A 134895-nucleotide genomic window follows, 5' to 3' on the forward strand; every position below is an offset into this window, starting at 1 on the left:
CATCGGGCTCTCTGTTCAGCAGGGAGCCTGCTTCCTCCTCTCTCTCTCTGCCTGCCTCTCTGCCTACTTGTGATCTCTCTGTCAAATAAATAAATAAAGTGTTTAAAAAAAAAAAAAAAGACCCTGTTGCTCTCAGCAGCTGAAAAGGGGCAGCCTGGTGAGGAGGCCAGCTTTGGCCTGCGGCTGTGCTCCCTCAGACACCCCCAGTGGAAGCAAGAACAACCTCCGCCAGGGGTACCAGGGGGGCCAGGGGGGCCGGTGCTGGCTCAGCTGGTTTAGTGGTTGATCATCTGACTTCAACTCAGTTCATTATCTCAGGGTCCTGACACGGAGCAACCCTCCCAGCTTCCCCGTGAGCCCCGAGTCAGGAGGCGGCTTGTCCCTCTGCTCCTCCATCCATGCACACGTGCTCTCAAACCAAAGAAAATCTTAAAAAAAAAAAAAAGAATAACACCCTCTCAGCCAGAAAAAAGCATGGAATTGGCCATTTATAACAATACGGACGACCTAGAAGAGGTTATGCTAAGTCAAACAAGTCAGACAGACAAAGACAAATACCACATGTTTTCACTTATATGTAGAATCTGTAAAACTAGACAAATGAACAAACAAAAAGTATGCTTGGGGAGCCTGCTGACTCAGCTGGTGCAGCACAGGACTCTGTCTCGGGACTGAGAGCTCAGCCCCATCCATGCTGGGTGTAGAGATGACTTAAAAATAACATCCTAAAGAAAAAATACTCCTAGATTCAGAGAACAAACAGGTGTTTCTCAGAGGAAAGGGGGGGGGGGGGGGGAGGAACGGGCGGAGGGGACCAGGAGGGACAGCCGCAGGGGTGGTGAGTCCCCACAGAGTGAGGAGCCGGACGCACGAGGGACGCGGGCAGCGGCGCCCCCGGAGTGCTGCTGCCACACGGCGCTGCTCTGACGGCAGCGAGCACCACTAACAACGCCCTGACAGCGGTGAACAGTTCAGCAACCGTCCACTCGCTCTGCTGTGCATGTGGGGTTAACGGAACCCTGTGTCGGCCGTACTTCGGAAACCCTTCCCAACCCTCCTGCCTCTGTCATTCAGTTCATCAGGTCAGTAGGAATCCAACTGTTCCAAGCAGGCGCTGGGGACAAATGAGGCACACAGACATGGCGTTAGCCTCTGGGGCCCACGGAGCCTGGCGTGGCTGCCTCCAGTGGGCAATCGGGGCGGGGATTCCCGCAGGGAGGCTGAGTTCAAAGGGACAGAGGACAGGTGGGCTTGCCTGTCGGAGGGACGGCGTGTGGTCCCCGCAGAGCCTGAGAGGTCCTCGGTGGGCCCTCACTCCCAAGCTCCCTTTGGCAACACGGTGGAGAAGAGAGTACCAGAAACAGGGAGTGGGATGTAGCACGGCACTGGGGGGGGGGGGGGACAGGAAGGGAGGCGGGGAGTGAACGGGAGGCGGGGGTCTACCCTGGAGTTATCCCTGCCCTCTCTTGGGAGGAGGGAGAGTCGGTGGCCCAAGTCCCAGGATATTTCCCCAGGGAGCCCTTTTGCCTCTGGCCACACAGGTAGGGAGGTCCCTCTTGTTCATGCAGGATGTGTGGGCCCCAGCTTTGTACAGACCCTAAACATCCCCTACCAACCCCCCAGGCTTCAGACCCCAAAGTGCTCCCCGCACCCCTCCAGCTTCTGCCCTGAGGCCCTGAGCTACTCCCCTTCCTCAGCCAGGTCGAGCTTCCAGCTTCAGCAACAGACCCAGGGCTAGTCTCCGGCCAAGAGAGCGTCCCAGGTGTGACCACCTCTTCCTCCCCAGTCCTGCTGACGCCCCAAATCTGAAGAAAGAGGGACTACTCTGCAGCTCCCCGAGGGCCAGGATCACTGACTGTGTACATGTCCAAGGGCACAGCACTTGGCCCATGTGGCCGCCACCATCTAGGACACAGATCCAGACCCTTGACTCAGGGAGATAGGCGAGGAAACCAGAGGGCAGGGGTGACTGGCTTGGTGGGGATTGGGAGGTCCCTGCAGGGTAAGCGTAGCTGAGGGCAGGAGAGCCCAGGTGAATCCTGCCGGGGACACAGCCACAGAAGCCACTAGAGGAAAAGCAAGCTAACCTCTAGCAGTGACTCACCCTCCTTCTCCTTGATGGGCCCTGGCCAGGCAAGCAGCCGGCAACCATCCGATGAACTTGGCTGGAGTTGGGAAGTGAGTCTTGGCTCAGCATCTAATGGCTCAGGATGAGACATCCCAGTCTCCACTTGTCCCAGGTCACCCCCTTGTTGCAATGCAGCCCAGCCCCCAGCAGCAGCTCAGGGAGACCTGGGGTCGCGGGACAGGGACTCAAGGCTGATGGCCATGACTGCCAGGGCTTGTAGAGCAGCCCTGGGAGGGGCTTAGAACAGAGGCAGGGGCAGGGGCAGGCCCAGCCTCCAGGTTTTCTCACTGGGGGAGACCTCCCCTCCCAGGGCACACCGCAGGACTGGACTCGGGTGGGACAGTACCCCTCCACCGGATCCTGGCACGAAGCACTCTTGGCCAGCCTTGCCCCAGTTGCCTGTCCTCGGGACTCAGGCACCCTCTCCTGCCGGCTCTCTTCTCCTGAACCGACAGGGCCTGGAGCAGGCTCAGTCCCACAGCTTCATGCTGACCCTGAGAACACAGGAGGGAGTGGACCAAGCCAGAACAGAAACTTCAGGACATGGTCACCTCTCGCCACAGCTCAGCGGCCCAGGACAAGTCAATGTCCTGGTGGTCAATGTCTCCACCTTTTGAGGTCCACAGGAGTGGGAGTGGGCTGAAGTACCTTAAAAAACAGACAAGAATCCTTGCCCAGTGATGCGGCGGGACTGCTCTCCAGAACTGGGATGCGCTGTGGGAAATGCGCGGCCTGTCACTCCCCTGAGCCACTTCTCACGTCCCCACACTTCCTCGAGGGCCCATATGGCTCAGGGCCAAGCCCGGGGGCTAGAGGAAGGGCCCCATGCGGGGCACAGAGCCGGGGCAAGGGCACCCGCAGTCCCGCCGCAGAAGCCAGCACAAAGCAACCAGCAGACCCCCCACCACCTCCGCCCAGAACTAAGGGGCCGCAGTTAGGAAGGAAACTGCAGACTAGTCTCCGCACAGACAACAGCAGATGAGAACGGCCTGGACGCGGCCTCTGGAAACAAACCCCTGGCTCACTCCGAGGCCCCAGAACCGGGTGCGGCCTCCGCAGCAGTGAGGGTCCAGGCCTCACCGCAGCCACGGCCTCCAGGGCGCGCCCCGGTTCTGCAGCCCCGCCCTGGGGGCGTTGCGGGGCGCCCCAGTCAGGCCTGGCGGGAGCCGCAGCGCGAAGGCGGACCCAGGACGCAGCAAGGGGAAGGGGCGGTCGAACGCCGGGAGCTGCGGGCAACCCGGGAAGACCTCCGGCGCCCGGGCCTCCGCAGAGGGGGGCGGTGGAGCCGGGCGGCGCGAGGGCCCCAGCTGGCCCAGGCAGGCCGCCAGGTGGCCAAGCAGCCGAGAACGCACGTCGGCCGGGACGCCGTCGCAGCCGGCCAAGAAGCGGTTCACCTCCGCGAGACACTCATTGAAGCCGGCGCGGTACTTGCCCAGGACGGCGGGGTCAGCGCTGAGCGCGGCTGCGGGGGCGGCAGGGGACAGGCGGTCGGTTCCCGCCGCGGAGGTCCGGTGCGCCTCCGCGTCACCTCCCCGCCCCGCCCCCGCCCCACGCCGCCGCTGCCCGCGCCTCACCTGCCGCCTGCACCCGCCGCAGGCTCCGCAGGTGCCGCACGGTCATCTCCAGGATGTCTGCTTTCTCCAGCTTCGAATGGCGGGAGCTCTGGCGGTACGGCAGGTGTGGGAGGCTCGCACCCCAGGAGTGCGCCCAGACTTCCGAGCTCCGCATCTCCTCCCACCCCCGACCTCACCTCCGGACCCCGACCTACATCCTTCCTGAAGGCGTCCAGGATGAGGCTCTTGAGCTGCGCGAGGCTTTCATTGATGCGCGCGCGGCGCCGCTTCTCCATGACCGGCTTGGAGGACTGTGGGTCGGGCTGTGGCTGAGTCCCGCGTCCGTCCGCCCCACCCACGCCCCCCAACCACGCCCCGCCGGGCCCCCACCTTCCGGTGCTCCGCCGCGCTTCGGGGCTCATTCGGGGTTCTGTGGGCGCGGGCCGGCGCTCCTGCCAGCGGCGAGGCTCTGGGCTTCCCTGGGGTGTCTGCGGGCATGGTGCGCCCCCGCGCCTCCGGAGCCAGGCGGAGTGCGGCGCCCGCGGCGAGCGCGCGGCGAGCCCAGCTCTCCCGGATGGGGCCCCAGGCTGCAGGCCCGCGCGCCTAGCTGCCCGCGCTCCGCTATTTAAAGCGGCGCGGCCGCGGGGTGTGTGAACCCGGCTCCGCTTTCGTTCCCACACTCTGGCCAGCCAATGAGAGGCTGCGCTGGCGGGGCCCCGCGCGGGGCCGCCCACCCCGGCCGCGGCCCCCGGCGTACGCCAGTCAGGGCCCCGCGCCCGCGCGCGACAAAGGCTCGCGGAGCGCTCTGCCCGCGCCCGACTCTGGCCGCGCCGCTCCGGGCGGGAAAGGCGCGGGGGCCCCTTCTCTGCGGCGGCGTCCCGAGCTGTGCGCCGGCCCCGCCTGCCCCGACGGGCCTGCCACGACTGCCCGGGGCGGCCAGTCTCCGGGGCTGGGCGCGGGGCTCCCATTCAGGCCCAGAGGGGATGGGGATGGGGATGGCGCCCAGAGTCCGCGGCGCGGCGCGGAAAATCCGAAAGTAGAATCACGAGGGCGAAACCGGTCAGGCGCCCGGGAGGAGGAGGCGAGCCTCGGCCCGCGCGCCTCTTCCGTTTTGCTCCGCAGTTCCGCGTCCCCGCCCGGGGTCGAGGGTCTCAGCACAGCCTCTGTCCTGCCGCGTGCTCGGCCTCCCAGGACCCGCCCCTCCGCCGCACCCCTACTGCAGGCCTGCGCCACAGTGAACGTGGAACACCAGCCTCTCGGCCGAAAGAGGTCAGCTGGCTGGAGCCTGGCGGCAGGCAGGGCGGCGTCGGGGACAAGTAAATCATGGCATAGATGGAGGAGGTGATACTAGACAGGAACAGTGACGTCACCAGTCAGGCGGAAAAGGGTCACGCAGCAGAATGGAGGGATGTCACTGGTCAGGCTGGCAGTGTCACCAGATAATCAGAGGTGGTATCTCAGGGTCAAGGCTGGTGCTGATACAAGCCAGAGAAAGTCATGGGGCCCCAAGTCATGGGGCTGGTGACATCACACACTCTTCTGTATTGCGCAACATTGGGCTAAGCACCGGCAAAGTAGGGCTCACAAAAAATGAAGAACAATTGTTTTGTCTTGTTAAGATTTTATTTATTTATTTGTCAGAGACACAGCGAGAGAGGGAACACAAGCAGGGAACACAGCGGGAGAGGGAGGAGCAGGGGGCCCAACGGGGGGCTGGATCCCAGGACCCCGCGATCACAAGCTGAGCGAAAGGCAGACACTTAACGGCTGAGCCACCCAGGTGCCCAGGAGCAATTGTTTAAAATCTATCTCAGGGGCGCCTGGGTGGCTCAGTGGGTGAAGCCTCTGCCTTTGGCTCAGGTCATGGTCTCAGGGTCCTGGGATTGAGCCCTGCATCGGGGGCTGTCTGCTTGGCAGGGAGCCTGCTTCCTTCTCTCTGCCTGCCTCTCTGCCTGCCTCTCTGCCTATGTGATCTCTGTCTGTCAAATAAATAAATAAAATCTTTTTTTGAAAAAATCTATTTCAAAGCGGCACAGTAGGAGAAACAGGTCTGTATTATTTTTCGGTTTGATATTGTTTTCATTTTGAATTATGGCACAGGGCTGTAGTCTTTTGAATGCTTGGGGTTCCCAGTCCATGTGGCCTGGCAGCAGTGTGGTATCCATGCCACGGACGTTTCCCGAGGCTCACTGTGGGCCTGGCCAGACACTTAGGCTGGGGAAGCCCCTGGGCTTCTAATCTGGTGCTGGAGGACACGGCAAGCGAAAATAATCATTCCGTTATAAGTGACAGAAATGCGTGGGCTGCTAGGGGAGAGGAAACCCTTCTTTTGATGGGGTGTCTGGAAGTCTCCGCAGTGGGATCTTCTAGGGACGAGGCAGCTCTGCAAGGCCCCAGGGGAGGGAATGGCATCCCCAGGATGGGAAAGGGACCACAGGGGCCAAGGGAGGAGGGAAGAGGCAAGCAGAGACACAGACCTGGAGGCTTCGGGGCCCAGGAGGGGTCTGGGAGGGCCTTGTGGGGGCTTTTCCGAGCACTAGAGTGAGCCGAGTGGTGGGCCTCGAAGGGCCGGTTTAACGGCTGTGGGTCTGCATAGTGGGTGTCCATGGCTGGCCCCTGTCCCACCACCCATATCCGGTCCCACTCTGCACCCCCATCCAGAGGACTTCTTTCCTTTCTGAGGCTGATTCTAGTCGAGTGCCAAGCAAAGTCCCCGCCTGCCCTGCAGTGGTGCCCCCTTGTGCCTGGGGCACCGGGGCGGGGCAGGGGGCAGTCCAGATCCTCCCCATCACTCAATCGTTTCTGCCCAGGCACCCAGATGAGGCTACCTGTTTTCCCCACTCCCGCCTAGAGGAGGGTGCGGGCGTGGAGGGGTGTCGGAAAGCAGCCGGGGTCAGGCAGGAATCTGAGGAGGGGCTACTGCCGGCACCAAAAGCCCAAGGAGCACCCACTGCCCCCCCCCCCTCTTGCAGTCCTGGCTGGAACCTGGACTTCCGGGAGGTCGAGAATGGGGGAAGACGGAAGCCCGCCAGCGCCCCCAGTGGCCACTGGAGACTCCTTTTCCTCTTGGGGGTCGCGAAGGAGCTGTGGCCACTGGTCTGGACAATGTGGCTGGGCTCCGTGGAGGCCTTCCGTGGAGGCCAGAGAGGCAGGAGTTCAGACTGCGAGGAGGGTCTGTAGAACCACGTCCTTGACCGTTCCTCCCTCGCTCGTTGTTGGGTGGGATGCCTTATCCTCCCGGACCTGCCCCTTCACCCGTAAAGTGGGTCATCTATGGATCCCAGGAACGGGGATGGATATAGATAGATCGATCCATCGATCCCAGAACAGGGGTAGACACACGAGACCCTGCTTGAAGGTACCCAGCATGGCGAGAACTGAGTACACGTCAGCTACCCTGTTCTGCCGCGGGAAGCAGGTGGGAGAGAACTGAACAGGGCGGCTGAGACAGGGAGGAGACACCTATACTCCGCTTCATCACATGCCCCAGAGTGTTCGCCACACTTTGAGCACCCCGCAGGCTCCTTCTCAGAGGCCTGCCAGGAAGGGAAGGATGCTTCCCACCCAGGGTCTCGGGGGGGCCTGTGTCTTGACCTTCCCAGCCTCGGTCCCAGCAAGGAACCCTCTAGGGTCGGAGCAAGGTGAGCTTTCCCAATATTGTCATCACCAACAGCCCCACTGTGTCCTTTCCACAGGGTCGCACCCCCACTGTCTGTGTGGTCGTGTCCCTCTGGGTCCTCGTCCCTCCGACTGTCTCTGTACGGAAGCACAAGCTGGCCGCACAGACAGGCCACGAGGAGAGGCCCCGTTCGGGGGCCCTGTGAAGATGAGGTAGCCAGCGGTCCAGGAGGCTCAGCTGCCAGACTCGTGAGGGAAGCACCTCCGAAGGACCGTGACCTGAAGCTGCTATTGCCACGTGCCACATCTTCCCGGCTGCCCCTGAGTGTTCTGTTCTGGCTGTCGATTCAGAGGAGGACCGTGTGGACTACGATGTCTCAGGGCCATCTGTTGCAGTCGTAACTGGGAGAGCTGGGACGAACCAAGCCCTGGACCCAGGGAGAGTGGCCTTGTCCCCCCACCCACCCCTTCTTCCCTGTCCTTTGTCCTTATTTTCTCTAGCACTTACAAAGGCTCGGTGGCTTTGAACCCTGGCTTTCCATCCAAGGAGACGCTTCTTGGGAGCCATCAAAGACCTGCCTGTCTTCCCGGAACCAGGCTGCGTGGACCAAGCCCCAGATGGCAGATGTCCCGGGGACATCTGCAGGGCCCCCTGATGGCCATGGGGAAGGCAAAGCCGGAGAGTCAGTGGGGAACTTTGTGAGGAAGGAAGAGGCATCTTCTAGGCTAGATGTGGGGCTCCAGCCTTGTGGGGGTGGGGGTCTCACATCTCGCCACTGGAACAGCATTCCACAGGACAGCATCCAACCGATGTCCCTTGAGGGCTTGGGAAGTGCTGTCTGTGCACACCCCGCCCCCAGCCTCTGACATGGGGGGGCAACAGCATCACAGCCCGGCCCTCACGCTCCCCTGGCACACAGACTCCAGAACGTCAGCACCTGCCCCCGCCCCCCACCACGCTCCTTAGAGTCTGCTCCCGCCTCTCCTGCCAGCAGACAGCAGCCCATCGACCCGCGCAGCTGGGGCCAGAGCTGTCAAGTGACCGGACTAGAACTGCTGTAGGTTCTCTCCTGCAAAGTGGGAGCTGGGGGCTGAGTCCTTCATCAGTGTTTGCTGGAATCCAACAAGTGATAAAGGCGAGGGCTGATGGGACCCAGGGTGCAAGGGAGCGAATCAAATACCCAGGGAATCAAAGGGAAAAGGGAATCAAATACCCAGGACCCAGGTAGAGGCCAGGAGCACAGCTCGCTGATGCTGAGCTTTGAGGTCTGGGGTAGTCATCTTCTGTGGCCAAGGGGGTGTCTTCTAGCCTTCCAGGCCGGGAAGTTGACTCCTTCCCTCCGCTGCCTGAACCGTGGGCGGGGAGCGCCCCCCCCCCCCCGCCCCAACCACAACTCAGGCCAGCATCCTGCCCCTGGTCTGGGTGTTGTTAATATCTTTCTCCAAAATCTGGGTGTTGACCCCTCTCCACATCTGGGAAGTCATCTCTCTCCAGCCCGGGAAGGCGCAGACTCTATCCCGTCCCTGTCCAGGGAGCTCCTGTCAGTGCTGCTGCTCTCGTGTCCTGGACCACTGCACCTGGGGACAGGTGAGCTTCCGTGTGCTTCCTCCTTGGGACTTCCAGACCAGTCTCTTCGCGGCCACAGAGTCCCAGCCTCAAGCCCCGTATCGTCATACCTTACCTTGCTGAGTAGTCTCTGCGCCTGGGGGCCTTGTCTCTCTTTCTACGGGATTCACTCCTGATTCCGACACGTTCCCTCTCCACTCCTGCCGTAGCGCCTGGCGATTTCAAACTCCGCGACGATGATTCTCCAGCCCTTGGGACGTCCTCCCCTCCTCACTTGGCCACTCACTTGCTAGGCCAGGGTCCCTCTCACAGCCGCCACCCTCCAGGCCTAACCTCAAGCCTCACGTTCCCGTACGGCTTCCCGGCCCCGCAGCTCAGGTCCTCCTCTCCCCTTCCGCTTTGCTGAGACCGGCAGTCCTCAGATGAGGCTGAGGTCGGTGCTTGTCATCCACCGATGTCCTCCCGCTCCCTGGATCAAGACCCACGTGCCGGCCAGCCACTGTGCCGCTCCCCAACCTTCCTCGCTCCTCTTGCTTCAGCACATTCACTCGCCAAAGCCTAACCTGTGTCAAACCGCAGCTGTCTTTGTGGCTTGACAATCCCCTGCCTGTCCCTTTGCACAGCTAGTGGGTCTGGGTGGTGCCGGCGGCTTCCCTGGGGCACGTTCTGTCACCTGAGGGCCCACTGGGATCCGGGGGTGAGAGGGGCACCATGTATGGACACTGGGGCTGTGGTCCCTGGACTTCTGGTTCCCTGCCCTGTGGCCCCGCCCTGCCCACGCTGGACCGGCTTCCTCATGTGCTTGGGCCAGCATTTCAGAAGAGTGCATAGACCCTCAAGGTCTCCTGAGTCCTGGGCTCCAGACCCGACGCGGCGGAACTCCCACTACCTTCCGTTAGCGGAAACGCGGCCAGATTCAGGAATAAGACGCCAGGTCATGCTCCTCTGTCGGTCCCACGAGCCCTCTGCCGTCCCAGAGCTGCTCCGAGCCCCTGATCGCCCTGGCTTTACACTCTGGGCTGCGGGGCCACCCAGGATCTCACATTTGCTGGCCACGCCCCAGTGTGCTCCTGAACAATTTGAGCAACTTCCGGTCCCTCTCCTCGGCCCACGGTGCCTCCTCCCTGTCCCCTTCTCATCTGATGTGGCGCTGAGACCTGCCAGTCACCATGGCCCCTGGGTGAGGCCCCGGTGCTCCCTGCGCGAGGCGGGCACCTGGCCCCTCCCCTGTCTCTGCACCCTCACTGCCTCTCCCCGTGAGTCCGTGAGTCCGTCTCCACTGTGCTGCTCATGTTAGGAAAGCGCGACACAGTGTCAACTTCTCAGGTCCCCACTCGGCTCTGCACCTACCGAAGCCTCTCTCTGGCGAAGGTCCTGCAACAGCGACCCTCCCAGGTGAGCCCAGGTCCTTTCTTCCCCTCCCAAACCGCCGGTCAGTCCGACCCAAGACTGTGGAGACCATGCCCAGCAAGATCACCAGGATGTCCCTGTAGTGACGAGGGGGCTACACAGGCCTCACTCGCCAGCTGCCCTGCTCCTGCATTTCTGATATCTCCGTGACCCTCCCCCTCTCTGCTCCCTGAGGCCGTAGTCGCTGTCCTCAGCCTGGACTTGCCCAGGAACCCCAGGCCATCTCCCTTGTCTAACCCTAAGTCTCAGTGCGTTTCAGCACAATGTGTCCATAAGCATTTGCCGAGAGTGTCCATGGGGCTGAGTCTTGACTCCTGCTCTCAGTTTCATGCCTGCCCTGGTGCCCGCCCTCCCCCCAGCCCCATTACTACCAGGAGGTCCGACCACAGGGGCGCAGAAGGGGAGGTCAGTCCCCACGCTCCACAGCCCCAGGCTCTTCTCTCCGCCCTACGCTCCCCCCACACGGACTCAGCAGGACCCCCGCGTCTTAGGACGTCAGCCCTCTGATGCCTGGGGAGGGAGTTTAAGCACCAGCTTCTGTTCAGACAACTGGGCCATCTCCACCTGGCGAGGGGCCTGACTGAGGCTCCTGCCTTCTCTTCATCGCCTGGAGCTCTCAGACCAGCTGAACGTTCAGCCAGCATCCTTGGCACTTGGTGTCCACACCCGACCCTGGCCCATCAGGCCTGCAGCGCTGGAACTCCTGGTGTGTCCGAACAGCCCCTTCGGACTCCTCGCGTCCCTGCCGCTGTCACCGCGCGACCACCAGCTTCCCTCGCCCGGTTCTCAGAGAAGCTCCCAGCTGGGCTCCAGCTCCCTTCCTGACCTGAAGTCTTTACTCCACGCGGGGGTCCTGATGACCCTGTCAGGCCGGAGCGGAATCGGGCCAGGCCTCTCCTCGGGGACAGCACAGTGTGTTCAGCAGCCGCCCACCGCCTGGCCCCTCCACAGCTGCTCCCCAGCCTCCCTACCCCGACATGGGCAGACACACTGGGGCCTCAGGCCTTCTGCAGCGCCTGTGTCTCCGCCTGGGCCTCTCCAAGACTTCCAGCTTCACTTTCCGGCTCCTTCTTCTTCGTCCTGGCAACACCTGCCTTCTTTCCTCCTCCTCCTCCTCCTCCTTTTAGATTTTATTTTTAAGGAATCTCTACAGCGAACATGGGGCTCAAGCTTACGACCCCGAGATGGAGAGTTGCACACTATCCCGACTGAGCCAGCCAGATGCCCTACAACACGTGCCTTTTTTACCCACGTCTCCCATGCCATGTCTGTCCACTGCCCAGGAATGTGAGCTCTGCTTTGTCCCCGAGGAGAGCCAGGCATATAGAGTGAACCCTATAAAAACACGCTGACTCAATGAATGAGTAACAGATGGTAACAGAGTTAACAGAGTAACAGAGTAACAGACCTCCCAACCTCCAGACAATGATACAGTCTTGACCCAAAATCAGGGGTGACAGTGTCCCACCAACAGCCAAGTTATGGGGGCATATTTTCTAATATCTGATATCAAAATATGATTTTCAAGGCAAAAAAAACATGACTTCCATACAAATACATAGTGAACACATGTCAGGTGTGTGTTTAGCTCACCAGTGGGGAAACCAGAGGGTCCCAAGAGGCTTTGAGGAAGGAGCGCGGGTCAGGCACATAACCGGCAGATGCCACATGAGGCAGCAAGGCCATGTTCTCCAGGATGGCGGTCTCTCCGTCCAGTAGGACAGATGTCTACACCACATTAACTGCAGCTTCAAGAATCTCGACAAAAGCACCGCTAGGGAGACCTTCAGGGATAGCAAGGCTCCCTGTGCCTGATTTCCAAGTTTGGGGTAATTTTCCTGACTCTGGGGACTGGTGGCCTCTTCACCTCCGTCTGGCAGTGGAAGCCTCTCCCGCAACCTTCCCACCTGCGTCTCCCCCTCCCCACTTTGGCCCCAAGACCCAGATTCCAACCCGGTGAGGTGGGAGATTGGGGAGTGGGTCAAGGCAGGGGCTCTGGACTCCATGGGGTGTCAGGGCTTGGTGTCCTGGGGTGAGTCCTGCAGAAAGGAAGATAAGCTAGCTGAGCTTTCCTTCTCTTCCCCTCCCCGACCTCTTTTTCTCCCCTCCATGGGTGGGCAGAGTGGGGGGTGGCGGGGGCGGGCTGCCCATGGAACACTTCGTGTTTTCTCTGTGCTGTGCCCTCCACCATTAGCCTTGGGCGTGTCAGGTGTCTCCTGTGCAGCTGGCTGTGGGTCTCCACACTGCAGACTCTAGGCCCTGTTCTCACGTGGGCCTGACCTCAGAGGACTTGTCCCTGACACACAGTGACCACATAGGATCTCGGGGTATGCCTGGCCCTGCAGCCACTGACAGCCCTAGCTCAGGGCCCATGTGGCCCAGTGTCCAGCTACACTCCTTCCTTGCCCTCACCAGATCCTGTAGGTTGGAACGAAGTTGAGTGCCCCCACCTTGCTCCTCTCCAACTCACTGCCTCCCGCAGGTTAGACTAGCTCCCCACATCTCCGGTCTGCGTCTTCTCTCCCTCCCTACAAGTCATCCCTACAGCAAGGGGAATCTTGCCCATCTGCAGACTCCATCCTGACTCCCCTGAGGGCCAAGTGCCCCCACCAGCCCAGAGTCTGTTTTGGGGAGAACCAGACATGGAACCGTCTGAGCGGCCCTCTGAGCCTGCAGGTCAGGTCAGGTCAGGATGGGGACAGCAGCTTCATTTGCATTTCTGGTCTGCCCTGAGTCCTGCGTCCCCTAGACACCCATTAGAAGGGGCTGTGGCTAGGAGACGGATGCGCCCACCAAGTGGGGGTGAGGCTCTGGCTTGAAGAGGGATGGGGTCCAGGACAGTGAGACTGTGGCCCAGGTCAGGGGGTGTTCAACCTTCCTAGTGCTGGCTGGGAGAACAGAGTGACCCTGCTCCCTCCGAGAACATGGAAAGGAGGGGGCGCCTCACTAAGCAGCCCAGCCCATAGGTACTTACAGCACATCAGGCTTCAACCACACAACTTCCATAAGAAGTTTGGCCCCGCCTCCCATGGTCTCTGAAGACTGGTCTGTTCAGCCACAGTGACCAACAAGCTCTGTGCTACTTTCTCAGCAAGTAATGGTGCCCTGTAGCCTCCAACATCTGTCCGTCCGGAGGCCTACAGGGCAGCCCACCCCATCATTCCACAGGGCCTCAGGGTGACCTTCAAGCTGCAACCAAGGGCCTTTAGCTAATCAGATGTCATCTGAGATGATGGTCTCAGGAGCTGTGACTGGCCAGGTGGAAAAGTGGGGAAAGGACTTAGCTTTGAACGAGAGCAGAGATGCCATTGTGTCTTGCTGAAAGGTGAAGGCGGTAGATTGGCATCTAGTAGAGGGCCGGACTGCGAGACTAGTACCTCTGTGTGGCACAAGTGGTAAGGACTGGGGACATTCTTGGAAAGGTTTTTCTGTGGTTGCACTTATTAGATAAGTCGGAGGGTTTAAAAATAAAATCTAGTATATTAAATGTCATAAAGGCTATTTTAAAGGTTTAAGGAAGTTTAAGGTAGTTAGTAAATGAAATAAAACATTAACCAAAGGTTCCTTTATACATGACTGTTATAATTTCGTAAATAGAATATTAATATTTGTGACAAGAACTTATATATTTTGTGGCCATATTATTAGCTGCATACAAGTTTGAAACTATTTTATTTTACCAGTGATCTCAACTTTTTATTGTTCCATGACTTTTTGTATCTCTGTAACATTTTACCTATAACATTTCTTCGCTGATAGAGTTGTTAATATGACCATATGAGTTTCATTTCAGTTAATAGTCATGTGGTGTGTTTCTGTCCATCCTTCTACTTTCAAATTTCTTATATCCTTGTATTTCAGATGATTCCTGTCTTCTGTAAGCCAGGTAAAAATAGATTATTTTTAACCAGCCTGACAATACTGGTCATGTAGTCCCCCTGGATATCAGACCTCTTGTCAAGGCTTCAAGTCCCCAGTTTGTGGTAATTTGTTATGACAGTCCCAGGAAACTGAGACAGGTTCGGTCAGTTTGCTTCCTTAATGTCTTTGTATTTAGCTCTTCCTGTCAAAAGCAGGAAGGCAACGGTGGCAGGGGATGAAATAGCTAAAAGATAATGAAGATTCTAGTACCATGTGACAGTACTAAGAAATCAGAACACATGAATACCTTGTTGAATAATGGCCATCTGGGGGAGATGGGGGGATTTTCACATTCTGTATTCCTTACTTCAATAAACATCTGTGGAAGGAACGAGTGGAGATATACACTTAAAATATAAAAAGAAGGAAATTTAAACCCCTCTGTTTTTTGTGTGTTCACAATTTTGGAGCGCTATGAAATCTTTCTGGGGGGTTGGATAGGTGAAATGGCCAAGATCTCTATTGAAAACATTTATTTTTCCATTCTTTAACTTTTTTATTTCAAAATTATTTACTTACTTTCTTTTTTATTTATTTTTAGCTAATATATGCCCGTTATGCGGGGCTGGATCCCAGGACCCTGGGATCACAACCTGAGTCGAAGGCAGACACTTAACGACTGAGCCCCCTGGGTGCCCCCAGCCCTTTTTATGGCTCAGTAATGTTCCATCGTGAGGGTGAACCCTGTTTTGTTGACGCATTCATCCGTTAATGGATTTGGTTTTTCCCACAGTTTCTACCTCTTATCTATTGTAAATTGTGCTGCTATGAATATTTGGGTACAAGTATTCGTTTGAAAACCTGTGTCCAGTTCTTTGGGGTCTGTACCTAGGACTGGAAATGCTGGGCCCCATGAGAACCCTGTTTAACTTCTTGAGGAGTGACTACACCGCTTTCCACAGTGGCTGAACCATTTACGTTCCCATCAGCAATGTACGAGGGCTCCAATTTCTGTACATCCTCAAAACCTGTCACGGCTCTTTTTGAATTGTTATCTTATTATGACATCATCCTAACACTATACTTACAGTCATGCTATAATAATGGTGTGACATGGTTTCTCATTGTGATCTTGATTTGCGTTTCCCTGATGACTAATGATGTTGAACATCTTTTCATGGGGTTCTGGCCATTTTTGTATTTTCTACAAAGAAATATCTATTCAAACATTTGCCCAATTTTTAAAAAAGATTGACTTATTTATTTGAGAGACAGAAAGAGAGAACAGGGGAGAGGGAGAAAGAAACCCAAGAAGACTCCAGGCTGAGCAAAGAGCCCAACATGGGGCTCGATCTCACAACCTGAGATCACAACCTGAGCTGACGAGAGTTGACTGCCTGACCGACCTCACCATCCAGGTGTCCCATTCCCCCAAGTTTAAATTGAATCGTTTATCTTTTTATGGTTGAGTTCTAAGAGTTCTTTTTATGGTACAGATGCTAGACCCTTATCTGACATGATTTGCAAGTATTTTCTTCCATTTTGAGAATAGTCTTTTCACTTTCTGGGTAGTGTGCATGAGTCCATTTTTATAGAAAGTAAGAGATACACCTCTTTCATGAAAAAGCAACAACAACAGATCTGAATAAATACCCTCCTAAACCACTGCTCGTTATCTCTGGGTAGTTTGGATTGTCACTATTTTGTTCTTTCTGAATTAACTGAGGCAATGTTTTCCAAGCTTACGAATTTTGCAAATCGGTAAATGGAAAGTGAAAGTTTCCAATCATTCGTGTTACCACGGCTTCCATGCCTCCTGTAAAGAATGGGAAGCACAGGACATTTAGGGGGTTTCTGGACATTTACGGTGCTGTCCGGAGGTCCGGGACAGGTCCTACCTTGTCATTCTGTTTTGTTTCAGCTGCTCACTGGGATGCACCTTGGGAAAAGGAAACTGAAACCGAAGCTAAATTCAGCCACTGGTGAGGCTCTCTCCCCGACACTCCCCCTGACGTGCACAGCTCAGGTTCATAAAAGGGTGGAGCAGGAGAGGAGCTGGAAGCTGAGAGGCTGCAAACTGGTCTGTGTCTGTGGAGCACCGGGTGCCAGAGCCCACGGCCATGGTGAGCGCTGTTTGATAGGTGGCGGCGGGTGGGCTCTGTGCCAGTCAGTTTTCCTGCCTCTGCTGGGGTCATCAGGGGTGGAGCTCCCACCTTGTGCCAGTCAAGTGGAGTTGCTCTGAGCTCCCCCAGGTCCCTAGGCATGAGGGGAGGGACAGGGTTCTTTCTGATATCGGGTTGGGGTCTGGGTCTTGGAAAGTTCTGCCTAGTGTTTAACCCTGAGATCCCTCGGCACTGGCAAAGAAGGCATCTTAGTGGGTTAAGGGAGGCGGAGTGATGGTCGTGGCGGGCTCACCCTTCTTCCGGAAACGCTCCCTGCTTGCCTCCAGGGCCTGGGGTTCCTTTCCTGGCGGGTGGAGAGGGGCGAGCAGCATCCCCAGCCTTGTCCTGTGGCCAGTCATCTGCACGTAGTGGCTCCAGGACCGATGCCGACTTCTAGGAGTCTGTGTGATTTCCACAGGCGGGGAACCTGAAGGTGAAGATGCTGGGGGGCGAGGAGTTCCTGGTCCCCCTGAGGGTCTCCATGCTGGTGTCGGAGCTGAAGCAGCAGATAGCCCAGAAAACTGGCGTGCCTGCATTCCAGCAGCGCCTGGCTACCCACCCCGCCGGCCAGGTGCTGGAGGACGGGGTCCCCCTCACCAGCCAGGGCCTGTGTCCTGGCAGTACGGTCCTGCTGGTGGTGCAGAGCTGTGACGAGCGCCTGAGCATCCTGGTGAGAAACGACAAGGGTCGCAGCACCGCCTACGAGGTCCGGCTGACGCAGACGGTGGCTGAGCTCAAGCAGCAGGTGTGCCGGCAGGAGCATGTGCAGGCTGACCTGTTCTGGCTGAGTTTCCAGGGGAAGCCCATGGAAGACCCACACCGGCTGGGGGACTATGGCCTCACACCCCAGTGCACTGTGTTCATGAATTTACGCCTGCGGGGGGGTGGGGGGTGTGCAGGGGGGAGTGGGCAGGACCAGGAGGGCAGCACTGAGGGCCCCGCACCTGAGTCCCTGGCCAAGTGCGAGTAATAAAAGTTGACGCAATATTAAATGGGTCCTTGCGTGTAGTCCTTCCCTCCCTTCTGCCTCCCTGCTTATGGGGCGGGGGTGGGACAGAAGAGGATGTGGGATAAGGAGACCCAGGATCACTGGGTGGTCACTAGGCTGGGGTTGCCAAGGGCAGGGACAAGTCTGGTGAGGTCAAATGGTGACCCACTCCCACCCACCCCTTGGATAAACTGAAGATGTCCGTGCCCACACCTTTGGGAAATTAGCTTCTAAAGAAAGAAAAGAGGCCCCTCTGCTGGAGCCCACCCCTGGCTCCAGATTGAGCCCGTCAGCCTCTGCACAGCAGCTTTCCATCCCCCACATCTGGGCCAACAGACAGTACAGGGAGGGGAAGGTGTGGTCAGGTTCCTGCTGGGACCAGCACCCTGGGGAAGGGGGGAGAGGGTGAGGCCCTAGGCCATGACTGGGTGGGCTGTGAGGCAGGCTCCTCCACACCAAGCAGGGCCTTGGGGCCTCTTGGCCCTCCAGGCCACATCCGCCTGCCCTGTCCTGTCTGCATGGGTCTAGGGAAGGTTGAACACTCGCATCACCATGGGGCAAGCTGCTGAATGGAGACTGTTCTCCAACAGACACCCTGGCCTTCGGGGCTTCACCTGGTAGAGAGGCCATGGCCAACAGGAGACGGGCCTCCAGGAATGAGGGGTTCCTCCAGTCCATGTGAAAGAGCTTGTCCTAGACGGGGCACCTAACTTGGCAAAGGCTACCCCAGTCTCCACCTGGAATGCTTCTCTCTATACCAATTCCCCAAGAGCTCCAGGGGAGCCGGACGGAGTCAGTCCCAGACACAGGCAAGATGGGGGTGGGGGGGACAGCAGGAGACACTGAACGTACACTTCTTTGGGCTCAAGTCCATGACTCTGGGGACATCCAGACTCAGCTTTCAGACTGTTCAGGGTAATTTGGCGGGAGACCCAGACGCCCCTTTCTGGTCTGTGGGGGTCTGTTTCTAGGTCTGGCTTATCTGGCTTATCTGTGACCAACAGTTGTGCGTACGCGTGTGGGAGCGGTGCTCCCCGCTTCCCGCTTCTTTGCCACACTACAAGCTAGCGAGTGCGAGCCTGCACCCTTGGAGCGGACGTGGGGTCCTCTCCGGAAGGGCCTCTGCTCGCTCTCACCCGCCGCTTCCGACAGCTGTGGCTGGCTTGGAGTGACGGGGTGTCCCGCAGACCCAGCCCTGGAGGGACAGCAGCGGTCCCCTCTCCCTCCCCCTCGATCTTCAGCGAAGCCAGGCTCTAAGCTGTGCCCTCCGGATCTCCGTTCACCCGGTGCCCAGACCCGCGGGCTGGAGGAGCGCCGGCCGGCGGGCCTGAGGAGGGGGCGTGGCCGGCCGCCGCGGACCCGACGGCGTCTCGGCTGGACGGCAGAGGGAGCCCTCGGCTCTGCGGCGAGGCCCGAGCTGACCCGGGAGCGCGCGGTGGGCGGGCCTGCGCTCCGTCCAGACCAATCACCGCGGCCCCCAGTCCACATTGGTCCCAGCCGGCCGGGGGCGCGGCCTGCTGGGGCCGCCTCCTCCCCCGAACGGGTTGGGGGTCCCGCGCCCGGGCGAGTTTCCGTCCCCAGTTTCCTAAAAGAGGCGGTGGTTCCCCGTCGTGTTCTTCCCGCCGGGGGAGGGGCGAGGGCCTGCACGGCCCGAGGGGCCGTGGGGGTCCCAGGGTCTGGCGGCCCCTTCCCGCGGCCAGGAAGCTCCCGCAGCTCCGGCCGCGGCACAGCCTGGAACCTCTTGGAAGTCCCGTCACGTCGCCTCCAGATTATGCATTAACCCGATTGCAGCCGCATTTCCTGGGCGGGGGAGAGACGTCCGCGCGGACGGGGGAGGGGGCGTCCGTGGGGGTGCGCCGCAGGAGGGCGAGCACCCGCCCCCCGGGCCCGCCCACCCCCCCCTGCCCCGTCCGCCCCTCCCGCCCGGCGAGTCCCACCACCCGCCTCGGCCCGACCCAGCCCGGCCCCTCCCTCCCACCAGCCCGGCCTCCGCCCGGCGCCGCTGTCCCGACGCTTTGTTCGCGGCCGGCGCGGGTCGCGGGGCGCCGGGCGGGCCGGGGACCGGCGCGGGCCGGGGAGCTGGGGTGGGGGGAGGTGGGGAGGCGGGGAGGGGGCGGGGCTGCCCCGGGTCCCGCCCACGCGCCGCCCGCGCTCCCACCGCCTCCCAGGAGCTGCGTCCTGTCCTGTCTAGTCCCGTTCCCGGCGCGGCCAGGCCCGCGCGCTTGCTCTGGCCGCCTTCCGCCGTCCTCGGCCCGCGCCATGCCCAGCCTGTGGCCGTCCGGCTGGGCCCCGCTGCAGCCGCTCCTGCTGCTCCTGGTGGTGGCCGCGCGCGCCCTGCCCAGCGCCGACGGGACGTGCCCGGAGCGCGCGCTGGAGCGGCGGGAGGAGGAGGCGAACGTGGTGCTCACCGGCACCGTGGAGGAGATTCTCAACGTGGACCCGGTGCAGCACACGTACTCGTGCAAGGTGGGCCCCCGCCGGGACCCTGAGACACCCCCCCCCCCAACAAATACTCCTCCTGGAAGCCTGGGCTGGGGGTCTCTTCCCCCGCCATCCCGGACCCCTGCCCCTGAGGCCTTCCCTTCGAGAAGCTGGCCGCCCCACTGAGACCCCCGCCCCAGGCCGTGGGAACGGGCATCAGACGCTCTGCAGCCGCCGCTCCCGCTCCCTTGGCGACCGCCGAGCCCCCGGGTGGGGCGCCGGGTCCCGGAAAACTCGCGAGTGCCTGCGGGAAAGTTCCTGCGGCACCTCTGCAGTCCCGCCTCGCGGCGCCCAGGCCTGGGAGACCCGGTCACGTCGGCCCCCCCCCCCCCCCCCCCCCCCCCCCCCCCTTATGGGGCCCCCGGCCCCCCCCCCCCCCCCGCCCGCCCCGGGAAACGGGCTACCACACCCCTCCCCATCAGTTAAAGAAAAGGAATGGGGAGGAGGGAACCGACGCCTTCCGCTTGCGGTGAAAGTGGGGATTTGACCTGTGGTCAGTGCTGTCACCCCTTCCCAGAGGGCAAGAGGGGGTGTTCAGGAGAGAGAGTGGGGTGCACAGCTAATCTTCCAACCCCGGGATCCTGGGGTGTGGCGCTGCAGTCTAGGTTTGGGGGACAGGAGCAGGAGCAGAGAAGTGGGTGGACCGTTGCTGAGCCTCAAATGTGGGGGGGTGCGGGGACAGGTGCCCCATCCTGCTCCTAGGAGAACCGGATCCCCCTGGCCAAAGAAGAGGGTCCTTGCCTCAGCTGGACTTGGAGCCCCCTGGACTAGGTTTGGTGGTTTTTTGTAGTTTTTTTTCCTCCGCAGAACGTTCCTAGGGAGGGCTCAAGGGGCCCGGCCTGTCCCGGCTCCGTCCCCTAAAACCACCCCCCTGAGCAGAAATCGGATCATTCCTTCTCCATGGAGATGGGGAGCGGCGGCAGCTTCTTTCAGATTGGCCTGTGCGAGCTACAGCTGGGATCCCCCGCCCAGCCCCCTCCCCTCCACCACTCCGGGGCACTTTGCCAAGTCCCTGCAGGATTTTCCCGACTTCCTCCCCGCTGCTCCTGGGTGTGGCTGGGGTGGGGGAGGCAATGAAAGCAGCCCAGCCCTCTCCTGGCCGGCTCTCTTCCTTCCAGAGTCTACTCTGTGTCTCAGGTTGGGAGGGATAAGGGTGGACAGGGCTCACCCCCAGCCGGGCCCCTGGAAGGAGGAGGGACCCCGACAGAAGCTGCGGTCCCAAGGCTCCCAGCAGGGCCCCGGCAGGTGGGCAGGCCACCATTGTCTTTGATCCCCCATTCCAGAAGTCTTGGCTTCCCAGAGCCCCTGAAGAAAGGAGTTTCTTCTCACAGAGAGTGTGTGGGCTCCTGTCCCCTGTGCGTATGTCCCCGAGGACATGCCAGCACAGCCTGCAGCTCCCGCAGCCCTTCTGCACCCCCGCCCCCCAGCTGTGGGTGTCTCAGGGCTTGGTTTTTCAGAGCAGGTACCCTCAGGGCCCCAGGAGTGAGAGTGTGCAGGGTGGAGCCACCCTGTGCTGCCCAAACTTGATCTTGTGGTTCCGAGTCGGCCTCGTCTGTGTTCACTGTAGGAGCCTGGCAGCAGGAGGGGTCTTTCACCTCCTGGGGTGTGTGTGGGGGGGGGGGGGTGTCTCAGCCCACCCACAGGGCTGCAAAGAGCCAAGCTGGCTCGGAGCCCATTGCCCTGAAACTGCAGGGTCCGTGTTAGGTGCCCCTGGCTGTCGGTGGGCGGAAGGGGAAAGTAGGGCCGTGGAAGCTGGACCCCCTTCCCGTACCCAGCCTGAGCCGAGACGGGCACTGTGGGAGGCGGCCGGGGTCAGTTAGACCTCGGGGGTGGGAGTGCTGCTTCCTGGGAGAGGGTGTGTGTTCCCAGGCTTCCTGTCCTTCTGGGTGACGCTCGCAGGCAGTGGCCTCCCTCGTGTTTGTCTGCTTCCTGTGAGGGGCTGACCCAGAGATCTCCGTCCATCTCTGCCCGGGGTTTGAGCCTACCCTGGACATCAGGCCTGAGCAGCTGAGGTGGGACGAGAAGAAAAAGCCCAGGTGGCCAGTCTGCTGCTCTTCCCTGGACCCTGCGGCCTCATGTCCCCAGTGGAAAGGGGACACTGACAGCTGCCCCCCCCTCCCGCCATGTCCACCACAGGTTCGAGTCTGGCGGTACTTGAAGGGCAAAGACATGGTGACCCAAGAGAGCCTGCTTGACGGTGGCAGCAAGGTGGTGATCGGTGGCTTTGGCGACCCCCTCATCTGTGACAACCAGGTGTCCACTGGGGACACCAGGATCTTCTTTGTGAACCCTGCACCCCCCTACCTGTGGCCAGCCCACAAAAATGAGCTGATGCTCAATTCCAGCCTCATGCGCATCACGCTGCGGAACCTGGAGGAAGTGGAGCACTGTGTGGAAGGTACGGGGCCTTGCCAGGGGCGGTGACTGAAGGGCAGGCTTGGAGGAGCTCCGTCACGCCCTGGGGGGCGCAGGAGAGTTGGCTGTAGGCCAGAGCACACAGTGTCTTATGGTCTGACCTCCTTCCTGTCCCCCGATCTCCCAGCTGAGTCCGGCCATCTCCATCTCTGACACTAGTAGGGATTCCCACGGACCAGCCCCCGCCCCACAGTGCCGCTGTCTGCTGTCTTGCAGCCAAGTAAGTCCCCGTCCTGCAAAGGGACAGGCTTCCTTCTCTTCTGCTTCCCCTCCCCCCAAGCTCAGCACCCTCTCCTGGAGGGTCCTTCTCTGAGGGAGAGGCGGGGACCAGGTGCATGAACACCCCCTGCTTGTGTTCCTGCAGAGAAGCCCAAACACCGGTCTGGATGGGTCCCGGATGTGAGCAGACCCCTCAGAGTGGGGCATAGGGGTCGGAGCAGGGGCCGCCCGGCGGTGTGTTCCAGGAGGCCTGTCATTTCTGGAAAGAGGGAGTTTTGTGGCGTGGATACGTCTAGGGGGTTTGAGCGGATGTGGAATCCCCGGAGTCGTCTGCTGTCCACCGAGCGCGCGTCTGCTCTGAGTGGTCCGAGCCCTCCTCCCCCGGCCCAGCCTCAGTGAGGGGAGCTGGAGTCCTGAGACCCGGCTTCCAGGCCCCACCCCCCTTTGCCCCAGGAGAGTCCCAGCTGGGGGCTGAGACCCTTTGCTGGGGAATGTGGCAGGAGAATGTAGGAACTGCCCCTCGCCCCCGCATCCTGTCTGTCCCCTCTTGGCTGCCTGGGAAGGGTTGCACGGGAGGGGGGCGGTGGGGCCGGTGGAAAGAACATTTCCTCCTCGGGCCAGTGGGAAGGGTCTATGACTTCCTTTCCCTGGAAGGCAACTCTGTCCCTCCTGTTGGTTCTTTGGGAGCAGGGAGGTCCCACCTTCTGTCTAGCTTAGGGTGTGGTGTTGGCTTGGTTTTTGTGGGATCCTGGGGTGGTCTGAGAGGGACTGTGCAGGAGTCGGGGCAGCACCTGAAATGGCGAGGCCTGTGGCATTCTGCCCAGCCTTGTCATCTGCTTCTGGGGCTGCTCTGGCGCCCGGAGCCTTACCGTCGCACAGAGAAGCCAGCAGGTCCCTTCCCTACAGTGGCTCAGATGAGGGGTCCCAGACCAGCCCTCACACAGAGCCAGGGCTTGAGACCCTGGTCCTGCTCTGGACAGGTCCAGGGGAAGGTAGCCTGGCGATGGCGATCCCTGTGGGAGGCTGGTGCCAAGCTTTGGGGATGTGTCGGGGGCTGTGTGAGGAGAAGCTGGAGAACAGGGGTCAGGGTACAGAGAGTGTCCTCTCCTTGTGAGATAGAGTGAGTGATCAACTCTACAGCTGGGCGCGTCCAGCCTGAGGGTCCGTGACCAGTCACTGTGGCCTTCTGTGGGGTCAGAGGGCCACCCTGGACAGAACAAGGTTTGGCATCTTGCCAAAGCCTGTTGGACCCACGCCAGCCCCTGGCTCTCGATCTGCCAGGCTGGGCGTGGGGACAGCTAGAAAGGAGGGTGCCCAGGGAGAGCCCCCCAGCCAGGACTGGCTGAGGCCCGACCTGCTCGGTGCCCTGGGCAGCCGGCGCTCAGGCATTAGGCTAGGACCTGACTCCAGCGCAGGGACGCCGGTGCTGGACACGCGTACAGTCATGGCATGAGCTCCCAGGACGGGTGGAGACGTCGGCTCTCCTGGGGTGGGCCTGGGGGTGAGGACAGTCTTGGGGAGAGGACATGCAGAGAAGGGCTAACACCAGGACTGGCTTGGGGCCTTTGCCGGGGGGCCAGTGGCGGGGAGGAGCTCAGTCTCCACTGTGAGGTGGCCAGAGATTTTGAGGTGGGTGACACAGACCTCTGCTTTAAGAGCAGACCAGGTGCCATGGGGAGGGGGCTGGATTCTAGGACAGGGCTGATGTCCCCAGAAGCCCAGGCTGAAGGAGGGCGCCTCCCTGAGGCACGAGGTCCCTGGAGCCAGGCTCTGGCTTGGGGAAGGAACCATTCTGTGCCCCCTTCCCAGGCCGGGTGGGGTGAGAGGAAGCCCCTCTCCCGTTCTGCGGGAGGGAAGGACTCAGACCCCAGCCCAGGACTCCGTCCGTGGCTCTCAGTGAGCCAAGGCCTCACCCTCATGAGGGGTTCAGATGGACAGGACTTGGGCTACGCTGACTCTTCCGCATCTGACTCCGACCGCATTCTGTTCCCAGGGTCTCCATAGTTGTCCCAGCCCCATGGGGCCCAGAGGGAAGCCGGGCAACCCCTCCTCTCTGCAAGTCACCCTGAGACCACAAGGCCCCACTGCGAGCAGGAGGTCCTTGTCCACGGCACACTTCCCTCCCCAGGCCCCCCCATTCCTAAAGGCCCAGAGTGGCCAAGGCAGGGGGCATGTCTTCCCAGGCCTACCTCCTGGGGTGCACCCTGGGTCTGCTCCCTTCTCATCCCTGCCTGGCGAGGTCCTGAAGGGACGCCTGCCACTGGGCAGCACACACAGCGCCTCCCCTCCAGGCCCGCAGGGTCTTCCTGGCTCTGCAGGTCCTGCCCCTTCCCCAGCCTCAGCCCCCAGGAAGGCTCCGCCCCCATCCTCAAGTCCTCCTCCTCCTCCTCCCGCTGGGGAACCACATTCCTGGCATAACCGAGACAGGTATGTGTCCCTCCCTCTTGGCCACCTTTGGGTGAGGGAGGTCTGACGCCCTGGCTGCGCCCGCCAGGAGACCCCCCACCCCTGCCTTGTCAGGGAAGTAGGCAGGCCCCTTCCAGTGCCAGCTGCCCACGCACTGAGCGCCTGCCCGGGCTGGCAGCTAGGCCAGCATTTCCTCCAGCCTCAGCCACCTTGCTCTGGTCTGGACACTGCCCCCAGCCTCCTACCAGCCTCCCCACCCCGCCCCAGGAGGACTAGTCCTAGGGCTTCTCCTGCAGCCCCCAGAAAGGATGGGAGCCTGGCTGAGGGCCTGGAGCCCTTCACTCCCCACTGGGAGCCAGAAACAGAGAAAGGAAGTGTTGTCTGCCCTCAGCTGGGGCCTGGCACAGGGACGGGGTCAGACTGAGTCTGGCACGGGCCCAGCCCAGCCCTGCCCAGCCCCGGAGGGGGTCCTGGCAGGCCTGATTCGAGGGAGTCCCCTCCCTTCCTCCCGGCCAGGCCAGCTGTCTAGGACCTGAAGGAGGGCCGTGCGGTGGATCGGGATGGGGAGCCCGGAGGTCCCGGGCTGCCTGACTCGGAGCCCCCGTGTGGGCGACAGACACCCCTAGGCAGGACCAGCTGCCCACCATGCGGGGCAGGGAGATGTGCAGGAAGGTACCTGGGCTCTTTGCTCTGTTTTCTGGCATTTCGCTTCCGTACCCCCCCAATTCCTGCCCTACTGCCCTACTCCCCCCACATTCCTGCCTGCTGAAGTGGGAGGCCGCTTCTCCCTGGTCCCTCTCCTGCCCTCTTCCAGTCTGTGGGTTCTCACCCCACCCCTTTGCAGACCCCGCCCAGTGTCCTCCTGGGCCCCTCCGCCAGGCAGGTCAGCCAGGAGGGCTGAGGGGAGGCAGGCCCAGACGGGAGGCAGCCTGCCCTGCTCTCTCCTTGCCTTCACTGGGGGAAGGAGTCTGCCCAGGGGGGGCGTGACCCCCCAGTGTGCTGGCCTGTCCCCACCTGGGGCGTCCTTGGCTGGAAGTCAGGTGCTTCCTGGGCACCTGCTGGCTTCGGCTTTGATTTTGGTGCCTTTGCTGGGGCAGCCCCAGGGGTGGGCTTGGCTGGCTGAAAGCAAAGGGCTTGCTCTCTCCTCACTTCCCTGGGGAAGGGGCCAAGCCAGTAGAAACAGCTCTTGGCTTTTTCCAGACCCCACCCGCCCCCTCATCCCAAGCCCCTGCAGACTGGAAATGGAAAAAAAATGTTGTTTTGGAACCGTCCTCCCTCTGTCTTCACTGACCACCCCGAGCTGTGCCGAGATGTGCCGAGCTGTGCCGAGCTGTGCCGCTGAGCCGAGCTGTGGGGGGCAGGACACATCCTGGTGGGGCTGGCTCCGCCCTGGCCACCCCTCTGTGGGGGCTGCGCCCCGCTGCACAGATGAGGAAATGAGAGATCACCTGCTCAGTTAGCTGTCCCCACCCCGCCAGCCCTCACAGGCTGGGGGCCAGGAGGGCAGAGGAAGGCATGGGCTGCCCTGGGGAAGTTAGTGGAACAGGGGCCCCGGCCTCAGGGCCAAGGGTCCGGCACAGCCTCCTCCAGCGCAGTGGCCGGGTGGCCACGTTGCATCCTTCCTGAAGGGTTAATGCCCCAGCCCCATGAGAATCAGAGCCCACTGCCCAGCACCCCAGGAGGGTGGAGAACAGGCCTCCTTCCCACCCCCACCCTTTGCCTCTGCCTGGGGGACCCAGGGCAGTCACCCCCTGTCTCCCCCTCACCCAGCAGTTTCCTCCTGGGGGTAGGGTAGAGAAGGGACCCCCTTTTCTGCTGTGCTCTCCTGGCCCTAGCACTCCCCTTGCCCCTGGGACAGGGGCGTCAAGGCTCCCCACTCTGGCCACTGAGGCCTGGTGGGGGCTGGGCTGGGGGCTCTAGGTGCAGTCCCCACGGTAGCCCACATAGTGCTCTACACCCCAGAGTCCCAGGAAGTGCCCACTGGAAAGAGAGGCAGCACCCCAGTGACAGCTACGCTAATGATAGTGACCTGTGAGCCAGGTCGGCGATGGAGGGTCATGTGCCCCCTTCGGTTCTGTACTGGGGCCTGGGGGGGTCATGTTCAAGCCCTAGGCTGTGTTCAGAGTCTGGAGGGGGGTGACCTAGGCCTCTGGGGGAGCATCCAGTAGGCAGAGAAGCTTCCCTCCAAGGGGCCTCTCTCCCCGCAGAGCGGATCCAGAGAACTTCCTCTGAGGAAGACCCCCCGCCAGGGTCTGCTTCCCGCTGGACCTGGGAAGGGGAAGATGGCCTCTCCCCTCCCCTGCCCCTCCCTGTCCCCCTCCACCGTCCCCCATGGAGTGGAGGCTCAGGAGAGGGGAGCTTTCTGTCCTCCCAAGCAGCCAGCTGCTTCCAGCTACAGGGCCGGCACATGTGTGTGCGCACGTGTCTGTGTACATGTGTGCAGGGGTGCCTTAACCTCAGATGTCCTCCTCTGCACAGGAGGATCGTGGTCAGAGCCCAGCTGGTGGCCTGTGGTTTCTGCCGGCCTTGTGTCCCTGGGCTTGGCCTGGGGCGGGAGCCGCCCAGGGGGCTCTCACATCGGGCTCCTGGCCTCGGCTTGCTGTGGGCTCTCCTGTTCCTGCCCGCTGCCCACCCTGAGCCTGGCAGAGGGCTGGGCACCTCCTCCTGCCGGCTCTGCTGCTGGGAGTGACCACGGCGGTTTCCCAACCCTGAGACGAAAGTGCTGTGCTGACAGGACGGAGTCCCTGGGGCTGCTCCGGTGTAGGATCTCAGCCTGCGCCTGTGGCACCCTGAGTCCGGCGCAGGGCTCCGGGGTGGCATTACAGTCAGGGAGTAGGCGGGCTAGGCCGAGCGCTGGGTCTGTGCAGGCCGAAGGTGGATCTGAGGCGTCCCTGCTCCTCACAAGTCACCGCACGGCGGCTTTGGGAGAAGCGGGTGGCGCCCTGTGGCTGCGGGAGCAGCTGTGCGTCTGTCCGAGGACGTGAGGGTCCAGTGCACCTCTGGGGACACAGGAGCACAGACCCCTGCCCCCGCCGACTCCTCTTCTGGGGCGGGAGGCCATGGGGCCAGGTCCTGGTGTCGCTCATCTGGCGGCTCCTGCCTCAGCCACATCCACCCGCTCCCACCCAGCTCAGGGTCCATCCGGAAAACGGGCTCACTGGAAGGGGCTGCTGCTGTCCCCTGTGCATAGGCCCGCTCCGGCCGAATGTACTTCTCGGCTTCTCCCGGAAGCCACGTGTGTGCTCTGTGCCGACGGGTGTAGGCAAAGGCGGAGGGGTGTTCTGGGCAGACCGACAGACAGACAGCTGGAGGTCTAGTGGCTGCAGGGAGCCCCAGGTGTCCAGAGCCTGGGCGCGCGGTGGGGGAGACTGATCTGGAAAACCAGAGGCGACGGCGGAGGCCTGCTGGCTGGGCGAGCAGGCTGGCCCTCACCCGTGGTGCCTGTGCCTACCCACCGAGGGCAGCACCCTCCGTGCCCTGCTCTCCCGCTGCGGGACGCTCTGCCCTCAGACACCTGCCTGTCTTCTGTCCGCACCTCCCCCCTCGGGCGTCTCTGTGTCTCTGCCCCTTTGTCTCTCTGCCTCTCCGAGCCCCAGCAGGTGTCTGCCAGGCCTCACCCTCATGGCCCGTTCAGACCTCAGTGCGGGTGGCTGCGTCCCTCCTGGCCTCCATGGGGTGCCCGGCTCAGCGCAGCCAGGCCTCCTGGTTCTCCAGGCCCTGCCCACACCTCGGTGCCTCCTGGCTCCCCAAGCTCTCTATTCCTCCTGGAGACAGTCGGAATGGAGAAGCAGGCGGACAGGGGGTGTCCCCAGAAGAGGGCGGAGGGTGTGGACACACATCCGCCCCACTCCATTCCTTCTTTTGCTGTGGGCAACGACTGGCCGCTGTTCCCGTGGCGCCCCCTGGTGGCGACCGCCTGTGTCCTGGCCGGGGTCTGGGCCCTGATGTGGCTCCCGGGCCTCAGGAGCTGTGCTCCCGGCTCCTGACCGTCTTGCTCCTTGGCCCCGCTGGCACCACCTGGCAGGCCCCTGGGACTCCGCCGCTGTGTCCATCTGGAAGTTTTCCCCACGCATCTGTGCAACCCCTTCTCCTTATCACCCTGGTCTCTGCCCCCAGGTGACCACCCCCCCCCCCCCCGAGGGCAGACCATCCCTCTGACTCAGCGCCCACCTAGCCTGCACAACACAGGAGCTCAGACAGGCTAGGGAGACAGGGCTGGAGGGACCCTGGCCCCAAGGACTTAGGGACAAGTGTAGAGGCCTGTGGTCAGGCCGCTGGTATCCAAGCATGTGGACTTGCCGAGCCGCTCCTCAGAGCTGCCACAGAATCCCACCACCCTGCCGCGTGGACTCACGGGCAGGAGGGTGGGCCTTGCCTGCTGTCCAGAGGGGTGGGCCCTCAGCCATCAGAGTCAAACACGGCGACCTGCCGGCCTCACCTGAGCTGAGAACAAGAGGCTTGGGCCTGACAGGGCCTCCTTCCCAGTGGCTGGCCCTGGGCCAGCAGCAATATCCCACTATGAAGTGCCCATTGTCCACCGAGGCCCAGAGGGAATGGAATGCAGCTTGAGGGCAGACACCAGGAGACGGGGGGACCAGAGGTGAGGGGCTGCTCTGTCTGACCAGGGCAGCCAGGCCCCTGTGACCCTGGACAAGCTGGGTCGCCTACACCTGAGCGACCCATGGCAGCCACGTTTTCTGTCCTTGTGACGCACACCTCGAGGTCCCCAGGGAATGTGGGACAGACAGACGGGGTGGCTCCGGCCAGGGGAGGCCCAGCATTAGAGGTGTGTGTGGGCATGTGCCCTGGGACCCTGCCGAGGGGAAGGTGGGGCCACTCCACCCTGCCCTTTCCTGGGTAGCTGGGCCCAGGTCCCTCCAGAGTGAGGAAGGGGTCCTCTGCATGAGAAACGGGCCATCAGGTTTCTGGTGGACTGGACCACCAGCCACCACAAGCAGAAGACTGGACCGTCTTACCCCACCCCCCAGCTTCCTTCTCATGTCCAAAGAAGTACCTGGAGAGCCTTCATGTGTGCACATGCATGTGCTTGGGGGCAAACCCGACGTGTGTCGTGTGGGCGAGGGACAAGGCTCCTGTTCCCTGAAGGCGAGAGCGTGTGTGTGAGCTGCCCGGGGTGCATTCACGCCAGTGAGTGAGGAAGGAGTGCGTAACACCCAGTGCCGACTCAAACCTGGGTGTCCCCATTGTAACCTCTGCGCCGTGCGTGTGCTGTCCCACATGGCTGAGGGGGAGCCCAGAGACCAGAGGGGCTCGTTTCTGGCCCGGAATATCCTCTGTTCCTTCCAAGGGTATGTGCTGGCGTAGGCTGGTCAGAGCTGAATGATTTTGAGTCTGAAGATCCTAAAATAGCTCTTGGTAGCTGTGTTCCCCTCCCCCTGCTGGGTCTGGGGCCTCAATGGCCCTTTGTCTCTCTGAAGGCGTGGAGTGTGGAGCCCCTGTTGGGGGCTCAGACTCTGACTGAGGCCAGGAAGGACAGGCTGCCTGCTGGCTCCCCTTCCCCCAAGCCAGGCCCTACGGCCCACCCCACTGTGGGCCAGTCTTGCCCCCATGTGAGCCTCTGAAAGCGAGACAATCTTTGTCAGCCCCCACCGCACCCCAGACTCACACGGGTCCCTAGGCTGACCCCTCCCACAGCCTGGAGGCTTTATCCCCTTCGTCCTGCAGAGTCTTCCCGTGCTGCTGTGGCCGCAGCAGATGGCGCCCGTGTGCTTGGGCATGTGAGCGTTGCCTGGCGTTCGACCCCTGGCACTGTCCCCGGGGCCCTTGCTGAGCCAAGGGATGTGGATCCTGGGGGACTGCAGTAACAAGTCAGTGGGGAAATGTGTGAACCACCTGACTTGCCATACCAAGCGTCTGGGCTCTGAGCCAAACCCTGCCCCAAGAAGATAAAAAGTCAGACCCTGCCCCGGGTGCTCCTGGTCCAGGGCGGCGCCCTGGGGAGCTGCCGGCACTCCGCGTGGTGTGGGCAGTGCCAAGGTCCAGTGAGCTGAGGTAGGGGATGGAGGCACCCCTGAAGGTGAGGCTGACCTGAGGCCAGGGTCTCCTGAGGGGCCCTGCTGCTCTGGGTCCACTGCAGTGTGAAGTGAAGGAAACTTGCCCTTTATTGGTTTTTCCTGCAAAGTTTGAGGAGGTTTGAAGACCTCCGCTGTGGGTGCTGGGGGACCCTGGCAGGATGGTAACCCTGTGTGGGATATGGCCCTAGGGTGCTTGGCCACAGGATGGAAAGGAGTCAAAGCCGATGGGCCTCATGGAACGTGACCCTGGCTGGTGGCAGGCGGCTGCTGGGGCTGAGGAAGTGGGAGGGGGCAGGAGGTTGGGGGGAGTGTGGAGCAACCTCCTGACCAGGAACTGGGGGGAGCTCTCGGGATGTGTGTGTGACACAACTGGACGCAGCATAGGATGGAGGGGCCCGCTGGAGGCTTGGCGGGAGTTGAGCACCAAGGTGTCCCTTTGTGCCCTGGGGTGGTGTCGCTGCACTAGAAGGGCTTGTGCCGGGGGAGAGGGGCTGTGCTCAGTGCTTGTCTCCAGACGTGGACTAAGATGAGACCTCCAAGTGACCGGGGTGGCACGGGTGGCTGTCTGGCTGAAAGGGGGAGCTGCTGACCACATGGGCGGATACCCCTCCCGAGGCCTGAGCGCAGCGTGTAAGTCTGAGGGAGTGGGCAGCCATGTGTCTGTTGTGTGTGGGCCTGTGGGTAGATGAGTGTGACTGAGCATGGATGGCGTGGGGGGCAGTGGTGCAATTAAGGTCTTTCAGCAGGGCTGGGGAGTTGGTCAGCAGCCCTTGGAAGGAACTGACCAGAAGGGGTCCTGGGCTGGGGTGGGTGGGTCCTGACCCCAAGGAGAAGAGGGATCCTCTGTGCCTTGGGGGCCAAGCTTCCTCTTTCTGTCTCTCCAGAAAGGGCAGACCCAGAGGGACAGCCAGAGGTCACTGCAGGGCCTCGAAGGCCTGGGACCAGGTCCAGGCTAGTCCAAGAGGCCAGACGTGGTAGGGGTGGTGGTAGCGCTTAGGGGTCCCTCCCCAAAGGACTGTGGGCAGTGGCGGCATGGGGGTGCGGGGGAACGAAGGGTTAGTCCTAGAGATGGCCACCTATCGGATTCCGGCTGCGGAGGGTGGGCGTGACCGGTGTGGATGATGGGGACGGTGCACGACCCTGGCCTTACCCCCAGGCCGGCAGGAGCTAGGAAAGGGGCGTCCTCAGGCGGCAGACGTGGAGAGGCCTGACTTGGAGCGGGGCCCCCCCCCCCCGCGCCCCGGCCCGGCTGTGACGTCACGGCCCGGCCGCTCGCTGGTGGCCTCCGGGGGGCGCTCCAGGCCCGCGGGACCCGGCCCCAAGGCCCGCGACTATTTACATAATGATGCTCGACCAGGAGCTCATTTGCATGTTCCGCTCTCCGTCCCCAAGGGGAGGCGGGCAGGACGCGGGCGGTTTGAGGTGTTGCGGGCAGTTCCCGGGTGCGGGTGGGCCTGACTCGCCACCCCCTCCTCCTCCTCCGCCCTCGGTGCTGGACCCGGCGCGCTCACCACCTGTGTGCGCACCTGGGGCCCCTCCCCCACAGGCCACCGCCAGGGCGGGGCCGGCGCGGGCACCTACGGGGGCGCGCGCACACGAGCGCGCGCACACCGCAGCCGCCCATGGAGTCCTGCACGCGGGCGCGAGCCCCCCTGCGGGGAGCCGGCGTGACCCTCCCGGCCCGCGCCGCGGCCTCGGCCGCCGACCCGCTCCCTCCCGCCCGGCTCCGCAGCGGGGGGCGCCGCAGGGGACCCGCCCCGCCCCTGACCCCGCCCCGCCCCTTCTCCCTCCGCCCACCCCGCCCCCAGCCCCCCCCCCCCCCCCCCGCCCCTGCTGCTGCCCCCGCCTGCGCCCGCGTCCCCTTTTGTGCCGCCGCCCTGCCGTCCTCTTCCGCCCGGTCCCCTGCGCCGCGAGCCCCGACTCCCCGCGGACGGCGGGGTCCCCGGGGGCGGCTTCCTTTGTCTCGGCTCCCGCCCTCCTTCCGCGGCGCCCCTCGCCCCTCGCTCACCGCCTCAGCCCCGGCGAGGGCGACGCGAGCTGGCGCTGCTCGGCCGGAGGCGGGAGCCGAGGCGCGGCCCTCCGAGGCCCTTTCTTCTCCGCTCGCCGGCGCGCGCCTCCTGCTCGCCGGCGTCGCCGCTCCCGTCTCGGCCGGGGCTGCAGACCCTCGCGCCCGGCACCGCGCCGCCGGGGCCCCTCGGGCCGGCGCCTCCCGGGAAGCCGGCCGGGCGGGGACGCGGGCTCCGGGAAGACCGAGCGCGGCCGGAGCCTTGCGGACGGCTGCCGGCTCCCGCGGCTACCGGCTGGTGGACGCCAGGGCTGGCCGCGGGCCGGTCCCAGCTTCTCTTCCTTCGGAGAACCCTGCCCACCGCCCGTGATGAGCCTCGAGGGCCACGGCGGGGTCCCGCGGCTCTCCGGGCAGGGACCGCACTGAACTTGGAGCGCACGGCTGCTGTCAGCTGCCCCGGGGGTCCCAGCATGGGGGGAGTTGCCCCGGAGAGGCCCAAGGGCGCCCCTTGAGGAGCCCCCACACCCTGAGCGTGGGGACTGAGAACCCAGGGCCATGCCTCCGCTGCCTCTGGAGCGGGACCCGCGGCAGCAGCGCGGGGTCTCCCTGCTGGTGCGCTATTTCATGATCCCCTGCAACGTCTGCCTGATCCTGCTGGCCACTTCCACGCTGGGCTTCGCTGTCCTGCTTTTCCTCAACAACTGTACGTGGTTGCGGGCATGGCCACCCCGGGCCAGGCTCGTGTGAGCCTCCTGCTGGCTTGGGTGGCTTGCCTCCGCCACCGGGCCGACTGGGGGATAGGCAGGGTCACACAGAGGCTACTGGCGGAGACGGGACTCACAGGAGCCACCTGAATCTTCTGAGACAGGATGGGCCGTTTTTGGGATCCCTTGGCCCCATGAAGCTTCTCCGTGGGCTCGTGGGGGCCTGAGCTGCAGAGACAACCTGCTCTGGGAGGCAGGAGCCGCTGCAGGCACTGCACTGGGAGCTTTGGCCCGGCCTGGGGCTGGGCTCAGCTGGGGCGGGGGGCGTGGCTGCCCACAGCGCTGTTGTTGGGGCCCCCAGGTGCCGGGTCCCGAGCCTACAGCTGGAAGGCAGAGGAGAGCAAGGACCTCTGCTTCGACCCCCCACAGGCTTTGGCCAGTCCTCGGGGCTCAGAATGGAGCCAGGGAAGGGAGGGGGTGGGTGCTAGTACAGGGGGGAGGTCTGGGAGGGCAGAGGTGGCCCCTCCAGACTGGGCAAAGGGACAGGCTATGGGAAGGCCTGCTCAGAGAGAACTAACTCAGATATTTGGGTTCTTTTCCAGACAAACCTGGGACCCACTTCACACCAGCGTCCCCGGTGCCTCTGGATGGTGAGTTGAGTGGGGGCCTCAGTTGGTGACAGGCTGTACTTGGGAGACAGAGCCTGGGGTGGGGCAGTAGCACTCTTTGGGGTCAGGGCCCATTGCTGGGGTAGGCACACCAGACGTATTAGGTGTATTTGGAGCAGAGAGGGGGAGACAGGCCTGAACCTAAGGGCACAGACACTCTGCAGCCTCCTCAGAGAGGAGGCTGGATGACGGACCCTGGGTCCTTCCTGGAATGTCCACAGTAGTGGGCAAGTAGAGGGCGTGTGGGGTCCCTGGGCCTGGGCCTGGCCCTGTGTTGGCCATGGACCAACACACACAAGCATGGCTCCAACTGCTTTGGGCCTTGGCCTTCTTGGCCAAAACACTGGGACTAAGTCCGGGGGTCTGCAAGCTGTAAGATAGGTCAGACAGTGTGTTCGGGTGAGGAGCGGGGGGTCAGGAAAGACCAGCGACCAAGGAGGGTTTGGAGAGCCCGTCCCTGGACTGAACAGCCTGGGGTTAGCTTTCTTGACCCTCCCTGAGGGGCCTGCTAGTCTGTGGGCCACCGTAATTAAGGTAATGTGAGGGGGCAGGGGGTGAAGCCATTAGGGCCACAGGAAAGGGCAGCTTGGGGTTCTCGCCTTGGGAGGGGACAGTGAGAGCTTCCAGGTTTGTGCTCAGTGCCTGGGTCCCCTGCTGGGTGGGTACCTGCCCGAGTTCACTGAAGTCCCTTATCGAAGGCAGTCCGTATATGGGATAGGGGCTCCAGTGGGCTGGGAGCTGGCGACCAGACTGAGTCTCCCACAGGCTGCGGGCGAGAGGCGTGGGGCTGTCTGGGTTTAAACACCGTCCTCAGGCTCCTCTCCCGAAGCTGAAAGCCTGGTGCATCTCCTTTGCTTGACACACACCCCGGTCTTTCCTACAGAGGCTCGCGCGGGCCCCCATACCCACATCCTGATGCTGCAGCACACTTGGGGACAGCTCCATGCCATGGCTGTCACCCTCCCTCGTAGGCATACACACTGTGTACTTGTGGCCATGGGCAGGGCTCAGGACACCCATTCCATCCCCCAGCTCACCCGAGACCAGGAGGGGAGGTAAACATACCCACTCCACCCGGTGGCTTTAAAAAGCCACTGCCGCCTCCAGCCTGGCGCAGGGCACGGGCCCCGGGCACGCAGGGAGCAAGACCGCACAGGGGAGCCTAGTGGCCAGAGAGCCTCCGTGGGCGTGGGAGCTGGGCAGCTGAGCCCTGGCAGAGCGCAGGGCTCACGGGCACATGGGTGCTCTCTGTGCGTTTGTGAGGGCAGCTTACATGATGAGGAAGGGCTTGGACAGGTGTGGGGCTAGTGTTTCTGGTCTCCTGCCCCCAGTGCCTTGCCTTGCAGTCTGCCTTCCATACGTCCGACCCAGTGCCCTGGGCTTACTTTCCGTAGGTTAGCTGTTGTCAACGTCACCGCCCTCCCCTAGTTACTGTTCTGCGGGGGACAAAGCAGAACCCTGGGCTGCGGAGGGAGAAGGCAGGTCTCAGTGGGCAAGGGACATGCTAGTCATCCAGGAGTGGATGTCCTTGTCCGAGGGGCTGGGGTCTGGGGAGGGGTCTGGCCGGACCGAGGTGAGAAGAGGGGGAGACAGGCCTGAACCCAAGGGCACAGACACTCTGCAGCCAGCTCTGGAGCCTGAAGTTGAATGAGAGAAGGACCGAGTTTTTGGCCATGGGCTCAGAACTCTGGGGAGACCTTGGTCAGCAGGTCCCATTGAAGCCAGTCAGAGCAGTCAGCTGGACATCAGCAAGTGCCTGTGAGCTTGGCCCGGGGGTCCTGAGGGCCTTGGCGAGGAGGAGGAGGAGAAAGTGCTAGGGGAGAGTGGTGGGAAGAGGCCTCGCAGCCTTTGAGCTGGGCTTGAGCCAGGAGGGGAGGCCAGTGAAGCGATGGTTCTCCTTCCTGCCCTTATAGTAAGGGCAGCTGGAGCGTGCCCTGGGGTCCTGCAGGTCCCGCAGAGTGAGCCTCACGATAACCCTGGGAAGTAGGTCCCACTGTCCCCATTCACAGCAAGAGGTGCGCAGGCGTGATAACTTGCCCAGTCTCGGGGCCGGTGACGCAGCGGCGGTCGTGGGGCTCTGGGGTCCGCAGGGTGGGGCACACAGGTGCGACTGTGGGGTCGCCGTGGCAACCGCTAGCTCCAGCCCCTTTTGGGGCCCTGGCCTCCCCAGAAGAGAGGTGCTTTCTCCCTCCTGCCCTACTTCCGGAGCCTGCTGGGAGGTGACGGTGGGGCACCCCACCCACCCTGTCCACCATAACCATTGTTAGGCCCAATGAAACATAGACATAGAGGCCGGCACCTGGGACAGGCCTGCACACCTGGGGTCGCCGTCGGGGCAGGAGTTCTGAGCACTGGAGTGAGCCTGCCTCTCTTCAGGAGGGGCCGTCCCTGACAGCTCGGGTTTCACGACTCAGGTCCCTCACCGTGGCGGTCAGGGCAGCCACTTCCTTGGGATGTGCTGGCACTTTGTCACCAGAGAGTCAGGAACTAAAATGTTGAAAGAGGAAAAGGACAGGTCAGCAGAGGCCCTGTGCTCAGCCTCCTGGAGGAGGTCGCTGGGGAGTGAGGTAGGGCCGCAGGCCGGGGGGGGGGGGGGGGGGGGACAGGGAGTGAAGGGGGGGATGGTAGATGGGGAGGTGCAGGCCTGTGAGTGCCCGAGGGGCCTCAGAGAGGGGCCCCACCGGCTTTCCTCTGGGAAGACCTAGGAGGGCTGGAGGACCAGGAACCTTCCAGAAGGCCACATCAAGAAAGCCACAGCTGAGGGACCTGGGGGAGGGCAGAAGTGAGGGGCCAGGCAGAGAAAGGCCCAGGAGGCCCGGCCACACAGAAGAGCTGTGGGAAGAAAAGAGGAACATGGAGGGAGGCCTGGGTTAGGGTGCCCAGGAGGGGCGCAGAGCCAGAGGTGGAGCCTGTGGCCTGACTCCGAGCCTGTCTACTCTTCAGCAGTCTGACCTCAGAGCAGAGGTGGGGGTGCTGGGGCTGCTGTTGGGGCCGGAGCAGCTCCCAGGAGGGGGCCAGGGCTATGAGGGTCTAGGTCACGAGTCAGCCGAGGGCCTTTGATTCTGGTGTGAGGAGAGGGTGGGCTCCTGAGCAAGGTGGGGCCGATTCCCTGCCGTGGAGCTGGTCTGGGGGTTTGTGTCTCGCACTGCCTCATGTGGGGCTCCCGGTGATGGGGGTCATAGCTCCCTGGTGCTACTGGAAGGTCTGGGAGGTGCCGCCCGTCCACAGCTGAGAAGCTTCTACCCCAGGGAAAAGCTTTGGGGTGGGTGGGGTTTGAGAGGGGAAGGGCCAGGCCCCGTCAGGGTACATGGGCGTGTGTGGACGTGGGGTGTGTGTTCCAGTCAGCACCCAGCCCAGAATGTGTGGACACGCATGGCACGGGCGGAGGTGTCTGTGGGGGTTCTGAACAAATACACTGAGTGCATCTTGAGGTCTCCACAGGCATGTGGACACTGCAGGTGTGCATGGGTGCCCCGGGCCAGGGCAGAAGGTGTGCACAGGGCAGCAGACCTGGGGGCAGGGCTCTGACCGTTGCTTCTCCTGCCCTGCCCCCAGTGTGCCGAGGAATGTTGTGCGGCTTTGGCGCCGTGTGCGAGCCCAGTGCAGAGGGCTCAGGCCGAGCGTCCTGCGTGTGCAAGAAGAGCGCCTGTCCCGCGGTGGTGGCGCCCGTGTGCGGCTCCGACGCCTCCACCTACAGCAACGAGTGTGAGCTGCAGCGTGCCCAGTGCAGTCAGCAGCGCCGCATCCGCCTGCTCAGCCGCGGGCCCTGCGGTGAGTGTGCGTCCCAGGCCGGCTCCCTGGAGGTGGCAGGGACGTCTTCGGGACACCCAGGGCTTAGCCATAGGCCCTGTGGTGAGTGCCCGCCTCGGGTGGGCTCCCTGGAGGCCATGGCGATGGCCTCGTGAACCAGCACCCCCCCCCCCAACCGCCGCAGGGTCCCGGGATCCCTGCGCCAACGTGACCTGCAGCTTCGGCAGCACCTGTGTGCGCTCAGCAGATGGGCAGACAGCCTCGTGCCTGTGCCCCACCACCTGCCAGGGGCCCCCCGACGGCCCGGTGTGCGGCAGCGACGGTGCCGACTACCCCAGCCAGTGCCGCCTCCTGCGCCATGCGTGCGCCCGCCAGGAGAACATCTTCAAGAAGTTCGATGGCCCTTGCGGTGAGCCCCGTCCCTGAGCGCGAGGCCTGCCTTCTGCATGCGCGCGCCCACGCTCTGACCTGTGCCTTCCCGCCTTCTAGACCCCTGCCAGGGCGCCCGCAGCGACCCGAGCCGCGTCTGCCGCGTGAACCCACGCACGCGGCGCCCGGAGCTGCTCCTGCGGCCAGAGAGCTGTCCTCCCCGGCGAGAGCCCGTGTGCGGGGATGACGGTGTCACCTACGACAACGAGTGCGTCATGGGCCGCACAGGAGCGGCCCGTGGTCTCCTCCTCCAGAAAGTGCGCTCTGGCCAGTGCCAGCCTCAAGGTGGGGAGACCTGGGGGAGGCCCAGCCTGGCCCCTCCGTGTGCCCTCTGGCCCTGCCTGTCCTCACCCGCTGCTGCACCCCTCCCTGGTGCCCACTAGCCACCCCTACGCCCGTGGATCCCTTGCACATCCGGAGGTGGGGGCTGACGTGGCCCCCCGGGCTGTCTGATCTCCTTTCTTCACGCCCCAGACCGGTGCCCAGACGTGTGCAGGTTCGGTGCCGTGTGCTTGTCCCGCCGGGGCCGCCCCCGCTGCTCCTGCGACCGTGTCGTCTGTGACGGGGCTTACAGACCCGTGTGTGCACGCGACGGGCACACGTATGACAGCGACTGCCGGCGCCAGCAGGCTGAGTGTCGGCAGCAGCGCCTCATCCCTGCCAAGCACCAGGGCCCGTGCGGTGAGCAGCAGGGGTGCGGCCCACACTGAGAGCGGGCGGGTCCCGTGTTGGTCCCCGGGGCCTGTCATCACCTACCATCTCCATCCCGAGTCATGCTCCTCCTGGGGTCCTGGGGGAGGCCCGGCGGGGCTGGCGTCTGTCAGTGGGCTCTGGGTCAGGGGGTTCTGCGGGGGGGGGGGGGGGGGGCCGGGCGCCCCGGGGGGGGGGGGTAGGTGGGCAGAGGCAGGCCTCTTGGGTCAGGCTCCCTCGTGCTCCCGTGAGGCCATCGTGCCCCGTCCCCCTGCAGACCCCCGGGGGCCCCCACTGTGGGGACACCAGTGCTCCCGCAGAGGCAGAGTCTCTGGCTCCGTGCGGGGGTGGGGGCGAGCAGCAGGCGGTGGAGACGGCGTTATCCTGCGTCCGCGGGGGGCTGCTGTGGCTCTGCCGACCCCCCACTGTGTCCGTCGGTCGGTCTGTCTGTCTGTCCACTCTCTCTCTCCGCCTCGGTATTTTCTTCTCGGTCCTTTCCCTGTCTGCCCCGCCTCTTGTGTCTTCCAGCCTGACCTGCTGGCAGGATGACGTACGGCGCCTGCCGCCAGGAGCCCACAGCCCGAGGTCTGCCCCCGGCTCAGCAGGGGGGGTGGCTTGCTGCTGCCTGGCCTTGTGGTTCTCAGAGCAAGTGGACAGACACCTCCTCCCCTTTGTGGCCCTGGGTGTGACTGTGGGCTGCAGACACCCCTCCCCACGGAGGAGAGAGCCCCCCACCCCCGCACAGACGAGCGTCCCCAGGCTGCTGGTGGCTAGCAGTCAGTAGCTCAGGTGTCCGCATAAGCCTGGCCCTCCCCCCACCCACCATGGGCAGTCAGGGAGCTCCTGTGTCTTGGGGGCAGCCCTCCCCATACTCCAGCAGGGGGCTGAGGCTGTTTGGGTCTGCGTCCCTGTCTGCATCTGTCCTGTGTCTGTCCCTGTCTCTGCTGTGTCCCGAGCGTCTGGCTCTTCTCCCCGTGCACTCTCCCTCCACTCTCCCCACCCTGGGAGCAGGTCTGCTGCGTGGAGCTGGGGGCTTTGTGCGGGAGCCCGGGGGAGCAGGAGGACCTCACTGGCTGCCCGTGCTCTCCCCAGATCAACCCCTGTCCCCGTGCCTTGGGGTGCACTGCCCATTTGGGGCATCATGTGTTGTGAAGAACGGTGAAGCGGAGTGTGTGTGCCAGCAGGCGTGTCCGGGCATCTACGACCCCGTGTGTGGCACCGACGGGGTCACGTATGGCAGCACGTGTGAGCTGGAAGCCACGGCCTGCACCCTTGGACGGGAGATCCGTGTGGCTCGCCGAGGACCCTGTGGTCAGTGGTGGGCAGGTGAAGTTGGCTGGGAGTGGGGGGTGGGGCATGCCGGTTGCCGTGGTGATGGGGCCTCTTCCTCAGACCGCTGTGGGCAGTGCCGCTTCGGAGCTCTGTGCGAGGCTGAGACTGGGCGCTGCGTGTGCCCCTCCGAGTGCGTGGCCTTGGCGCAGCCTGTGTGCGGTTCCGACGGGCACACGTACGCGAGCGAGTGTGAGCTGCACGTCCACGCCTGCACACACCAGATCAGCCTGCATGTGGTCTCAGCAGGACACTGCCGTGAGTGGGGCTGTGGGGGCGGGCAGGCTGGGGTCTGGGGTGCCCCTCCGCCGGGCTGACCCCTGCCCGGTCCCGCCCGTGCAGAGACCTGCGGAGACGAGGTGTGTGCTTTCGGGGCGGTGTGCTTGGCGGGGCGATGTGTGTGCCCCCAGTGTGAGCAGCCCCCACCTGGTCCCGTGTGCGGCAGCGACGGTGTCACCTATGACAGTGCATGTCATCTCCGAGAGGCCGCCTGTCAGCAGCAGACCCAGATCGAGGAGGCCCGGGCGGGGCCCTGTGAGCAGGGTAGGCGCAGGGACCGACCTGCCTGGGCTGCCACATGTGGGCCTCCAACAGGCCGCGCGGGTGACCCAGCTCCTCCCCGCAGCGGAGTGCGGCTCTGGAGGCTCTGGCTCTGGGGAGGACGGCGAGTGTGAGCAGGAGCTTTGCCGGCAGCACGGCGGCGTCTGGGACGAGGACTCGGAAGATGGGCCCTGCGTCTGCGACTTCAGCTGCCACAGCGTCCTGAGGAGCCCGGTGAGGCCCCCCACCCCCCCACCCCGGCTCTGGGCGGGCAGCAGGCGGCTGGCTGTGGCCACCCCACCCACGCCAACACCACCCCTCCAGGTCTGCGGCTCAGACGGGGTCACTTACGGCACCGAGTGTGAGCTGAAGAAGGCCAGGTGCGAGGCGCAGCGAGCACTGTATGTCACGGCTCAGGGCGCCTGCCGCGGTGAGTGGACCCGCAGGACCCGGCAGGCGTGTGTGCGTCTGTGCCGGGGCCTTTGTGTTCCCAGCTGTGTGCGCGCAGGTGTGCAGTGCGTGTCCGTGTGGACACTGCGTGAGGGGCACGGAGGCACAGAGTGTTCGGGGGTGCGACAGTGAGCGTTCGTCTGTGTGTGTGGGTGTTAAGTGCCACGTAGTCAGCGGTCCTGCCCTGAGAACCCGCCGTCTGCGCCCGGGCGGGGCTCCGTGGGGGGGGGGGGGGAGGCCTCCCCGCTGCAGTGGGGAGACGGGCAGGGCTCCGGTAAATACGTTTACTGTGTTTTCACGTGTGCACAAGTGCCTGTGTGTGTGTAGACTTACGTGCGCACAGGTGTGTGTCCGCGTGTGTGTGTTGGATGTGTGCAGTGTGGGAGGAACGTGGCCACGTGTGCATGTGCATGTGCGTTTGTGAAAACATGCAAGCCTAAGCAGGCTCGGTTCTGGCTGTGGGTCTGTGCGTGGCGGCACGTCCCTGACCTTCGGGTGTCCTGCGTGCTTTCGGTGCTGTGCATACAGGTGGGTTTGTGTAAGTGGCGTGGCTTCCTCACCTGTGACCCGAGCTCCAGGCACCCAGGCCCTGGTGGCAGGTGGCTTCCGGAGGGCTGAGTGGGGGCGGCCGAGGAGACCGAGGTGCTGTGGCCAGGCCCACAGTGGACACGTGGCCATGCCTGCCATCTGAGCCCTCTGCCTCTCCCTGCAGGCCTCACCTGGGCCCCGCTGCCCCCCGCGGCCCCCCCCCACTGCACCCAGACTCCCTACGGCTGCTGCCAGGACAACGCCACAGCGGCCCGGGGTGTGGGCCTGGCTGGCTGCCCCAGTGAGTACGCCTGCCCAGCCCCACCCCAGAGCTGCGCGGGGCCACAGAGCCACGGCGACCACAGCCTGCCCTGGCCTTGCAGGTTCCTGCCACTGCAACCCACATGGCTCCTACGGTGGCACCTGTGACCCAGCCACGGGTCAGTGCTCCTGCCGCCCGGGTGTTGGGGGCCTCAAGTGTGACCGCTGTGAGCCCGGCTTCTGGAACTTCCGTGGCATCGTCACTGACGGCCGGAGCGGCTGCACCCGTGAGTGACGGGCAGTGGTCAGTCCCCAGCCAAGCGCTCCCACCTGTGTGTCCTGTCCCTGTGCTCCTCGCCTCACTGCTCAGACCCCGGCCTGACCCACACCAGGCAGGCACGGGGCCAGGCTCTGGCGCCAGTGAGGAGAGCAGGCGCAGACCTCGGGTTCCTTCCCCGGCCCTCAGCCTGCAGCTGTGACCCCCGGGGAGCCGTGCGGGACGACTGTGAGCAGATGACTGGGCTGTGCTCCTGTAAGCCTGGGGTGGCCGGACCCAAGTGCGGGCAGTGTCCAGATGGCCACGCCCTGGGCCCCGGTGGCTGCGAATCAGGTGAGGGCCAAGCCTGGCACTGACCTTGTCTCCCCGTGCCTGGGGTGGGGCCATCGTAGGGGCAAGGCCTCCTGAGCCGGCAGCATCTCCTGTGTCTGCCTCAGACTCCTTGGCACCCGAGACGTGTGCTGAGATGCACTGTGAGTTTGGGGCGTCCTGCGTGGAGGAAGCTGGCTCCGCCCGCTGCGTGTGCCCAACATCCACCTGTCCAGAGGCCAGTGCTACCAAGGTGAGGGCTGGGGCACGTAGAGGGCATGGGGGGCGGGGAGGGGCCTTCCATCGTAGCATCCTTGCCCTGTGCCATAGGTCTGCGGGTCAGATGGAGTGACCTACGGCAACGAATGCCAGCTGAGGACCATTGCCTGCCGCCAGGGCGTGGATATCTCCGTCCGGAGCCTCGGCCCGTGTCAGGGTAAGGCCCCACTCTCCGCCTCGAACGGACCGAGAAGGCCCGGCTCAGGGCTGACCGCCTGCCCTGGGCCTCTACTCAGACTCTGTTCCTCCCACAGAGTCTGTCGCTCTCGGTGGCCGCCCGACCCCTGTACCCGTGGCTGCGTCAGGGCCCAACCTGAGCATGGCACTGCCTTTCCCCCCGAGCACCCCATCCCTGGCGCCCACCAGGACCCCCCACAGCCAGCCCACTCCTCAGCCCTCGCCAGGACCTCGGACCACGGCCAGCATGCCCAGGACTACCACGAGGCCCATGCTGACCATGCCTCCCACAGCCTCCACTCCAGCAGCCAAGCTTGCCATGTCTGCCTTCGGCGAATCTGGCAGTGCTGACGGGAGCGGCGACGAGGGGCTGAGTGGTGACCTGGAGGCCAGTGGGGCTGGCTCAGGGGGTGAGCGCGGGCTCAAGGACGCAGGGGAATGGGGCCCGGGAGGGCTACCTCCAGGGCCAGGCTCAGACTGTACCTCCTCAGGACTCGAGCCCCCCGAAGGTGGCAGCGCTGTGACCCCTGGGCCACCCATGGAGAGGGCTTCTTGCTACAACTCCCCTTTGGGCTGCTGTTCGGATGGCAAGACACCCTCGCTGGACGCAGAGGGTTCCAACTGTCCCGGTGAGTGGATGGCCGGGGGCTGGGGTTCAGCGTGACCTGTGGCCGGACACGGCCAGGAATGCTGTCTCCCCTGCCAGGCAGGAGGCCTGCCCGCAGGTGGGCACTCAGGGTGTACGGTCTTCTGATTTGGGGACACACGTGTGCGTGGTCTTGGACGCAGCTCAGGCATGTACACGTGTGGTCTCGGCCCCCACACACATGTGGGTGCCCAGGACCCTGCAGCTAACGTGTCTTTCCTGTTGCAAGCCGGCCTGGAGCACTGCTCCAAGAAGTCCGCCCGGTAACTGGCGCCAGCCCCGCCCCCGAGACCCCACTAACCTCACGACCATCTGACTAACCTGCCCGCACCCCATGTGGCTTACTGCTGGGGTCCGCGCCCGTGGCCCACCCAGCAGCCCGGCTGGTCCCAGCAGGGCCTCACTGCCACCTCCCCCACAGCCACCAGGGCCTTCCAGGGTGTACTGGAACTCGAGGGGGTCGAGGGGCAGGAGCTGTTCTACACACCGGAGATGGCTGACCCCAAGTCGGAGCTCTTCGGGGAGACCGCTAGGAGCATCGAGAGCGCAGTACGTGCAGGGGCGCGGCCCTGCCCCGCTTCTAGCTTCCCTCCCAGGACGCACCCAGAGAGGTGCTGGAATAGGCGGCCGGACAGTCCGGCCTGGGCAGCTCCCCAGAGCCCTCCCCCACTGCCCACCCACAGCTGGACGACCTCTTCCGGAACTCCGACGTGAAGAAGGACTTCCGAAGCGTCCGCCTACGGGACCTGGGGCCCGGCAGCTCCGTCCGAGCCGTCGTGGACGTGCACTTTGACCCTGGTGAGGCCCCGTCCTGGCCCCTCCCAGGAGGTGGGCGGGTGTGCGTAGGGTTCTCCCATGCTCCTTGTCCCCTCCTTCTCAGCCACGACCTTTAGGGCATCCGACGTGGCCCAGGCCCTGCTCCGGCAGATACAGGCGTCCCGGCGCCGGTCCCTGGGGGTGAGGCGCCCGCTGCAGGAGCACGTGCGCTTCCTGGACTTCGGTGAGGGCCGCCGCCCACCCAACCCCTCCCCACTTCCCTGGGACCCTCCCCCTGCCGGCCCTCCCAGGGCTCTGCTCTCGGGGGTCCTGACGGTCCTTCTGCCCTCAGACTGGTTTCCTGCATTCTTCCTGGGAGCCACCACAGGAGCCACGGTGGCCACAGCCACGGCCAGAGCCACCACCATGGTCCACCTGCCTTCTGCTGTGACCCAGTGGGCCCTGTCCCCCAGTCACACCAGCCAGCCTGCTGACAGGACCACAGCCCTGCCCACCACACGCCAGCCACCCACCACTGCCCCCCGTCGCGTGCCTGGACGCCGGCCCTTGCCCTCAGGCACCCAGCAGCCGCTGAAGCCCTGTGACTCCCAGCCCTGCCTCCACGGGGGAACCTGCCAGGACCAGGGCCCTGGCGGCAGCTTCACGTGCAGCTGCCCAGAGGGCAGGAGGGGTGCCGTCTGTGAGAAGGGTAAAGACCACCCATGCTGGAGAGAGGCAGGGAGGCAGAGGGAGGGCTGGCAAGCGTTGGGGCCGGGCCAAGCCACAGGTGGGAGTTGGGGGCCAGGCCGAGGGGGCCCAGGTTGGGGTGATGGGGCTGGGGCCAGCCTGGGGACTCAGGGCTGGGGCAGAGCACCGAGGGGGCAGGGGTCCTCCGTGCCCCTCCAGTGGGTCCCTCCTTGCCTGCCAGCAGCACCGCACCCCTCTGCGCCAGCCTTCGGGGGCCACTCCTTCCTGGCCTTCCCCACCCTCCGTGCCTACCACACGCTGCGCCTGGCACTGGAGTTCCGGGCACTGGAGCCCCAGGGTTTGCTGCTGTACAACGGCAATGCCCAGGGCAAGGACTTCCTGGCGCTGACGTTGCTGGGGGGCCGGGTGCAGCTCCGGTGAGTGGACAGGGCAGCCCAGGTGGCCGGCGGGGAGGGGGCTGCTGGCAGGGATGGTCAGAGGGGAGCTGAGGGGGGGGGGGGGGGGGGGGCGGGAGGCTGAGGTGCAGCCGTGGTCCCCGCCTGAGGTTGCTGTCCTGAGTCCCTGCTCCCATTCCCCAGGTTTGACACTGGCTCGGGGCCCGCGGTCCTGACCAGCTCAGTGCCCGTGGAGCCCGGCCGCTGGCACCGCTTGGAGCTGTCTCGGCACTGGCGTCGGGGTACGCTCTCCGTGGATGGGGAGACCCCTGTTGTGGGCCATAGCCCCAGTGGTACTGATGGCCTCAACCTGGACACAGACCTCTTTGTGGGCGGCGTCCCGGCGGACCAGGCTTCCGTGTGAGCATCAGGGAGCGGGGGACACCCCTGACCCCAGGCCCCTGAGCTTGGTCCTGACCCTTGACTCCTGTGGTCAGCATGTAAGAGGCCCAAGCCACTTGCAGATAGCACAGTGGGGGAGCACGAGTGTGGATGAGGGCAGTGACCCTGATGTGATCCTGATCCCGATTCTGTCCCCTGGGCAGCATCCCTGAGCCTCAGGCTGTTGTGTGACCACCAAGGAGGGGCTGGGCTGCCCCGACCTTTAGTCCTGAGCCGTGACCCTCAACCCACTTCTTTTTTCAGTCCTGTTTGTGGGACTGGGCATCCTGAGAGCCCCAGAAGCATGGACGGGGATGGGGGCAGCCCTCATCCCGGCTGGCAGGGGAGCCAGTGGTACAGCTGGCTGGGGGAGAGGGTGTCTTGGTCTCTGGCCTCTGATGCCTACCCTCCTCCTGGCGGCAGGGTGCTCGAAAGGACCTCCATCCGTGTCGGCCTCAGGGGCTGCATCCGCCTCCTGGATGTGAACAACCAGCGGCTGGAGCTCAGCAGCTGGCAGGGGGCCGTGACCCGGAGCTCCGGTGTGGGCGCGTGTGGGGACCACCCGTGCCTGCCCAACCCCTGCCTCGGTGGGGCCCCGTGCCGAGCCCTGGAGGCTGGCATGTTCCACTGTCTGTGCCCCCCCGGCCGCTTTGGTGAGGCTGGAGCCTGGGCTGGGCGCGGGGTTGGGGGTCACGTCCGCGTGTCTGTCGGTGTGGGACCTCATGGTGTCTCATCACAGGCCCCACCTGCGGTGCTGACAAGAACCCCTGCGAGCCGAACCCCTGCCACGGGGCCGCCCCCTGCCGCGTGCTGCCGGACGGGGAGGCCACGTGCGAATGCCCCCAGGGGCGAGGGGGCACCACCTGCCAGACAGGTGTGGGCACTGGGCCATTGGTTCAGGGAGGGGTGGGGATGAGGACGGCGGGATTCGGCATTGGGGTGTGGGTTCTGGGTGGGGTTAGGGTCGGGGTTCTGGCTAGCGTTAGGGCTGGAGCTAGGCCTGGGGCTCACAGACCAGTGGAGGTGCAGGGAGCCCCAGGGGTCAAGGCCCAGCCCCGTGTGACTGCACTCCTGCCCTCCACAGCTTCTGAGCGGGATTATTCCCAGCCCTTCCTGCCTGACTTCAACGGCTTCTCCTACCTGGAGCTGAAAGCCTTGCACACCTTCGAGCGGGACCTGGGGTCAGTAGGACAGAAGGGGCGGATGAGGGGAAGGACCCCCCCAGCCCCTGCCCGGCCTGCAGGGTGAAGGGCCATTGAGATGCCCCCGCCTGTCGCTACCTGACCCCAGGGAGAAGATGGCTCTGGAGGTGGTGTTCCTGGCGCGTGGCCCCAGCGGTCTGCTCTTCTACAACGGGCAGAGGACAGACGGCAAGGGGGACTTCGTGTGCCTGGCGCTGCGGGACCGCTTCCTGGAGTTCCGCTATGACCTGGGCAAGGGGGCTGCCGTCATCAGGTGCGCCCTCACGCGCGGGCCTGGGACTGAGGCCGGGGACGCTTGGCAGTGTCCCCGCAGGCCCCTGGGTGGACGGACTGGCAGGGCCCAGAGCCTGCTCATGGTACCCCCTCCTCACCAGGAGCAAGGAGCCAGTGGCCCTGGACACCTGGACCAGGGTCTCACTGGAGCGCAGTGGCCGCAAGGGGGCCATGCGTGTCAGCGACGGGCCCCGCGTGCTGGGGGAGTCCCCGGTGAGTGTCCCCAAAGCCTGGGCCTCCCACCAGCTCCCCCCCACCTCCCTGCTCCCTCCCCTCCTGGGAGGCACAGCAGTCCCTGCCCCACAGCTGGCTCTCACAGAACTGTTTTCTCCCCCATCCGTCCTGGGCCTCTGTCTGTCTGCTCTCTGCCCCCACTGCTCTCTGGCTCTTGCTCTGCAACCCCCACCCTGCTCTTCGGACGCCAGAAATCCCGCAAGGTACTGGTCTCTGCTCTCCCCCTGCTCGTTCGTCTCCTAGAGTAGCTCCCGCCCCACTGAGTCTCCACACAGGCCACATCTGTGTGATTAACGTTGTGTTCTGGATACGCTGGCGGGTGACAGGGTTGGCCAGTGCGGGGGGGTGTGGGGGGCGTTGATCTGGGCCCCAGTGTCCTTGTCTCTGCCCCATGAGCAGCCCCCGCAGCCCCCTCACGCCCCTCACGCAGAACCTCCCCCCAGGTACCGCACACTGTCCTCAATTTGAAGGAGCCGCTCTATATTGGGGGGGCCCCTGACTTCAGCAAGCTGGCCCGCGCGGCCGCCGTGTCCTCCGGCTTCGACGGCGTCATCCAGCTGGTACATGGGGCAGGGGCGGTGCTCTGCAGTGGGAGGGGTGGTCGAGTCCCGAGGAAGGGCCCAACCCCGAGGGGTCTCTGTCCGGGGCGGAGGCTGCTGTGGAGGGAGGACAGCAGGCCAGACTACGCTGCTCTACCCCTCACCCCCCAGGTTTCCTCGAAAGGCCACCAGCTGCTGAACCGGGAGCACGTGGTGCGGTCCGTGGAGGTCTCATCTTTTGCCCACCACCCTTGTACCCAGGCCTCCGGCCACCCCTGCCTGCATGGGGCCTCCTGCCTCCCTCGGGAGGCCTCCTACGAGTGCCTGTGCCCTGGGGGCTTCTCGGGGCCTCACTGCGAGCAGGGTGAGATGGGTGAGCACAGCCTGGCCCCTGGCCGAGGCTGGGTGGGGGGCCCCGCCCGAGGCAGCCCTCACCCCGACTGTCTCTCAGGGCTGACTGAGAAGTCGGCAGGGGACGTGGACGCACTGGCCTTCGACGGACAGACCTACGTCGAGTACCTCAATGCCGTGACTGAGAGGTAACGTGCCACCTGGGCGCCGGGCGCCCCTGCCCTCTGCCGTCCGTCCGGTCCTGTGTGAGCCTGCTGTGCGGGGTGAGACGCGGGCCCTGCCACAGCCACCGACCACTCTGCGGCCAGCAGGGAAGGCCTGGCCTCGGCCCCGCAGCCGCCCGCTGCCCTCCTCCGCCCGCCCCCAACCTTCTCTTCTCTCACCACCTCTGTCTCTTTGTTTCCAAGCGAACTGACCAATGAGATCCCCGTGTAAGTAGCACCTGGGCCCCCACCACACCATCCTGCTCCCCCATTCTCAGCGCCTCCCCCGCAGTAGCCGACCCCCACCCCCACGGAGGGCCAGGCTTTCCCATCCCGGGGCAGGAGACTGAGCCTAGGAAGAGGGGCAGGTCATCCCCTGCATGCGCTGCAGCTCCCGCCCCGCCCTGAGGCACCACCATGGCGTGCGCGTGCACGTGTGTACGTGCATCAGAGCCCACACAGGTCTGGGCGTGTGCATGCAGGTGTGTCTGTGTGCATATGTGTCTGTACATGCACATGCGTGTTCAGACATCCGGGGGCCTCTCCCAGGCAGGGGAGCCCCGAGCCCTGCCTCTTGACCTCTGCCTTTGACCTGGGTCGTGCCCACTAGCCCTATGTGTGCACATGACATCGCCCAGGCTCTGCGTGGCCTGTGTCTCTTCTGTGGGTGCTTGCTCACACTCTCCATTGCCGAAAGGGGGACAGGGGGTGGGGCAGGGCTGCCAGGTACCCCCCCCCCCCGACCCTACACCACAGCCTGTCTGTCCCCTGCTCACCTGCTTCCCCTCTCTTCCGGCTTCTAAGTCCTGATGCTCCGGATTCCGGGGCCCTTCCCAGGTGAGCAGTGGCGCCCAGCCCCCGCTCTCTGTCTTCCTCCTTCCTCTGCCTGTGTGTCTGCCTGTCCGGTCCCCCTGCTGCCGTCCGTCTCGCGACCTGTGTGTCCCACGTGGGTGTGCGCCCGCATGCCCGTCCAGGCCCCCCGGGCTTCCTTGCAGCCGCCATCATGGCCCTGCCCTCCCGCCCCCTGCGCCCCGTCCCCGGCCACCCTCGGAGGCCCTGACGGTCTTTCCCCCGCAGCGAGAAGGCCTTGCAGACCAGCCACTTCGAGCTGAGCTTGCGCACGGAGGCCACACAGGGGCTGGTGCTGTGGAGCGGCAAGGCCACAGAGCGGGCCGACTACATCGCGCTGGCCATCGTGGACGGGCGCCTGCAGCTGGCCTACGACCTGGGCTCCCAGCCCGTGGTGCTGAGCTCTACCGTCCCCGTCAACACCAACCGCTGGTTGCGGGTCAGGGCGCACAGGTCAGAAGGAAGCCCGGGCCATGCCAAGAACAGCGGCGGGTGGCGCCTGGACTTGCCCAGCCCGGGCATGCCCGGTCACTCGTAGCCAGGGCCCAGGTTTGAGGTGGGGGCGGGGCTAAGTGCCCGACTTGAGGCCATTCCCAGGGCTGGGGGAGGGACAAGAGGACAAAGGAGAAGCACTTGTGGCCAGGGACTCCCTGATCTGGACAGGGAGTGCTTGGTCTGCCCAGATGCTGTCGACTGGGTCTGAGCCTGGCCACCCCTACAGCAAAGTGTAACCCGCGTGAGGACCCCGCTGCCCTAGCCACCAGGCACACTCCTGGGTATCCGTGCCCCCTCATTCTGATCCCCAGGCGGGACTTCCAGGAGAGAGGGATGTGGGGCTGAGGATCGGGGGGTGGCAGGTGTGCCCTCTGGAAGCAGCTGATGATGGCCTCACCCACCACACCCCCAGGGAGCAGAGGGAAGGTTCCCTTCAGGTGGGCAACGAGGCTCCCGTGACTGGCTCTTCCCCGCTGGGTGCCACGCAGCTAGACACAGACGGAGCCCTGTGGCTGGGTGAGTGTTCTGAGGGGGTCCAGGGGAGGGGTACCCCAGGCTCTGAGAATCAGGGATGTACCCCATCCCTGGGGCTGCAGACTGAGTGCTGCCTGAGTGCACCCGTCCCTGTCCACACACCAACTGGCCAGGGTACTTGTCCCCTCCTGTCTTAGGCCCTGCAGTTCCCGGGGCGACTGTGAGGCCGGGAGGCTGGAGCATGTCTCCTGGTCAGGGAGCCCCCCTCCCCCCAGGGTGCTGACAGGCCTTGGGTAACTCGGGGTCTCTTGAGTACCCATGGGTCTCTCTGCTGGCTGGTCCCCAGACTGCCCACGGTCACAACGGGGTGGCCTTCCTTCCGTCCTCCTGCAGGTGGCCTGGAGAAGCTGCCCACGGGCCAGGCCCTGCCCAAGGCCTACAGCACAGGCTTTGTGGGCTGCCTCCGGGACGTGGTGGTGGGTCGGCGCCCGCTGCAGCTGCTGGAAGACGCTGTCACCAAGCCGGGGCTCCGGCCCTGTGCTGCCCCGTGAGACACACCGCAGCCCGCCACGCACCCTGTTGTCATTATTTTCTATTTTTGTAAACTCATCAATTTTTTGATATGGTTTTCTTGCCTACGTGTTGGCCAGAGGGACTGCTGGGCCAGCTTCCCTACTGTCCAAGCAGAGAACCACAGATAAACTCTGTGTCACAAGACTTGCAGGGGGAGACAGCGCGGGCAGCATGGAGGCCTTGTGCTCCTCCACCTTGGGCCAATGCCTCTCACCCCTCTTGCTTTGCCTCCCCGATGTGTCCACCCGGGCTGGGCCTGTGTCCCCAGCGCAGACAAGCAAGCTGGGGCTTGAGGGGGCCTTTCCTCCCCACAAGCCCTAGGAGGCCTTCCTGGGTCCCCACTTGAGGTGTCCCTCCTGCATGTGCCGTAGGCCAGGGCAAGCTTCGAGCCCAGCCCGGCCCCTCCCAGGCCTCCCGTGCCAATACTGTGACTTGGAACCAATGTTACATTACTGTTGGGGCTACTGTACTCTCCGTTCAATCATGTCCACTAAGCCCAGAGTGCTGGAGAACAGAGGCCAGGCCAGACCTGGTCAGGGCACCTGGGCCCTTAGCTAGCCCTGCCTGTGTCCCCAGCCGGCTTGGACCTAGCTGTGTCCCCTCCCTGACACCGCCCATCTCATTAGGCGTTCTGAGAGGGAGCAGGGCTGCTCTGTGGTGTGGGCGATGTCCACTGCCTGCTTGCTTGGGCAGCTGGCATCCCCCTCTCAAGGATGGATGTCTGGGCCTGACCACCAACCTTTATGCGTTGCTTTTGGTTGACACCTGGGGTGACAGGGCCATCACCCTTCCTGTCCTGGCCCAAGGGCAGCTGAGCACTCTCCCTCCGGATCTGGTGCAAGGGGTGTCCAAGACCAAGGCCAAGAGGTGGGCGTAGAGGCAGCAGAGAAAACTGCAATATTGTGCCCCATCCCACCTGCCCCTCCCCACACACCCTGCCGTCCTGTGGGGTGGCACCCCTCACCCTCCCACAGCTGGGAATGGGCCACTGAGCCCAGAGGCTGGAGCGAGCCTCATATGTCATGTCACTAACTCCAGTCTGTGTCTGTGTGTGTGTCCGTCACCGTAAATAAAGTCTAAACACTTTACAAGAGGTGCAGGCATCTGTCCACATCAAACACCATCCCTGGGCTCTGCGGGGCTCAGGGACCGCCCACCGGGCTCCCTCCCGCAGCTCCTTGTTCAGGTTTGTGACACAGCACAGGCGCCAAGCTCCCTTAGGGTGCTCTGGATAAGAAAAGGGCCTTGCCCTGAGGTGTGTAGGGCTGCTTTTCGCAGCATGCACCCTGTCAGGCATGGGGTGGGGCCGTGGAGGCCAGCATACCAGGTGGCCGTGGAGGTGACTGGCCTCAGGCCACTCAGGCCGCAGGCCCGGAGCGCACATATACATGTGCTTGTTTGCGCGTCATCTACATCGGTGTGAAGAGTGAGCAGATTGTACTGACTGAGGTCAGCGGGGTTGGGGGGCAGGGTAGGTGGGGGGTAGGGGGGCTGGGGGTCCAGCCAGGGTGCATGGGGGGCCGGGCAGGCGGCCCTTCTCATTGCCCAGGTGGAAGGGCAACCCTTGGCTCTGCTGGGAGACCCCAAGCAGGAAGCCCTGAGAGGGGTTGTTGGCCCCAGGGAGCTGTGACCAACCAGTCCCACAGCAGCTGTGAGCCTCTAACGAGGAACGGGAAAAAGGGAGAGTTGAGTGGCTTCCTTTCTGGAACTCCTGGCTTTTATAAAGGGTAACTCTGGTGTTTTGTTTTGTTGTTAACAGAAAAAAAAGCAGAAAATGAATATAAGAAAACAAATACCCACCCCCTGCGGGGCGGGGTTGGGGGGGGTGACCTGTTAGACCCTGGGCTTGCACATTTTCATCCATTCTTCTTTAACTTGTTTGTTGGAGATGTGTGTGGAATGGATGCCCTGTGCCAGTCAGCTGTCGGGCCCTGGGGCTGGGGGTTGGGGCCTAAACCCCAAGGGGCTGAGGAGGGACAAACAGGTGGTGATACAGGGCATAAGGAGCAGGCCCAGCCCGAGGAAACCCTAGCGCTCAGATCCAGACCTGAGGGTAAGCAAGTTGCTGGAGACCGGGTATGAAGGCCTGAGGTGGGCAGGAGGGGGTCCTCACATCCTTACATCAGTGCAAGGGCCCTGCCGCTGAACGGAAGGCGCCCTGCGGGGAAAGGGAAGGCAGACCTGGCCCGGACAGCTGGACGCCCCGGGTGCAGGACAGGCCAGCAGGGTGGTAGGACCAGGCGAAGACAGGCAGGACAGATCCTGTGGGGCCGGGCCGGGGGATGGGGCAGTGGTGGGTGGGTACAACCCGAATGCACCTGGAGGGGCTGGGCTTGAGGAGCGAAGAGCTAACTGGACAGAGACCAGGAGGCCTGTCGCACCGGACAGAGGGGATGCTGAACATGAGGGAGCAGGTGGGCTGTTCTGGGACCCTCTCAAGGGGAGAAGAGGCTCTCACACTGGGAAGTCAAGGGGAAGGTGGGTGGGGGCCAGAAGTGTCTGGGAGTTGATGCTTCCAGAGGGAGGGGCTCTCAGGACAATCCCTGCGGAGCCTCAGCGCCCACGGGTGGGTAGGTGAGGTGGCCCCGCTGAGCAGGAAGGGGAGCCCTGACCAGCTCTCCCGCAGCGCTGGGCGGGGGATCTGGGCTCCAGGCTGGGAAGCTGCGGGCTTGGAGAAGCTTCCCTGCTTGGTGCACTGCTCCTGAGAGCAGCTGGACAGGAGAGGGCCCGGAAGCCCCTCCCAGGGCATCTCAAGGTTGGGAGCCCAGATGAATTAAGTGCCGCTCCCCAGCAAGGGGCTTGTGAAAGGTGGTTCGGCCCCCGGGGGGACAGGAACCCAGCAGATGAGGGGCAGCTGGAGCTGGAGCAAAGCATCACTTAGGAAGGGAGGAGACTGTCTAGTGGGGAGGAAAGGCGGGAAGCCCCCAAGGCGGGAAGAGTAAGAGGTGGTCCACTGGCCTTCACGCTGGAACAGCCACCCCCGCCCGCTCCACCCTTCAGGGGCCTCCTCCTCTAGCTCCGACCACCCCCACCTCCCCGGGAGAGCCCCGCCCCGCCCCGCCCCGCCCCCTCCCGTGAAGGAGGCGATGCGGGAAAGGCCTGCGGGCTCTGGGACTCAGGGGCGGTGGGACTGAAGCGTTTACCACGGTTACGCGCCGCTGGGCGCAGGCGGCTGGCCAGGCTGGGGCTCGCTGGGTCCCGCCCGCCCCGCGCCCTCGCCCTGCGCGCCCGGGACGCCCGCGTGGATCCCCTGGTTCTCAAGTTCGACGCCCTCGAACACTGTCGACTCCGTCCCAAATCCTACGCGGAGGCGGCCTATGGACACTGCGCCTTTAAGGGAGCCCCGGGACGGGCCCTGGGTGGGCGGGGCCCTCGGGCGGGGCCTTCTCGAAGTGGCCGGAGGGCGCGGCCGCCTGGACCCGCCAGGCGCCCTGCGCGGAGCAGACATGACCTCGTGCAGGTGAGCCAGGGCCGCTAGGGGGCTGGACTCCGCGACCCCTGGAGATGGGCTTCGGGCCCGACGGGCACCGACGGGTAGTGCCGAGACCTGCTCCCGGGCCTGACCTCCTGGCACAGAACTCTCTCCACGGCCAAGGCACGAGGCCAGGGTCCCAGGCCCACAAGGGCGGGCCTCACCCAAGCAGTTGAAAGGGACCCTTTCTAATGGGGGTGGGGGGTGGCCTGGGTGAAGGTCAGATGTACCCTGATCCCAAGGAACAGAATTAGCCCTGCAGGTGGCGGGTGGCAGTGGTTGGAGTCTAGCATGGGCAGCAGGTGTCAAGAGAAAGTCAGACCCTCCCACTCTCCCTCCCCTGGACTCCTTGCCCTGCTCCAGGCTCCCTTCTGGCCACTGGATTTGGGTTCTGCCGGGTGCAGGTAACCCTTGCTTCCCTAGGACTCCTCAGGGCAGGAGCTCTGAGGGTCCTGCAGGGTCTAGTCTCCTCTGCTCTAGTCTTGGCCCCCTGACCGTACCTAATGACAAAGACCAGCCCTCTCTAGATGGTCTCATCTTTCCTCCAGACCCTCTTAAGGGCCAGGTTTAGGGGACAAACTCCCTGGTAGGGACCCGAGAGCCAGGCAGCTGCAGGTCAAGCCAGCTTCCTGCCTCCATGCAGAGGGAAAGTGGGAAGAGTGACAGGAACTGGGCCCTGGGCCAGGGCCTGGGAACTGGGCCTTCATGCCCTTTCTGCTGGATCCCTGCTCTGTGGGTACGTGTGCGCACGCGTGTGAGCGCGGACTCAGCCATGCAGGTGTGGGACACATCACTGGGGGCTTGGTGAGGCAGGAGGTCACAGGAGGGGTCATGCTATGACCCTGAGCAACTTCCTAGATAGGCGAGGGGTGGACAAGGTCTGATTTTCAGGGTCCCCAGGGTGTCTCTGGACCTAAGGAGCAAGTTCCTTAGCCCCAGGCAGAGACCCCTGCCTCCCCCCATCTCCCACCAGCAGCACCTCGGTGATGAGGGTCCCAGGATCCCTAGGAAGAATGTCATGAGGAAGCAACTAGGCACAGTGGCCTCCATCAAGGTCATGGGCCTTCTGAGCTCAGAGAGAGTGGAAATCAGTTGGATCTCAGGAACTTGTCTGTGATAATAGCCCAAATTCAGGGAGGAGCGGGTTTTGAGATCTGGTTGGAATGACCCTCAGACTCTCTTCAGCCTCACTCTGAATTGTCCCCCAGGCAAGTTCTGGTGCCAGAGAAGGCCCTGTCATGTGCATTTGACCGTGCTCCAGCCTGGGAAAGCCCCGGGTGGGGCTCTGACCGCTCTGGCCAGCCCCTCTCTGCCCCACCCTGTGCTGACCGTCTGAACTGTCACTGCTCTGGCCCACATCCCTCTGAGGTCTGGACAGTGAGGTCTGTCCCCCGTGTCCACCCCTACCTCGTGTCCCCTTCCTGTGGCCCTGTGGTTGGTGGGTCAATGGGCATGTCTATCGGCACTGCTCACCCGGGGGCCTCCGGCACTGTGGGGCAGGGCCAGATGCAGGTGCCTGATACTGATGCCTGGGAGGGGGCTGGGCCCCATGGTGGGGCGGTGGGCATGCAGAGCCCCCTTGGGCTCGCCCGCCGTTCCAAGGGTCGGAGAGGAAGGTATATCTCTGGTTAATTTGGTTCTGTATAGACGGGGTAGAACTCGGTTTGGTTTCCTCTTGTACCAGAAGGGTCAGGGCCTGCGGCCGGGGGCAGGAAAATGGAGAAGGACACTGTCTGCGCTCCGGGGTCCCCAGGCCTGGAACCCTTCCCCACTGGACTGCGGATTCCCCATAACAACAGTGTCTGCCCTGCTGGAGAGTCCAGCCCCAGTATCACCAGTGTAGGCGGTGACAGGCCATTCCTATGTCTCCCAGGGTCCCAGGTTTGGGGCAAGGCCACACAGAGAGCTAGTCCAGCCAGTGGCCAGTACAGGTTTAGGCTGGTTCGGTTAGGTAGGCTGGGCTGTTCCTGGGCTCCTGAGCACAGCCCAGGTTCAGTTGGGCCTTGAAGGGCCCAGGCCTTGAGACCCGCCAGAAGCCCAGTATGCCTCATTCACCCTACCTGCCTTCCTTCCCTGGTACTGCAAGACCATGTCGCCAAGGCTGAGCTGAGTCACGGACCCAGCACAGAGCCGGGAGCTCTCTGGCACCAAGGGGACCCTGGGCCCTGGCACAGAGGCGTACGGGGATTGGAGATGAGGACCTGGAGCCCCCCTACCTCCTCCCACCCCCTTGGCCACAGCAGCAAGGCTCCCTGGTCTGCCATGCGCCCAGCTGCATGTCAGGCCTGGCTGGGGGATGGGAGGCCCTGCGTCCGCCCGGGATTCAGGAGGGCAGTGGTGCGAGTGGCGGCAGCCTCACGGGGGCCCCACCCCTGGAGATTTCCACCTGATAGACCCAGTGGCAATTTGTGGGGAGGAGAGGGGACGGGAAGTACGGTTGAGAGTCCCTGAAAGGACAGCCAGGTGCCCGTCACCCTTCTCTGTGACTTTGGTTCTGGGCCTCCACCCTCTACCGCTGCCCAATGCTCTGGGCATCACCCATCGCGAGCAGGAATCTGCGGCTACTGGGGCTGGGCGGAGAAGGCCCCTAGGTGGAGGCTGTGCTGCAGCGGAGCAGGGGCCCGTGGTGGAGGGGGTTGGAAGGGTTCTGGGTTCCACGTCCCCCGCCCCACACTGTCCTGTCGTTGGTCCAAGGACATCATGAAGCCATTGCCCTTTTCCTGGTGGCCTCGCCTACTCTCCCGTGGCTGGCTCTGGAGGTCACCCTGCGGCATCCCCTGCTCTAGGAGGCCTTCCCGGGCAGCCTTACCCGCTGGGCTATGTGACCAAAAGTTGCCCCCGGGTCTGGCTCCCCAACAAGCCAGCGCGGGAGAGAGCTCAGGCACTAGGCTCAGAACATGCCTAGGAAGGTCCTGGAGGGTGGTCCCCCAATTCCCCGGGAGGAAAGTGTGTGCAGGCATGTTGCTTAGGCTGGGGGGCCCTGGGGCAGCTGTCTGAGCTTCCAGGCTGCTCTGAACTAACCCACGGACCCTGGGGAGCCATCAAGGTCTGAGCTGAGCGTGGCTTCAGTGAAGACACAGGGCGACAAACAGAAGCATGTCCGTGTGTCTGGGCTGTTCGTTCACACGGTGGGGGGGGGCTGCAGTGGGCTTCAGGGAAACGCAGGCAGGGTGAGCCATGCCCAGCAAAAGGGCTGGGTTCTGGGTGCATTTGGAAGGGAGGCCACGAGGTTGCTGGAAAAGAGAGCGCCGAGGGGCTGCAAGCTGGTGACGGCAGCCACGCGTGAGCAGGGGGACCGTGGAGAAGAGCAGCCTTTCCGAGCGTGGCCAGGAGGTTCACACTTTGCGAATGTGAAGATAGAAATGCTGTTACCTTCCCTAATGGAGGGGCCAAGAAGAGAAGTATCTGTGAGTGTGAAGCTCAGATCCCAGGTGAGGCTAGAGGCATAGGAGGCCCGTGGACGTGTAGTAGACACACGCCCAGCACAGGTGAGCCACTCTGGCCCTGAGAGGTCAAAAACAGGAGGCCCCGGCAGAGGACCCTGGCCAGGTGAAGCAGGGTGCCTAGTGAGCGTGGAATTCTGAGGAACAGCGGAGTAGGGGCATGGCCCTGGGTCGGTCAGATGCTGCTGAGGACCAAGGCCTGGCCACAGGCCCAGAAGACAGGTGAGCACCCTGAGACTAGAGGTCTCTGCGGGGCCGGAGGGCGGAGGGCAACAGACCTGTGGGGATTCGGGCAAGGATGCGCAGTGCAGGCCGGCGCAGGCCAGAACTTTCCGTGGTGATGGGAGTGTTTCCTCCCTGTCCCGTCAGCAGGCCGCCAGCCGCAGGTGGCTCTGGCAGTAGAGTGTGGCCGTGTGACCCAGGAACTGGGCTCTGGTTTTGTAGAATTTTCCTTCATTTACATTCCCATGTCACGCATGCTCTGGGCTGCTGTGTTGGACACACGGGTGTAGCCTGTGGGCACGGAGGCCTCCTCGGGGAACAAAGGACAGGCACCGAAGGCCTGGGGCACAGAGAGGGCTGACGGAGAAGGACCTGGAGGGCGTCCGGGCTGGCGCTAGACACGGATCTAATTTCCACTCTAGAAAGTTCTCTACGGGGCAGGATCATCCTTGCTGTCTCTTGGGTCCAATTTAAACCTGGGCCAGAAATTCCTGCCCTAATAGGGGAACAAAAGCTACTGGTGTCAAGAAGGCAGCAGTTAGGGTCTCGGACTCGGGCTCAGGCACAGCCCTCAGTGTGGGCCATGCAGGCCAGTCCCTCTGGGGTCCTGGGGCTGTCCCCCACTTCACGGGGGAGGCTGTGACGGAGGACCAGCCTGGGCAGGCAGGGCTGGGGGCAGACACAGGGCTGCCGTCCCTCTTAGCAGCCCGCCTCTTGGGTCCTTCAGTCGCAGGACTCAGCCCGTGTGCAGCTCCCAGCCGCCCTCTCAGGGGTGCCCCATCCGTCCACCTGTGCGCCCCCCGCCACTTCCTGAGTCGTCCACCACCACCACTACTATTGCTGCTGCTGCTGCTTCCTCTTCTTCTAAAGATTTTATTTATTTATGTGACAGAGAGAGACACAGCAAGAGGGAACACAAGCAGGGGAAGAGGGGGAGGGAGAAGCCGGCTTCCGCTGAGCAGGGAGCCCGATGCGGGGCTCGATCCCAGGACCCGAGCCAAAGTCAGACATTTAATGACTGAGCCACCCAGGTGCCCCACTTCTTCTTTTTAAGATTTTATCTATCTGTTTTCGGGAGCATGAGCACAGGTTGGGGGAGGGGCCGAGGGAGGGACAGAATCTCAAGCTGACTCTGTGCTGAGCCCACAGCCCGACATGGGGCTCGATCTCACCGACCTGAGATCATGACCTGAGCCGAAACCCAGAGTCGGAGGCTTAACCAAGTGAGCCGCCCAGGTGCCCCCTTTATTCATTCACAGCTTAATCCAGGTATATTGGTTAATGCCCAGGCACTGCTTTTGTCCCTGGGACACTGGACCACTCAGAGCAGCTTCTGCCCTTCAGGGCTGAAACCCTCTCGTGGGAGATGGACAGGAAGCCGGTGACGCGTGCTATCCGCCCAGGAGGCGACAGACACCGTGAAGACAGATAAAGCCGGAGGAGGGAGGGTCTCCTGGCCATGGGAATGTGCGCCAGGGGCGGACAGCGGCTCCCACAGGGCGGACCCGCGGCGGGGAGGCTGGTCGGGGTGGATGGCAGACCGAGCCTGCGGACAGCACTCTTGTTCCGGGAGGGCTCAGTGACGAACGCCGGGGTTGGGGGTGTCCCTGGGCTTGCAGCACGTGCCCCGTGAGGGCAGGCGGTGGCCAACACCACACCAGGAGGGGTGGGACTGGCAGGGTCTGCTGCCAGGGCCCTGAGGGCAGGAAGGAGACCCTGTGACACAGCGGCACCCGGAGTACCTTTGGCCAAGCTGTGATGCCCTGGCAGGGCTCCGACTTCGAGGCGAGCTTCCTGGTGGCGGCTGTGTGGGGGTGCTGGACGGCGTCTGTCCCACTCACCCCCACCACCCCCAACCCCAGCGATGTTTCTGCTCATCTGTGTCCCTGGGACCCCGTGGCCCCACTCCTTCCCCACAGCCCTCAGAGCCAGCCGGTGGCCATTGCCCGTGGCAGGCTGTAAGTACCGTCCCACGGCAGGCCCCGTGGGGGAGGTTGCCTGTGGGCCAGGACTTTGGGAGCCCAGAGGGCCCTCGGTTGTCACCTCAGCTCTGCAGCGCGGCCACCTGTGGCGCTCATTCCAGGTGGTTTCACCCTAACATCAGTGGAGTTGAGGCAGAGAAGCTGCTCCTGTCCAGGGGCCAGCACGGGAGCTTCCTGGTGAGACCCAGCAAGAGCTGCCGGGGGAGCTTCACGCTGTCCGTCAGGTGGGTCACGGTGGCGCTGTAGCCATGTGTGTTTAGGCCTGAGGCTCTGCCCTCAGCGGGGGGACAGAGGATCAGTCTTCCCTGTCTTCCCAGAAGGATGTTGGGCATTTTCCTGGAAGTGAGGGTGCCCGCTCAGGATGAGACACCCAAGAATCTGTGTTTTGTGTGGGGTGGGGAGCCAAGGGACGGCAAGGGTGGGTGGAAATCTGGCCTTCCAGACCAGGTGGCTTCCGGACGGGAGGGAATCACTTAGAAGGGCTTGGGAAGGGCTCAGAGAGTAAGGAGCGAGCAGGACCTCCCTCCCACCCTCCGAGGGGTCTGCTCTTGTGGCCGGGGGGCCTCTATGGCTGCCCTTAGGGCCCCATGTCCTGGGGATGCTGCCCACCAGGGGTCAGGCTGGAAGCCCTGAAAGGCCCTTGTGTGGGGAGAAGGAAAGGAGAGGGGCTGCGGCAGCCGGACTGGTGGGGGCCCCAGACGGGTAGGCGTCAGTCGGTGAGGAGAGGCCGTCTGGGGAGGGGCTTCCCATCAGTCTCTAGATCTCTCTGCCACACCTGAGGCAGCAGGTGCGACTGACGTTAGCTCTCTTAGCTCTCACGCTGCAGGGACTGCCGTCCTTCCCTGGGGCTTTCCTGGTAGCTTCCCTGAGGCCTGGTCATCAGGAGCCCCCAGGCAGGCCACCTGGGGTGAGGCGGAGCCCATCGTGGAGGGCTGCTCTGGCGTCTGCCTCCAGGCCAAGGGAGAGTAGGCCTTGGGTTGCGAGCCCAGTCCTGACTTTGCTGGGGAGCAGTTGGGACGCCCGCCACCCCGGGTGGGACTCACACACTGGCTGGATGGGGAAGGGCCTGGCCCCGGCTGTTCCTGGCAGGGGAGCAGCACAGGCAGAGACATCAGCACAGGAAGCTTAGGGACTGTTCTGGAAGCTGCAGGTGGTGATGGGAAGAAAGGATTGGTGGGAGCAGCCCCCCCCCCCCGGCGGGGACTAGGGCACCTGCCCCCCCACACACATGGCGGTGACTAGGGCACCTGCCCCCCCACAGCAGTGACTAGGGCACCTGCCTTCCAGGCGCCACAATGAGGTGGCCCACATCAATGTCCAGAACACGGGCGACTACTACGATCTCTACGGAGGGGAGAAGTTCGCCACGCTGGCCGAGCTGGTGCACCACTACACAGGCCAGCGTGGGGGGCTGCTCCGTGAGCACAGCGGGGCCCCCGTAGAGCTCCAGCAGCCACTGGGCTACCAGAACCCTGTCTCTGAGCGGTGAGCGGCAGCTCCACGTGTGCGAGTGTCCGTGTCTGCAGAGCATGGCCTCTGGGTCTCCTTTGCCCTCCGTGGCCAGGGTCAGGCTTGGGCACAGCTGCAGCCAAGCTGAGGGAGCGTCCTGCAGGACCCCCTCCCCAGGGCCTCTAGGTTCCTCTAGGTCCTCTGGGTCCACAGCACTGGCCACAGGGGTGGAAGCGTGCCGCTGGCGAAAGTGAGCCCTGCAGCCAGCGTGGCGCCCGCGCTCTGGCCTGGTGACTCCGGTGAGCCCTGCCCTCCGGCCTCAGCTTTCATCCGTGCTGAGACCTGAAGAAGCCGCCCCTTCCCCGGGCGGGATTGTGGGGTGGTCTGAGGTGGCCCCATCTCTCCTTGCTGGGGACCAGACTGCCATCTGGTGGCCACACTCAGCCCTGCGGGGCTCACCTGTCTTGCCTCTGGCCTGCCTGCTCCTAGGTCGGGGGAGAGTCAGAGAGCTGGGCAGGGCTCCCTGAGGTGGGCCTGAGTGAAGGTACGGCCTGGGTCCTTGAGATCTGGTGGGTCCGTCTGTCTCCCTCTGTGTCTGTGTCTTGTCTTGGAGGCTTCTGGCTGCATGTGGATCTGTGTCTCCTCACCCAGCCAGGCCCCGGCCCCCCGTCTCACCAGGGCTCCCCCTCAACCCCGACCACCCTGGGCGGTACCATGGACACCTGTCTGGCAAGGAGGCTGAGCAGCTGCTGATGGAAAAAGGACGTCTGGGCACCTTCCTGGTGCAGGAAAGTCGGAGCCATCCTGGGGACTTCATGCTCTCTGTGCTCACACCGAGGCCTGAGAAGGCCGACCTCCAGCCGCGGGTCACACACACCATGATCCACTTCCAGGTGGGGCATGGCAGCAGGGACAGGGGTGTGGCTGGGGGAGGGGGTGGGCAGTGGCCGGGCCCCTCACTGCGGTCCCCACAGCCAGACGGGAAGTATGACGTGGGAGGTGGGGTCCAGTTCGACTCCCTCACTGACCTGGTGGAGCACTGCAGGAAGCACCCGATGGTGAAGAAGTCGGGGACGGTGGTGCAGCTCAAGCAGGTTTGCCCGGAGGCACGTGACCCTTGGGATCCAGAGTGAACTTTGTCCCTGGGGTGGGGACGGCCCAAGGGACCACGGGATCAGGGAAGAGGGTGCTAGGCAGTGCTGGGGCAGGGTGGCCTCAGGGAAACAGTGTGGGGTCTGCCCCCTGGGGTCTGCTGGACCCTGCTAAGTGTGGACGCAGCACTCTCCTGGCCAGCCCCTCAAAGCCACGAGGATCAACGCCGCAAGCATCGAGAGCCGAGTGCAAGAGCTCAGCGGACCCACTGATGCCAGCGGGAAGGCCAAGCAGGGCTTCTGGGAAGAATTTGAGGTGCCCGCCCCCTACGCCATAGACTCCCATCCTTTGGGGCTTGGGCGAGGGCCAGCAGGGGGGTGAGGCTTAGGGGAGGAAGGATGGTCTCCAAAGGCTCTGAGAAGGGTGGGACCACAGGCTGATGCCTCCGTGCCGCCTCCCCCAACCAGATGCTGCAGCAGCAGGGATGTCGGCTCCTGTACCCCCGGAAGGAGGGGCAGAGGCTGGAGAACTTGCCCAAGAATCGCTACAAGAACATCCTTCCCTGTGAGGGCCAGGCAGGGGCCATGCCGGGGAGACAGGGCTCTGTCCTGTGCGGGGCCCATCTGGCAAGCAGGGGCCCCAGGGAGGTGGAGGCAGGGGGTTGTGCCCCTCCACTGGTGTGACTTTTCCTTTTCGCATTCAAGGCCCCTTCCTCCCTCATCTCGCTCACCCCGGGGTCCACAGGCAAAGAGGTGGGTGAGGTTGCTTCTTCCCTCCATCTCCCCTGGAGACCTGAGCAGCAGCTTTCCCTTCCCAGTTGATACCACCCGCGTCATTCTGCGTGATGTGGACGACACTGTGCCCGGAGCCGACTACATCAACGCCAACTACGTCAGGGTGGGTGTGCGAGAGGCCAGCTGCGCGCATGGCCTGGTGAGGCTCCGCTAGGACATCTTGAGCCGTGTCTGGCCACACACCGGTCACCCTCTCCCCCTCTTATAAACCTGGAGCTCCCGATGGCAGGCCCAAGAAGATCCAGGTGCCTGTGATCCGTGGACCCTGGCAGGACACTAGGCAGTGTTGGGAGAGGGGCTGTATCGGTTTCCAGTGTGTCCTCAGAGTGGGCTGGACGAAATCCTGGTCCCCAGCTCCCCCCTAGCCTAGGGCAGGAGGAGCCACGTGTGAGCCAGCTGGTGCTGCTTTGCACGTCATTTGCATACATGTGCACTGTCCTCTGGCACTTTAAATCCTGGAAACTGTGGACACACCCACCCTTACAGAGCGATCCGGAGAAGACAGCTCACGGACCGGGCAAGGTGTACATCGCCACCCAGGGCTGTCTGCAAAGCACAGTGGCTGCCTTCTGGGCAATGGTGCACCAGGAGAACACGCGGGTCATTGTCATGGCCACGAGGGAGGTGGAGCGAGGCAGGGTAGGAGCTCGGGCTTGACAGCCTCCTCCCCACCATGTGCTCATGTGGACCTGTGCTCGTGGCTGGCCCAGCCTCACTTCTCCTTCAGCCTTTGGGATGCTGGGGGCAGTATGTGGGCATGTGTGTTGTGAGGGGGACTCTGGAAAGCCCGTGTGTGCATGTGCAGCACCAGGGCACCAGGCACAGGTGCTGGCGGTCCTGTAGCACAGCTGATGTAATGCATCCCCCCAGAACAAATGCTTCTGGTACTGGCCCGAGCTGCAGGGCAGCCAAGAATATGGCCGTGTGCGTATTTCCAACTTGGCAGAGTACCAAGCCCAGGACTACTGCGTGCGGGAACTGCAGGTGTGGCGGCCAGATCAGGTGAGCCCAGAAGGCCACAAGACATGAGGGGCCAGAGTCACAGTAGGAAGTCCCCAGGTCTGAGCTGCAGACGCCGCTTCCCCACCCCAACGTGGCTCCACCCAGTCCCCCTGGCCGACTGCATGTCCCTGGAAGGCAGCTATGCTCACCACTATACCACCAACGCTGCACGACTGCATGTCCCTGAACCCAGTGGGCACAGGCCCTACCAGGGCTCTGCTGGGCAGTGCTCACAGGCAGGTCCCATTCTCAACCCCAGGTCGCAGGTCCCAGTTGCCTGGCCCCAGGGTGGCTCACGCCCCCATGGTCCCTCCCTCCCTGGTCTCTCCCTGAGCCACCTCAGTAGAGTCAAGGGGCCGGTGGTACCTGTCTCTGTGGCAGCAACAGATTCCTTCCGACCCCCACACCCACCCTCCGTCACGTCTCCCTACCTGCGGGCCCTGCAGGGCCCTCACAATTGGCTCTTCTCAAATAGAGGTCATGGTCCGCTTCACCGGCTGCTCCCCCTTCCTCTTCCCAGGGGCCTGAGCCTGGGGCTGTCCCAACCTCAGAATCCCACATTTCTCTCCCGTCCCCTCTGCGCGGCCTTGACCCCGCTGGTCACTCCTGGCAGACCCTGCCTGCCTCCTTCCCGGTCCTGCCCTGTGCCCCTCTCACCCTGGGGCTCACAGCGGCTCCACTCTGGCCCTGCGGCCTGGCCCCACAGCCTGGCCCCACCTGGGAACTTGCCCAGACCCGCCCGGGGGACGCTCACCCGCCCTCCCCGCCCAGGAAGAGCCGCGGCGCACAGTGAAGCACTACCAGTACTTCAGCTGGCCAGACCACGGGGTCCCCGCCGAGCCCTCGGGCGTCCTCGGCTTCCTGGATGAGGTGAACAGGGCCCAGAGCAGCATGCCGGGGGCTGGACCCGTGGTGGTGCACTGCAGGTGCGACCAGAGACAGGGTAGGCGGGCAGGGCAGGTGCAACCCGGAGCAGGCCACGGCCTCCTCCCGTAAACTAGCCACAGACCGACCGGGGGTCGGTCCCCACAGCGCCGGCATCGGACGCACCGGCACCATCATCGTGATTGACATCTTGGTGGACCTCATCCGCAGGCGGGCTGAGCCGCCCCGGCCCCCGGCTCCTCGCGCCTAGCCCCTCCCCGTGCCCCGGCCCCGCCCCTCGCGCCTAGCCTCCGCTCCGCCCTAAGCTTCCGGTCCCGCCCCTGGCCCCTCCCCGTGCCTCGGCCCCGCCCCGAACTTCCGGTCCCGCCCCTCGCGCCTAGCCCCGGTCGTGCCCGGCCCCCCGCCCGCGCTAGCCCCGCCCCGTGCTCCCGGCCCTGAGCGCGCCCGTGCCCAGGTCTGCACTGCGACATCGACGTGCCCAGGACGATCCAGCTGGTGCGGCGGCAGCGCTCGGGGATGGTGCAGACCGAGGCGCAGTACAAGTTCGTGTACCTGGCGCTGCAGCGGCACATCCAGGCCGAGCAGCTGCGCCTGCGCGAGCAGGTGGGGGCGGGGCCCGGCGGGGCGGGGCGGGGCGGGGCCCGGCGGGGCGGGGCGGGGCCGACGGCGAAGTGGAGCGGGCGTGGGGGGCTGCGGCGACACCCCCGGGTGACCGACGGCCCCTCGTCGCAGCGCCGGCCGCCGGAGGAGCCCTCCTACCGGAACGTGGGCCTCGGGTCGGCGGACGCCGGCTGCAACGCTGCCCCCGTGTCGTCTCGGGCGCCGGCGGCGTGAGTGGGGTCGTCGGGGAGCGGGGCCGGGCCGGGGTCCCGGGGGGGGGGGGGGGCGCGCGGGACGGGATCCCGCGAGGGCGCCGACCGAGCCCTGTCTCCGCCCGCAGGACCCCGGAGGCCCCTGGCGGCGACTCCGAGAACCTGCGGGGCCCCGCGCGGTGAGGGTGCCCCGGTGGGGGCCGGAGCCGCGCGGCAGGGGGAGGGCCCGCCGGGCCGGGGCGCTCCTCGGAAGGACTGTGTTTAGGGCAGCGCAGACCGCATCTTCTCCCCGCGTCTCCCCCAGCCCTCAGACCCTCCGAACGCGGCCTGGACGCCTAGAAATGGGCAGGGGCAGTGGGGAGACCCGAACGCCCTGCCCTTTCCGGGGCTCCCAGGTGACAGGGGAGCGGGAGGGCCTCAGGGCTGTGGTGTGTCTCCCGGTGTGGGAGGCCACCAGTCACCGCCTGCACCGCGCAGTGACCCCCTGTGACCCCGTGTGTGCCACATGTTTGTCGTGCGTGGCCAGTCTGTGCTTGACCTGACTGGGGCCATCATCGGGGCTTGCCTGCCCTACCCGCGGCCTCAGCACCCACCTCCGCTTCAGAGCTGCCCACTGCGCGGGTGCACGTGAGATGCTCCTGGAGCACATGTGCGACCTCGTGTGCCGGGTGAGGCTCACGTGCGGGCATGACCCGTGTGTGACCGCTGGGGCACCACTGGCGTGTTGTCTGTGCTCCTCCCATCCCGGATGGCCCTGTGGCTTTGTGGGACCCTCAATAAAATGACTTGGTCTCAGGTCTGTGTCTTTGTTAGGATCTGGAGGCCCAGCTTCCCCCCGGGGGTGGGGGGGTGTCTCCCTGGGCAGCCTCCCCAGCCCAGCCCGGCCCAGCCCGGCCCAGCCCAGCCCAGCTGGTTGGAGCAGGAAGTACTGGGCTTCCGGGTCAGGCACAAGGAGGCTGCGGCCTGGGGAGCCAGAACCCGCCTGGCCCCCCTTCCCCGTGCTAACTGGTGGTGCGGGAGCCCGGGCCGGCGGTGGGCGATTGTAGAAGCCCGCGGGCGTGGCAGTGGGGGTTGACAGAGACTCCTGCCCGTCCCTCGAGCCCCTGCACTTGGCCCCTGCAGGGTGTGCTGGAGGACACCCTGGTGGTCACCACTTCTGCTTCTGTGCTTCCTTAGGCCTTGGTCCGCGCGGGCAGTGGGTCCCTGGGTTCCGTGGCCCTTCTGTCAGGACTCTCAGCAGGTCTGAGGAGTCCTGACTTCTTGGGGGGGGTGTCCAGCTGGGGAGTGTTGGAGGAGGGGTCTGGACCGTGCTGAGGCCCTGCCCCTTCCGGCCCATCCCACTCTGCCCCAGGTGCCCATCTTGGGGGAGGGCTCGAGTTCTGGGAGAGGGACTGCTCCAGCCTATCCACAGCCCACAGGGGACAGGAATTGGACACCCTAGAACCTGGGGACTCTCTGCCCTAGGGGCTGCCAGGATTTCAACCCGGTGGGCGTGTCCGTGCTTTTCTGGAGGGAGAGGGTCCGTGGCTGGGGAGGAGGGCACACCGAGTGAGGACCCCTTACCAAATGTGGATACAAAATAATTTATTTAAAAATGTACAGTTCTGGATGGGCCCTGGAGGACTGGGTCCCCCTGGTCAGAGGGCAGGAATAGCTCCCTCACCCAGTGGAAGGGGCCAGCCCTGCCTGGGGAAGAGGTCTGGGGAAGGAGCTGTGGGTGAAATGTGAAAATAGAATAGAAATGGGGAGCGCCCTCCCTCAGCAAAGGGCCGCGAGTGCAGGTGATTCACAGTGTGTGAGGAGCCGTCCGGCTCTCTGTGATGGGGTAGGAAGGTGGTCTCTGGCACCCAGGGGGGTCTATGATTCCTGGGAGCTTCAGAAACCCTTTGTCCATCCATCCGGATCGAGCCACACAGCATAGGGGGGCGGTGAGCTGAATGGGATACGGGGTCCTCATAGACCTTGGGGCCTCTCTGGGGCGCTGGGTCTCAAAGCTGCCGCACCTGGGACCAGAGCCGAGGGTGGGGGACCCACAGCCAGAGCTGGGGCCAGGGCGGCCAAGCCTAGTTGTCGGCCAGGGGTCCAGGAGAGAAGGCGGCGGTGGCAGCGGTGGCAGGCGGCCGGGGGAGGCAGCGCAAATTGCCGGTCTTGAGTGCGCACTGCACGGGCCAGAGCACCACACAGAAGAGCACCAGCAGCAGGGCAGTGACCAGTGCCACCCGCCTCCAGTCCCTGCAGCGCACCCAGCAGCGGGCCAGGCGGCCCCGGGGGCGGGCAGGGCGCGGGGCGGGCGGGGGCGCAGTGGGTTCTGCGGGCTTGCTCAGGCTCACATCCACGCACACGAAGCCAGGCGCCGGGAGGCCAGGGGTGGCGGGCGGCGGGCGGCAGCAGAGCTTAGTGCCCTCCAGCCACACGGGCTCCTCCCGCCGCAGGTGTGCCGCCATCCTGGCCTGCAGCTGGCGGCTGGTGCGCAGCGCGGGGGCCCCGGCAGCCGGCATCGCCGTGGGCTGCCGGCAGAAGGGGCAGGGCACAGCCTCACCGCCGGGCCGGCCTGTGGGCTGGGCGGCCGCCAGCCGTGCCAGGCACTCCAGGCAGAAGACGTGTGTGCAGGAGAGCTCCTTGGGCGTCTTGAAGATGTTGTCATAGCCCGAGAAGCAGATGGAGCACTCCAGTGGGGAGGCCGCCTTCTCCGAGCCAGGGGTGCTGGGGGACCTGGGCACAGGGGCCATGGGGCTGGTGCGACCAGGGGCTGGCACGGCCGTATGCCACACTTGCTGGCCCGACGACATGACTCTGAGCTGGGGGACAGAAGGAGAGCACCGTGAGTTAGGGCAGGCTACCCCTTTGCCACACAGTCTGCTCTCGCCCTGTGTGTCTCTTGCGCAGCACCAGCCACAGAGCTCTCTAGAAGGACACTGTCCACCTGTGGGCACCTCCAGAAAGTCCTCCCTGCGCCAGCGTCACGGTCTTTCTGCTCAAGTTGTAACCCTGCCGCCCCTCACCTCCTCTCGTGCTAAGACAGGGTGAGCATCCGGGACGAGGGGAGGCCCCAAGCCTGGCCAAGGGTCTTAGACTGGAGGCCGCGCACACAAGGCTGTCGTGCTGACCGCTCAGTGGACACCTCCTGCTGGGTCTGTCCTACCTAGCAGTGCCACCCGGGCATAAATACAGTGGATGGCATGGCCCACGATAGTTGCTGCTGACCTCTGGGCTCTGCCAGGCTGTGCCGGCCACAGGATACACAACAGCCGCAGTACAAAAACAGCAGCTCAGAGATGGGGACGACTCAGCCAGGGTCACCTTGCCAAGGGGTCGGAGGGTGGCGGCTCTGGGTCGGATGAAGTGGGTTTGAACACAGATCCCAGCGCAGGCACCTGACGTGGTGGATACACACCCAGTTCTCTGGCCACTGTTGGGGGGGGGCACGCCTGGCTGGCTGAGGGTCAGGACTCTGGGGGCCAGGGTGAGCTGGCCAGCTGCAGGAAGTCGAGGAGGGTGGGGGCCAGTGTCCCAAGGAGGGTTTGTTTCCCAGCCTCGCCTGAACCTGTAGGGCCAGCTTGTCTGGCTGGTGATGAGGGCTTTCTGCTGGCCCTCAGGACCCAGAATACACCTCAGCCCGAGGAGCCAGAGGTGGAGGAGCCGAGCCGTCCTCTGGGATGACCCACCACCCTGCAGGGTCCCACAGGGACACAGCTGCCATCCTGCTGATACGCTTCCCGTTTCCCCGGGGGACCCTGCCTCTGTCTCCCTGGCAAGGCTCAGGTGACCTGCCTGCTGACCAGGGCCCTGTCCAGCCCTGCCTCTTGGCCTGCCACATGGGTCTTGCCTAGAGGAGGACAGGTAAGGAGGACCGTGGACAGACCCCATGAAGCCCAGAAGGACCCCCCAGAGGTGACCCTGACCCTATCTTGCTAGTCAGTCCAGGTGGGCGATGACTTGTGGTGAAGCGTTGGGTAGGTTCGGGTGTTGCTGTGTGATGACTCTGACCACCATGAGTCACAGTGACATCACTGTGATGTCACGAGTGCTCCCAGCATTGCAACACGACATGTCACCCCATTTGGGAACAGTGGTGGCCGCAGGCTAGGCAGCAGCCTCAACATAGTCGGCGGCGGGGACCACAGGCTAACCCCCTCCAGGCCCGTGTGCCCCACACAACCAGCCCCTGGGCACTGAGGTCTCAGCCCTCCTCGGAGGCAAGCCCCCACTCCCCGAGCCTGTACAAGTGAGAGGCGAGTGCTGGCTGAGCCTTACCTGGGGGCTGGGGGTTGTCAGCAAGGCCTGAGCATGGTCCTCGAGGCTGGGCACCACCAGGCTGTGAGGCTCTGAGCGCTGCTGTCCAGCGGGAGCTGCTTTGCCCCCTCCTCCCGGCTGGCTGCCAGTCGCTGTCCTTCCTGGTGGCACTGGTCTGGCAGGTGTGCCCTCTGCTCTGTCCCAGGCAAGCGGGGCTCAGGGGGCTGTGTGCGCGCTTCCAGAGGCCGAGAACTGTCCAGAGCAGGTGTGAATTCTCGGGGTGTCGGCTTCCAGCAGGTGTATTTATACACTCAGGGTCATACCAGCCAGGGGTGTGGCCTGGGGCCTCTGGGATTGGCTGGCCTGCTGTCCTCGCCCTGGCAGGCTGGGCAGCGGAGGGCGGGAAGTCAGAGGTGAGAGATCCGAGCCTGGGGTGAGGCTGGGGCAGGTCTGGGGGTGCTGGGTGCCCAGGTAAACCCTTCCTCTAGCAGCCCCTGGGATGCTGGAGTGGCCATTTCACAACCAGATCCACTCGCGAACCCTGTTCAAGGTCCTGGTGGCACCTGAGTACTTAGGGGGGCTCCCAGAAGGGCCCGTCGGAGCAGCACCCCCACTTTACCCACACAGCCTGCTTCCTGGCGTGTGCCAGCACAGTGCTCACCGCACGAGGGAACTCCCCGCTCTGGGTCCCAGGAGGTGGGTGAGAGGTCAGGGCTGGGCACCCCAAAGGGCGGAGTCGGGGTGAGCGCGAGTCAGGGGTGAGACTGGCCACAGGACTTGTTTTGGGTGAACGTCTCCTGGGGGTGCCCTCAGTCACACACATGAATTCAGGGCGCTGGAGCCCAAGGAAGCCCCCAGCACGGCCAGGGAGGCCAGACATCTTCCTTCCGGTCACTGTGGGACCCCTGCAGACCCCAGACCCAGCAGATGCACAGGCCTGGGGCTAAGGCGGGGTCTGGGCGGAGGCTGCGGGGCTGGGGCTGGGGTCCAGCCGGTAGTGGGCTTGTGTCCCTCGCAGCAAGCGTGCGCTGTTCCAACAGCGCCGAGCCCACTGGGGGATCCAGCGCCTGCGATGAGGTGTGCTGGCCGGCGAGGGGAGAGGAGCCAGGGACCCAAGGAGGGGGCTGGGGACTCGGTGTGGGGAGCTGCTGTGTGGCCTAGGCCTGGCTTGTGCATGACGGGGTTCTGGTTCCCGAGGGAATCGTGACTCGGGGTCACATGCTGCCTCCAGGAAGTGTCCTCGGTGCCTCTGCTCTGAGAACACCCTTGAGGGCTCCTGGGAATGTTCAAGTTCTGAGGTCACTTGAGCTCCTCGGTGGACAAGTCAGCGCCCAGAGGCAAAGGGAAGACCTGAGGAATGTGCCATCTGGGGCGGCGGCCAGGCCTCCCCGCTAGGGAGCAGAACCCAGCCCTGGGCACTGGGGTCTTGGCAGCTCAGGACCTGGTGACCCACCTGCTCATCCCTCATCCCGGCGGGTGGGCAGCTGTGCCGTGTGGGTGCAAGTGCTGCACACGTCCTCCATGTTGGTGGACCCCCGGGCTAACCTGGCTAACCACGAGTGTGTCCGCTCGGATGCCGGTGCAGACACACCTGTGAGGGGAGCGTAGCTTCCACTGTGTGGCCCCCACCGCCCTGGGACTCGGCTGGGGAGAACACAAGGTTCCCAGTGAGCCACCCACCCCTGTCCTGTGGCTCTGAGACGTGGAGTCCTGAGTCCCCAAGGGCTGGACACAGAGGCTGTGTTTGGCCAGGTGAGAGGACTGTAGCCCCAAGGCCCACTCTGGCTGTGGTCCCCCCACCCCAGGACTGGGACAGAATGGGCTTCAGCCCCCAAGTGCTGTCCAGGACACACAGAATGGCCACTGCACAAAGAAGCCCTTCCGGGCTCATCTGGGACCCAGGTGGCCTGGGCGTGTGAGGGCTGAGTCCCCCCACCGTGCTTGCCCAGTGCTGGGTAATGTCTGCTGCTCTGCTGCCCCACCCCCGTCCACTGGGGCTGTGACGCTGGAGAGACTGGGACACGTGCAGGCTGCGGTTCCCGCATGGGCAGAAAGTGGACCCCAGGCTCCAGACGGGCTCAGCATTGCCCTGGGGGGACGTCAGTGGACTCAGCCAGTCCTGCCCCTGTCACGCCCAGGGCTGAAGGCCACGTCCCCGGAGGCCAACTGGGGGCCCCTCCCCATCTGTCTGCAGCCAGCTCCTTCTGGGGTCTCGTGCCTGGGTTCCTGGCCAGGACCTCTGCCCTCACATCACCTCCCAGGCCCCACGAGGTCCTCCTCTGTGGACCTACCTCCTAACACAGCTCTAGGTCTTCCTCTTGCTAACGTCTGACCTCACCAGCTCTCGGGGCTTCTCCTAGCGCTGAGTGAACGAATGGACGGCCTGCAGGCCGTGAGCCCAGGACTGTGCCAACTGCCCATCCCCCATACACGCGCCTCTCCTCAGGTGTGGGGAGCCCCACAGCAGTTGCCCTGGTGGGGGCTCAGAAGGGGACAGATGCCCCACCTGCCTGTTGCAGCCAAAGCCAATGGCCCCTGAAATAGGCCTCACATTGGCCTCCTACGTGAACGTTGGAGTCCAGGTAAGGGCAGGAGCCCTAGTGTAGGTGCCTGACCCTACCAGCTGCCTGCTCCCGGCTCAGGTGCCCTGCACCCCACTGCACTCGCTCACATGCTTTCGAGTCCATCTGTGCCCATCTGGGAGGCTGGGCTTGGGAGCCAGGGGAGAATGTGCAGGCTCCATCAGGGTGACGGGGCCGGGAATCCCAGTGACTCTACTCCCCACTGTTTGGGGAGCCTAAAGGACAGTGGCACCCAGGCCTTGAAGGTCGGGGGAACACATCTCAAGTGTGAAGTTGAAGGGGGCTGTAGGGTCAGATTCAGTTGTCTTTGCTGCCAAGGGTGGGGCAAAGCTGAGGCTGGGGGCTGGGGGGGGGGTCTCTGGGGAAGGGACAGGGAGATGTTGGAATAACCCTGGGTGTCCAGGCTGTACCTCAGGGTGGCGGGAGACGGACAGGACCTGGGGTGGGAGACCCCATCCGTGCCTGGCCTGGGCCTCCAGGGCCTGGCGGGCTGGACCTGCTTTCCTGGTCAGACAAGGCTCTGCATTTCCTGTTTTGTCCCCCAGATTAGCAGCCATGCTCGGTGCAAAGGTGGGAACAGGGACAAGGGAATCTCTTCCCATGACTGTTTCCCGCCCCGCGAGGATCCATAGCATGGGACAGGCTAGCCTGACCTCAAGGGGCTACAGAACACGAGGGAATCTGGAGGGTCCTGCCCATTCTCCCCTGGCTCTCAAGCCCAGCCTCCCAGATGGGCGCAGATCGGCGGTGGAGTGTCCTCGCCCTTCCCCGAGGTCCCTGAAGCTGATGGGGACCGACAGCTGGCCTCCCCACCTCCTCCTGGGTCCCCTTCTCCTCAGACTGAGGGGACAGGGGAACGAGAGGCGGTCCCCAGGACAGCACATCTCTGCTCCTGGGGAAGCGAAGTCCCACGGTAGGGCAGGTGGGGGCTTCCTGCCTGCTGAGCCGACGAACTCCGGAGCAGGGAGGATGGGGGAAGAAAGCCCTGATTAGTTTATTGACTCCGACTGGAAGCTGGTGCGCCCTCTCAGCCGCTGGACCAGTGGTTCAAGGAAACGCTTGGGACAGGCGTCACGGTGCGGAAGGGACACAGGAGCTGAGCGCGCAGGCCCAGGCGCCGAAGGACAGAGATCAGTCCCGAATGAGGACGTGGCAAGATCAGTGCTGAGCCCAGTGTGTGAGAGATGGCCACAAACGCTCCTTTCTCGTGGGGACCCTGTCTGTGTGTAACCAGCCGGGGCCAGAAATGCGTCTCCAGGCCTGGGGCAGTTGGGGCAGGACCACTGGCCAGCACGGCCCTCCATAGGTCCTTTGAGACCAGGCTACCTAGGCAGAAGTCACAGGTGAATGTCACCCTGGGTGGACATGGCCTTGATCTCCAGCAGCTCAGGCCAGAGCCCGGTCCTGGGCCCAGCACGGAGAGCGGACCATGGGCCGCAGACAGAGGAGGAAAGCAGTCTCTCTGCCTTTTCTGCTCACAACTGACACAAGCCAGTAAGAAACCAGGACCCTCGCCTCTGCAGCTCCCAGAAGCGTGTGGTGGTCTTGGGCTTGGGGGTCGGGGGGGTGGGGCCTTGGCTATAGGACAGCCCAGTGGGCGCCTCAGCCTGGGAGGGGCCAGTGCTCAAATCACACCTCCCCATGCCTGGACACCAACCCAGAGGGGTTGCCAGGAGGCCAACCGGCCTGGTGGTGCGGGGATGTCTGCCCATGGTGGGCTTGGGAAGGCCAAAGGGCCGAGCCCCCAGCTTTCCCAGGCATGGAGCAGCCCAGCAGGCCTCACAGGCTTTGGCCGCTGGGAGCGGTCTCTCCGGAGGGACCCAGACCCCCGAGCCCGCCTCAAGGACGAGGCTCCCAGGCCATTTCACAGAGCAGCCGGGGGGTGGGCGGAAGCACTTGTGGCCACATCTGAGGCCAGTAGGCAGCCACGCTGAGTCAGGGGCTGTGTCCAGACCTGTCCCGAGGCCTCGCCAGGCAGCACCTGCCCTTCGGGTGCCGGCTTCTCTCCAAGGCGGTGTGCAGAGCTGTGGGTGGGTCCCCGGGTCAGACATTGCTGACCCGGGCCTCCACCGAGGAGACGGCCGTGGAGCCTGGGTCCCCGTCCAAGGGCCGCTCGCGCCTGACATAACGCGGCTTCCGCACTGAAACAGGGTCAGAGACAGGCAGGGTCAGAGTGGGGCCGGGACAGGAAGGATGGGCCCGGGTACTGGCCCTCCCTAGAGTTCCTAGGGGCGGAGTGCGGAGCCGTGAGGGGAGGAGGTCCCACTGAGCCCCAGGCCGTGAGCGGAGTTGCTGCTGCTTCGAAAAGCGTCTGATGAAGGCCTCACTCATCGCAGACACCAGTGACCTGCACCCAAGCACCTCGGCCTGAGGCTTGGGCTTGAGGGCCTTGCTCTCACAAGACACAGAGGCAATGCGTCCCGTGAGTTACGCAGGGTGGCCCCCAAATGAAGCCATGTCCAAAGCCGCAGAAGCTGCAGGTGCGACCTTACTTGGAGATTGATTAAGGATCTTGAGATGAGATCCTCCTGGATTATCTGGGGGGGCCCTAAATCCAGCGACCAGCGTCCTCCCGTGAGGGAGCAGAGAGAGGAGACCGCGAGAAGCCCCGTGAGGACAGGGCCAAGTGGTCACCAGCCCAGGGACGCCTAGAGCCACTGGGGGCCGCAAGAGGCGGGAGGTTCCCTCCCCTGGAGACTCGGGAGGGAGTGCGCCCCCAGCCCCCACCTGGGCTTCTGCCTTCTGGCCTCCTGGACTGAGAGAGAGGACGTTTCTGTCGCTTCAAGCCCGGGCCTGTGATCGTCGTTACGGGGGCCCTGGGGGACTGACCCAGGGAAATTCGAGATGCTTCTAGATGGTACTGTCTTAGAGAAATCAGAGACAAGTATTCTCTAGAACAGAGCAGATCTAGCCTTGTCCCCAAAGAAGAGGGACATCCTCCCCTGTCCCCACTCTAGACTTGCGCACAGCAGCAACAGCACAGACCGTGGAGGCCAGGAGACTCCTGCTCCATGGCCTGTAGCTGGCGACCATGGGCCAGTCCCCTAACCTCTCTGTGCTCACGGGGCCGTCTGGAACAGGGCTGACAGGTGCGTCTACTCCTGGAACCATCTGAGGTGGGGCACGTCTGACCCAGTCATCTGAAGTACCAGCCACTCTGGAGGGACCGCCCAGGCAGAGCTGGGACTTGGTGAGGGCCACGCGCAGGCTGCGGGGTGGCCTCAGACCCTGTGCTGGGGGTTCTCATTCTCTCCCAACAGACTCAATATGTCAGGAATAAAATGTCAGGAATCAAAAGGAATCTAAGGGAAAGGTAGGACAGCTGTGGTTGGCTGGGGGGGACCCGGCCCGTGTCCTGAGAGCTGCAGGGCCAGGCGCCCGTAGAACCCAGCCCTGCAGCGTCCCTGGAGAGTGGCCGACCCCAAGGGCAGGAGAACTTGGAAGTTTCCCCCCTGCCATGAGGGCTGACATACCTGAGGGGTGCGGCGGAGGGATCATGGCGGCCTTGCAAAGGAGAAAAGGCAGAGTGAGAAGAGCGGCCGGCCCCCAGCCCGGGGCCCGCGACACGGGGCGCTTGGCCCGTCCTTCCAGGTTACTTACAGCTTCGCCAGGCTGCAGGGCAGGGGCTGCAGGCAAACACGGGGGTCACCTGGGGCCGGGGTCCCATGCCGGGGGGGCCCATGGGACCTGCAGAGGCTCTTTCCCCACTCCAGGCTCGGCCCAAGTCCCTCCTCCGCACGAGCGCCCGGCAGGACCCAGGGCTGTCCAGCCACACTGCCCATCTGCTCTTGGGGTGGGGACCCCCAAGCACCCCAGGGAGAGCCGACCTCCCGGGCCCCGTGGCAGAGTGACCAGCCGGCCCTCAGAAGGCACACTGCTGCTGGTCTCCGGCACCACCAGGAACACAGGCACGAGGATGCCTTCAGCCCCAGCGGAGGCCCAAGGCAGGGGCCGTGCTGCAGAGACCCCCGCAGGGCCCTCCTCTCCCCTCCACTGGGGAGGTTGCTGTGCGTCCCTGTGCTCTTGGTGGCCGCCTAGGCCGACCAAGCCCAGCTCTGGGGGTGTTCAGTAGCAGAGGCCCCAAGCGGGTCGACCGCAGCCACCACGCTGACACACCAGGACCCCCATGGCCACTCCCCTGCAGCAGCCGCCCTGGGCTGACCCAGGAGGACCCGTCCCGACCAGCCTGGGTCAGGCCCAGGGCGCTATAAGGTCCCAGGGGACACCCAGTACTGGGTGGGCGTACGGGGTCTCCCAGAGGCCAGACGAGGAGGCTCTGGCTTCTCACCCACTAGCACTGTCTATGGAAGAGTCCATGCTGGAGGCCGGACCACCTGCCTGGCACCCCGAGGGCACATCAGGAGTGACGCCCACCTCTTCCAGAGGGAGGCAGGTCCGGCATCCATGCCCAGAGCCAGCTAGGGTGGCAAGAACCCCAAGGTCCCCCACTCCCGGGGTGGGCTGGCTGGGGAAGCAGCGGGCAGGTAGCCCCAAGACGTCGCCTGCCTCAGCCCGCTCAGCAGCCTCGCCGTGACGGCCCCCAGTGCAGTCACGCCAACACCTTCGCCGAGAGTGCACGGGGTCCACACAGGAGCCTCCCTAAGCCAGGCCACCCCTCTTACTCAGACACAAGGACCACGGAACAAGCTGGTCCCTTCCTATTTTGTGAGGAGTCTCCGGCTGGACAGCGGGTCTGGCACCCCGGCCCCAGCCCCCGCTTCTCTGTGCCCCCTAGGCAGGCCCCGGGACCCACAGGGGGCGCGCGCTGCCCAGCATCCTTCTGGCACCGTCCCGCGTACCTTTGCCTCTTCTGTAGAACACCTTGGGGAGTTTACTGGTGCGCTTCAGGTAGAAGAAGCCGGCCACAGACAGGATGAGGCCGGAGCTGAAGAACAGTGTCCCCAGGAAGAGGGAGGCCGCCACCTGAGGGCTCCCTGCGAGCAAAGTGAGTGGCTGCCTGGGCAAGCCTGGGTGGGCCTCAGAGGGCCTCCCCAGACCCCCGTTCCCAGAACACGCCTGTGCCCTCACAGGTTCCACACCCAGGGACTCGGGTCCCTTGCAGGCTGTGGGGTCTGAGGGGCTCAGGCTCCCTAGGCCTCAGGCTTGTCACAGGGAGATGGAGTGCTGAGGGGTTAGGGTGCCAGGCCCTGGGGTCCCCATCTCCCTCGGCACAGACCACGGGGCCCCACATCCCCGGCACGCCAGGTCAAGGCCTTCCACTCACAGGCAGGGGCTCCCACTACACTCTTGCCTCTTGCAGCTCGTTCCTTGTCCCTAGATGGCCTTCCTGGTGCCATGATGCCTGCCCCTCTTCACAACACGGGGTCAGGATGGGCTGGCGGGCCCACAGCTGGGGGCTCTGGATGGTAACTGCGGGGCAAGTGCTCTTAGATACCTGTGGAGAGGCAGCTTTCCGGCCCTGAGACATAGGCATGAGGTGCGGCCACTGCTATGTTGAAGCCTAGGGGGGGTGAGTCCTGCCCCGAATTTGCTGCCCTGGAACCGGGCTCTGGAACCAGACTTGGCAGCCTTCCTCCACTGGTGCCCCTACTGCCAGACCCAGCACAGTGTTACTGAAGGTCGGGGCCATCTACGCCGACCCCACCCTAAAACTCGGCTGCCCTGGAGGTGGCCTTGGTGGTCTAGGTCAGCGCAAGTCCACTTGCGTCTGGTCCTGAAACCTGTGCAGAAAGCCGGAGCCCTCAGTCCAGGTCCAACATGCATGCCCTCCGCTGAAGGCGCCGTGACTGGGGGACACACAGACCCCATTACGACCTGGTCACCTGCTCCCTGACTGCTGTGGCCCCTGCAACACGGCCGAGCCTCCGCGGCTGGTGGGCCACACATCAGACAGGCCGGGATGCGAGCTGAGGACAGAGCGAGCAGGAGGTGGGCACTGTGTCCTCCCCATGAGGCCCAGGCTGTGGTGGGCGCTCTCGCCCGGCATGCGGTGTTTGCAGTCTGAGCCCGATACCCTCAGGGGAGCCTCAGGGGATGGGGGGAGGGGGCCTCAGGGCGCCCTCCCATCTCCAGACAACTGAGCGTCCTAAGCTCCCACGGACTGGGGTGCTGGGGGGGCCGGGCCTGGGGCAAAGGGTGAGGTGCGCAGCTCAGGGTTTCCACTCACTAGACTTGCTCAGGGGCATGTGTGAGGGCCTCCTGCCTGTGCCCAGTGACCCCAGCCCCGAGGGCTGCCGACTCCACCAGCCTTGCTCTGTGGTCAGGCAGGTCCCCTGTCCATAGATCTCCTGCCTGGGCTGCAGTATGATCTTGGCCGTGGTGGTGGCCCTGCTGAGGCCAGCGTAAGTGGTCACGTGCACTGGGAATAGCAGATGGCGACCCCCTCCTCCACCAGGACCTGGGCAGAGGCCCTGCCCTCCCCGGGTAAGCCAGAGACTTACCAAGATTTGGCTGCCCGGGCGTCCCTGTGCTCAGGTTCACCGGGAACTGGGCGCCCCAGCCAGCGACTGTGGGGGAGCAGAGCCATCAGTGCAGCTGGTCCCCGGGGCAGGTCCAGACCACGCACGGGGACACTGCTGAAGATTCCCGGGAGCCAGAGACACCGCGCAGTGGGGAATCATGGGCCGGAAACCAGAGAGGGAGGAGGCCGTGGGGACAGAGCAGCCCTCACCCCACGGCTGTCCTGCACGGACAAGAGGACCTGGGGAGAGAGGGGACCGGGTGGGGGGGTCTCCTCAATGGACGGTGGTCCAGGGAAAGCGGGCCACCTGTGGCTGCAGGGACAGGAAGGGCCAGTCCCACCTGTTGCTCCAGAACTTGGAGACGCAGCCCCTCGGTGGGAAGTAGGCCAGGTGGGCCCGGTGGGGGGAGCCACGGGGCGGCCACTGCACTCAGAGCCGTGGGTGCCGTTCCCGCAGCGGACGCAGCGGACACTGCCGTCCTCGTTCTGGTGCCTGTAGCAGCCTGTGAAAGCGACAGTGCGTCAGGCCCTGCCTGTGGGGGTTGTCCACAGTCTGAGATTGTGAAACAGATTTCCTTCAAGAATGCTCACTAGCGCGTTCCGGAAGTCTGGGTGGAATGGCACATTGTTTCCGAGAAGGACGCGCCGGACAGGAGCCGCAGAGCGCTCTCGTCCCCGGGGCTCCCATGGGCTCCTTTCCCGCACGTCTTGTAAAATACCCGGACGGCCCGAAACCCAAGACAGGTGCTGTGCACGGCCTTGTGGTCTGGAGAGGGCTGCGGCAGCCCGGCCGCTGGGCCCTCCCCTGCCTCTACAGGTGCCGTAGGGGACCAGGCCCACACCCCTCGGTGGTGCTGTCTCCAGTCCAGGTGTGACCCTTGCCCCTCTGTTGCCCCCATCCCTGGGGAGGTCCCAGACAGATGCCACCACAAGCAGCTCAGCCTCCCCTGGCGCTGGGAGCAGCCCGGCTCCCACTGGCCAGCGGTATGCAGACCGTCCGTTTTGCTGACCAGTCAGGGCACCCCTTAAGGGCAGGAATTGTGTCTTACGCCTTGATTTTTCCTTCACATCTCCCACACTGAGCCCAGTGGCTGGGCAGACACAAGCTCGATCAGCAGTGGGTGCGGGCACTGAGCTGGACCTGGATCCTAGAGCTGCGCCTGCGGCAGCATCCAAAGACAACCTACAGGCCACACATCCTTCATGGTGAATTTTACTGATGTTTAATCCACACACAGTGTGTCACTGTGAGATGAAGGCTTTTCTGCAGGGACACCAGTGGATGGCAGGGCCGAAGACTGACCACAGCAGGGCCTGTGGTGCTGTGGGCACCAGAGACCTGGGAACGGTGAGGTGCGGGGGTGGTAACTGGGCAAAGCTGCCCAGGGCTGCCGACCTCCTAGAGGCCCTGGGCTGGGCTGTTGTGTGCAGGGAAAAGGGACAGCTAGAGAGCCAGCACCGGTGACCAGAAAGACTAAGGAGCTCGTTATGAAGCCAAGAAGCCCCTTTGAAAAACTACTAATTCCGGGCTTACTGGCTTTTCAGCCTCACAGGTGAACCAGGTCACCTCCAGGCAAGTCCAGGAAACTGAGGCTATCGGGACCTTGAGAAGAGAGGAATTCGCCAGAATCCAGAGGTATTGCAGGTGAGGTCTGATGGCCAGTCCTTGGCTTGGCTTCCCGGCCTCGGGCGTCCAATCTAGGAACCCCTGTGGAGAGGCCCAGCGAGGCGGACTCGGAGCGCCCAAGTGGCCAGTCGCCGTCCTGGCTGCGCGTACGCGGCCGCGTGGGGGAGGCCAGCCTCACTCGTGAGCAAACCCACGTCTCGCTGTGACCGTCCACGACTCTCCAAATGGCCACTTCCCTTTCCTCCCGCCCTCCTGACGCGGCATCAGTGCGAACTGAAAGTGCCCTCTTCCCAGCGCCTACAAGCTGCGGCCGGACGTGAGGACGCGCACTCCGGAGAAATCCCCTCAGTGCCTCCCCTGCGGGCCCGAGAAAGTCCACGTGCAGCCCCACGGCCTCCGCGGGGACACTGGGTGCGAGCCCGAACTCGTCAGACCCTGCCTCTGCGTCCTCGCTCCCCGATCGGCCTCGACGCCAACGTCTAGCGCACACTTAGCCGACTGCCCTGCAGGAACACTAGACTTCAAGTTGGCTCCAACACCACCATTTTTCTTTTGTTTCCCTAGAAATGCCTCTTACTCAACACCCGACTGCTGGCCTTGCTCGGGGAGGCCGCCTGCCCGCGGGTTCCTGACCGCCGGCAGGACCAGAGGCCCCTCTGGCGAGGCGCAGGACGGTGGGCTCACACCCGGGCTTTTCTTCTGGTTCCATCGACACCTTTTCTCCCCCTTTGCCGGTCGCTTATCTCACAACTTCCAAACTTCAATCCAACTCTCTCGGCAGTTTGGCTTTTTCAGGTTTTTTTTAAAGATTTTATTTATTTGACAGAGAGTGACAGCGAGAGAAGGAACACAAGCAGGGGGGGTAGGAGAGGGAGAAGCAGGCCTCCCGCCGAGCAGAGAGCCCGATGCAGGGCTCCATCCCAGGACCCTGGGATCATGACCTGAGCCGAAAGCAGATGCTTAACAACTGAGCCACCCAGGCGCCCCAGCTTGGCTTTTTATGTGAAACGTTCTGAGAATAAAGTTTCCAGTGGGGGACTGAGGGAAACCACAATATGCCTCTTGCACACAAGAAATATTTCCAGCTGAAGACACTTAAGAGAAGGAGGAGCAAGAGGGGCCCTGGCCTCCCTTCCTTTCCCCGAGGAGCAGGAGACAGAGACCCCACGTGGAGGTCGCCCATGCCATAGGAGGAAACACACTCCCCACCAGAGACCAAGAGCCAGCCGGGAAGGAGGCTCGGCGGGGGTCCTGTCACTTTCCCGCTGCTTCTGCCCACGCTCCTGGCCCTTTGCCTACATCCCGGGCACCTCCAGGGTCCTTCCTGAGGGGACTGTGTGCCCGCCTGCTCACACCAGCCAAGGGGACCTCCACAGCATTCGCGCGAGCACTGGCCTTGTCACCGAGGCCAGTCAAGGTCGGCTGGTGCAAAGCAGCTTACCTGGACCACACAGGTTTGTGCCCCCACAGGTGGAGTTGACATCCGGCACGTCCACACAACACTCAGGCTGCTGGCCCTAGAGGGGAGAGGGCGGTGAGCTCCCAGCCCCCACGGCTGGGGGCTCGGGGCAGACAAGTAGGCCAGGCTGAAAACGGCACCCAGAGAGGTTACCGCATGAGCCGGGTCCAGTGCCCACAGCTCTGGCCTCTTCTAAATTCTGAATTGGGTGACCATCCCTTGTTAGCCAGAGCGAGGGGAGCACACGTAGCCACCCCACATGGACACTTCCTGGGACAGGACTTCAGGTCCCCAGTGAGTGTCTGACGACGGAATAAACAAGCATGTTCCTAAGCATCAGATTCCCAGAAGCCAGGAAGGGGGTCCCTTGCGGGTCCACTCAGTGAGGCCGACCAGAGCCCCGGGCTGGGGGCAGCCTGGTGGGGCAGGGAGCAGTCCTAAGGATACTGCCTGGACTGTGGGTATGCTCTGGTCTATGCAGGCAGTGTCCTCCACTGTCTGCCTGGCTGACCACTCAGGCCTCGCCTAGGACGTGCTGGGGACTATGGCCCTTCCTGCAGGCAGGTCTCTGGGGTCTGGGGCACAGCTACCGCCACTCAGCCCCATGGACCACAAGTGGGTAGAAGCTGGGGCACTTCAACCCAAAACATTATTTATAGGCAAATCTCTGTGACACCGTGGATTCCGTTCCAGAAAACAATAAAGTGAATCAAGTGAGTTTTTTGTTTTCTAGTGTATTAAGTTACATTTATACTACACTGTAGTCTCTGAAGTGCCGCAACCGCATTGTGTCTAGAACACAAGGTACACGGCTTAACTTAAAATACTTCATCGCTACAAAATGCTGACCCTCACCGAGATTTCAGCAGGTCATAATCACTGATCACAGGTCACCCTAACAACAGGACAGTCATGAAGAAGCCTGAACCGCTGCAAGGGTTCCCCACACGCGGCACGGCAGGAGGCATGCTGTGCCCCCTGCTGTGAGCACCTGCAGCAGAAACAGGGCACCCACGGGGTGCGCAACAGCAGACGGCCCCAGACCCTCCGTCTGTAAAAAGCGTACCGTCGCGTACCGTCTGCAAAGTGCGACAGAACAAGGTGTGCCTGCGCGTTCCCCACCACTTGCCAGATGGCGGCTTTGAAAATTAAACAATTAGAGGTGCTAAACCCCACACTCCAGCTCCACATGTGGGCTCCTTCTCAGGAAAAGGAAACATATGTTTTTCTAGACTGTAATAAAATATGAAGATAAACCCATGTACCTATGGCCTCCCTGGTAAGGCAAGTCTGCCCTTTGCTGCCCAGAAAGGAGTCACCCCACAGGTCCTGGTCGTCCTATTCTCAGCCCCCTGGAGCTGCCCTCCAGCAGGGGTTCCCAGGGGGGTCCCCAAAGAGGAAGTGCTCAGACCAGGGCAGCCTGTGGGGCAGGAGCTCACGCCTGCTGCGTGTACCAAGGAGGCTCCAAGTGGGGAACAGATGTGTCAAGCTCTGGCATTTACAGAACCAGACTTGAGGGGTTCCCGGTAGAAGCTTGGCTCAGTGTGTATCTATCACAGCTGAACTTTTGTTTCTTACGACGAACACAGGGAGCAGTGAGGGGTGTCTAAGGAATGGTGTGGAGTATCCACACCACCACAGGAGAGGTCCGAGGCCAGTTCATGGCTGAGGTCAAGCCCACGAGGGACACTCCGGCCATCCTACTGCCCCACCCCTGGCAGAGGCAGAGTGGCTGGAAGTCCCCATCCTCTGGAAGGCCTGGATGATGTGTGGCTGGGTGGACGCGGCCGCGGCCTGGCGTAGCATACCCGTGTCACCGGCCCAGGAGAGCAAGGACACCTGGCCGCAAGAGGCCTGGGCAGACCTTGCCTGATGCTGCCACTTGCCCAGAGCACACAGTCTCCCCCAACCCCGAGCTGGGCAGGCAGCTTGCAGGCTGCATTCAGTGCCAGGGGCCCTTTTCCAGCTCCAGCAACAGGGTCCATTTGACAAAGAGAACAAGAAGGTTCTGGAGCAGAACAGAGTGGGCAGCAGGTGGGGAACATGTGTTTGCTGCTCTCCAGGAGGCATGGGCTTCTCTGACCCCGAGAGTGGCCACAGTCAACTGTCCCCAGAGCCAGGACAACAGTGACCCCCAAAGGTTGAAGGGTGAGGCCCCTCTGGGTGCAGGGCGCACTGCCTCCAGAAAGGACTCCAACGTCACTTCCCGGCACTCACGCCCCTGGGTGACGGGACACCTACCGCACTTTCTGAGGATTTGCTGGCAACTTCCACCAGGAGGCCCGCCAGGAGAACGGCACGCTGGAGTGCCATGTTCCAGAACACCGGGTCTGCAAGAGACGGGGGCACTGTGCGGACAGGGGCACCGTGCAGATGCGGGTGCCTCCTCCCGGGGCACCAGGCGGGGGCCAAGAAGCAGGACCCTTACCTGGCCCTCCGAGATGGGAGCTGCAGACATCCAGAGGCGGGGCGGGATCACGAAGAAGCTGCAGACCCCTGGTCCTAGGCCTGCGAATCACGGTAGACGGCGAGGCCCATTGTTGGTAGGCTCGTCCGACTTACTGGAAGGAGGCCCCAGAGCTGAGGGCTGCAGGTGCTGTCCTCAACCCCTCTGGATCTGGATGGACTCACTCCTTGGTCCAAAGCTCTCAGCCATTCACTGCCTCCTAAAAGGACGAAGCAGACGGGCGTTCTACGCCGGAGCTCGGAGGACTTGTCCACCTGTCATCTCGCTCTGTCCTAGGGAAACGCCCATTCAAGCATCTCACCAAGAGGCAGAGCGCCTCGGCCATGAGACAGCCCCGGGGCCAACACAGGCCCATCGGGGCGCCTCGGCTTCATCATTTGCTACTGCTCGCCCTGCCCTTGTCCTGGAAACGGCAGGCGCGATGTCATCTCGGGTGATGGAAGCGCCGTCTGGAGCCGCGACTGAGGACGGAGCCGGAGCCGGAGTGAGGCCGAGGGAGCGCAGATGAGCCCACGCACTCCAGGCGCGTCTCGCGACACCAGCCAACTCCAGCCCCGCAGCCTGTGTGGTCTGGGACTGAAGCTGTCACATTCCTAATGCGGCCAGAGAAAACTAATCTGCACAGACCCTGCGGTAAATGAAGTTTTCGACAAATGCCTGCTGGCCTGCAACACCGTGACCGCAATCCTAATCCCTCAGCGACACAGCCGGCTAAGATTTGGACGTATGAAGGCCACCTCTAAAAAGACTTCTTACTCGACAAAAAGAGCTGTGACTCAGGGCACCCGTTGAGGTTCCTGCAGACGAAGCTTCCACGGCAGCAAGCGGGTCAGCTAGGAACACACGGGGGGCCAGGGAGCGAGAAGCCCCTCCCTCATCGGCCTCAGGGCCCGCAGGACCAGGCGGCGGGGGAGTTCCAGCCTGGGGGGCCCTGGGCAAGAGCCCCTGCGCCACAGGTGTCCGCCAGCTTCCTTGCACTGCGGCCAGGATGCTGGGCAGGAGGAAGGTGACACATGCGTGACCTCCATATTGGGGCAGGGGCCGCGGTTCTGTCCTAGCCCTGCAGAAGCAGGAGCGACTTATCAGGCCTTGCTAAGAGCCCCTCCCTGGCGGCTCCTCACGCCTTCCCATTCAGAATGCACCTTCCCTTCTCCCGGGCAACAACTGCGGACGTCACAGACGCACAGACCCTCACCCCAGGCTGGGATCAAATCTCTTCCTCTTTGTCTGTTTCACGTGTGCTCCGCAGAGACCAGCTCTCCCTGCCTCGTGGAAACCCTAACAGTCATGGGCCCTTCAGTTCACTCTGTGGTAAGAGGCATCTCCAGGGTCATACTAAGTCATAAAACACCCTTTCAATTCAGGAAATCATAAGTCCAAGATTTATTTTTTTAAAGATTTTATTTGAGGCGGAGGGAGAGAGAGGGAGAGAGTATGAGCACAAGCAGTGGGGAGGGGCTGAGGGAGGTGGGGAGACTCCCTGCTGAGCTCGGAGCCCAACCTGAGGCTGGATCCCAGGACCCTGAAGTCATTTCATCTGCCAGTTAGTCGATGTTCCTGGGTGTAAACTGCCCCAAGCCGGCCACGGCCATCTAAAGCACACCACCGGGAGCTCAGACACATGGTGTGGAATGTCCCTGCCACTGCGGGGGGAGCCCGAGCCCCTCTGCCGCCCCGCCCTCCAACCTGGCTTCACGCATCCACGGGCCGGCCTCCGCCCCTGCAGACCAGCTTGCGCGGTCTCGAACCGACGCCAACGAGCCACACGGCGTGCCCGCTTCTGCGCCCGGCACCGAGCCAGTCGTCTTCAGAGTCGCTCCCCTCACGGCTGAGCAGTGACTCTGGTGACCGTGACAGCGTGGCCTTCGCCCCCCACCTGCTGACGGACGCCGGGGCTGTTTCTGGACTGCAGAGGCCATGAGGGAAGCTCTGTGGACAATTCTGTATGTGTCTCTGTGCGGACATTGTCTTCATTTCTCTTGGGAGATAATCAGGACTAGAACGGCGGCGTCAAGGCAAGTGTTGTTTTACTTTTCGAAGCTGCTGCCCCGTCTCCCACGGGGAGAACTTCGAGAACTCCCTTCGGCGTATCTTCCGGCTCTTTGGTTGTGCTCCTTTGCGTACTTTTAGAGCTGCTGCTCTAGGGCCTGCCCCATGCACCCTCTCCCCCACCGACGGACAGTGCGGCACGGCTGCCTCTAAGCGCAGAAGCCTTGAAACCCCACAGGCTCTCATGCCCTTCACCGCTCTCGGGGCCACAACTGTCCTGCCTGCTACATCGGCATACATTCCATACACGAGAAATGTCTGAATTTTTTAAGACGCACACACTTAAAAGAAAACACGTCCCCCCAAACATTTACTGTGCCTGATGCCCGCCCTCATTCATGAGATCCGAGTTTCTCTCTGCTGCTGACCTTCAGGCTACAAAAACTTCTTCAGCATTTTTAGCAGTACACGCTTGACAGCAACAAATTTCATCAGTTGCCCTTTCTCCGAAAATACTTCTATTTAGCATTCACTCTTGGAGGGTACAGAATTCTTCTAATATTTTAGGTGCGGTGCCACTCACCTCCTGCTTCTGTGGCCCGATTCAGTCTTTACAATGCTATACTGTACGTGATCTGTTGCTTTTCTCTGCTGTCAAGATTTTCAAAGTTAATCTTAAGTTTTCAATAATCTGAAAATGATGTGTCTAAGTGTGACTTTATTCTATTTCTCCTGGATGTCTTTCACCACGTCTGGAAAGGTTTTAGTCATGTTCCTTAACGTAGGTCTTCTGCCCCACTGTGCGTCTCTCCTTCTGTAGCTACCCATGGGCTAGACACTTACCCTCATCAAGCCCCCTTTTTCCTTCAGCCGAGATGATTTCCAGCGATCTCTGACGTCACCAACCATTTCCTGTCACTCCCATTCTGCTATGACCATTCAGTAAAGTTTTCATTTCAGACGCTCTATTTTTCAGTTCTTAAATTTCCATCTGGCTCATTAAAGGTGTGTGTGTGTGTGTGTGTGTGTGTGTACATATCCTATTTCCTTACAGAGATTTCCTATATTTTTGTTCAAGATGAGTGTATCCTTTACCTCACTGAATATAGTTATTAAACCTGCTTTAAAGTGTTTGTTTGAGGGGCGCCTGGGTGGCTCAGCTGTTAAGCATCTGCCTCTGGCGCAGGTCATGATCCCAGGGCCCTGGAATTGAGCCCCAGCTGGGCTCCCCGCTTGGTGGGAGAGTGCTTCTCCCTCTGCTGCTGCTCTCTCCCTGTCAAGTAAGTAAATACATAATCTTTAAAAAATAAAGTGTTTGTCCAAAATCTGTAAGGAACTTATCAAGCTCAACATCCCCAAAACAAATAATCCAGTTAAGAAATGGGCAGAAGGGGCTCCTGAGTGGCTCAGTGGGTTGAGCCTCTGCCTTCAGCTCGGGTTGTGATCTCAGGGTCCTGGGATCGAGCCCCGCATCGGGCTCTGTGCTCGGCGGGGAGCCTGCTTCCCCCTCCCTCTCTGCCTGCCTTTCTGTCTCCTTGTGATCTCGCTCTCTGTCAAATAAATAAATAAAATCTTTAAAAAAAAAAAAAAAAGAAAAAGAAATGGGCAGAAGACATGAATACACATTTTTCCAAAGAAGACATCCAGACGATTAAAGACACAAGAAAAGATGCTCAACATCACTCATCATCAGGGAAATACAAATCAAAACCACAGTGAGATGCCCCCTTACACCAGTCAAGAATGGCCGAAATCAACAACACAAGAAACAACAGGCCTTGGCGAGGCTGTGGAGAAAGGGGAGCCACATGCATTGTTGGTGGGAGCCCAAGCTGGCGCAGCCACTCTGGGAAACAGTGTGGAGGGTCCTGAAAAAGTTAGAAATAGGGACACCTGGTGGCTCAGTGGGTTACGTCTCTGCCTTCAGCTCGGGTCATGATCTCAGGGTCCTGGGCTCAAGCCCCCGTGCTGGGCTTCAGGTTCGGAGTGGGGTTGGGGGGTGGTGGTGTCTGCTTGAGATTCTCTTTCTCCCTCTGCCCCTCACCCCGTGAATAAATAAATAAATCAAGAGTTAAAAACAGAATCGCCCTATGACCCAGCAACTGCACGACTCTTCACTCACAGATACACAAATGCAGATCCGAAGGCCACAGGCACCGATATTTCTGGTAGCGTCGCGAACAGCAGACAGTCTGTGAGCAGCGCCCAAACGCGACTGATGAACGACAGAGCAGATGTGGTGTGTGTTTGACAGGACAGGACTCGGCCACCGAAGACAAGGGAATCTTGCCGTCTGCAGGGACACGGAGCTGATCATGCTCCACGGAGCACAGTAAGTCAGTCGGGGAGAAGACGAATACCAAATTATTTCACTCGCGTGAACTCAAGAAACAAAGCGCGGAATCATATGGGAGAGCGGGAAACTGAGGGAAACACACCGTAAGAGACTCTGAGAGACAGAACGAACCGAGGCCCGATGAAGGCTAGGCGGGGGAGGGGCACTCGGGAGGGCACCGCGGTGAGCACTGGGTGTTCTGTGCAAGTGAGGACCCGCCAGATTCTACTCCTGAAACCAGTACTGTGCTAACCAACTAGACTGTAAGTAAAAATTGGGGGGAAAGTGTCGGTGTGATCATCCAGCAGCTGGGTCACAACGTAATTAGCATCTACTGATTGTCCTGTCCCTTCGAGCGACTCCTCTTGCTGCGGCTGCTCGAGGATCAGTCACTCTGGATGGGACCCAGTGCACGGCCAACGTTATGTTGAGACTAGACTTGATTAAACTCCTCTGAAGAAAGTTAATGTTAAAAACCCTCAGCAAAACAAAAAACAAAAAACCTCTCAGCAAACTAAAACTAGAAGGAAATACACCAAACCTGATAAAAGACATCTATAAAAAACCTGTAGCTAACATCATACTAACAATGAAATACAGGACATTTCCCCCTGAAGACTGAAGACATCATGCATATCTAATCTTAGCACCTGTCTTCAATGTTGTCCTGTAGATGCCAACGCAGCAAGGAGAGAAAACCAACACGCTGTCTCGGTGCAGATGGAACAACTATTCACATGGAGAACCCTAACAAATTTACAGGAAAAAGCTAGTGTAATTGATGAGTGAACTTAGCAATGTTCCAAGAATGTAAAGTCAATATACAAATCAACTGTTATTTCTACATACCAGCAACTAATTGGAAAATGAAACCTAAATATTCACAACGGTGTGCAAAAACAAACTGCTAGTTCCCGCGGATAAATTTAAGATATAAGACCTAGATACTGAGAACTAGAAAACACTGCTGAAATTCAACATCAAACAGGGGAAGGACATGCCATTACGGCGTATATTACATGCGCCATTTATATGTAATGAAAATAACCATTAATCCATGTCAGTGGGTTAGAGAATTCAATATTATTAAGATGTAAGCTGTCCCTACATATCTTATATTTAACCTAGTACCAATCAAAATTACAGAAGCCTTTTATTTCGAGGAATTTACAAGCTGATTCTTTTTTTTTCACAAGCCAATACTAAAATTTACAAGAAAATGCTTAGGGGCACCTGGGTGGCTCAGGGGGTTAAGCCTCTGCCTTCAGCTCAGGTCATGATTCTAGGGTCCTGGGATCAAGCCCTGCATCAGGCTCTCTGCTCAGCGGGGAGCCTGCTTCCTCTTCTCTCTGCCTGCCTCTCTGCCTACGTGTGATCTCTGTCAAATAAATAAAATCTTTTTTAAAAAAATGCTTAGAGGGCGCCTGGGTGGCTCAGTGGGTTAAGCCGCTGCCTTCGGCTCAGGTCATGATCTCAGGGTCCTGGGATCGAGTCCCGCATCGGGCTCTCTGCTCCGCGGGGAGCCTGCTTCCCTCTCTCACTCTCTGCCTGCCTCTCCATCTACTTGTGATTTCTCTCTGTCAAATAAATAAATAAATAAAAATCTTTAAAAAAAAAATAAATAAAATTTAAAAATGCTTAGAACCTAGAAGAGCCAAAGCAGCTCTTTTTTGTTTTGGTTTTTCAAAGATTTGTAATTTATTTGACAGACACACAGCGAGAGCGGGAACACAAGCAGGGGCAGCGGGAGAGGGAGAAGCAGGCTTCCCGCTGAGCAGAGAGCCTGAGGCGGGGCTCGATCCCAGGACTCTGGAATCACGACCCAAGCCGAAGGCAGCAACTTAACGACTGAGCCACCCATGTGCCCCACCAAAGCAGTTTTTAAAAAGAAGATAGAGGATTTACATGACCTCACCTGAAGACTCACAAAGTCACAAGACAGTTGGATTGATTAAAGTACAAGCAGATCGATGTAACAAATCAGAGAATCCAGAAACAACACAGATGATTTTTGACAAGATGCCAAAGTAATTCAATGGAGAAAAATAGTTTTGCAACAGATGGTGCCAGACAATGGGCTACTCACAGGGAATAAAAACTAGAGCACACTCAGATCAGATGAGAACATTAGAGATGGATCGTGAAGCTAAACACACACACACAAAAATCTACAAAGCTTCTAGAAGAAAAAACAGGAGACCATCTTGGTGACTTGCTTAGGCAAAGACTTTTAGAAAGGACACTGAAAGCATGAACTGAAAAAGAAAACCACGCCATAAATTAAACTTTATCAGTATCAAAAACTTCTCATCAAAATACACCATTATAAAAAAAAAATACGCCATTATGGTGATACAAGACTATGCGTTTTTCAAGACCTATACAAGCATATGTCACAGAGAATAAAGTTTAATGTATACAAAAAAAATTAAACAGCACGTCAGGGATCTGATGGCGGAACACGGACTGTGGTCACTGACGTCCACTGTCAGAAGTCTGGGGCATCAACCTGCGGAAGGCGACGGGCACCAGGCGCTGACCTCGGCACGTCTGGACCGCGACATCTGCCCGGGAGGCTGGAGGTGAAGAGGACCACACGCGAACACTGTCCTCTAGTCAGTAAACTCGTTTCTTGTGGGGATGGAATGCGGGGGAACGATTCTGAAAAGGCTTCCCATGCACACGGAGGCAGGGCTGGGCTGCACAGAGAGGAAAATGGATGGTGGGGGTCAGGGGGTGCCTTGTTGGCGCAGCTGGTTCAGCAGATGACTCCAGATGTCGGCTCAGGTCGTGACCTCGGTCCTGGGACCTCGGTCCCGGGACCGAGCCCTGTGTGGGGTACGGAGCCTACTTGGGATTCTCTCTCTCCCTCTGCCGCCCCCGCCCCCAGGTAGAAAGAAAGACAGAAGGCAAGGAAGGAACTGGAAGGCTAGGGTGGGAGCCGGGTTCGGACGGGAAGGTCGGAAGGTCGCAGGTTGGGACGGGAAGGTCGCGGGTTCGGACGGGAAGGTCGCAGGCAAGCATGTTGCGGGCTCCGGTCACAGACACACACCCAGCACAGCCCCGCCCGCCGGGAGGCCCTCCGGCAGGGACCCCGGGGCCCAGATCCTGGCTCCTACACACCGTCCTCCAGTAAACGAAACCGGGCCCCTTGGAGAGCGGACTCTGGGGCTGGGGCAGGCGCGACGAACCTGAAGCATGCGGCGGCGCCAGCCGGGAGGGAAGACCCCCGGGACCAACCGAGAAGGCGCGCCCACGGCCCCCGCCGGAACGACGTGCGCCGGAAACCAGCACGGGAGCGTCCCCGCAGCACACGACCAACACCCCGGAGCCCGGCCGGCGGAAGGAGAGGGGCCGGAGAAAGCCTCCTTCCTGAAGTCCTCCCACCGCGGGCGTCTCGGCTCATTCCCACCCCGGGCAGGGCGACTGCCTCACTGGGCGGCCGCCAGAGAAGACGGGAGGGGACCAGACACCCGGCAGGCAGCACCCGGACCAGGTGGCCGGGCCAGCGTCCCCCAGGCTGTCCGCCAGACGCCAGCCACCCTCCGACAGCCTGGACGAGGGCCACCTCACCGCCAGGGTGTTCTCTCCCAAACCCACGACCCCCCTCTACCCACTGCGAAACACACAGACAAACCCAGAATGAGGGACATTCGACCCAACCCCTGTGCAGCCCTCCTCAAACCTGTCACCGTCATGAGAACACAAGAGAGTCCAAGACACCAGCCCATCCCAGAAAGGGTGAAGGTAATGGGCCACCCAACGCGCTGCAGGCCCTAGACCGGGACACCAAGGAACCGAGTGAAATCTCAAGTCGGCAGTGTAGACAACAGAGTCCTAGCACTGCTGTTTCTCAGCTTCCACAAAGGCTCTGTGCTGCCCTAAATGCGGATAGGAGAGAAAACTGGCCGTCCCGCCACTTTTCTGCCAATCTAGAACTTCTCCCAAGATTTTTAAGTGTATTTGTAAAATAAGCCACTAATGAAATGAATAAGCAAGTCAAAGACCGGGAGATCGTATTTGCAGTATGATCCGACAAGCTGTTACCTGGAAGATAAAAAAGCGCTTTTACAACTTGATAATTTTTTAAAAAGGACAAAAGCCTTGATCGGACGTTTCAGAAAAGAGATACGAATGGTGACAAGCGGGTGGAAAAGTGCTCAGCCCCACTGAGCTCTAGGAAACGCAGATTAAGGCCCCCAGGACACTCTGTTGAGCAGGCCCTTTGGGCAGGGTCCCACGCAGGGATTTTCCCTAGAGAAAGAAAAACACACCATAGAGAATGTGTACAAGGACCCCTTAGTCACACAAGCCAAGCCCAGAAACCCCACCAACTGCCTCACAGGACTGATAAGGGCACCCGGGCGCGTCCCAGGTGCGCCAACCCAGCAACACCCTGGGGCTGAGGCCCAGGTGCGGGGGGGGGGGGGGGGGTCCAGAGACCCCGCAGCTGGCGCGGGCCCTTCCCGGTGCGGGTGGGGCCTGCGGGCTGTGTCCCCCGCCCTCCCCTGGGCCTGAGAGCAGATTTCTCCCTCTTCTCATGAAGGCACTAATCCCACCACGCGGCGACCCGCACGACTTCGTCTAACCACCACCACCTCCCGAAGCTGCCTCCAAACACCAAAGCTCTGGGAGGCTCCAAGCGTGGATCCGGGGGACACGACCCCTCAGCCCACCCACGAGGGACCCGTCACGGATGACAGAAACGTCTTCTGTCTCGACAGGTGTGCAGGTGACACGGCTGGATGCAGCTGTCAAAACTGGGCAAACTGGGCCTACGTGTCTCCCTGTGCGGGCGTCTCCTCAATAACTAACTGAAGAGACGCCATTCATTTCAAAAATCGGATTGGAGCCCGAACGTTAGAGAATTGGGTAAAAACGTGTCTACGTGGTAATGAAAGAATTGGTGAGAATTTAAATTGTACAAAAATTGTCTCGCAGCTCACTTTTCCTTACAAGGATTAGTCTGAGTGAAGACACAGAGCCTCCAGATCCCTGCAGTTCTGAACACGTGGCCCATTGGGTGAAGTGGGCGGGCTGCGCGTGGTCAGCAAACAAGGGATGGTGCTGACCGGACCACCTCGAACACCAGCTCTCCAGCCAGGAGCCCCGCCTGAGTGACCACAGAAGTATTCTCCGCAGCTCCGACCCCCGCCTTCGGCAGCCGTGGCGGGACGGCAGAGTAGGGGACGGCGGGGGGGGGGGGGGTCCTCAGCTCTGGGTCTCGTGCACTGTTGGGGGCACGAGGCCGGCCCACCGGACCTTCCCCCATCAGAGAACTTACTGCTGGTTATTCTCTCGGCAAGCAGAGGAAGCAAGTGTGGAGTCTGACTCTCAGGAAAAAGAAAGAACTTGGCTGCTCGATCTAAACATCCCCTCTCGGGGCGCCTGGGTGGCTCAGTCGTTAAGCATCTGCCTTCAGGGGCACCTGGGTGGCTCAGTGGGTTAAGCCGCTGCCTTCGGCTCAGGTCATGATCTCGGCGTCCTGGCCTGGGATCGAGCCCCGCATCCCACTCTCTGCTCAGCGGGGAGCCTGCTTCCCCCCTCTCTCTGCCTGCCTCTCTGCCTGCTTGTCATTGGTCTGTCAAATAAATAAATTAAATATTTTTAAAAATAAAAATAAAAAAATAAACATCCCATCCCACGCTGTGATAGAAAGTAAACGCTCAGTGGGTTGAGCCTCTGCCTTCGGCTCAGGTCATGATCCTGGGATCGAGCCCCGCATCGGGCTCTCGGCTCAGCGGGGAGCCTGCTTCCCTCTCTCTCTCTGCGGGCCTCTGTGCCATCTGTCAAGTAAATAAATAAAATCTTAAAATAAAAAAAAGAAAGTGAACACTGCCAGCGACCTCCCTGGACGTAAGGGAACATTCCAGTCAGCTGACATGCATGGCAGACGCCAGGAATGGCATGTGGGCACCCAGTGCCCAGCACGACGTGGGCTCCACACACCCGAGAGGGGTCTGCAGCCCCCGAGCTGGGCCGGGGCTGGGGGGTGGGGGTTTGCATGCTGGAAGACCACTCCCGCATCCTGGCCTTGGGGCGTCGGTGACCACAGTCCCTCCTCCGGTGAGCTACATGACCAGTCGCGGCTCACCTTGGATACGCGAGGAAGGGAAGGGTTGGGAGGTGCCTCTGGGGTCCTGGGTGCTGCCTGCGGACCAGTCCACTCGGGATCACCCACCAAGACATCCGTTTGCTCTGCTTTGCGGAGGAACATGCCAGGGCGGGGGTCGGGGTGCGCACGTGCTAGGAAAACCAACTTTCCGGATAATTCAGATTTTACTTCGCTAGAATTTCTAAAAACAATGCGGCCATTGAGATTCCGGCTGACCAGAGACTCCTGTCCGGCGGCGCTTCCCCGGGAGTGGCAGTGCGAGTGGGAGCCATCGGGGCGGGCCGTTCCGCAGCCCAGGCCGCCCCTCCGCAGAGCAAACCACCCCGACGGGGCCAAGTGAGGCAGCTTCGAGTCTCGCCGACGAAGCGGCTCAGAACCAGGTCGGGGGAGCAGCTGCGAGCGCCCGAGAGGCCGCGTGTCCGAAGCCCCGGTCTCCACACGCACTCGGGCCACCTCCTCCGAGCGCCGCGGCGCCAGCGCACCCCTCGAACGCCCCCGTCCGACGCGAGCCGGGCGGCTTCGGCCACTGGCCGGCAAGAGCCGGGCTACCGGGGAGAGCGCCCGCCTGGCGACGGCTTCCCGGGCACCCGGGGCCTCCCTCGGCCGCCTGGGCTCGCTCCCGAGGGCGCGGCCTCCTGGGGCTCCCCGACTTCGGGGACGTGGGGGGGGGGGCCCAAGTCCGGCCACCGACGAGCTCCCTTAGCGGACTGCACCTGCGGGACGTTCGGGAGCCCGAGGGGGGCCGGGTCCCCGCGGGCCTTTGTCCCGGCTCCGCGCCCCGCGCCGCCTCCGAGACCGCCCGGCCCCGGCGCCCGCGCCCCCCCGGCCGCCCCCCCGCGCCCCTTCCCCCGCCCCCGCCCCCGGTCCGCCCCCCGCCCGCCCCCGGCCCGCCCCCGGGCCCCGCCGTCCGCGCTCCCGCCCCCGGCCCCTCACTCACCCGGGCGCCCTTCGCGTTCCTCTTTCGTACCCCCCGCCCTCCGGGCGGTCGCGCCGCGCTCCCTGGGATTTGTAGTCTTTCTGCCGCCTCCACCCCGGTACCAGGCCTCGCGACTCCCAGCTTCAAACTACAGCTCCCGGCAGTCCCCGCGAGAACTCCCTCTCCCCGGATGGGTTCCGGCCCAGAGCTCTCGCGAGGCCATGGGAGGCGCGCGGAGCAACCTAGGAAGTGTAGGCTAGGGCGCCCGGGTCCTAATGGCCGGGCCCCAGACCGAGCCGGGAAGGAGAAGAACTACACTCCCCAGGAGTCCATGCGCGCCCGCCATCTTTGGCGTTGCTAGGAGACGCGAGGACGCGAACCAGCGCGTGGCTGCGCAGCCGCTGCGGTGCTGCCCCTGCGGTGCTGCCTCTGCGCCGCGCCAGCCCGGATCCGTGCGGGGCGGCGGCGGCGGCGGCGGCCGCGGCGGCCGCGGCGAGCGCCCGTGTGACCTCCCGCCCGCGACTAGCTTAGGTGACCGGACAAGGCCCGGCCAAGGCAAAGCAAAAGCTCCTCCGGGAGGCGAGAACGTGTGCCCCGAGGAGCGGGGGGCGGAATCTGCGCTTCCCGCCTCAGGCCCGGGGCGTCCCCGCCGCGGCCTCTCGGAGCCCTGTGTCCGGGCTGGCGGCAAGAGGCCGGCGCTGGGTCCCGGCGAGGAGCCGCGGAGGGACCCGGCCTCCGAAAGGTTCCCGTTGGTGCCGCTCTCGGTGCGGAGCCCGGGGAGGGAAGCTCTGTCGCTCCCCTGCGGACCGGCTCGGCCGCGGCGGAGACCCCGGGCCGCCCTCCCGACCCGGCGCGGTCAGCACCAAGTAGGGTATCGCGGGGCCTGGCCCACAGCAGGGCGGGCCTCTCGGCACCCCCTGCGCACGCAGCGTGCGGGGCGCGGGGAAGGGGCGGGCGGTGTGCCGGGGAGCCCCCGGAGGAAGGGCAGTGAGCTCTCCCCTTCGCGTGTCCTCGGGGCTCTGCCCTCCCGGCGGTGGGGCGGGCGAGGACGCGGCTGTGCCGCAAGGGGGTGTCATCCTGAGTAAAGACGGGGGCTGCCTTCTGTGCCATCGGGCTGGCGCTGGTGCTCCTCGAGGGCCTGCAGCTGAACAGAGGGTCCGTGACCTTGGCCCGAACCAGGAAGGGCGCCCGGAGCCCGGCGCAGGCGCAGATTAAGGCTCTCTCCCGCACTCGGCACTTCTGGGTTGACCGGGAGAGATGGGAAAAAGGCAAGTGTGACCTGGGGTTTCTCCGAGCTGGTGGGGCCGGTCCAACGGGTTACTCTTCCCACTAAACAACCCCTGCAGCCGGGAGGCCTCACGGATGGGGAGGGGACTGGGAATGCTCCCCACAGTTACTTCCGAAGTGCATGGGGTCCGTGCGGGTGACTGACCTGTAACCCTTCTAGGCCGCGGGGGCCCGGCACGGCAGGACGACTCTGAGGCTGGTGGGATTCCCACAGGCGTGGTCTGAGCTGCCCCTGACGCAGAGAACGGTCCTGAGCGGCCGTCAGTTTCTCATTTATTAGACTCTCTTGGGTGTTAGTAAAAGGGTTTGGAGCTTGTCAGCCTCCTTGGGGGCATCTGAGTGAGATGAGAGTGAGTCAGGGTTAGGGGTTGCAAGTGTGCTGGGGCATGGGGGCCCCTGAACTCTGGGATGTCCCCGTGGCCTCCCTCCCAGCTGGCCTTTGTGCCTGAGTCCTGGGGGTTCTCGTCCCTCCGGCAGGCACCGGAGGACATCCCTCCCGAGTCTGAGCGTCCAGAGTCTCCAGTGGAAATAGACTGCCAGCCTTGCAGCATGAGGGTGTTGCCAAGAAGAGTGTCGGGAACGGGAGGGAGAGTCACCGTCTTGTTTGTTTCTTGGAGGACAGCACTCCCTGAGCTGCTTTAATGGAGGTGGCACTGCTGCCCAGGGTGTCCCTCGGGGGCCTCTGTGGCAGCAGTTGGTGTGTCACGGGCCTGGCTGTCAGCTGGGCAGGCAAGTGTTCAGGGAGACTGGGGGACACAGGCTTGCTGCGAGAGCCTGTGGGGCTGACGGAGCTGGCCAGGGAGGCTGCCCTGGGAAAGGGACTGCAGGCTGTTCCTGCTAAGCCTGGGGTGGCCTTCCACCTTCCAGGCTTGGGGGGCAAGATCAGGCCCAGAGAGGGCCTAAACCCTTTTAGGCTCACACCTCCAGGAAGCTGCTGCCAGTGTCAGGGAGGAGTCCCATGCAGGAGCCGTACCCAGGGTCCACCTAAGGCTTAGGGCTTGGAGGGCAGGATCTGGAGGCCGGGGGCTGTGCTATAAGCCAGGCTGACTCCCAGCCAGCCAGCTGGGTCCTGACCTGCAGGAGCCCCCATCACCCAGTCACCCCCACCCCCATTGCTGCTGGTCCCCACAGGTGCTCCCTTGGCTCACGTGCTCCCAAGAGTGGCAGAACAGAGCTCAGGGCTGAGTGCTTCTCTGCCACCACCCACTCAGTTCATCTCCTAAATTCAGAGCCCACTTCCCAATCGAGCCTCCTCCCCGGCCTTCCTGGGCATCCCTTGGAAGCCTCACCTCCAGGAGGGGTCAGCTTACGTCTGCCCTCACCCCTTGCCCTCTGGCTGTAGTCCTAGCTGACGGTCTCTTGTCCCCCACGTGTCCTGTCATGGCCTAGCCCTTGCGGTACAAGTGTCGCCTGCCTCCTCCCTCATTCAGGGAGGTCTTCTCCCCAGTGTCAGGGCTGCGGTGCCCCAGGCTGGTGTCCCCATTGCCAAGCAACTGCCTGGCAGGGCACACCTGGCCCCCCAGCCCCTTCCAGTGTGTAAGGCAGGCGGGGGAGCCTGGCAAGACCTGTGAGGCTATTGTCAGCGAGGGCGCCCAGCAGCCACTGAGGCAAAGTCTGCATCAGGTAAAGGCTCTGATGGTCAGTGGCCTCCTGTGGTCCAGAAAAGGCTGAGAGAGATGTTCTTGAAACAGTATAAGTGACCCGGTGAGCCAGAGGGTGCCGATGAAGATGAAAGAATACAGGATTTCATGAGGTTAACTATACCACGTTAAGGACACCTCTTGAGCCCAAAGTCTCTAGACTAAAATAAAAAGTAGGTCCTGGGATCGAGCCCCACGTTGGGCTCTCTGCTCAGCAGGGAGCCTGCTTCCTCCTCTCTGGGATCGTTGTCAAATAAATAAATAAAATCTTTTTTAAAAAAATAAAAATAAAAAATATATTTACCTGACTATCTTAAGGGCCACAAAAATGCAAACTCCCATCAGCAGTCATGTGGGGGGCATTCCCCGCAGGGCACAGGGAGCAACGCAATGTGGGGCGTGGGCTGGTGCCCACAGAAACCAGCCGTGGTCAGGAAGGGGATCCCGCCAGCACCCCGCAGAGCTCTCCAGGGGCAGGGGCACCGCCTTGGCCTGCTGGGCTGGCTACGCCCCTGCATGGACACCTTTCCACTCTGCAGAGATTGCGGATTCGGTCTGGGGAAGGCTAGGAGACTCCACAAGCCCGCACGACTGTTGTGGCACTGAAATGGCATCAGGGCTCCTTTACGTTTGTGATACAGAAGAGAACTCAGCCAGTGAGAGGGCCAGCTTGGCCACTGAATCACCGTTCCCAAGAGGAAACGTCTTACATTTGGTGTCACAAAGTGAAACCCGACCAGACTTAGGTAGTATTGGAAACGTTAAGAGACACTTTGGAATAACGTATATTAAGTTGAAGACAGCTTGGGTGGGTCTCACAGGCATTTGCTGGGGGAAAAATCCAATCTCGAAAATCCAGTCCAATATGCTGTGATTCCACTTACCTAATAATCTTCAAATGACAGAATTATGGAGGTGGAGAACCGCCGAGTGGTTCGCAGAGGTGAGGGATCGGGGGCGAGAAGGGGCAGCAAGACGGGTCTCTGTGGGGTGGAGCAGCCCGTGTCCTGATGGCAGGGTGGTCCCAGGGACCACACGAGGGATAAAACGGCAGAATAAACAAGTGCCTGTGTCCCTCCCCTGTGGTGGCGGTTGGCCTCCCTGCTGAAATCTGAAACCGCCCCAAATGTGGAGGGCGGGAGAGGCAGAAGAAAGGGGCAGGACGCTCCAGGCCGGTGGGCGGCAGGTTTAATGAACAAGGGAATGTACACCGGAGGCTGGCCTTGGGCAGTGCCGAGGCGAATGGACACCCCCCACCCCCGCAGCAAACCTCGCAAGTCCCCGTGGAGTCCTTAGTGGGCTAGTCACACCCACCCTGCGGGTGTTGGCTCTAAGCTGTGTCCTGGAGCCACCTCCAGGGACGGGGCAGGGTCTCCACAGCGCGTAGCAGCAGGGCTTCAGGAAGATGGGGCCATTAGGGGAACCTGCGTGGCCGGCACGGGACTCCATATCTACCCTCCGGGTCTTTGCTTTTTGTCCTGTCCCCTGACACCAAGGGACATCGCGTAGGCTCAGCTTTTTCCTGTAACGGGGCTGTTCAGACAAAGGGGGCCTGGAGCTTCTGAAAGAGGGGAGACCCTTGGTGAGCTGCCAACAGAGCCCCAGCCTTGCACACTCTCTCCAGCCGGGATTGTTTCAGAGGGGCCCGAGCACAGCAGCCAGCTCCCCACCCAAGGCCCTTCTGATGCCGCCTGCCCCTGGCAGGTGGGAGCCGGCCTGCCCCACCCCCCGCACTGCCCCCACCCCCCACTCCTCAGCTTCCCTGAGAGTGTCCTCTGCGGGTCCTGGGAAGGGGGAAGGCGCTCTAGCTGCCACACAGCTGCTCAGGGATGGCGCAGGCTCGGGACCCCCACCTGCCGGACTGCCTGCACAGCACAGGGAGCAGGTGAAGGTCGTTAGCTCTTCCCAAACAGCCTAATGCTGGGGGAGGCTCAATTACCAACTAATTAATTGCCTGCAATTAGAAGGAGGCCTTAATTGCCCTGTTTGCAGCTCCCCCACCCTGCCCTCCTCCAGCAGGCCCGTTTCCCTAGGCTGTGGGGTGGGGCAGACGTCTGTGCAGGGACCCGGGAGAAGCCAAGCTGATTGCCCCAGGCTACCCTACCCTGTCCTTGCTTTTCAGGTGTGTAAGGGGAGGCTTACCCCTGTGTGCTCCCCTGTGACCACCAGCAGGCCTGGCACCTGCCGCGGGAAGCCAGCACACAGCACCCCGGGGAGCCAGGGACTACAAGGACACAGAGCGAACACCTGTCACCTGACAAAGTACAAAAAATGGCCTTGAGTCAGCCACAGGCCTAGGTGGGGCTGCGGCCTGGAGGGCGCTGCTTCATGGGCACAGCCTGCCGGGGTGAGCCTGTGGGCCCCAAATGCTCCCTGCTTGCTGCTGAAAGTCAAAGAGCATTTCAGCCTTGCTGGAATGTTCTATGAACTCCAAGAAACCAGCCTTGCAGGGAAGCAAGTAATCCTGTTTGTTATTAGCAAACCTCTGTAGCACATGTCCCACCTCCGCGATGGACTATGACCAAGGTCACCCTTCCTTCAGGGCTAGGCCACCCCCCAGCTGGGGCCTGGGCACATTGCAGGAGACTGCCCCGGTGACCTCAACTCTCGGTCTGCGAGGCCCTGCCCGGTCACCTGCTGCGGGGCTGGATTGGGACCCCCTACCTCCCTGTGGGCTGGCCAGCTTCACACTTGGGCCATGGGATGGCCTAGCGGGACCTGATGGCCCCCTCCTCGGCGGCTGGCACATTCTCAAGCCGGCCTGCAGGTGGCGTCCCTGTCCGGGGGGCAGCCAGCCGGAACCACTGCCCCGGGGCCATTCTGACGGTGCAGCCCAGAACCTGGGCCCTTTCTCAGTGAGGTGCCAAAATGTGGGTTCTCAGGGCCTGAACGTAGGTCCCTCCCCTTGGAAGGATGTCGGAATGCTCCTGACCTTGGTGCTGAAGCAGCCCCTCCCCTGGCGGAGAGAAGGGACCCCGCCTGCAGCCTCCACACGCCTCCGTCCCAGGCATCGGAAAACACCAAATCATGGGTCCCCCGCCCACTCCCAAAACCCTCACTGGCACCTCCGAGGAGACCTGGCAAGCTCGGGTCCAGCACACCTCCCCCCATGCTCATTCCTGTATTATCAACAAAGGCAGCTCCTTCTCCAGGGCGGCTGTCTTTCTGCTCTAGAAAGCCTGCCGAGGGTCTTCTCATGACCTCGGGACCCCACTCTTCTGAGTCACAAGGTTCCCCTCACCCCACAAAGGGTCCCTCATCGGCTTCCGGGCCTGTCTGTGAAGCTGATGCACGAGTGTACAGCAGCCCACACGCCTGTGACCCAGGGGGCCGGCATGAGCGGGAGAGAATCCCTGCACTCCTACGGTGGGAAAGCCCACCTGGCATCCCCTCTGCTCCGTCAGATGAGCTAGATGCGACCCAGAGTCCCCCGGGCACTGAGAAACTATTGGTCGGGGGCCTCCAGAGGAACAGAACTGGTAGGTCGTACACATAAAAATGTCGTAAAGAATTTGCTCACCAGATGGTGGAGGCCGAGAAGTCCTGAGATCTGCATGTGGCAAGGCGGAGACCCAGAAAGCTGCAGTGTCGCTCCAGGCCGAGTGCAGAGGCAGGAGATCGGCGGAGGCCACCGTCGCCGGGAAGACCACCTGCTTTACCCCACTTTACTCATTTGGCTCGTCTCATCCAGAATCACCCTCGCAGAAACACCGGGAGCAATGTTTGACCACGTGTCTGAGGCCCCTCGTGGCACAGCCAAGTTGACACAAAGTCAGAGCAGATGCTGACTTGTGTTGGAGACTCACGGCCAAGTCCAGGGTGCCGCAGAGCAACCTGAGTGACTGACCACAGACCCGGAGCTGTTCTTATGAAAATTAGGTTTGCTGCTTGAAAAGGCCGGCTAAGGACAGCACGTGGCAACATTTCCGTAGAACAAGACGCTGTTGGACCTCGGGGACCAGGGACCCCAACAGGCAGGTTCGTTCTGGGGTCTCTGAAGAGAAGACCTGTCCCCATGAAGGTCATGTGCACCCAAGCATTTGTCTGAATTAAATGTGCGTCTTCTCCAGACTCTTCCCACGTTCTGCTCTTCAGCAACCAGCCACAGTCCACCGGTCCGCACGAACAAGCAAACCCATAAATGGGCTGAAAGCTTCCAGGGAAAAAGCGAAACCAAACAAAACCAATCGGGCAGCGACCCTGACTAGTGGCTGGTCAAAATCGAAGCCCCTGTGGCCGGCCAACTCCCAGAGCCACAGGCACCCCACTGTGAAGTACTTGTCCCCTGGGCACCCATCCCTCCCTGTCCCTGGACTCACGTCCTGGCACACACAATGCCACAGAACTCAGAGAGCCACACTTTCCAGACTGGTTCTGAAAAGGCCACACCTGGTCACGGGGCTCCGTCCAGGGCTGCCCTCCCTGGGGGACACCAGCCCTCGTGGGCAGCCCCGTGGGGGCCTCCAGCCAAGCTCTGGGCTGGTGCCCTGTACGGCAGGGACAACCTTCTGCTCTGTCAGCAGCTCTGGGTCCCTGGGCCACCGAAAGAGAGGACAAATGCCTGGCGTTCCCACCCACAGAAGTGGGGTCCCTGGCCCCAGAGCAGTAGATAACTGATACAGCCACTGTGGGAAACGCCGTGGGAGTTCCTCGCCCTGCACGCTGCTGGCCTCCAGGACGCTGCCACATCCTGGCCGATCTCTGCTAAGGACCTTCCATGCACCTCGCATTCCCCGGGGCTCCTACCGCCTCGTTCTGCCCAGCCCTTTGCTGGCCTTGGCCTGACGCGGGGGCGGCCCACCAGGGAGCTCTGCCTTCCCGTCTGGGTAGGGAGGCCCAGGATGCGGCATGACCACGGGCCTGTCATCCCTGTGCTCCCCTGGCCACCCAGGCCCTTATAGGGCTACCACCGGATCTTCTGACTTTAGGCCCATTTAATACATAACCCTGAGCGCCACCCTGCGCAAATATTTGTTTGGCTGTTAAGGGCTCAGCAGGACAGAGGCCAGAGAAGCTTCTTGGAGTCACAGTGCAGGTGCGAGAGAGAAAGGTGGTCAGCAAGGGGCAGAGGAGGGGTGGGGAGCCACAGGCCCCTGGAGCAGCTGGGCTGTGTCTGGGGGATTCGGGGCTTCGCGGAGTGTGCAGTTAAGGCTGTCCTCCCGGCAGGAGGCCACGGCGAGGAGCGCTTGGACACCTTCCTCCTGTGCAGGATGCACGGGGGCATCATGGAAGCTGGCCGGCGGCCTGTAGGGCCCGGGACGTGTCCTGGTGCTGAGTCTCCATGTGCCGATGAGGTGACACTGGAGGCAAAGGGGACTGAGGGGACCCAGAGCCCCGGACGCCTTCATGGCGCAGGGTTTGTGGTCCGCAGAGTCGCCTGAGGCCTGCACTCGGTGAAGGCACGGCCACCCGCTCCCCAGAGCTCAGGGATGGCGTGAAGGGGCTGGTCGGCTTGTCTGGTCGGAGCCCCTGGGATGGTGCCGACCTCCCCCACTACACCCCCCCCAGGCCTTGCTCCTCTTGGGAGGGGCTGTTGTGGCTGAGGCGTGTCCTCTAGGAACCCAGCCACGAGGATGCAGGACAGCCCCTGTGCCCTCCCTGACCCCTGGGGACCTCCAGGGGCTCGTTCTCCTCTGCTGTCTGGGCACACAGGTGACACGGCACTTAGGAGCCTGACTCGCATTCTTCAGGGCAGCTGGGCCATCCAGGGACTGAGAAGCCCGATCCCAGCTGAGGCCACGCCCCTGCTGACAGCGCCCGAGTTCCCTGGTGCAAACATGAGGCACACAGCCACCTTTAAATGAGCAAAAGCCCACTGCAGAGCCCGGAGCATTCCTTACCTCCCAAGGCACCCTTACAGCTGTCTGGTTAGTGAGAAGGGTTCGGCACTACCTCTCGCCAGGGAGGCAGACAGAGGGCCAAGGGGGGTGGCACAAGTCTGGCTAAGAGCAAGGGCCCTCAGCCGCCCCTGAGTGTTGGCCTGCGGGGTGGTCCCAGCATCCCCACGGAGCAGCGTCAAGGGAGGTGTGGGGCCTGCCCCTGGGTGGGGATCCCAGGACGTGGCTGACCTGCAGATCGTGGGGCTGGGCTCTCTGTCCCTGCTCCCGGCCGGACCCGGGGTGAGCGACTCAGCGTCCCCATGTCTCCTCTGCACACCAGCACGCTGGCCACCCTGGGCACGGGCCGTCTGGATGGCTCCTGAGAGTCCTCAGCAGGAACGAGAGATGAGGTGCCCACCTGACCCCGCAGAAACCATCGTGCGCGAACCCATCGAGGGCAGGTAATGTCATGACCTTTGGCCACTAAGCCGTGTCCGGTGAGCGCACAATAACGGAAGGGGAGAGAAGACAGTGCGACCTTGAACGGGAAAAGCAAAATTGGTTTTTAGCTGTGTATTTGCATCACTGTGTAAAAAAGATTTTAAGGGGGGAAAAATGATTATAAGGAAATGCCCCCAAATGCCAGTGAGGGTACCTGTTAGACGTGGACCCGTGCTGGCGGCAGCCTCCTTCGACAGATCTGTGTGTTTTCCTGAGCAGCGACCTCGTCATCAGGGGAGAGCTGCTGTGGGCTGGCGTGGGGCGGCGGGCGTCCCCGCACATGCGCCCGCGCTGAGGCCTCCAGGTCCGCGTGCGAGTGGGAGACCCGTGGGTGGCCCGCGATCGCCCCCGCCGCCTGGCTCACGCCCCCGGGGCCCCTTTGGTAACCCTGGGACTCGCCAGCCACTTGCAGGAGCTGGTGCTGCCTGCCCGGGGACCTGCCAGTCCTCTCCTGCAGGGCCGGCCACGGTCAGGGGCCCGGGCTGCGCGGGCTCCAAGGAGGCTCACGGTGAACCTCTCGTGTCGTGCCGTCTGTCTGGCTCTGGAGGCGGCTAACGGCTGGAAGCAGCTTGTTCCCTTCCGGGCTCCCACGCCAACCACCCTGCTGCTGAGGCCTCCAGGAGTTGCCCCCAGGGCCCGAGGGCAGCAAGCGTTGCACTCACCTGAGTCTCCCGCGTGGGCCATGGGCCTCAGGCACCTTCTTATTTCTTCAGTGGAGTCTGGCCAGATGAGGGCCGTTCGAGCACCCTGGCTCCCCGAAGCCACACTTCGTCCAGAGGGAAAGGCTCCTTCCTTGGCTCCCAGAGCATCACAGACGTCCCTCCCGCCCCGGGGAGCGCAGATGGCCATCCGCTGTGAGCCTTTGGCCTTTCGAGGGTGCAGAAACCTGCCACACCCAAGCTTGGCGGGGAAGGTCTTCTCCAGCACCAGAGTCAGGAGCTCCTCTGCCCAGGCCCCCAGGCTCCGGCTGGCTGCTCTGGGCCCTGCAGCTGCCCCCAGCCTGTGGGTTCTCACAGTTCTGACCCTGTGTCCAAGCCCAGGCTCCCCAGACTCCAGACTGCCTTGGACCTGGGCAGACTTCCCAGCCAAGGGTTGGACCTGGTCCTCTACCCCTGCCCTGACAACGTATGTGTGTGGGACACACGCCCATGCACACACGTACACACACACGCAGAACTCTCTGCAGGCCGCGTCCCCACCACATATGTGCTGGTGGATGTCGGCAGGTCCAGGATGTCGGCAGGTCCAGGACGTCGGCAGGTCCAGGGTGTCGGCAGGTCCAGGGTGTCGGCAGGTCTAGGGTGTCGGCAGGTCCAGGACGTCAGCAGGTCCAGGGTGTCGGCAGGTCCAGGATGTCGGCAGGTCCAGGACATCGGCAGGTCCAGCCCCCAGGTGTCCCTGAACGTCACCCACCCTCACAGCCGCCCTGCCCTGCCCTGCCCTGCCCTGCTCTGGACATTCGAGAGGTCTGTGTAGCAGAGGGGATGGTCCCAGAGGTGCAGGACAGAAAGCTGGTGTGGGCCACAAGGTGGAGACTCGTGTCAGGGCTGGCTCCGACGCCTGATCCTGTTCCCAGGCCTCAGGGCAGGCCCAGTGGCCCCCGCTTTGGTGCTTAAGGCACACACAACCTCTTGGGCCTCTCGGCTGTCTGGGGACATGCGGGGTTCCAGCATGACTTCTCTGACCCTCTTGACTGGGCCTGCTGGTCACCTTCACTGTTAGACCTGCTCCCAGGAAAGCATGGTTGCCCCTGGCCTGTTTGCTGTCCACACTCGTCACTCCTGCCAGGGCTGGGGACATCTCATCCCTTGCCAACCCTGTACATTCATGGTTTCCCCACAGACCCAACCACTAACCCTAGCGAGTCAGCTAGGGCCCACCCTGGCAACACCTGTGCCGCGGACATACCCAGCTGTTTCCCCCAGCTGTGCCTGCCCCTTGGTCACACTTGCCTTCCCTGGCCATAACCCTCCCCAAAGCTGCACCTGTGCCCCTGGGTTGCACCTGCCTGCACTCTTCCCTCACCCCGTCCACTCTGTCCACGTTCCCTCCCAGGCCATTTCCCTTGCTGGGAACCCTCCCCGAGACCCTCACCCCTCCCTTCCAGCACAGGTTGCCCCGTGACTAAAACCCCCAGTCTCCCAAGACCTGGTTCCCCTTACTGACACGGCCTCAGGGCCTAGGCCCCACCGGCTCCCGGGCAGAGCTCGCGGGCACCGTCCAGGTGGTGGCTGGAGTGTCCCCCTCCCCTCCTCTGTCGCCTGGGAGGTGTCCCTGCTGCAGCACTGCCGGGCTTCCCACAGACGCAGGCATGAGGCTCCCGGGTTTGGTAGGGGTAAGCACACACCCCAGGCTTCGCCCCGTCTGGCTCATGCTTTTCTCTGGTCCCTCAGGCTGCCCTGGCGCCTGTCGCAGTTTTCGTATTTGAACAAACTTGGCTCAGGGGTGCTTAATGGTCCCATGTTTCTGCAACTCTCGGGGCCGGTTATTATCCCAAGTGCAGCCCCCCCGCAGGCACTTCCCTCATAAAAAGGACTTATCCTGAGAGCCTGAGGAGTCTGACCTTTCGGTTCCTTAAATGGCTTGTGCATTGGACACAAAGCTCTTTCTGTTGTGTCTTCCCTTGGAAAGGGTGAGATACGTTCCCTCATGTGACCATCTGTTTTCTGAAATGTTGTCTCTGTTCCTTTGCTGGACTCTCTGAGACCTACAGCAAGAGCCAGCTGTCGTCAGAATCCACATCTTGCAACACCCTAACACGGCGCCTGAGGTGGCCATCCGCCCTGGACGCCTCGGATGGGCCCCCAGTGCCAGGGGGCCTCGTGATGTCCCCAGGATGGGAGAGGAGGGACCTTCCACTCTGCTCACTCCCCGGCACCCAGCACGGGGGACACAGGCAGCAGGAAGCCCGCTGGGAGACCCCCGATGTGTCTGGAAGCCTGGGGCTCCGTGTCTCCTGCCGGGAGCCTGCCCTGATTCCAGGGCCTGTGGGCGTGGGGATAGGGGTTGGGCTCTCAACATGGGGATCTTCTCTGTAACTGCGCCCATGGGGTGGTGCACTAAAAATAACACAGGATGACCGAAAGTTTCCTCACCAAATGCAAGCATGGTTTGCTAGATCACACAAGGTGCGAACACCTCAACGGATGCAGGAAAGGTTTTTAATAAATCTTAGAACCGACCCAACTGTGATTTTTTTTTTTAAGATTTTATTTATTTCTTTGACAGACAGAGATCACAGGTAGGCAGAGAGACAGGTGGGGTGGGGAAGGGGAAGCAGGCTCCCCGCTGAGCAGAGAGCCCGATGCGGGGCTCGATCCCAGGACCCTGAGATCATGACCTGCACCGAAATCAGAGGCTTCACCCACTGAGCCACCCAGGCGCCCCTAATCTAATTGTGATTTTTAAAGATTCCTCTTAGCGAAGTGCTCCTTCGCTCAGGAAGCTCAGGAACATGAGGAGACCCACACCCTGAAACCTCAGCCCAGGCGTCACGGGCCCCCGGCAGGCTTCCCACCCATTCTCTCTAGACCTGGGTCAGGGCAGGGGCCCCCACGGCACAGCCCCAGCTCCATATGGTTCTGGAGACCTGCTCAACGGGACGTGGAAGGAAAATCCGCGAGAGGCCTCGCACCCAGGTATAAGAGAAGAGATAACGATGGGTGTTATTTGCAGAAGACGTGACCATCCATCTGGAAGAACCAACAGAACTGATGGCTAAACCATTCGAATAAGAGCCCGGTAAGAGACTGAACTACAGACGCCGTTCTCCCAAGGACGTTGTGCTGAGCGCAATCAGCAGGTCACAGAAGGACAGACACTGTACGGCTTCACTTCGCCAGGAAACTGGAGTGACTGAGTTCATGCAGGCAGTGGATGGGGGCACCAGGGGCTGGGTGGGGAGCGTGTCTCCTGGGACAGAGTGTCGGCTTGGGGACATGGAAAGTTCTGGAGATGGGCAGTAGGGAGGGTGGTCCCACACTGTGAGTGCGTCCATGCCCCCGAGCTGTGTACCCAAAAAGGGTTAAAATGGTAAATTTTATGTGAAGTATATTTCATCACAATAAAAAGATCAACATCTCAATAAAGAATAGTAAAGAAGCCAGGCACAGAGCGTCACATGTTGCATGATTCTTTTACTACGAAATGGCCAGGACAGGCACATCCAGGGACTGAGCAGATCGGTGGTGCAGTAGCCGAGAGTCTCTCTGGAACCAGGCAGACGTGGCCACGGCTCCGCATCACGGAAACATGCTCAGTGCCGCTGGAACACACACTTCCAAGCAGTGAATTTTAGGGGTGCCTGGCTGGCTTGGTCGGTAGAGCATCTGACTCTTGATACTGGGGTTGTGAGTTCAAGACCCGTGTTGGGTGTCAAGCTTACTTTAGGAAAAAAAAAAAAAAAAGAGGTGAATTTTACATAACATAAAAATTTTTTTAGGTAGTCTCCTTGCCCAGTGTGGAGCCCAAAGTTGGGCCTGAACGCAGAACCCTTAGGTCAAGGCCGGAGGTCAGTCACGCAGCCCGCGGAGCCACCCCGGCACCCCGCACCCCATTTTTAGGGATGAAAACCACCCACCGCACGGTATATACCAGCATTAGCCAACCAGCAAGACAGCAAGAAAAGGTGGGCTCACAGTATCGAGGAGTGACAGCGTGTCTGGGAGCTGACTGAATACACGGCATCTGTGGGGAGGACCGCCAGCCTGAGGCAGGCCCGCGGGCGCCGGCAGAGGCGCGGAGAGGCCGCCGAGCTCCTGGCTGGGACTGAGCTTCACCCACAGCCCGTCCCTCCGCGCACCTGCAAAGCCTGCACAGTCCTGCTCCAAATGACAGCGGGAGGGTTTTCGAGAACCAGACGCATTTACCCTAAAATTTGTGAGAGGAAAGGGCGTGAATAACTAAGTAGATGTCACAAACAGAGTGGAGGGACCAGCTCCTCCGGGCTGTGGGCTCAGAGCAAAGGGACAGTTTTACAAACCAGCTGGTTCGGGCAAAGTGAGACACGGACTGGAGGGAGCGGCAGGGCCCAGGGATGGACAAGCCAGCGGGGGGCGTGGGGAAGGCAGGGAGACAGGGTCACGACATGGAGCAAAACAGGGCTGGATCCCCCCGCAGCAGGGGCAGGAGAGGCTGGAGAACCCGCTGCTGCCTGGCGGCCCGGGGTCAGGAGGGAGACCCGACCCAACACCGCGGGCATGCCGGCCACCAGGCCGCCAATGGGCACATCTGGTTCCGTCCAAGTCGGGGATTCAGACCAGACAGACCCTGAGCTCGCTGAGCAAATCCATAGAGACCATGATCAAGGCTACAAAAGGAATTGGGCAATTTAGCAGGGAAAAGGTAGAAATCCCACCCAGAGGTGTGAGAAAAGGAGCCTGTTCCAAGGCCAGGCCGCGTCTGGAGACCTCGCGCGGAGACGCGGGCCAGCACGTGAGCTGTGGCAGACACGCCGATGAATCACAAGAATTCGCCGTGGGGCGGTCCGACACGGGGCACCAGTATGTGCACGGATGTGGCCAAGAGTCCAGACGCGGCGGCCAGGTGTGCACAAGGCAGCCTGGCTGGACGTGGCCAGCAGCTGGGGCGCCCCACAGAGCCATCGGGGAAGCCCCAGGCATCCAGCGTGCGGGCCGGCGGCTGCAGAGCACAGACCCAGCGCTGGGAGCGCTTCTGGAGCAAACCCACGCACCCCGAGACCCGACGCAGGGTGAACAAATGGAGGGGGACGGGGTGCCGGCCGGCTCCGTGCACAGGAGGGCTGACAACGCCCGCCCCAGAGCAGCGGCCTGGTCCGCGGGGAGGGGCGCAGCGGTGAGCACGTGACCTGCTCCCCTCGCTCAGGTGAGAAGGACTAGGGCCCTCGTGTCCAAGGAGCCCAGGCTCCCTGCAGCCCAGGCCTGTGCCCCAGCAGGTGGCCCCGTGGCTATCAGGGGCCCTAGCATGCGGCCCCGCCTTGGCTTGCTTTGTCCCCTCTTCCCGACAGCTCGGCATCCGCCGTGTTACAGGGTGGGTCCTGAGGGAGCCCCTGACCTTCACACGGGTTCCTGAGATTTATTCCCAGCCCTGGCCTGTAGTGGTGCCCGCCCTGCTTGGACAGAGGGCCTGCTACGAGACAGCTCCACTACCCCTGGCTGAGCCCGGGCTGCTCAGGGACCAGGCAACGCTTTATGCTTCATGAGGAGGCTAGGGAGCCTGGAGGGCTCCTGGTGGGAGCCCCTCTCGACCCACCCACCCAGGACCCCGGACAAAAGCCCCTCCCCAGCTCAGTCCCTCCGCGCACAAGATTCCCTAGGGTGACTCTTGGGGACCCGAGCCCATGATGGAACTAGGCTGCCCCGCCCTGTCCTCCGCAGCAGAGGGTGACGCCCCCTCTCAGCCCACACTGGGCTGCGGGCCTCTGCAACGGCCCCGGGGGGGGGGGGGTCAGTGGGGCCTGCCCCAGAGCTGGAGAAAGCTGAGGTCTTATCAAGGGGAACTTCGGTTTCAGGCTGTGCGCTTCCTGGCTCCCTGTGTAATGGTTCTTCCGCACAGGGCCTGCTGGGCGGTCCCCTCGCCCGTCGTCCACAGGCTCCCAAGAGCTCCGTGTGGCCTCTGTCTTGTCCAGCCACAGGGTGACAGGCCCGAGCCTTGGCTGAGGACAGGACTGATGGCCAGGAGAATGGCACGCAGGGTCTACGGGCCGTAGAGGTCTCCAGCATGAGGCTGTGGAGAAAAACCGCAGTCCTGGGCATGGGGTTCCAGGCCTGGGGGGGTTGGGGGACTGGTGGGTGGGGGAGGGGTGGCCAGCCAGCTTTACACCCAGAGGGGTGCCAGGAAGGGTTCCAGCCCGCACCCCCGCCGGGAGGCCCTCCCTCCGCGTCCCTGCAGTGGCGGGGGCAGACCTGGCCTGCAGCCGGCGTGACGGCCAGCGCGGCCCCAACTGCCCCCGCGGCCCCAACTGCCCCCGACCGCTATCTTTGTTCTTTTTCCTCTTCTTTTCTCTCTTTTCCCCCAAAGCAGGTTTCCTTGTGATTATTGAGGTATTTATTTTTAAGTGAAAGCCCTTGGCATTCCTATGTAGACAGACACTATATACAACCCTGGTTTTCTCCCAGCAGAAGTTAAAAATTATTCAACGTAAAATTCCTGGGCTGTGTTGCAGAGGCCGGCTGTACCAGGCAAAGGTTTCCACCGCATTCCGCCCAGCCAGGCCCCGATAAGGCAGCCCGGGGAAGCCGCGCCTGCCGACGATTCTCCGCCGCCCTGTCGTCCTCCCAAGGGACCAGGTAGGACTGCGGCTCCCGGGAAAGCACCGGGGAGGAGTTGGTCTTGTGGGGTCTGTGCTGACCACCTCTGCCTCGGACCGGGGCTGGCTGGAAAGCTCCCACCAAGGCTGCCGCCTTTCTTGCCAAGCTGTGGTCCAGCCCACGGTCTCCGGGATGTCCTGGTGTTGCCAGGGACGCTGAGGCCTTCGGGACCGTGGGGATGTCCCCAGGCCATGACCCTGTGAGAGAGAGTGGGGGTCTTTGGAAGGGGCTGCGTCAGCTGAAGGTGTCTTACGGAAAGCCGGCAGTGCTTCTGCTGTTTGTTGGGGGATGGGGAGGGGTTGTGGCCCAGGCACACCTTTGGGAGTGTCGGAAAATATCTGGGAAAGCTGGAGAGGGCCCGTGGGCCAGTGCCGGCCAGGCAGGAGGCCTGAGGCCCACAGCATGGTGACCTGTTGGAAATCCAGCCCCACTGGCTGCCCAAAAAGGCCACAGGATGACCCACGGGCTCCCCGGCAGAATGGGGGTCTTACACCTCTGTTATGGGTGTGGGGCTTTGAGTGTCCTCTGGAGAAGGGTGATGGTGAAGTCCCTAGACCGTTCACTATGGCCCGGCAATCTCCCAAGGTGACAGCCAGAATCCTGGAGGCCCAGGGAGGGAGGGAGCAGGACTGAACTCCGTCGCGTTCCTAGACATGGCAGTGGCAGAGAGCACTCGCAAGGGAGCCGAATTTATTCCATTTCACGAGACAGACGTATACCGTGCCCTGCCCTAAAGGTACGGAATTTGCGTGTGGCTGAAGTAGGGCCGCTTCCTCCGTCAAAGCTGAACTTGAACCCGCCGAGATTTGGAGCCCAGGATGCCGATGCCGCGTGTTTTGTCGGCGACGGCGACACGCGGCCTCAAACACAGGGCGGCGCCACCGCGGGGCTGGGCCGTGAGCGGTCCCACGGCAGAACGTCAGAAAGTGGCAGAGACAAGGCCTGCCCAGGAGGGTGGGCTCGGGGTCGGGGTGTCAGGCCAAGTGTGACCTCAGCACAGGAGATGGGTGTTGTCGGAGGAGGAGTCGCGGTAGGGGAGCAGGCAGGTCCGCAGCCAGGGTGAGCGGGCCTCCTCCGGCGCTCCGGCGCTGCTGAAGCGACTCCCGGGCTTCGCGGGGTGGAGGGTATCCCACTGAATGTTTATTTCCTTTCTCTATCATAGCTCTCTTTGTATGTGGTGTCAGTGTGCAGCGTTCCTACAAGACCGACACAGCTCCGAGCCACCCCTATGCCATCCCAGGAGACACCCCTTCCCTCTTCCAGACGATTCTTGCGCTGTTGGCCTGCACCTGTGCAACAGCGTCATTAAACGGCTTCCTGGTGTCTCGGTTTTAGGTACTCTCTGCTGAACTCATCGCGGAAGACAGCACTTACCTCTCCCACCTCTCCCTGCCCCCGCTCTCGCGTCCAAGCGTTCCCGGTGGGGCTACGTCATGATCCGGGGTTAGACGTGTGTTCCCTCGGGCCAAGGGCAGGCCGTGGTTACCGTCCTAGCCCACACATGAGTTGTTTTCCCTGGAGTTAATCATCTTCCTTCGCACTTGCTGTTTTCTGTGAACTCATTACTGATTCATCCTCAGATTCTTGCCAGTGGCTCAGATTCGAACACGTGGGGGTATTTCAGAGGCAAATGCCCTGCTCCGGTCCTGGTCGGTCCTCCTGGGTCGGGGGCAAGGCTGGCACCTCAAAATCTCCCTTGTTTTCAGCCTGAAGATTCCCTTTGCTTCTCCCTTGGTTGGATTTCCTGGATCTCATGTCTTCCTCTCTCTTAGTTAGTCCTTGCTCTGGTGGAACATGTCCTTCAGCGGCTCCTTGTAAAAGGGCACATGGCAGACCCGTGGCTCTAAAATGACTTTAATCCACTGTTGCTTGCTTGCATGATAGTCCGGCTGCGTACGCGACTCTGTCTTTCCTCTAAACCGTGAGTGCGTCTTCCCAGTGCTTCCCAGTTTCTGATGCTGCTGTGGGTAAACGTGATGTTGTTTAACTCCTGATCTGTGGCATGAAAACCACTTTTGTTTCTTGCTGGAAGTGTTTGTCCCCAGTGTTCTGACAGTTCATGAAAATGACCTTTGTGTGGATTCATTTCCATCTCTTTTCCTAAATGCCCAGTGACTCTTTTGGTCTGCGAATTCCTGTCCTTCAGTTCTAAGAAATTTTCTTGAATTATTAATTTTTAATTCTTTCTTCCCTCTGTTTTCTCTGCTCCCTCTTTCTGTGGTAAATATTGGGATCCCGGACCTCTTAGACTGGTCTCTAATGACTTTTCTTAATTCCTTTTGCTGGTCTTCTGGCTTTACTTTCAAGGAAATTCTTTAACTCTGTGTTCCAACTCCCTTACTGAGCTTTTCACTTATTCTGAAATATTAATTTCCAAGAATTCATTTTGGTTCTCTGCATATTTATTTCTACAATTCTCTGATCTTTTACTGTGGTCAGAATATTTTATCTCTTTGAAGATGTTAATGATTTTTTTTTTAAGTTTTCCTCTCATACAGACTCTGGAGAAACACAGTAAATGTGTTTTCCCCCATATTTCCTTACAGTCACACTTAAATAGTATCAAAGTTAAATCAGAGTTTTATCAGAGTTAAGAACTCATCAATTGTCAAGGAAAACACAAGAAACTCTACAGAAGGGTGGGTATGGACTCTGGCCTGTGAGCCGATGACCAGACTCATCAGCAACCAGGCTGGAGAAAGGTTCAGATTCACTACTTGTCAGGAAGGCAAAAATCAGACACAGTCCATTTTCTGGGAGCAGGGCCCAGGGCACAGGACCCTGTGTAAGGAGTACTGGGGTAAGGGGGACCTCAGGGAACAGGGAAGCAAGGTCCGGTAGGGAAGGAGCTTCTGGCCTTGGAGATCAGGCCAAGCTTCCCTACTGAGTATCAGTCGTGATTTAGAGGGTAACCATCCCCAGGAGACGGACAAGAGTGCTGGGCAGCGGGGGCTGTGCACCTGCTGGCAGGGGGTCTGGGTGGGCACCCGGCTTCACTGGAGGTGAGGTGTCACTTGGGGGGGGACACCTTTGCAAACCTGGAAAAGCGAAGCCCTCACATCTGTAGGGGTAGGTGGCTCTCGTGTCGTGGGAGGCGCAGCACGCGGGTCTTCGGAGACAGCGGTCTGTTCAGGTCACCAGAATCAGGAGCATCTGTAAGGTGCCTACAAGGAGGCATCCGAGGCCCCCCCATGACCCATGTCGGGAGGCAGGGCGAGCCCCCCACCGTGAGGTGTGCTGAATGTGTGTGGTCTGTCCGCAGCGTGCTGCTGGGTGTCCTGGCCAGTCTGCAGCATCCCTGGTGGTGGGCCGGGGTCTCCTGTGCTCGGCTCCTGGTGTGCCCTTCCCAAAGCGGTGATGGTGAGCGCGATGCTCCCGTGGGCACATAGGTCATCTGCGCGACTGCTCAGGGAGGCCGGAGAGAGACAGGCTGGGAGCAGGCTGCACCTGGAGTCCTTCCCTCGAGCCCAGGACTCGGGACTCAGCAGCCCCCGGCTGTCAAGCTGGGCACCCCTGGCACGAACTCCTGTGTCGGATCCAAAGTCTCTGCTCCCGGGCAGCCAGTGGGGCAGCCGGCCTTGTGCTCGAACGTCTCACTTCCTACCCCACCTGATGAACCCTGGGTGGGCCTTTAACTGTTTCTGCAGAAACCTGCCTCCTGGGCCCCCTTTCCCTCTAACCCGTCAGGTTTGTGCCAGTGCCAGCAGAAGGAACCGTGGGGACGCCCACAAAGTCTGTCTGTCCGTGACATGGGTTGACAGGCTAGGCCGGGGTTCCCGGGACTGTGTGGACAAGCAAGAGTTTTCTGGAGTTTGGGCCACTGGTCATTGGTCTGGGGAGAAGGAGATGTCCTGGAATATAGATTCTGTGTTTGGTTTCCCCGAAAAAGAACAATTTGATTAATTCACACATCTTTGCTGTGAGTTGCCTTACTTGGTGCCTCGGAAAGCTAGTGCTTAGGAGACACTTAGGGCTCTCTCTGCTAAGAAACAGATGCTTAATGTAATAGCACAATTGAACCTCAGCTCACTGGGAAACCCCAAGTCCAGGCTCGCCCTCTCCTGCACAGATCTTTCTCTGGCCTTCTCTGGCCCTCTCCACACCTCCCCATCCCACTCGGAGAACCAGAACGGATCAGTCACTTCTCTCCATAGACCCACTCCTCACGTCCTGCTCACACCAAAAACAGCCTCCGAGATGGGCTGTCCTTGCCTCCCAGGACGTCACCACGTGCCACTTCAGCAGATGAGGTGGCCTCAAGGGTCCCTAGCAAAGGTCCCTGCACAGGCCAGCCTGAAGGTCCTGGGGTCCTGGAACTGTCATCACACCCTGGGCATCTCGGAGAGCTTCTCGTGGCCTTGGGAGCAGGTGGTGTCTGCAGGGCTTCCTGGGCCCCCAATAGGAGGGGTGCCAACTCTTTCTGGCATTCTGCAAACAGGTGCCCAGAATGTGGCCACACAAGCACCCTGGAGAAGGCATCCAGGTCACAGGCCCGCATTCGCGCTGGTCCCCAAGAAACAGCCTTCAGAGGGAGAGTGTGGGGTTCGGCGGCAGGGGAGAAGCCCCACAGAAGGACTTAGGGATGATGGGGTCCTGTTGGAGAGCTCAACCGACCACCAAGGCCCGGGGAGGAGGACACACGGAGGCTGGGGGCCAGGCCTGTGGCTGATACGGACTCTGGTCCAAACCCAAGCCTCCCTAGTGCCACCGCAGGGTGGGTGTGTGGTTCCCTCCAGGCCAGAAGGGAGTGGTGTGGAGGGGGGTGAGCGGGCTGCTTGACCCTAACCACAGTCCCCTCCAGCAGCATCGCTAGGGGACTGCTCCAGCCTGAGCCCACACCAACATGTACCTGTGGCTCCAGAGGGTTTTAATGTCAAAGATGTGCTGGAAGCCTGGGACCCCACACCACACACCCGCTCCACAGCTCCCTTGGCAGGGACTGGAGGGTCTTGCCACCTCCGTCCCCAGGGAATGGGGTGGTCCCGGGCCTGGGCCTGGGGGGTGGGGGTTGGAGTGGGTGCCTAGCTGCGGTATTTGTCCCTTTCCATGGTGCACACCCCCACCAAGACCTCCAGCGTGCAGGGAGCAGCCCGTGAACACGGAGCTGGGGAGAGAGGAGAAGGGTCTGCAGCAGGAGCACTTCCCAAACACGCTCCTGTCCCCTCGCGTGGTCGGTCCTGTGTGGGATGGGTGCCCAGGTCAGAGAGCAGGGCCTCGGGGTTCCGGGGGGCTGTGGCCCAGGGGTGATGGTGTATGTCCGAGCCTGGGCTGAGGGACCTTCCATGGCCCCCTTCTAAGAGCACGTGCGCCTGCAGAGAGAACTAAGGGAAAGTGTCCGGACCCGTAACTTTGTGTCCACACACACCCTCTGAGGCCAAGACACACATTTATTCCCCCGCTCTCCGTGCCCTGGGCGGGGGGCAGCTGGGGGCCAGGGATGGTGGGGGCAGAGGAGGCAGCCCTGGAGGGCTCTGAGCTGAGCAGAGGCTGCAGGACACAAGCGTTTGGGGGGCAGTGAGTGGAGAACTGGGGACCCCCGTGCCCTGGGGAAGGTGTTATGGGGTCCACACCAGGTAGACGGGCTGGGCTGGCCCATGGGGGACAGCTGTGGCCACCCTGTAGCAGAGCGGGTGGGGTCAGAGGGGGCTGTAGGGGCGAGGGGCTGCTGGTGACCTGCAGGGTGTCAGCGGGCAAGCCACAGGAAAAATGCCTGAGCCCCAAACAGTCTCTCGGGGGTGCGGCTGATGCAATGGTCCAGGGGCTGCTAGCACTTCCGCCCTGAGCAGTGCCTCTGATCACTGCCAGGCAGCAAAGGGGAGCACAGAGCCCGGGGTGGGGGGGGTCTCAGCTTTTGGGGTGCAGGCCTGGACAGCCATTCCCGGGGGGAGGGTGTGGGGCACAGGGCTGAGGCGGCTTGCTTGATGGAGGAGTCCAAGTGCAGAACTTGAAGCTTGTCGGATGTGAGCAGACACCTGCCTTGGCTGAGGGCTGGAAGGGGTTGGGGCGGCTCTAGTCCCCTGGGGTGGGGGGTGGTGTCTCTGCCCAGGCAAGGTCTTGTGAGACAGACAGGAGGGCGGACCCTTTTTCTGGTAGGACTGGAGCCTTTCCCCCTTCATTTGTCTGGGTTAATTCAAGAGCAGGTGCAGATCTCCAGCAAACAAAGGCACCGCCCAGACGGGCTTAACCCTTTCCCCGCTGATTTGCTCGGCACTCTGGGGGCGGGGTAGCAGAGCCTTGGGGGCGGGAGGGCCAGAGGCCCGGCCTGCCCGGAGGTCAGTGAGCCCTGGGTCCTTGGCCTCAAGCCCCTCTGTAGGGCAAGCGGACCTCACTCCTGCCGGCCCGCTGGGTGCAGTCCAGCCTCGGAGGGGACCCAGGTGGCCCCAGCCCACTCCCTCTGCAAGCTCGCTCATACCGGGGCCTCTGGAGCCCGCGCACCTGTCCGCGACCCCGCAGCCCCGCCTCTTCTGGGCTTTTCCAGCTAACAAAGCGGGCAGGGCGCTTTGTGGCGGCCTCACCCTGGGGACTGCGCTCGTCCTGGGAGGGTGAGAGGGTGCCGGTGGGTGGGAAGCTTAGCTTTGCATCAGGAAACCCGAGCCCCGCCAGGTGCAGGAGACAAAGGCGTGAGGCCCGCCCCGCCCCCAGCGGCTCTCGGGGGCGGATCCTCCAAGCGGGGGTCTCCGTGCTCCCTCCTCTCCTCAGGCCTGTGCGCCCTTGGGGGGAGGAGAAGGGCAGGGACAGGGCCTCATCCGCCTGGGGAGCCCGCACAGCCGGGCGGGACATGAGTGCGGGGGTCTAAGGCCACAGGTTGCCCCAGCTTCCTGCCCGACCTCTGGGCTGGCCCGTCCCTAGCCGCGCAGGCCGGTGTCTGTGGACTGAAGGGGAGCTTGGAACAGGACAGGCAAGCTTGCTGGTCACAGCACATCTCTGTGTCCCCATCACCAAATCAATCCTTGGAGTCGCTTTCCCCGAAGAGGACAGGTGCCTGCGAGGAGCCGAGCGTCTGAGCTCTACCTGCCTCCTGCTACTCCTTCTGCAGCCGTGTGTTGGGTCCTCGGGCCCCCACCTCAGGACCTGGGGCCTGTGGTCCTCACCTCGCCAGCCCTCTGCAGTGTCTGTTGCTGTGCGTCCTTCTGGGGCCTTGTTGTTGAGGGGGGTGCTCTGGGACCCCCAAGCCTGACTGCAGGAGCAACCCCCTGGAGGCTTTGGGGGCTTCTTGGAGAGAGGACTGCTCCAGCCCCAACTGGCCCGCATCAGGGCAGCAGCACAGCCTCCAGGCCTGGGTTCAGATCCCTGTGACCCTGGCGAAGGGTTCAGGGCCTTCTGTCACAGGAGCTGACAGAGGCCTTTGGGGTGGGCTCAGCAAGCAGCCATGGGAAGGGGGCTGGGGTCTCCCCGGCCTCTCCAGCTCGGCCCACCTTCCCAGGGTCAGGAGCCTGCGCCCACTGCAGCCCCTGCTCTCCTGGGGCCCCTCCGACGCCTTTCTCCTCTGGGTGCCACACACTCGTGCCCGCACACACGTGTGTTCAGTAACACGTGCACACGGGCCCACACTCCCACACCACCCATGCTCCCACGTAAACACGCACACGTGCGTGCACACACGCGTGCATACACACACACGGAGGAGGGCCCTGGCGCTGGTGGCCAGCGTCGCAGGCTGTCCTCTGGCCCCATCCTCAGGGGCAGGCCACCCCGAGTCCCCTTCAGCTCACTTCCAGACTGTGTGCCCCTGTGGCCTTCCCACCTCAGGCGCCCTGGGAGGGGGCGGGCGGCCTGGATGAGCCCCACAGAGACACTTGAGGCCACAGGCTTTGCTCTCCTGAGCCCCGTCAGGACTGGAGCGGTCTCAACCCACTGCCAACCTCCCCGGCCGGCCAGGCCAGGCTCGACTCACCCACATAGGCTCCACCTGGCTACGTGCCAACAGCGGCTTCCTGCTTTCCACCTGCTCCAGGAACAGGGTGTGGCCCTTCCCCCCACCCTCCCTGCCCCCAACTGCTTCCGGGAGCTTCCATCACACTCTGGATGTTAGCAGCCTTGTTCTCTGGATGGGCAGTGGGGGAATCTGGGAGACACAGAGAGGGAGGGAGCCCAGGCCGCAGGGGCCACGCAGGAGGGCCGATCCCGACTGAGACAGCTCCCTCCCCACCAGGGGGGATGGCCATGGCTTTGCTGGTCTGTGGAAAGCGGTGAATGTTCCAGAAAGCTGGGTTTAAACGCGTGCAATTTCAAGGAAGCACCCTTCACCCCAGGACCGTGTCCTCCCCGCCGACGGGTGCCACAGCCTGGTCTGCCGGCTAAGATGACGGGTGCCGGCTGAATGGCCTTTGTATCAAACACATGCTAGTCCCCAGCGTCCTGGACAGTGGGGCCAGACCTGTGTCTTCTGAGGGGAGGGACAGGACGTGGTGGCCTCTGGACGTTTGGGGGACGGAGGGGCCTCCCGCCTCGGTGTGGTGAGGGCACACAGGCGCCGGGTCTTTCCAGATGTCAGCTTTATTCAACTGTAAAGCAGAGTTGATCACGATTGTAGCGCAGAGTTGGGACCCCAAACTCCACGACGTTTCATGATGTGATTTTGGCACAAACCGTACCCGGCAAACCCGGTAACAAAGCAAGTGTGCAGTCTGTGTGTGGGCGCGCAGTGGAGACGGGGCTGGGTTGGGCGTAGGTCAGCCCTCTGGGGCCAGACCTGCGGCTGACGTTCGAGCAGGGAAGGGCCCCCGGGGTCTCAGTTCTGTTCAGGGCCTTCTGCGGCAGCTGCCTTTCTAGGGGTCGGTGTCTGAGGAACCTGACCGTTTGCTGCAAAAATCCTCGCCTGCAACAGGGTGACTTGGTCTTCGCCTCGCAGCTCCCCTCTGCTCCTGCGGCTGCCTGTCTTGGGGGGACCTGGGTACCCTGGGGTGCCCTGGGGTAGTGCTGGTCCTGTTGACAGCCTCAGTGCCCTTTGCCGCTGGGCTCCTTGCTTGACACGGGCTCCTGCCTGACATCGAGACTCCGTTTTGCCCCCACACGAGGGGTCTGTGGGTCAGGAGCCCGCTCATGGTCCGGCTGGCCTCACAGCTCTCCCCTGCTTGGGGTCCGCCCCAGACGGGGTGCAGGCAGCCCCCCAGGAGGTCACCAGCGGCCCTGCCCTGGCTTTCCAGATTCCGGCTTCTGGAGCTCAGCAGGGCACCCTGGGTGGGGGCTGCTGGCCCCCCCTAAGCCGGCAGGACCTGCAAATGAAAAGTTTGATGTTTTACACACAGAGGGACTCCATTTCTGTTTCCAGCCCGTGTGACGGTGCAGGGCCGTCGTCCCGAAAGAAAGCAGAGCAGCCTTTCTCTGAGCTGCGGCTCCTGGCTCCCTCCTGAGACCTCTTCTTGGCCACCTGCTGTGGTCACCACCCGCTGTGGCCACCACTTGCAGCTGCTCAGGCTTTAGGCCCTTATTTGGGATTCGTCTTGGAAAAGACAAAAGGCAGAGAAGGGGGTGTCCCTCACAAAGGGAGGCTCCGCGGGAGGGAGAGGTGGTAGTCCTGGGACCCTCCGGCCTTCAGGCTTCTCCAGGGCACCTGCACCTAGAGGTGCCCCTGAGGGGGGCACGGGGTGGGGGGGAGGGGAGGGCTCTGGGTTAACCCTGATCCGTAAGACGCGATGCAACTCTTCATCAGCCTGTCCTTCAATTTTCATTTTGTTCCCCGTGTCTTTCCTCGCGAAGGCTCTTTGGAGGGTTTTCCTGTCGCGGGTTTGTATTGTGTTCTAATGACTTCTCTATGTCAAGGTCGTGAAACACGCTCCGTGGTCTTCTCTGTAACACTCTGTTAGAGTCTGTGTCCTCTGTCCCGACTGCCCTCAGAGGGGAAGCTTCTCTGGGTCTGGGTCCCCGCCCCATTTCTTGCTCATCTGTGAGTCTGTCTGGCCCGCACCCAGATCTCCCACATCTGCTGGACTCGAGGACTCCCCCCGTTGGACTTGGGGGAGCAGGTGTCCGACCACCGGGGCCACAGCTGCCTGGGTGAGCTGACGTCCACCCAGCTCTCACCCCACCCCTGGCTGCCTCCCGGTCCACTTGGGCCCTGCAGAGCCCCCTCCAGGAAGCATCTCATGACGGCCCCACCTCACAGCCAAGGCCAGCGCCCATGCCCCTCCCAGCCGCCCCAGAGTCCCTGCCCAAGGCCCAGGATCCGAGCTGGTCTTCTCCAGGGGTCCCTCAGAACAAGAACACAGAAAGCCTCACTTTGCAAACAGACAGAAACACGGAGGCCCTTGCCGGGGGAACCCCCTCTGCACTGCTCCTCTGAGGGGCCACAGCAAGACTGTGACCCCAAAAGCCAACGCAGTTTCTCCTCCTCTCGTACCAGCCGGCGTCCCGAGCGGGGGGAGGCCCAGGGACACTGAGTGTGCGTGCGTGTGGGCACGCCTGGCTCACCCAGCTGTACTTAGACGCTGTCCACCCGCTGGCACTTCTACGCACGCAGTGCCCACCGTGAGCGAGACCGTCCTCATGAGCCCTGCCCACATCCCACCTCCCAGCCCTGACCTCAGTCAGCGCGGCATCCGGTCCGGTCCTGTGACCCCAGACAAGCCCCTTGCAGATGCTCCCGGAGTCTGACCCGGGTGCTCACGAGCCCTCGCAGGCTCTCACACGGGTACGCAGGCTGTGGCCCAGAACCCCCCAGGGCCTGCCCAGAGCCTGGCGTCCAGACAGAGGAAGAGGCCAGTCCCCCAGAGTGCTTGGGGACAGCACCCTGGATGGAAGCCATGGCCCTCGGAGAGCAGGACAGATGACCTGGTGCCCAAAGGGATGGAGGGGACCTCTTCCGCGGATGTTGGATGATGGGGGTGTGGGCTGTGTTGGGGTCATGTGCTTTGTAGGGAGGGTGTGGGCTCCTTCCTTCTGCCAGGTTCCCTCCTCGTGGGGTGATAGACTATCCTGGGATGGAGGACCCCCGCATCTGACCCCGAGGAGGGAGGACCCCGTATATGACAGAGAGAAGGAAAGGCAACCAGAGTCCGACCCAGGGTGACAGCAGAGTGACAGTGGCGTTGGAGATGTCCTCTCTATGCTCTACCCTGAAACAAGAGCTGGGGTGCCCCTGGTGTGATCCCCGTGCCTCTCAGTGTCCAGGCAGAGCTGAGGGGCACGTGAGTGGGGCTCTGAGTCTGTAGTGTGAGATAGGAAGAGAGGAACCCCTTGGGGTGCCATGTGGGGGAGCTGTTGGGACAGGAGGCTGTGTCCCGGGGTGATGCCCTGGGTGGGCAAGTAAACTCCAGGGTCTCACCCCTTGGGCAAGTGGGGGGATCCTCCTGGGCCATGGATGGGCCCAGGCCTGCTGGTTCACCAGGGCAGGGACCCTCCCCCTTAATGAGACAGGCATGCTGCCCAGAGATCCCGGCCCAGAGCACACCCCCAAGAGGGATGTGTGTCCCCATGGGGAGTAGCTGGAGCCTGGGGAGCTCTGCGGGATGTGAACCAGGAGTGGCTGTGGGGCAGGGGTCTCTGCCCACCTGCAGGGGGCAGGTCTGACCCTCAGCTGAAGAAGCCCAGGGAACCATCCACTGGGGACAGCAAAGCAGCCAGGGTGACGAGCTTAGGGAACCCTCAGATGCACGCCCCCTTTCAGGCAGCAGAGTGAGGGTAAAAGGGACCCCTCAGAGCAATCCAGGCATCAGGACCGTCTCCTGGGTACCCTGGTGCCTTCTAGTTCACCCCGAAGTCCCAGATCTGCGGGACACAGTCTCCATGGATGCCTTCAGCCTCCTCACATGGCCGAGGCAGGAGAATCCCCGGACAGACTTTTTTCCTTGGAAGACCTGATGCCCAGGTGGCATTCATTAGCCGAAGCCCATTCTGTGTCATGCTGTGCTTGGCCCAGGCCACGGTGGACAACGGCCCACAGGGGACGACGGGCGCAGGACAGCCCCGACCCCTCTGCCAAACATCATGAGCGGAGCCCAGAGCACTTACGGCCCCGCTAGGAGGCGGCGCTCCCCTAAAGTCAGCCACTCCGTGTGCCCCCACCTCGAAGGCCTCTGCCCTGCCCCGTCCTTGACCGCTGCTCGGGACTGACTTACGTGCACATGGTCCGTGCACATGGTCCGTTTCTCCAGCTTTCGTGGCTGCACTACCTGGTGCAGCATTTTACTTCAGCAAAAGTGAGGCACATCTGCACTTTGCTTAGCTCGTTCCAGAATCCGACGTGGCTGTGTGGCCAGACTCTGTCCCCAGCACAGGCCATGGGCATCCTGCCTTCAGCCGACACAGACAGAAGCCCTGGGGCACGGTCTGCCCAGTCTCCTGGCACCTGGCCCGGGAGCAGCCCCTGGCAGGCCAGGACACCCATCAATCAATCAGATGGGATGGAGGGTCTTCACGAGGCTCCAACATCCCTGGGACCCTGGCCCAGCCCCACCCTATTCCGGGGGTGCTATGGCTGCTGGCAGAAATGGGGGGGCCATGGAGGCCCACACCCCCTGGTGCGATGCCGGGGTCCCCGAGGCGCTGTGTCAGGTCATGTCCCAGGCCTCAGTTAGACCAGAGACCCATAGCATTGGGGAGGAGAGGCAATCCCACCCATGAAACAGGTGTGGGCTCAAAGGGGCCTGTTTGCCTCCCCAGACCTAGGGCGGGGGCAGGTCCTCTTCCAGTGAGGCCTTCACCTGCCCCGTCTCACTGGGCAGGGCATTGGCCTGAAGTCACTGTCCTCGAAGCAGCTGTGAGCTTCTCCCGCAGACTGTCCCACTCCCTCTCCTCAAGGCCCGCCCCCAGAGTCTTGCACTCCAGGTCCAGAGCCAAGTGTCGGCACGTGTCCACGCCCAGGCGCCCACCCAGGATGCTACCACCCACTTCCTACTTCCTCGTCCCCATCCGCACAGGCTGCTTCTGCAGCCGTGCTCAGCGCACCCACTCCTGTCCCCCGCCCTGGGCGCACTGTCCACCGCCGGTCCTAACGGGCCTGCCAGCTCCCTCGCACTGCTTGCCGTACCCACACAGGTCTCTCTGCTGGGCCCCTGGCCCCAGCCTCCGTGGACTGTCCCCAGGTCCGGCCTCCTGGGCTGTAGCCCGTGAGACCCCCAACCCCTCCCTGGCCCTCGGGACCCGTCTGTACTGCTCCTCCCTGGCCTTGGCGGCACGGGCTCCTGGCAGCCCCTGGGGCCGACCCAGCGAGACGCCGTGTGGTCTGTGAGCCTCACCCCTGCCCTCCCGTGGCGGCTCCTGCTTCACCCCTGGCTCCTGGGTCCCGGCCTGTGTCCTCTCCCGGCAGCCTGCTCAGCTCCCTGCTGACAGGCTTCCGGAAACACCCAGTCGGGTGGCCTCGCAGACTTGGGGTTAGGCCGGAGCCTTCCCTCAGGGTCAAAGCTGTGCTCCTGGCCAAGGGGAGCCCCACTGGACCTATTCCGGGGCCCCCGGGGCCCCCCCTCCCAGGGTCCGCCTCTGTCCCCTTGGTTCCCTAGGGCACCGCCCCCCCCTCCCCGTCTTTAAACAAAACCCTCCTTGGCCACAGCCTCTGGTTCCCGCCTGTTTCTCCGAAGCTCCGCGAACAAAGCCTTCACCCTCTGGAACCCGCAGCTTGGCTCCTCCCTCCTGCAGCCAAGGCCACAGTGACCTTCTCCCACTGGCCCGGCCTCCATGTCCCCCTCCCCTCACGCTGCGCTTGTTGCTCCTGGGACCCCGGGCTCCCCCCACCCCTCCACCAGTGTCCTGTCCACCTCCCGCGTCTCCCACGGACATGCAGACCCAGGGCGGTCCCCAGGGCCCTTCCTTCCAGGCAACTACGCACCAGATGCCGGGCCCAGCTGGGGATGTGGACTTCCTGGGCTCGAGTCTCTCAGTGTCTTGGAAGGGCCAAACGGAGACTGGGACCCACATTCCGAGCGAAGCCTCACACCCAGGGCAGGAGGTTCAGCAAAGCCCTGACCCTTCTCCTCGGGGCGACTGGGGCGACCTCTCAGGGCCTTGTGCAAAGAACTCGGACTCGTTCCCAGCTGCTGTGCTCACATTCTGGGGACCCAGGATTCCGGTGCTCTTTGTGCCGAGTGAGGGTGTCAAAGGGCATCGATCCTCTTCTCACCTCTCTCGCGTGGGAGCAGGTGCCGGGGTCACCGACCCCCAGGGTTTGGTTTGGGTGGCCCTCACGTCACAGTCACCTGCCCAGGGCCACACCCTGCATGTTTCCTGCCCCCCAGCCCTGCCCTGCCTCAGATTTCCACTGCCCCTCACTCCCAGGGACCCTGCGACCCTGGCCCAGCCCCACCGGCTTTGCCCTCGGCTGCCCACAGGGGTCGGGCCCACATGGGGAGCAAGTCGTCTGAGTGGACTGTGCGTTTCCTGCCGACCGACCCGGAGTGTGGGCGCTGGGGTCGGCCGTGTCAGGGGCAGGGGACAGCAAGCTCGGCCGCTGTGGACGTCACTGGTAGGAAGGGTGCCGACCGGCGAGACCCCTGGTGGTTCCTGGGATCAGGGGCTCCTAGTGGGTTTTCCTTCGGGGATAAAATGTTCTGGCGCCCAAGGCCAGCGGAGGTCGCCCAGCATCGTGAGGGCACCGAATGCCACAGAGTTCACTCCAAAGGGCTTAGTTTTATGTTATGTGAATTTCACCTCAGTTACAAAATACTCCCTGGGTAGACAATCTCCCCCATCAAACCAGATCCCATGAGACTAGGACCCAGGTGTTGCTTGGGGCCACTGGGCCCTCTCAGCTCTGCGGCTGTGCCCCCACCGTTCCTGATTGAGAAAGGTCTGGAAGGCTCAGCTGGGGAAGGCCTCTGTGCCCCTGGAAACCGGGGAGCCAGGCCTCCCCCCCACCCGCCGTGTGCATCTGAAAAACAAGCCTGCTTGGCGGCCCCAGAGCTCAATCAGGCCCCAGCGAGTGGAAAAGAGGCGGCAGCTTTCTTGAGCCTCTCCCTGGCGGCAACCTCAGGCGTCTCCGCAACAGTCTTCCGCCTTTGGAGACCAATTATGGAGGTGGAGGGGGGAGAGCTGGGCCCAGCGGCCTCGTTAGCTTGCTTTCTCCGTCGCTGGGAGCCGATGAGGGCGGCTGGGCCACAGCCCAGGCACCTCGGCCGGTCCCCAAGGACCTGGAGGTGCAGAAGGAGCCTCGCCATGCCGGGGCCCCCAGATGGGGTCAGGGCCCTGCCAGTGGGAAACAAGGGCGGGCCCCTCCCAGGGGGTCAGGGTGCCCGGTGGAGCAGGACAGCCAAGCTCCTTCCCTGCCATGGCAACAGTCCAGCTGAGGCCTCCCTTTCTTGGGGCCCCTGGTTGCATCAGGCCGGTGGCCCCCTGGGGGCCCCAGCAGCACTTTAGGTGTGGCTGTGTCCTGCCCTGGATGCCCAGGCTCCCGCTCCAGGCTGAGCCCGCTGCACAGGCTGGGCTCTGCACCCCCAGGATTGCCCCAACACTCCCTCCCCAGCTGCCGCTGGACCTGATACATACAGGGAGTCTGGATGGTTCTGTCCCGTGGTCTGCATGGCAGTCTGCTCAGACTTGGCTGGGGCGAGGCCAGACCAGAGACTGGTTCCGGGACAATTTCCCAGACAGGCCACTGACCCCCTGGAGGCCTCTCGGAGAAATCCAGAGCAGGAGCCAAGATCCATGGCCTAACCTGGCCCCTCGCCCACCCCCCGCGGGAGCAGGAGGAGCCCAGGGCCTCTTTCCCCTTGCCCCCCAACAGTCCCCGAACCAGTGCCTCCATGGTTCCTCTTCTGGAACATGTATTTCTCCTGAAGGCCTGAGGAACCACCTCCCCACTCACCTCGGAGCGGAAAACCCGAGGCCTTACTTCTGCTTGCCGGCAGAGAGGCCTCTGTGGGGAAAGCCAGCTACGGCTTCTGGAGCCTTTCCCGGCTCAGGGCCTCTGTTCCCCGAAGGGTACCCAGACAGTTGGGAGAAGCCTCGCCCCCAGCATCCCTAGTCTTCTTCCCAGAGATCACGCCACATCCTGCTTGACCGGCCCCTGAGTGCCCTGCTCCGTGGGGTCACTTCTGACTCTAACTCAGGACACGGGACAAGACCGGTGGTTCCGGCCTCTCCCCAGCTGGACCCTGGGAGGAGGCCCCATCGGACAAGCCCCTGCAAGGAGCACAGGACAGAGACACCCCCCAGGGGGACCCCAGGGGAAGGATGGAGGAGGGGCTCCACTACCCAGAGTGACCTCCACACTGACCTTGCCTGACCGCCTCACTATGTCACCTGACCTCATGACTGACCCTCCCGACCCTCTCACTTACCTCCCCGAGCCTCGTTGGCCTGACTTTCTTGCTACCCACTCGGCCTCTTGACCTCTCACTGGCCTCATCTGACCTCTTTGCTGACCTCACCTGACCCTTCCCCTCCCCCTCTGACGGGGATTTCCTGAGCCCTCGCTTCCTGCCAGCACTGGGGACACCTGGGGGCTCATGGGGCCTACAGCCTGCTGGGGGGGGGGGGGTGTCCCACGTCCCAGGGGCTAACCGGAAGAGAGGCAGCATGTCTCCACCCGGGGAAGCCACCAGGATGGGCTGGGCTATGGCTGGGAGTGAGGGTCAGCCAGAGCCAGACAGATCAGTCCGTGGGGCAGAGGGGCCGCCTCCATCTGAGCTCTCTGCCCCGGGCCCCGGAGCCGCCGAGAACACTGCGTGGGAGCGCCTGAGACCCCACAGCGGGCGGGACGGCCGGCAGCACTCCCTATCCCTGCCCGTACTGTACTGGGGCGGCCCCGTCCGCCCGTGTTCGTGTTCGGGGAAGCCAAGGGGGGCTGGGGCTGCAGACAGCGGGCCTCACCACTCGTGACTGGGATCGTGGCTGGAGGAGGCAGCTCAGGGGTCGGGGAGGCCCAGAAGGCACTCTAACCACTGCAGCTGAGCCAGACCAGGAGGGGTGGGGGGCTGGCCCGAGGACAAAGGGGCCGCAGACCTCCGTCCTGGCAGGGCCCCACTCAGAACATCGAGTGTGGGAGGGAGGGGGCATCCCCTGGAAGCCCACTGTCCCCCAGCTCGGTCTGAGAGCTGGTGGGCAAGTTTCCCACAGGCTGCGAGCCCCACCCTCTCCCCTGAATCTGAGCATTTTCACTCAAATTAGATGCTAAGCTGGCCACAGCTGGTGATTTGGAATGCAAATCTGAACCACCACACGGAGGCCTGGGGGCAGGGCTGGGCGGCAGGGGTCAGAGCAGGGTCTCCCCAGGCCCCCCCCAAACCTGTTGTTGGAGGCCTGGAGCATCCGACACCTTCTAAGGGGCCTCCTGCTCCCTTCTGCTCCTCCTACCGGGCCACCCAGCCTGCGGGGAAGCCGGGAGGCCAGCGCCAGGCTCAGCTCCAAGGCTGGTCACAAGCTCCCCGTGAGCACCGACCGTGCTGTCAGCTCTGCCCCGCACGGTTCCGTCCCCGCAGCGTCGCTGGTGCCTGGCGCCTGCCCAGAAGCTGATGCTGTTGTGTCCCGAACCCAAGACCCTCCCTTGTCCTCTGACCCCAAAACCCTGGCCTGGGGCCATGGGCAGCCCCTTCCCAGTTGTGAGCGCCCCTGAAGCACCCCTCAAGGTCCTGACGGAGCTGGCACCTCAGCATCATACCCTCATTCATTCATTCGTTCGTTCTGCAAACACCCATGGTGCCAAGTGTGCGACCACGCTCAGTCTCCCGGTGAGCCCCGAGTGGCACAGCTCCAGCCCGCTGGCGAGCGCCCCCCAGACCGTGCACACCGCTGGCCAGACAGTGCTGGGGGGCATGTGGGCCGGGCTCCCAGGTAGCAGGCAGTGCGGACCTCCTCATGGTGGACATGCACAAAGAAGCTGACAGGGCAAGGGGGCCACGAGGAACCCCAGAGAGAGGCCGGAGAGGGGCAGGGATTGGGGCGGGGGGATGCGGACCAGGGTGGGGAGGGAGAGCAGGGGACAGTGTGTCTCCATTTGCTGCCAGTGGAGCTGAGCCTACAGACTTTGGGGTCATTTGTAGGGGCCAGGCGAGGTCACAGCACAGACCCAGGAAAGACAGTGGTGGTTAGAGTGGGCAGTGACACAGGCCCGAAGGACCTCCAGGTCTGAGCACTATAAAGGTACAGCCAGTTCTCCCGAAGGGTGGAGACACAGAGTGCACCAGAAGGACGGAAGGCCCCTGGTGGACATGGGGACAGACGGGTCTGCCCCCTGCACTTGGGGTGGCAGGTGGGTAGTGGGAACTGTTGGCAGGCAGAGTGTTCAGTCTGGGGTCTGGAGAGAGCGTGACGGCGGGGAACAGAGAACATGGACAGACTGGGGCTGGCCAGGTTCAAAGGTCAGGAGAAGAGCCCGGGGCCGGGAGAGGAAGCCCAACGAGAGAAGGGCTCCAGGGTGGCGAGGGTGACCCTGGTGTCAGAAGGTCAAGGGCAAGGGCTGAAAACCAAGCACTAGGTGTGGGGAGGTGGGCAGCCCTCGGGGCTCACTCTCCACCGAGAGGCTCCCAGCAGCTTGGAGAGACAGGTGTTAGGCCGGACAAGGAGGCCGCCTTCGGATGCTACAAGTGTGGGGCGGGGGGAACCAGCCCCCCGAAACAGCCACAAACATGGTGACAGAGGGTAACCAGGGAACGAAATCCGAGTGTCGGGGGAGGACAGGGACCTGCTTTTCCTTCCAGGAGAAGAACCACGAATGAGAAAATTGCCACTCACGACACCAGTGAGCAAAGCCAGAGCCACAGTGAAACGTGAGACAGGCAGGGGTCTCTGACACCTATGTGGGGGGTTTTGTGCGGAAGGACGGGCCTGGAAGCTTCAAAGGGGCCTCAGCAGTCAGGGAGAGGCCGAGGAATGTTCCGGACCTGCTGAGACTAGGGGAGCCCACAGCTCAGGGCAACCTGTGGTCCAGGGTCAGATCCTTTGGGAGGACAGCACTGGGACAACAGGTCAAGAGGGCCTGAGACCAGCCCAGAAAGCGGCGGGGGACAGGGAGGGGCAGGATTCCCCAGACTCTGTGGTTGTGCGGTGCTTCGGCTGGGCCGGCGGGAGGGCTTTGTAGGCCAGGGGTGAGGGCCAGCCAGCACCTCACCCTCAAATGTCCTAGAAGACAGAAAGTCCCAGTACGTGCCCCAAAGGGGTCATGTGGCCACATCCACGCGCGGAAGCTCTCATCCCTCAGCGTGTCGGTGGCGGGAAGGGGACTGCGGGAGGGCGTCTTCTGGGACAGGCCATGATGGGGAGCCCCGCGGTGGGACTGGCGTCCTTCTAAGGAGAGAGGCCGAGGGACCGTCTCCGCATGTGGGCTCTGAGATGAGGTGCTGCCGGCGAACCAGGAAGGGGCCTGGCCAGAGGTCGGGTCTCCCGACACCTCGACCGGGGCCTCGAGGCCTGGGAACTGTGAGAAACCAATGTGAGCGCTGCCCAGCTTGGCCCGATCTGTCAGGGCAGCCCGGGGACCACCGGGACCGCACTGTACTTGAAATTTTTCTGTAAGTCCGAAAGTATTCCAAAATAAAAAGGAAAAAAAACAGCAGGAAGGAAAGACTAAGGGCAAAACAAGGGCTGGGCCTCCCCAGGCTGCAGGAGGCCTGTGCGGGGGAGGGGCCTTCGGGGAGCGCAGGGAGCGAGTAGGACCCGTGTTCCGAGGCAGGCGCCGTGGAAGCCGGCAGTGCAGAGGGGAGGGCACTGGGGTCGGTGGCTGTTACTGACACCACTGAAGGACGAGGACCCATGGCTCTGTGACATCTGGAGATGCCGCCGATGGGCGAGGAGGCCATGACGGGAGGGGAGCGCCAAAGGAGCGGCTTGGGGGGCCCAGCTGCCACATGGGGTCAGGCTGGGAGGGGCCTGGAATCCCCAGGACTGGGGCTAGAAGGGCATCGGGTGCTCCCCCTGAACGAGGCGGAAACCCAGGGGTCTGGTGTGAGACCCCCTGGGGGCCACATATCCACTGGAGGGTTCTGGCTGCTGCTTGAGCCCCAGCTGTGTGGCAGAGAACTGAGGGCCTCCGTGGGTCTGCTCTGAGTGTGGGTCCTGTTCCAGAGGGTTCCTGCACCGCCGGAGGGTGCTGGTGGGTCCTGAGGCTCCCTAGCCCAGCTGGTTCCCAAGTCTAAGGCTCCCTTTGCGTTTGGAGGCTGGGGGCCTCCGAGACCAGGCCTCCTTTCTTGAGTGCCGGGGGCAGGGCGAGGCTGAGGGCTCTCAGGGATGGCATGACTTTCCTGAGCCTCCAGCTCCCGCCAAGGGCAGAGGATGCGGCCCAGACATCTGTCTCCCTGGGCAAGCGTGTGACCTCGGCCCCCCGGCTACACCCGATGTGTGTGATGAGCGCAGACACCCAGGTCCTGGTCCACGTGTCGGGGACGGTTCCCCACAGCCTTCAGCTCTTGGTTTCTTCCTGACAGGCCACTGAGTCATGGGGCCTGGCCCCACCTAAGAGCGCCAGGCCGTGTGCCAGGCCGTAGGCCAGGCCCAGCCTGGCATGGGCCCTGCAGAGCCTGAGAGGACAGGAGGACCTCCCCGACCGCTGCCCGGCACCACCAGTGCCCCCAGGGGCAGGGGGAGCTCAGATTCCCAGCAGGTCGAGGGCAGGAGCACCAGCCCCAGTCTGGAGCCGCTCAGGCCTAGCAGGGCAGGCCAGGAGCCACGGCTGAGAGGGAGAGGCACCCCCACCCCCGGGGCCCTGCTCAGCCAACATCATGGGCCCATGGACTCAGGAGGAGCCAGGATTCAGGGTCCTGCGGAGTCCCACGGAGCACCCCCAGCCGCCCCCAGGCTCTGGCCTCACCTTTGCCGCCAGAGTGGGAAAGGCTGGAAGGAAGGGGTCACACAGGGTCTGCTGGCCCCTCAGGCTGGCCCCACTTGGGGCCCTCCATGCCCAAGGCCTTCGGACCATGACCTGAGAGTCCTGGGGCACCCAGCACCTCGAGAACCCCCCGGTGAAGGCGGAGGTCCTATCAGGTCAGCCACACCTCGCAGTGTGCCAGAGGCATGGTCGAGAGCAGGCAGCTGCCGCTGCTACAGCTCTGGTGGCCCCCACGCCGCCCACAGGGGAGGGCAGGGCCCAAGGTTGCCTGTCGGCCTGTCCCCAGCAGTTGTTCTGCATGGATGCTGGGCCCCCCGTTCTCTCCGGGGCCTCCCACGTCCGGCCCCTGTCATCTTCCTCAAAGACACCTGTCAGTTACGGCCGAGATCCACAGCTCTGGGTGCCAGCACTGAGGGCAGGGGCTGGGGGGGCCTCCTCAGCCTGGAATGCCATCCCTGACAGGGCCTTGGCCTCTTAGAAATGAGGGCCAAGCAGAGTGAGCAGGCGAGGGTCAGCAGGGCAGGGGCACGTTGGCGGAGGTCGGGCTGGGGCAGGGCTGAGCTGGCCTCCCCTGCCATCACCTCTCCCCAGGCTTCTTCAGCAAGGAGGCTTGGAAGGGTCCTGAGCTGAGCGGCGATGAGGGAGATGGGGTGCAGACCTTCCTTGCCACCCCTGCAGGGGTCCACACCAAGGCCCCTGGCCTGTGATCAGTTTTCATAGCCCTTCCCCAGGACAAAAGGGGCCGCCCTCCACCCACTCAGACCACAGGCCAGACTTTGTTCAGGGCCTCTAAGGGTGCAGGGCACTCGGACTCCTCGGGAGCCCCCAGGAACATTTGCCCCCGTCAGGCCCTGAGTCCCCAGAGCTCCCTTCTGGAGGTTAGAAGAAAGGAAGGTTGGGGGTGGGGAGAGCCGGGCACATGCTGGGCCCACACGGCCACTTCCATGGCTGCCTGGGCCCTCCCCAAAGTCTGGTTCTTGCAGGTCCTGCCATCTGTGCACCTGCCGATTCCCCCA

General features: G+C 62.7%; 7 protein-coding genes across 28 annotated transcripts in view; 4 read left to right on the forward strand and 3 right to left on the reverse strand.

The window, feature by feature from the left end:
• Positions 1–458: 458 nt before the first annotated feature.
• Positions 459–4307, reverse strand: HES4 (hes family bHLH transcription factor 4). The gene is made up of 4 exons (XM_059374974.1): positions 4072–4307; positions 3897–3992; positions 3703–3790; positions 459–3590 (listed from the first exon to the last, which is right to left on the reverse strand). Exons 1-4 carry the CDS (start codon positions 4177–4179, stop codon positions 3205–3207), a joined length of 678 nt encoding a protein of 225 aa, XP_059230957.1. The 5' UTR covers positions 4180–4307; the 3' UTR covers positions 459–3204.
• Positions 4308–16150: 11843 nt separating this feature from the next.
• ISG15 (ISG15 ubiquitin like modifier) lies at positions 16151–17284 on the forward strand. Its single transcript, XM_059376849.1, has 2 exons — positions 16151–16260; positions 16718–17284. The coding sequence occupies exons 1-2, from the start codon at positions 16258–16260 to the stop codon at positions 17267–17269; spliced, it is 555 nt and encodes a 184-aa protein (XP_059232832.1). The 5' UTR covers positions 16151–16257; the 3' UTR covers positions 17270–17284.
• Positions 17285–19403: 2119 nt separating this feature from the next.
• Positions 19404–52448, forward strand: AGRN (agrin). Of its 11 annotated transcripts, none has more exons than XM_059375874.1 (39): positions 19404–19753; positions 21905–22166; positions 34155–34202; positions 37776–37991; positions 38155–38379; positions 38460–38684; positions 38874–39080; positions 40182–40400; positions 40482–40676; positions 40761–40961; positions 41044–41192; positions 41283–41388; positions 42121–42237; positions 42320–42484; positions 42664–42807; positions 42912–43036; positions 43114–43219; positions 43317–43649; positions 43731–43868; positions 44307–44434; positions 44569–44683; positions 44766–44885; positions 44994–45350; positions 45570–45765; positions 45928–46143; positions 46588–46817; positions 46904–47038; positions 47249–47345; positions 47455–47619; positions 47741–47852; positions 48065–48076; positions 48317–48433; positions 48584–48785; positions 48864–48951; positions 49171–49194; positions 49771–49803; positions 50044–50268; positions 50723–50826; positions 51178–52448. In XM_059375874.1, exons 1-39 carry the CDS (start codon positions 19547–19549, stop codon positions 51333–51335), a joined length of 6222 nt encoding a protein of 2073 aa, XP_059231857.1. In that variant the 5' UTR covers positions 19404–19546; the 3' UTR covers positions 51336–52448. The 11 variants fall into 11 exon arrangements, with proteins under 11 accessions (XP_059231857.1, XP_059231859.1, XP_059231858.1 ...); XM_059375876.1 differs by having other exon boundaries at positions 48584–48776; XM_059375875.1 differs by having other exon boundaries at positions 45573–45765.
• Positions 52449–58432: 5984 nt separating this feature from the next.
• Positions 58433–67305, forward strand: LOC132001565 (tyrosine-protein phosphatase non-receptor type 11-like). The gene is made up of 16 exons (XM_059376253.1): positions 58433–58494; positions 60414–60452; positions 60578–60700; positions 61764–61961; positions 62139–62224; positions 62490–62818; positions 62900–63019; positions 63219–63332; positions 63485–63581; positions 63835–63914; positions 64298–64450; positions 64682–64813; positions 65585–65739; positions 65846–66301; positions 66431–66528; positions 66639–67305. The coding sequence occupies exons 1-14, from the start codon at positions 58433–58435 to the stop codon at positions 65946–65948; spliced, it is 1791 nt and encodes a 596-aa protein (XP_059232236.1). The 3' UTR covers positions 65949–66301; positions 66431–66528; positions 66639–67305.
• A 772-nt stretch (positions 67306–68077) lies between these two features.
• On the reverse strand, positions 68078–74200 carry RNF223 (ring finger protein 223). The gene is made up of 2 exons (XM_059375542.1): positions 70765–74200; positions 68078–69308 (listed from the first exon to the last, which is right to left on the reverse strand). Exon 2 carries the CDS (start codon positions 69297–69299, stop codon positions 68574–68576), a length of 726 nt encoding a protein of 241 aa, XP_059231525.1. The 5' UTR covers positions 69300–69308; positions 70765–74200; the 3' UTR covers positions 68078–68573.
• A 95-nt stretch (positions 74201–74295) lies between these two features.
• Positions 74296–96783, reverse strand: C14H1orf159 (chromosome 14 C1orf159 homolog). 12 transcript variants are annotated; one of them, XR_009399554.1, is made up of 11 exons: positions 96676–96779; positions 85261–85498; positions 85074–85162; positions 82815–82890; positions 80088–80249; positions 79727–79792; positions 78125–78259; positions 76926–76951; positions 76799–76829; positions 76053–76189; positions 75380–75466 (listed from the first exon to the last, which is right to left on the reverse strand). XR_009399554.1 is itself a non-coding variant. In XM_059375539.1 (10 exons), the coding sequence occupies exons 3-10, from the start codon at positions 85143–85145 to the stop codon at positions 75369–75371; spliced, it is 666 nt and encodes a 221-aa protein (XP_059231522.1). In that variant the 5' UTR covers positions 85146–85162; positions 85261–85498; positions 96676–96776; the 3' UTR covers positions 74296–75368. The 12 variants fall into 12 exon arrangements, 7 of the variants coding, with proteins under 7 accessions (XP_059231522.1, XP_059231518.1, XP_059231517.1 ...); XR_009399551.1 differs by lacking the exon at positions 76053–76189 and adding an exon at positions 74296–74647 and having other exon boundaries at positions 75280–75466; positions 76799–76951; positions 96676–96777; XR_009399550.1 differs by lacking the exon at positions 76053–76189 and adding an exon at positions 74296–74651 and having other exon boundaries at positions 75280–75466; positions 76799–76951; positions 96676–96777.
• A 16259-nt stretch (positions 96784–113042) lies between these two features.
• Positions 113043–134895, forward strand: part of TTLL10 (tubulin tyrosine ligase like 10) — a 54604-nt gene continuing 32751 nt past the window's right edge. Inside the window, exon 1 of the mRNA XM_059376254.1 lies at positions 113043–113169. The gene's annotated coding sequence lies outside the window, so the exon portion shown is untranslated. The remainder of the gene's footprint in view (positions 113170–134895) is intronic.

The sequence above is a fragment of the Mustela nigripes genome, chromosome 14 (genome assembly GCF_022355385.1).
Source record: "Mustela nigripes isolate SB6536 chromosome 14, MUSNIG.SB6536, whole genome shotgun sequence".
NCBI lineage: Eukaryota > Metazoa > Chordata > Mammalia > Carnivora > Mustelidae > Mustela > Mustela nigripes.

Bases quoted from the DNA above. Each gene is read 5' to 3' on its own strand.
- HES4 (XM_059374974.1), bottom strand. From the start codon at position 4,179: ATGCCCGCAGACACCCCAGGGAAGCCCAGAGCCTCGCCGCTGGCAGGA. The intron at 3,993-4,071 runs GTGGGGGCCCGG...CCCGACCCACAG, and splicing joins GCGCGGCGGAGCACCGGAAG to TCCTCCAAGCCGGTCATGGA. The intron at 3,591-3,702 runs GTGAGGCGCGGG...CCGCCCCCGCAG, and splicing joins GCGGCGGGTGCAGGCGGCAG to CCGCGCTCAGCGCTGACCCC.
- AGRN (XM_059375874.1), top strand. From the start codon at position 19,547: ATGCCCAGCCTGTGGCCGTCCGGCTGGGCCCCGCTGCAGCCGCTCCTG. The intron at 40,962-41,043 runs GTAGGCGCAGGG...TCCTCCCCGCAG, and splicing joins GGCGGGGCCCTGTGAGCAGG to CGGAGTGCGGCTCTGGAGGC. The intron at 45,351-45,569 runs GTAAAGACCACC...CTTGCCTGCCAG, and splicing joins GGGTGCCGTCTGTGAGAAGG to CAGCACCGCACCCCTCTGCG.
- LOC132001565 (XM_059376253.1), top strand. From the start codon at position 58,433: ATGGCCCTGGGTCGGTCAGATGCTGCTGAGGACCAAGGCCTGGCCACA. The intron at 58,495-60,413 runs GTGAGCACCCTG...CCTTCCCCACAG, and splicing joins GCCACAGGCCCAGAAGACAG to CCCTCAGAGCCAGCCGGTGG. The intron at 63,020-63,218 runs GTTTGCCCGGAG...TCTCCTGGCCAG, and splicing joins CGGTGGTGCAGCTCAAGCAG to CCCCTCAAAGCCACGAGGAT.
- RNF223 (XM_059375542.1), bottom strand. From the start codon at position 69,299: ATGTCGTCGGGCCAGCAAGTGTGGCATACGGCCGTGCCAGCCCCTGGT.
- C14H1orf159 (XM_059375535.1), bottom strand. From the start codon at position 85,145: ATGGCACTCCAGCGTGCCGTTCTCCTGGCGGGCCTCCTGGTGGAAGTT. The intron at 80,250-82,814 runs GTAAGCTGCTTT...TCGCTTTCACAG, and splicing joins CACAAACCTGTGTGGTCCAG to GCTGCTACAGGCACCAGAAC. The intron at 76,952-78,124 runs GTACGCGGGACG...GTTTGCCTGCAG, and splicing joins GTTCTACAGAAGAGGCAAAG to CCCCTGCCCTGCAGCCTGGC.